This window comes from Artibeus jamaicensis, unplaced genomic scaffold (assembly GCF_021234435.1).
Source record: "Artibeus jamaicensis isolate MK-2021 breed Jamaican fruit bat unplaced genomic scaffold, CSHL_Jam_final contig_2259, whole genome shotgun sequence".
Classification (NCBI taxonomy): domain Eukaryota; kingdom Metazoa; phylum Chordata; class Mammalia; order Chiroptera; family Phyllostomidae; genus Artibeus; species Artibeus jamaicensis.
Window position 1 is genome coordinate 6,118,840 of NW_026521468.1, and position 114,002 is coordinate 6,232,841.

A 114,002-nucleotide genomic window follows, 5' to 3' on the forward strand; every position below is an offset into this window, starting at 1 on the left:
GACCAGCTTTGAACGGCTTGCATGCACACACTTTCCACAGGAGGTCAGCTCTGTTCCCCCATCTTTGACCCTGGACGGGCCTTGTGACGTTCTTCAGCCAACAGAACACAGTCAGAATGACTTGGGGGCCTCTGACAATCGGCCTCCAGTGGCTTTGTAGCTCCTGCTCTTGGGGAGCTCTGTCCGGCCCCTGCGGGGTGGTGGAGAACCTAGGCACCCAGCTGAGAGCCACATGCACTGCCAGACCGAGGCGTGAGGCCACCTCCAGCTCCAAGGCAGCCCCCAGGGGCCTGCAGCTGTTTGGGGAGCCCCAGCCCAGAGCATGAGGGACCTGATCCCAATGGAATCGTGAGCAAGCACATGGGCATTTTTGGAAGCCTCCGGATTTGGGGAGACCTAGAAGTCAGTTTCACCGGCAGCCTCGGCACTTCCTGTGGGGCCCGCACAGGGGGCTCCTGGTGGGCTCTCCGTCCACCCCTTGCTCCCAGTCCTGGAAGCCACTGTTGTTATTTCTGCTCAGATGCTAGACGCCGGCCTGGTCGCTCAGGAAGTATCAGCTGGCCAAAAAGTTCATCTGTTTTTTCCCATATAGTGGCTCTAGTAGCACTTAGTTGTCTTTAACTTTATTGGAAACAATTTTGTTAGATTGCAGTCTGACAGTCGTCCTATCAGTGTGCATTTAAAAAAGACACTTGTCAAAATTGGTGAATTTTCATGTAGTTATTTTAGTATTGAAGATGGAAGAAAATAAGCAACATTTTTGGCATGTTATGCTTTATTATTTTAAGAAAGGTAAACGTGCAGCTGAAACACAAAAAAAGCTTTGTGCAGTGGACGGAGAAAGTGCTGTGATGAATTGAATGTGTCAGAAGTAGTTTGTGATGTTTCTCGCTGGAGATTTCTTGCTGGATGACACAGTTGATAGCGATCAAATCGAAACATTAATTGGGAACAATCGACATTATACATGGGGGAGACAGCCCACATACTCGAAATATCCAAATCAATAAGGTTATTGGTGAAAATGAAAAATGTGTCTTTTAGTTCACAGAAAAAGCTAAAGGGACTTTTTGGCCAATCTAATACAAAGCTCTAAGCAGGCCAACAAGAGCGGCTATGTTAGGAGGGTTGCACAACAGAGGGAGGAAGGTCGAGTTCAACACCCAACTGTCACTCACTGACGGAGAAAGAGGGGAGGACCAGATGGGAACATTAACCAAGCAGTAGTTAGAGTCCTTTTAAGAAGATTCTATTAGAACATACAAAAAAAAAAAAAGTTCTGGGGCCAAAAAAACTCCCCCCAAACCACCATGATTTTTAAGTTAAAAAACTTATTAGATAACTTGAAAAAAGAGGATAGTCTTTGTTGAAATTCAAATAATTCATACACAGGGGGAAAAAGAAAAGTTAAAAAGATATAAATTGCAAAGCCAAGGAGACCTGGAGGACAGGCCACAGGGAGAAGGTGGGGAAAACACACAGTAATAGGCAAGCGATAAAGATGGCGCTGATCGGAGGAAAGGAGTGGGACCACAGAGCAGAGGGACTCACAGACCCCCAGGCAGGGGTGTCTCTGAGAGGATGGGCATCTAGACCTTTCCCCACGAACCTCTGGAGTCCAGGGACAAAGAAGCCTCCAATGTCAGGTAACTTTAAAAAGAGCAAGAATTAGCCTTGGCTGGTGTGGCTCAGTGGCTTGAGCACAGGCTGTGAACCAAAGGGTCCTGGTTCAATTCCCAGCCTGGGTTGCGGGCCAGTAGGGGGCGTGTGAGAGGCAACCACACATTGATGTTTCTCTCCCTCTCTTTCTCTAAAAATAAAAAAAGGAAATAAAATATTTTAAAAAATAAAAATATTTATACATTCACAAAGCTCCCCCAGCAAGAAGGGACGGATCTCTGCACCCAGCCGACTCCCGTTGTCTAAATGGTGCCCATCGAAGACAGGTCTGCCTGTCCCCTCACCCCAAACCCCTCTCACCAAGCCAACACTCTCTCTCGGACTCACACCCTACCACCCGGATGTGTCATTGAAACTTTTCTTCGGCCCCTAACGCTGAGATACTGACAGTCGTTGCAGTTTTGTGACACCCCCCTAATGACAAGCAGCAGTTGGATCCACACGAGGATGTACCTGGTGGGGAGGAAGTCTCCGTTGGTGGCAGGGCTTGCCTAGGCCGAGAGTCAACCGGTCATTTGGTGGAGGGTAGTGCCTGCAGGAAACGAGAGCAGCGCGGGCGGGCGCAGGGCCCGCCTATTTCCCTGCACTCCAGCCTCGTGCAGCTCACGATGGACACTCTGCGGTGTGCTGCGCCCCCATGTGCTATTTGCTTTCGGATCTTGCCGGTCTGGCGTGTGCGCACGGGTCAGGGCAAGGCCCTTGCGGCTGTGCACGCCTGCACAGAACGTGATGATCAGTGCATCCCACATTTTAGTATAAACCCATTTGCAAACAATTTTGAGGATAAAGTATATACATCCCCAGGCCCGGTGCGACTTATGCCTCTTCTGGGATCACTGGTGCTCGACTTTCACCTTTCCTGTGCCTACCGAGGTGCGGAACGATCAAGGACTTGGACGGCAGCCCTGGCGGTGGCCAATCTCCAGAGCCAACTCCAGGCCTCCCGCCCCTGGCACAGACTGGCTTGGGTCCGGCTTCTTAACCCTCCTCATTCCTGCACCGCACTGTCGACCCAGGGACCACTGTTCACTGTTACTACCCTTGTTTTCATAAACTTCAAAAACCCCAGCATGCTTCCCCACTACAAAAAGAGCAAAACCAGAAACCACTGACCTGGAAGTACCGGCAGAAGGAGGTGAACCAGCAGGAGACTGTGGGCGGTTGTCAGAGCTGCACTTTTTTGAGGGAGTTGGTGCTGTTCGTGTTTTATGCCTGTTTTTCGATTTGGGTTTTGGACCCCTTTCCTTTCACGTTGAGTTGTTTATATATTAAATATATTAATTCTTAATCTGTGATATAGGTGGCAAATATTTTTTCCAGTTTTTAAAAACTTGTCTTTGGTCCTATGATTTTTTTTAATCAAACAAAATGTTATCATTTATAGGGAGTCAAATGTATCCATTTTTTATTGCCTTTGAGCCATGTTTCAAAAACTTTTTCTTGCCCCCAGCCTAAGAAGCATTCACCCATGAGGTCTTAGTATGCTTGTCGTTTCATTTTTTTCACTACACCTCGGAGCCATCTGGAGTTCATCCTTGTGCCTGGTGTGGTTGCACCCCCAGTCTGATCTCTTCCCAAATGGCCATCTAGCGGTCCGAGCGCCATCCGTCACAAAGTCTGCCTGACCCAGTGATTTCCGCGTATACCTGGGGTCTCTGGACTTTCTATTCCATTCTTCCGGTCATCTGTCTACTGAAGACGCAAGTCTACCAAAATGTATTTTTGGTAGAGAACCCCAATCCCGCCTCCTCGAATTCAAACTCGGGCGACACTTATCTGGGTCCAAAGTGGAGTAAAATGGTGAGTTAACTCACTCTAAAGGTATCGGTCAACATAATTAGATAAGCCGTCAATAGAGGCACAAGAATGAGAAATCTGCATGCAGCTGATATGACAGGATGTGACAGAATCCACTACGTGTTATCAATATGGCAAGGAAGGAGGATAGAAAATCCACACACAGAAAGCCGTAGTTTTCATAGACAATATAGAGAAAACCCATTGACAACAGCAACACAGAAGATAAAATACTTAGCAAGAAATGTCCCAAAACTGTTCCAAGTCTACGTGAAGGAAACATTAAAACACTCCCCAAGGGCACAAAAGCAGGTTTGGGCAAATGCAGAGTTCTTAGAAAAGATGACTCAATGTAATTAATTTGTCAGTTCGCCCCCCCCCACCCCCCCGTTCATTTATACATTTAATGCAATTTGAATGGAAATACCAAAACATCCTTCCAGGTCGTAAACGGATGCTAAAACTCACGTGGCAGAATAAATATGTAAAAGGAGCTCCGGAAACAGAAAAAGAAAAGCTGGGCACTGAAGAGACTGGGGTGCCGAGATGCCGCCACCTGCCGCCCTGAGCTGGTACTGCAGCCTCTGGGCCAAGCAAATCCGGTCCTATTGGTGTTGATTACCTTTTGGACCCTGAGTGTCGTCTAAAAGGAGGGTTGGTTGCTGCTGCTGCTGCTGCCGCCGCCGCCTTTTTGTTTGCCTTTCATGCCCTCACCAAGGGCCCATATTCTGTGTAGCATCTTTAGAGTTCTGGGCTACAGAATCCAAATCCTGGGGACAGAGCTCAAAGCAGGAAATATCTGTGGTTTAGCCCTGATCCTTATCATGGGGTTTGATTGATGAGAGACTATAAGAATGAAAGAAGGGAGAAAAACTCGTTCCTTGTTGCATCAGCCGTTTTACACACAGGAATTTTTTTTAAATCCTCGTGAAATGGATACTCTAAAAGTCATGTTACAGACTGGAAAACAGTAGCCTAAGCAAATGTACAGGGATGGGTTTTTTAAAATATATTTTATTTATTTTTAGAGAGAGGGGAAGGGAGGGAGAAAGAGAGGAAGAGAAACATCAGTGTACAAGAGAAACATTTATAGATTGACTCTCATACATGTCCCAACCCAGGGCCTGGCCTACAAACCCAGGCAGGTGCCCTGAGTGGGAATTGAACCAGCGACCTTTTGCTTTGCTGGATGATACTCAACCAACTGAGCCATACCAGTCAGGGCCTCTCTTGTCATTTTTAAAATTTGACAATCCAAGGGCAAATAGGTCAGTGAGCGTTTTAAAGATGCTTGCGGCAGCCCTGTGTGCCAGCCGCGGTGCATTGGCTGAACATCGCTGCTTCAGACAATGTAGAGTGAAGATAAGTAACCACCCTCCAGGCTTCACAGCTGCTAAGTGCAAGATCTGGAATGCAAACCCAGATCCTTATTTCCCTCAATTCGGGCTCTTTCCCAGATGCCAAATAGCTTTTGAATAGTGACGGGTGATATTCAACAGAGATTTGTGCTGTCTGCTCATCACCTCATTCAGTTAAAATTTTTTGATCTCAAGAAAGAAGCCTTTCCTCCCCATCTTGGGAACAGGACCTTCGGCCGATTTCCAAGGTCTCCAAATCTCAGCCACCTGGCGCTGCAGGGTGTCCCTCTGTACAAATGTTCCCTCAGTGGCCTGGAGGGTCTGGGAGCCTGGTCCCCGCCTTAGAATGGTCCTGCTCAGATCTTCAGTTGGAAGTCACGGGACGCTGGTACAGTCTGATTATGCCTTCATCATGTAGCCGCTTCCAGAGCGTTCTCTCTAAGTTGAAGTCATGGTTGATATAGAAGACTGTCTTTTTCCACACCGTATCGTAGTAGTGATCCGAGAAGCGCTCGTGGTCCTTGGTGATGAAGCCATAGGCACTCACCTGAGGAAAGGCAGGAGGAGAAATAGGGCTCGCCGTGGCCCCTCCCACCCCCGTCCCAGCTGTCTCTCAGAGGCCAATTGTGTGTGTTGGGCGCTGGTGCTCTTTCTGGGTTTTGTCCCTCGAGGTCTGGGTGCAGGCCCCTGGGTGCACCCACGCAGCCACGCCCACTCTACCCATGGGGACGTGCGGCCAGCCCAGCTGCCGTCCCAGGCTGAACAGGCCCGGAACACACAGAGCAGTCTCCCCAGGTCCCCCTGCTCCTGCGGCACAGCCTCACCTGGTCACAGAGCTGGAGGGCAGTGAGCAGCAGGAGGGCCCCCGTAGTGGGGCGGTATATTCTCCAGTGGGCAGTGTCCAGGGTCTTAGACCTCAAAAACCTGTAAACACCCCCCGAACTGTCAGCAGGCTGCCAGGATGACAGGGCCCCAGCCACTCTGTGTCTCTGCCCCCACCTGTTCTTCATGTATCGGATGGCGTCTGGGTGCAGCAGCAGGTACCTGTCCAACTGCACCGTGTCCTGAAAAGCTTCCTGGGGCCTTCTCCTGTGGGCGGGCCCCTCGTTCAGGCTCAGTCCCCCACCTCATCTGGTAGGGGAACTGTCCCATCCTTCCCAGCCGCTGGCTACACAGCCCAGCCTGGGGGGGCGGGGAGGCCCAGTCAGTACCTGAACCAGAAAAGGCTCCTTTTCACGAGGGTCTGGTTCAGGAGCAGAGCTTCCAGCCAGTCGAAGTCCCGGGAGCCTTCCAGGAAGTGCAGGTAGCGGATGTCCTGGGGACCAAGGACAGCGAGTGGCCCAGGAGCCCTGCCTGTGGTCTGCCCTGCCGTTGCCCCCCCACCCCCCCCGGCTTGTATGAGCTTGTACCAGCTCTGCACTCCCTTCCCCAGAGACTGTGTGGCCAGGCCTATTCCTCCCGCTCACCTTCCCCACAGGCACGTGCTGGAAACCCCGACGGCCCAGTATGTAAAGTGACTGAGTCAGGGAGAAGGCAGTGAAGCCGTAGAAAGATGTCCGAGTACCCACGTCTTGTTCGTAGCCCTCGGTAACGGCTCCGCTCAGTCTGCGCAGGAAGACATGGATCAGACTGGATGCGTGAGCACCAGGGGGAGCGACGTGGAGGCGGGCGGCAAGAGGAAGGAGGGACGGGGAGGCCGCCGTCAGAAACGAAGGTTTTGGGGGAGCCCAGGAATTCCACCTTCCACATACAGGCACGGGAGACCCTGTCAGCTCTCAGAAGAGCCTGTCTTTGCAGGAAAGGCTGGGAGTGGGGGGCAAGGGACAGCTCACCGGAACACGTAGTCATGGCTGTCTATCTCTTGGCCCACGCGGGAGTTGTTCAGGATGCCCCCGTTACCCACCACGGCACAGCTGACGCACTGGGGGCTCCCAGCAGGGAGGTCGGCCAGGAGCAGCTGCTGCTGGGCCACCGGAGGGAAGTGTGTCACCACCTCCTGCACCACTGGAACAAGGGCGACCCTCCATTCAGAGCCCGGGGGTGGCCAGGGATCCTGGTGCATCATTTCTCCCAGGGCTGGTGGCCCCCAGGGAAGAGGCAGATTCAAGACCCAGAGCTCCGGCCCAGTGCACAGCCGGGTTCCTGGGGGTGGTACTCACAGGAGTAATTGAGCTCCATGAAGCCGAAGGGGGGTGGGAAATGCTCCAGGCGGTCCCACTCGCTCTGGTTGAAGCGTCTGGAGTCCAGGAAGAGGGTGAGGTTGGGCAGAAAGAGCTTCTGGAACCAGCGTGACTTGGAAGCTCTCACTTTCAGAGAGTCAGGGCAGGTCTGAATGCAGGAGGGCAGGTCAGGCAGGGCGGGGTGGGGAGGACCACGGTGGGGGTGGGGACAGGGGTGGGGGTGGGGGGCTGGGCTGAGTGGTGCGGGCGGGGGGGGGGGCCCAAAACTGGCCTTGGAGCCCAGAAGGCGCTGCCCCTGCTGCCTTGGCCATCCCTTTGGCAGGCCTGCCGTGGTCCGGAGGCTGCCCTTGGCCCTCAAGGTAAGCACACCCTTGTCAAGTGTGAGGGAAACGCAACAGCCTGAGGCGTGTGCGTGTTCTCCCGTGCTGTCGTATGTGTGGTTGCAACCGTGTGTCATCAGATATATTTTCAATGTCGTCCGCCTACGGGTGTTTTTCTCAGGGACGGAAGAGAGGGGCGCTGGTGGAATTCTCTCTGCAGAGGGCGAGGTGTTCCCAGGTGGTGCTAGCGCTGGGCACGGGGTTGGGTTTCTGGTCTGTTAGTCTCTGCCCGCCTCGTCCCTTACCCTCCCAGAGAGTGGGGATCAGGTGTCAAACCCCAGAACCGGGCTGCGCTCTGTCACCCTGATGGATGACCCTCCGGGCCTCGCAGGAGCTCTTTCTCACTCACACCTTCCCATGCTGCCTGGGCTGGGATTTGGGTTCGGGGGCCTGCCTTCTCCTCCCTCATTTGGGCCACAGGGAAGGAAGGATGGGGTGGAGCCTGGGAGCTGAGGGAGAGGGTGGGGGCAGGCTGAACGCCAGGAGGGGCGTCAGAGCAGGGGGGCTTAGGGCAGGGGCCGGGGAGAACTCACCGTCTGTAGGCCCCCCACGTCGAAGCTGTAGTTTTCCTCGAACTCCCACTTGGGCTCCGACTTGAAGCTGGCGGCCTGCAGCCTGGGGCGCCTCCGTGTGGTGAGGCCCTGGGAGGGCGCGGAGCTGGGGGTCGGCTGGGCTGGCCGCTTGGGCGGGGCCGTTGCTGTGGCCCCTCCTTTCGTCTTCCTCGCGGGTGGCGCTGCTGCCCTGGTGGTGCGCACCTCAGCCCGACGTTCCGGAATGGGTGTCGGGGGCTCCTCGGGCACTGTCCTCGTGGCTGCTGGCCTTTCGTTCTTGCCCCCCCTTCCTCCCGGGGTCCTCGTGTCCTGCCTCCTCGGCCACAGTGCCTCTGTCCTGTTGGAGGCCCTCCCCTTGTCCTGACTTCTCCGGGACAGCATGTCCGCCGTGGTGTCATTTCTCTCTGGACTCTTGACCGACGCCGTCCTTGCCGTGCCAGGTGCTCTGGCTTCCGTGTGGCCCGTGGCCTGCGGGCGCTGCTGCGGTGCGCCGCTCCCCTGCGCGGACCCTCCACGGGCAGGGGTTTTCCTCTCCACGGTGGGTGCTGGGGGCGTGGCCTTCTGCAGCAACTCTAACGCCTGTTCTTTAACGTTCTCTGTATCCTGAGGCCTGCAGACAGAGACAACTTTTGGTGGCGATTATAGAAGCAGGTCAGGGGGTGACCAGGTCGTCCTCGGGCTGCAGGCCGACTGCAAACCCGGCCTCTGTGCTGGCTCCTCCCGGGCTCCCGAGGGCACCGGGTCCTGGACTGGGAATTCTGGAGCCAGTGTGTGTGGCCCTGGTCCTGTCACCTCACAGCTGCCTGATGCAGTCGACCTTTTATCTCTTAAATGAAGCACAGGGAACAGAGGGAACCTTGTGCAAAGAAAATGGGAAAGACGCATCTATGTTGAGACTAGAGCTGCCGACCCCGACTTTGAAATCGAGATCTCTGAGAAGGGCCTGCCGTGCAGACTGACTTCCGACACTGTGTATAGACCGACAGTGTCTCGCTGGCCTCGCCCCGAAGCCCTTTCGCACTCAGAAAGTGCAGGTCCAGAGCTCCTCGTGCCTGCCATGCGCTGCCATGTTAGATGCTGGGGATGGTGAAAGGCGTGTTTCCCAGCCACAGGCAGGAGGAACTGCAGTGCGGGGCCCGTTGTGTCATTAGGATGCGAAACACGTGTTGGACCCTGGCCGGTGTGGCTCAGCGGGTTGGGCGTCAACCCACAAAGCGAGAGCTCGCAGGTTCAGTTCCCTGTCAGGGCACATGCCGGGGCTGCGGGCTTGGCCCCGGTCAGGGAGGCCTGCAAGAGGCTGCAGGTTGATGTTTCTGTCTCTCGCATAGATGTTTCTCTCCCTCTCTTTCTCCCTCCCATTCCCTCTCTCTAAAATAAATGAATAAATAAAATCTTAAAAAAACAAAACCAACCCAAAACCTGTCGCCTTAGAGTAGGGGGCGCACGTGTCATCAGCTCAGTGGGTGTGAAGGAAGGGGTCCTGTCTGGGCACCAGGGAAGCGAGGAAGGCTTCCCAGGGGGGCTCCCCTCCAAAGGGCGTTAGGGGTGCGGGGGAGGAAGTCTCAGTCCCGGGAACGTGAAAATGCACGGTGTGTGGGAGCTGCTGAGTAATGATGAAGCGGAGTGGGCTGGGGCAGCGCTCGGTCCCCCACGGGCAGGCAGGGCCAGGTCATTATCAGCGTTCTGTGTCCGAGGGAGGACTTTACACTCGACCGTCTGTTTGCCCATCCAGGGGGAGCGATGGAAGGATTTCCAGAGGGAGGCTGGGGTCGGGGGAGGGGGCTGAAGGGCAGGGCGGGTCACACAGAGATTCCCACCCAGAATGCTTTCTCCAGCCCCCGCGGAAGATGGATCGTGGTGGCTGGCCTGACTCCCAGCACTCGAGGTCCGGGGCTCCAGGGACTGGATCCACTTTATTTTCTGCTTTATTGTGAGGCTGTCAAAGGTATCAGTTTGTGCAAGTTTGTGTCAGGTGTTCTGCTGAGGAAAACATGGGGCCCCTGCTCTGCACAGTCCTTCAGCTGGACTTCCTGTGTGGGGCCCCCATGCTGCACGGGTCTGGGGGACGCCAGGAGCCTTGGATGAAAGAATCTCCCTCTCTCGTGACCTAACCACGATGCAGATGGATTTCCAGGTGTCCTTACTCTTCCCTGGGCTGGGGCTCCCTCACCTGGCTTGGTCTCTCGACCCGAGCTCCATCCTCCATTTCCGCCACTCTCGTGCTAAGCCACACGTAACAGCCTTACTGAGGTTGCGCGGGGGGGGGGGGAGAGCGCACGCAGCGGGCCGCCAGGCGGACCGAGGGAGCACCCCCGCACCTCCGAGTATGAGCCGCTGTGACCGGGAGAAACCTTCCGACCTGCCCGGCCCTCGGGGGTCTTACTATGTGTACCATGTGCTGTGGCTGCTGCTTCTGAGAGGAGTCCGCTGTCCGCGTTAATGGAAAGCAGGTGCTGCGCCCCTGGCACAAAATACAGACTCAGCCAAAAACTTCCCTCCCTCCTCTCCCTTTCCCCCAGAGGTGCCTCGTTTCCTGCCGCCCCTGACTCTCCCCGTGCGAGCTGCAGTTCTTGGGGCTGCTTTATGATTTATGGAAAGTCCTAGCAATGACCCAGGTAGAGACAAAATTGTGTTGCTACATTTCACGTCAGTTTCCTATAATTAAACGCACCTGTGATCGCTAGGGAAGTGAGCCTTGACATAGGCATTACCGATTCCCAGGTGTGGCCGTTACTGAATATTCTAATTGCCTCCATCCGCAGATTGGGTGCCCTGCGTCTGTCTTGGCCGGAACTTACACACCATGGGCTGGGTGAGGGTGGGGTGGGGAGGGGAGCATCTTTTTTCTGTTAAGAGTCCCTGGTTCCGAGGGATGGGCAAATCAATCGCAGATCACATCCAAGCCAAAAGCAATTTAATATCGCCATCTCTTTGGGAAGTAAAAAATCTAAGATATCACACTTTGAAAAATAAACATGTCAGTCCTGGCTGGTGCGACCCAGTGGATTGAGTGCTGGCCTGTGAACCGATGGGTCACTGGTTCGATTCCAGGTTGGGGTACGTGCCCAGGTAGTAGGCCAGGTTCCCAGTTGGGGGTGTGTGAGAGGCAAACCAATTGATGTACCTCTCACATGTTTCTCTCCCTTTCTTTCTCCCTCCCGTCCCCTCTCTCTAAAAGTTAATAAATAAAATCTTTTTTAAAGGTTTTATTTATTTATTTTTAGAGAGGAAGGGAAGGAGCGAGGGAGAGAAATATCAATGTATGGATGCTTCTCCTGCATCCCCTGCTGGGAACTGGCCTGCAACCCAGGCATGTGCCCTGACTGGGAATCGAACCACGATCTTTTGGTTCACAGGCCCGCACTCAATCCACTGAGCTACACCAGCCAGGGCTAATAAATAAAATCTTTAAAAAATAAATAAATCGTAGAGGTGAGGCCAGCCAGGGGTGTCCAAACTTCCGGCGTCTCTGGGCCACACTTGGAGAAGAAGAGCTGTTTTGGGTCACACATTAAGTACACAGACACTAACAAAAACAAAAAAATCTCATCTGTTTCAAGTACAGTTTGCAGTTTTCTGTTGGGCTGCATTCGTAGCCATCCTGGGCCACAGGCCACCTGTGGGCCGCGGCCGGACGCCCTTGGGAAGCTTCCTGCAGATTCCCAGTTTAGGACGTTTGGGCGAGGGCGGCAGGGCTGATGGACGTCGAGTCTCAATGTTCTCTGCGGAAAACTAGAGACTAAGTTGCTCACGTTCACTATCTGACTTTGCCCAGCGGAGGGCGTGCTCGTCCCCGCAGGAGACTTTGTTTTGTTCATTTCTACGGCCCCAGCACAGGCCTGGCACAGAGTGGGGACTCCATACATGTTTGTGAATAAACTAATATGAATATATATATGTATATTAAAACTCTCAGTCTATACAAAATAACAAGAATGGTTTCCCCCTGACCCCCAAATTCAGTCTAATTCAGTTTAAACCTCCAGATGTCATGAGTTCAAAGCTCTTTTCCTATCCACTCCCCCCCCCCCGCCCTGCGCACACACACGTCTACCCCCAGCCAGGCCAGAGCTCAGAGCTCCGGTGGGCGAGAGGTGGGGGAAGCTGGAAGGAGGGGCAGTAAGAATTACCATTCGACTGTGAGAACTGTCGCTTCCTTTTGAAAGCCTAGCTCTACCGGTGTGATCGCTGAACTGGCCACCTGTCGGGGGTGGGGGGCAGCCGTCTCAGCTAGCACTGAAGTTCATGGGTGTCTGTCTGATGCTGATGTGGTGGACTATGCAGGGTCAGTGAATGTGGTTTTCCTTGGGGACAGGGGGCGGGCACTCCTTTGTACTGAGGACCTCCTCACGAAGGTCCCACGCGTCCCTCCTCCCCGACAGCATTCCGTGTCCCCAAACACTTTTCTGGAGTGGACGTCCCATCCCTTGGTCCCAGGAGGCAACTGGGTGGTTCTGGGGCTCTGATGGCTCCATGGTACCACGGACATGCTGAGTGGCCCTCCACGGGACCCTGGGCTGTGAGGACCCCGGGCTGGGCAGGAGGGCGGGGCCTTCTTCCCAGCTACATTGCACCACGGACGACTCCAGCCACCTTCCACCTTCAGAAACCTCTACACTGGAAAACGGTCACTGGGCTACTTGCCTCTCCCTGTCACTCCGGGGCCTGAGGCATCGGCTGGGGAAGGAGACCAAGGTGGCCTGGTCAGGTGAGTTGGTGTCCTTCAGCCCAGTCCCACCCCCAAAGGGTCTCGCCAGAAATACTGGAACCCTCTGAGCTTCTCTCCCTCCCTCATCTTCTTATTTAAACTAGATTGAGTTGGGTTTTTATCACTTGCAATTGGAAGATTTCCGAGATCTCAGAAAGATGGCGGCGCAGGCAGACATGACTGGTCTCGTCGCCCAACCACATCAGAACTACAACTGAAATACAGAACAACCACCACTCAGAAACATCAGAAATTGAGCTGAATGAAACTCTGACAACTATAGAATTACAGAAATCACATCCATCAAGGCCGGTAGAAGGGGTGCCCACTCGAAATGCGGTGGTCTCTCACCCGCTCATGGTGGTTAAAAATTCGGGAGCGGTGTCCCAGGAGCGAGGGGTCCCAACCGCACACCAGGCCCCCAGCTCAGGGGTCCAGTGCCAGGAAAATAAGTCCCCACAACTTCTGGCTGTAAAAACCAATGAGTTGGTGGGAGAAACTGCCAGAGCCCTGAGCACTTCCTCTTAAAAAACTCACAGTCAGACTCACCTACTCAGACTCACTCTCTCTGAGCTCCAGCTCCGGGGTGGCAGCTGGAAGGGCACCAGTGGCATTTGGGGACAGGCTGAAGTGCCTGGCATCAAGGTGGGCAGAGGCCATTGTCCTTTTCTAAGTCCTCCCTTCTGCAAAGCCAGGGAGCTGGCAGCCTGGTGCCAGGTCCCAGACTCCACCAACCAGGCTGACACTGCTCGACCCGCCTGGAAGATCCCCAGACACTGCCCCACCCAGATTACGGGCCCCCCCAAGCTGCTTTTCCATTTGAATGGCTGGTCTTGTCTCATGCTTCACAACTTTCTAAATCCTATCAAACAAGCAACAGCTGGTCTCAGTGAGCCCCAGGCCCTAGCAGCAGCCAGCCTAGATTCACAGCTTGGCTTCACCTGGGAATCTCCAAGCCCAGCACGGTAGCAGCCACCTCAGATGGCTTTATAGCTCAGGAACGGCAGCCCCAGGCAAAGCACAGGTGCAGACTGACCTTGGCCTGCTCCACCCAGGAAACCCCAGGGCCAGCGCACTCAGTGGACAGCTACAGGGCACATTAGAGCACTACCACCCTGCCCCTGCACAGCTGATCCTCCACAGAGGGTGGACGCTGGTGGTCAGTGGGCACAGCCAGTCCTTGCAGCTCACTGGCCTGGGCAAATCCCTCCCACTGACCTGCCGCCAACAACAACTGAGGCTCAACTACAAGAGGAGGGTGCAGTCAATCCACACAGAGTGCGCACCTCAAGTACCCACAGCTTGGGTGATAGGGGAGGCTGTGCCACTGGACACTACAGGACACCTGCTGCATTAGGCCACACGACCAAGACAAGGAGGCATCGCTGCCCTCCCTAATACACAGAAACAAACACAGGGAGGCTGCCACATGAGGAGACAAAGAAACATAGTCAAAGTGAAAGAACAGACCAAAACTCCAGAAAAAGAGGTAAATGAAATGAAGACAAGCAACCGATCAGATGTAGAATTCAAAACCCTGATTATAAGGATGCTCAAGAAACTTAGTGAGGACCTCAGCAGCATAAAAAAGACCCAGTCAAAATGAAGGATACACTAATTGAAATAAAGAACAATTTACAGGAAAAAATAGTAGAGTGGATGAAGCCGAGAATGAAATCAATGACTTGGAACGTAAGGACGCAAACGACAGCCAATCTACTAGTAAAGATGTTAGGAGACATTATGAAGGATACTTTATATGACTTTGGGCTGGGGACAGAGTTTCCTAAGAACTGCACCAAGTCCAGTGGCCATAAAGGAAAAGACAGACAAATGTTATGTGTATGCAAATCACTCATATATCACACAAGATAAACGACACAACGAAACAAGCCCCCTCCACCCCGAACGCCAGGCTGGAGAGAACACGGAAATACCGGTCCAAATATAACCAGACAGGGCGGATAGTCCTCATACACAGAAAGGCTCCCATGAATCAGAAAAATAATTTAATTTTTTAATAAAGCAAAAGATATGAACAGGTTGTTCATTACAAAATACAAATGAGTCATAGACTTAAGAGGATCCTCAAATTCCCCAGAGGCCTGAGAAATGCAAACAGAAAAGGGAAACGCCCTGTCCCATGTCAGAGGGTTCAGTGTCAACATCAGCGATGCCCAGGGTCACCACAGAGGACAGAGAGTTAATTCTCACGCTGGTTCATGGAGCCTTTTCACGGGCTGATTCGATGGTGTCATTGACATGCAGTGTGAACATAGCCATTATCTTGGCAATTCCACTTCTAGAAGCCTACCCGGAGACATGCTCAGGTAAGCACACAAAGGTACGTGGAAAATGAGTGGCCACCCTAGTGTCAGTGGAGAGGAACTAGTTAAAGAAATTGTATCCAGTCGACAGAACACTACACATCCATGAAAAAGGAGGGAGAAGAGCTGCACACGCCGGGGGAAGGATATCCGTGATGCAGCGTTGATTTAAAAAGCAATCCAGACGGCACAGTGAAGAACCACCGATCTCCTCTCCTCTCCCTCCCTTCCTCTCTCTAAAAATAAATAAATGAGTAAATAAAATTAAAAAAAAAAAAAAAAAGCTGACCCGTGGAACAGGTGCATCTGTCTATCATCCGCCTCTCTCTCTGTTGACCTACCATTCACCCATGAAGTGCAGTATGACATAAAGAGCACAGGCTATGGAACCGAAACGCTGGGTTTGAATCCTGGCCCTGAAACTTATTAGCAGGGTGAACAGGGTGTGGGTAAGTCACGGAGGCTCGGTGTTTCAGGATAGACATCATCGTCAGAATTTACGATCGTGCCTGGCATCTAGAGAGTATTATAATCACATAATAACGATGCATACACCCAGATATAAAGAGGGGTCACCCCAGAAGAGTGGGCGGAGATCGGGTGTATGTAACGGAGAGGCCCCCACTTCTTGCTTCGCCTTTCTGTATTTTTTTTAAACTTCACAAGAACCTGTATTACTTTTAAATTGTAAGAATTGTGAAACAAGATGTTTAAAAATTGAGTCGAGAGCCCTGGCTGGTTTGATTCCCAGTTCAGGGCACCTTCCTGGGTTGCAGGCCAGGCCCCCAGTAGGGGGTGCACAAGAGGCAACCACACATTGGGGTTTCTCTCCCTTTCTTTCTCCTTCCCTTCCCCTCTCTCTAAAAATAAATAAATAAAATCTTTTAAAAAATTGAGTCTAGAAAGAACAGGGTCCCTAAGAAAACTGGTCTAGAAGATCCCTTCAAAGGATTAACTTGGTGCCCAGAATGTAAGCGGCAGCCAGAAGTGACAGATTTCTGAAGGAAGGTGTGATCTGAAATGAACGGAGACTGGCAGGTAGGAATTATTAACCCCAAAGCCGCTCAGCGAACTCACGGTCCCAGATCGGGGAGAACACTCTTGCTTGGAATCTCTGCCTTTTGGAGACAGCTCAGGAGTTTTAAACTCCTGCCTGCGTTTCCTCGGCACACCAGCCCCGTGGCCTCGGGGGCCGCCTCGTCGTCCCCCAGGCTTCCGCTTGGATTGTTCTCGGCACTGGTTCTTGCTCCCCGACACCCATGTGGACACGGCGATGTCACGGAGTCCCCCAGATCTCCCCCCAGAGTTCCCATTTCCTCTAGTAAGTGAGGGTGAGCCGGGGAAGGGTGGGGATCTTACCTGGTGTTAGGCTTTGTGTTAGGTTCCTTGACGAAGGAGGACAGGGCGAACAGGAAGAAAATCAACACGACTGCAGTCAAGAGCCAGAGAGCTTGGCGCAGGCACCCGGGACTCGGCAGGTAGGACCTCATGGCGGTGGGTTGGGTTCTCGGGAAACCCGAGGTCCTGCAGCTCCGACACGGGATGGACCGCGGTGGGATGGACCGCTGGGCTATCCTGGGTGGGGAGTACACACACCTTTGTCCTCCTGGGAGCCACTCTGATAAACACCGAACCTCTGCGCCCTTGCCAGGGGGCGAGGAGCCGCTGTGGCTGCTTTTATGGAGGATTACGGGCTGGCACGACCGGGGAAAACCTCTTTTGTTCGAACAGGTTCCCGTTCCTTTCTGAGTCTCGGAAGCCAGTTTCTGAATGTGAAGCTTTATGAGAAACACATGAGATGGACCCTCACATTCATTCGGTCCCCAATCCTGGGGCACCCTGGACAAGGGCATGGGCTGACAGAGCCTTGCATGGCCTCCACACCCAACGTGAGTCTCAGGGGAAAGATAGGGGACCCTTTGGGGCTGGGACCCCCGCGTGATCACTGCCCTGAGAGACCGTCCTTAGCATGTAGAGGAACAGCTGTCAATCTTGGGGTCGCGGCAGAGTCACCGGGGGGCCTTGGAGACGTCCTGATGCTCAGGCTGCACCCTAACCAATGAAACCAGAATCTCTGGGTGGGTGTCTTCCGGGTGTGGGTGCTTTTCAGTTCCCGGTGACCTAGTTGTGTGACCTTGTTGAGAACTACCGACTTATTGGTGTTGGAGAACTGTCAGGTGGGTCGTTATAAATGAGCAAAGTTTGCTTTGCAGCGCGCTTATCAGGACCTGGCACCAAGAAGCCTGCCTCCTGAACTTCCCGCAGTTGGGTGACCTGCCTCCTTCCTGTAACTTTGGATGAGCTCCTTACATTTCTGGGCTCACCTACAAATGGGAAAAGCGGGGCATCTACCTTGTGCGATTATGATGAAGGTGCTATTGAAGGGCGGCACCCGCCCTTCAGTTCGGCCTTGTCACCTGCAGACAGGAGCATGGCCATGACCTGTATACCTGCAGCAGGTGCACCCAGAGCCAGGCCGCGTGGCACCCATGCAGACCCCCAGCCTCTCCAGAGTCTGGGCACTGTCAGCAACCCCACTTCAAAGTCAAGGGGATTGCCTCTAGGGACGAGCAGCTCGGCCAAGGTCGAAGAGTGAGCCTCTGGCTTGGGGACCACGTTCCGCTGACCTGGAGGCTTGTCCTCCCCTGAAGCACAGCGCACCTCTGAGAAACCGTGTACTCTGCCTTGATATGAAAAGCAAAATACCTAACACTAGCGGTGAAGGGACACCTCGGAGAAATGACGTGGAAATCAGCCGTAGAAAAGAGCACATTCAGAGAAGCAGCAGGTTATTCAGTTTAAAAATGTTGCTCACAGCGCGTCCCACAGGTACTGGAAAGCAGGTGTGTTCAAGGAGCGAAGGTCGCAGGTGTGTCCTGGAGGGGTGGGGCTCTGAAGGTTTTGGGAGCCGGCCCACCGCTCACACCGGGCCTCTTCCGTTCCTCTGAACACGGCTTTCGATGCTGGACCCAGAGTCCTTGGCCTTGCGTGGGGGGGTGGGGGGAGGGTACACCGAGCAACGCTTAAACAACCTTCTCCAAGGGGGTCGAAAAGGTCAGAACGTGCTTCCGACTGGCTGAGAGGAGCCCAGAGCACTGACAGGCGTCCTGTTCCCACCCCGTTTTTTCTTTGTCCCCGCGGCACCGCTGGGGGGGAGGGGCTGCGAGCGCGGGGGGGGGGCAGGGGGCGGGGCGGGGAGCCGCTGCCCAGGTGGCTCAGGTGCAGCCGCTCCTGGCTCTCCAAGCGCACCTGGCCTGTCGGCGCTCGCTCACAGGTTCCCTAAACCTTCTCAGCAAAGTCATCGCTCTGCCGTAATGGACCCTTCTCACTGGCTCTGCCTGCACACTTGGCCAAGCAACTGCCCTCCGCCCTGGTGCCGGTGAGCACTGCCACGCCAACCAGGTGCACAGTGGGAAGGCGTTTTCTTACCTACAGCGTTGGTTCCGACTCAACCCAGCGTCTCTCTCACCTCACCGGTGTCTGAAGAAGACACGGGCTCTCAGTGTTCTGACCCCCACAGAGCGTGGCAGTCTGTTGACCTCCAGAGTGTAAAGCTTGGGCACAGCCTGTGCTTCTGCACCCTCCAGGGAGTGTTGAACTTGGGCGTTCAGGAAGCCAGCTGGGGAAGGTGGGATCATCCTGAGTTCTAGCTTCCTGGTTCTCGGCGTCCAGCCCAGAGCTGCGTCCTGTGTGACTGAGCCCAAGGGGAGAGATGAAGAAATACAGATTTTAGTGGAAACGGACTTTCCGATAGTTTTTTGAACATCATCCCAATTTGCATGTTTGGTGAGGTCTGCTTTCCTTTTTAAGCTAAAGCTTCTGACTTCAGTCTTTTTCTGTTCTCTCTTTTTTAATGCACCAGCCAACAGGCTGCGTGAGAGCTTATATGCAGAGACACGCCCTCAGAGGGTGTTCGGGGAGAGGTCAGACTGCAACCCTTAGGCAGACAGGAAACATGAAAATGTGTTACAGAGTTTCTTCTACCCGAGACAGGACCAGGCAGATGGACTAGCTGATGTAAAAGGGAAGTGCAGTAGCACCCATGAACAGAGAGGAAGCATTATGAAGTCGAATTGCAAGCTGGGGCAAAACTGGATTTTCCACAGAGAAGAGGGCATTGGCAGGGCCCTCGGCCACACACAACTTTGCGGGGAGGTCAAACAGCCGTGAGAGGAGGGGAGGTTAAACCCCGCTCACCTGGAGGAGGGCTGCTCTCCCGCTGCCAATGCGGAGCAGGCCTGGGTGCAGCCTGGGGGTGCCTGCGGGCGGCTGCCCTCCGGAGCCACAGGGATCAGTGTGACCCTGGGACGGGACGCTCTCTGATGGTCTCTTTCCCTGGTCTCTCTGGGACACTTATGGCTGGTCTGCTGTTTTGCTTGTTTCTACTGGTATCATACTCAAAATGTGCCGGTCCCTGAAGAGCCCCCAACACCCACAGCAGCCAGACACTGTCGCTTCTGCCTTTGAAGACACAGGGCACACGGTGAAGAAGCCTTTCTCTGAGGCCCGAACAGTGTCATTCACGAAGGCCCGCGTGGACAGGTAAGGGTCATGCTGCACCTGCACTGAGCATGCGGCCCACGTGACACAGGTGCTCACTGCTCCTCAATACGTTTGTGTTTGTGATACGGGGCCTTCTGAAGCACAAGGTCCGGCCCTGGCTGCTGTGGCTCCGTGGATTGAGCACTGGCCTGTGAACCAATGGGTCTCTGGTTCAGTTCCCAGTCAGGGCACATGCCTGGGTTGCGGGCCAGGTCCCCAGTAGGGGGCGCATGAGAGGCAACCACACCCTGATCTTCCCCTCTCTTTCTCCCTCCCCACCCCTCCCTCTAAATAATAAGTAAGTAATAAAATCTTTTAAAAAATAAAAATAGAGCACAAGGTGCAGAGAAGGAACTCTTCTTGCCTGTGTCTAAAGGGGACACTACCCTGCACTCCCCTTTGGCCAAACCGTCTTCATTTTCCTGGCTAGAATGCCCTGGTTCCGAAAGACACAGTACGTGACTCTAACAGGCTCCCTTGGCATAGACGTTTCATGGAAGTTTCTCAGAGTAATTCAAAGGCGAAAATAATGCTGTTTGGTGAAGAGGAAAAAACAGGGCTGTGACTCATGGCCTTAGGGCTCAAGGCGGCAGCAGAGGATGAAGGGCGCCCCAGGCAAGGACTCCACGGTAACTGAGCTCTCTGGTCTTTCCAGGGCGCAGAGTGCTCTGCCCCCTGGACGGTCCTGGCTGGCAGCGGTGCTCGTCCTGGAACCTTGAACCTGGGTTAGAGGCCTGCTGAGAGCCCCCGGGCTGCTGTGCGCTCTTCTTCCAGGCCCCGGGAAGGCCAGGTGAACCCTAACGAGCTTGTCTGATGACATTTCTTCAGTCTCTGCAAGACACCGATATTGACAAAAGAGCCCTTGTTCATTTTATGAGATCTCCGCTTTCCCTTCTCCCGCACCTGTGAGTCGTCTAACCTCTCACGTCCTCTCTTTCTGGGGGGCTCGGTCTGGTGGAAGGAGGTGGATACCGCAGTCCAGTGTCGTAGTAACAAGAGCTACCCAAAGGAAACATGGCATGAAATCTAAGGTTTTGTTGGTGAATTCGTTTATTTTTCATTTATTAACAGATTACTATATACTGGACTCCTGGGGTAGGAATGATAAACCGGTGTGTGACTATGTGACAGAGGACATACTGGCTACTGAGACTTCCAGGAGGGGGACCTAACCAGTGTGGGTGCCAAAAGGTTCCCCGTGCCACGGTCCCAGCATGGCCGGTAAGGCCCCCCGGGGAACCTGGGACTGGGACACAGCCAGGCAGCCTCGGGAAGCTGGGGCTGAGATTTGAGCAGAAAAACCACCCTGGCCACCAGAGCCCTTTGGGGAAGGGCTGAGAATCCGTGAGTAAACTGCACTGTGTCCGCCCACAATGGTAACAATTGTGGTGAAGGCGCCTTTTGGAGAGGTTTCCTGGCTTGGCAGGAGACTTATTTTTAATGCTATTTCCTTGACACCAGGCAGTGTCTGGGCTGCGGGCATAGTGTTGGGCAACACAGAGCAAGTCCTGACCCCCGGGGTCACCCTCCTAGAGCCGAGACAGAAGGAACCCCTTAATTCCGTAGCAATTGGCGCTGTGAGGAGAATGAAGGGGGGCGAGCTGTGCCGGTGGTGTCCTCTCTGCAGTGTGACCAGGTGAAAGGAGGAAGCAAACTACGGGAGTGCTGGCAGGACCTGGGCCAAGCCACAGAAACCAGAAGTGCACGGTCTCGAGGGAGGCGCCCGGATAGTGCTTGTTAAGTCCACTACAAAGTGAAGCAAACCGAGGGGAGGAGGGCGGGGGGTAGCTAGTGTGCAATGGAATCAAAACCAATGACCCAGACAATCTCTCCACTGTGAGGGAGGTTGAAAGAGAAAGAAAACAACTTTATTGTTGAGTGAGCATTCGACCAGGGTCCCAGGTGCGCTCCCCAAGATGATCACGGGATGAAGACAGCTTGACCTTTCACACAGGTGGTCTGACATGACCCCTCCCACACACATCTGCCAACTGAACCACCCCTGGTCCTCAAGTGGGAAGACGTGACTATGGGGCTCCTCACATGCAGAATCCGTCCTACCTTCGCTGGGCAGTTGGGGTCACATTTCAAAGTGAATGAAATGGTCCTTCTGGTCCTTAAGAAAGGTATCCCAGGGTCTGGCAAGAGGTTGCTCTAGCTTTAAAAAGATTCATGTACACTTCAAAGACGTGGAAAGAACTCACAAGTTTTCTAAAGCAGATGCTCTAATGGAAGTCTTCTGTGTCAGGGTATATTTATTGCTTAGTTTTAATCAGAGTTCGGGTTTTTTGTCACCTGTTTACACAGGTGTTCTGACACTCCCCCAACCTCCTAATGCTCTGTGCCTGCATTTCCTGTGCATGTTAATAATGCCAGGTAAGAAAAAAGCAAATACAAACCTCCTCAGCCATTAAATAAAACAAAATCTGTCTGAAAAAAAAATGAGTAAGAAAACTCATTTTAGGATGAACTGTTCTTAAAGCCACTCCAGTGGACAAAATCCAAATATCCCCCAGATTTTCCTCATTGCAAAAACTAGCCCACAGAGCCAGCTGGGAACTGCTAGTCCCTGATGGGGGGGCGGGTCACAGTCAGAGGGCCGGCTGTCCTCTGGCCAGGCGATGCACGGCCGCCCACCGCCGATGCTCACACGCGCTCGCCCCATCAGCAGCAGCAGCATCACAATTCAGTTCTTGCCCTGGATGGTGTGGCTCAGCGGATTGAGTGCTGATCTGCGGACCCAAGACAAAAGCAAAAACTATATATATTCAGCTTATTGAAGTGTAATTCACATGCCCTACAATTCAACTATTTAAAGCATACAATTTAATGGCTTCTAGTACATTCACAGAGCTGTGTGAACGTCACCACAATCAATTCCACAACATCTTCATCACTTCCCTGACACCTCGCTGTCCCCGTTAGCGGTCGGCCCTCTTTCCCCCACCCCGCTCCCAGCCTTCTGCAGTCGCTGGTCTGCTGTCTGTGTCTGTCAGTGAGCCAACCTAGGACATGCATGTAAATGGAATGACGCCCTGTGTGACCTTCTTTCACTCACTGTGACGTGTCCAGGGTCCATCCAGTCTGTTGCAGGTAGCCACTTCCTTCCCTTGTGTTGCTGAATAATAGTCTGTTACAGGGACACGCCACTCTTATTTATTCATTCGTCAGTTGATGGATGTTTGGGTTGGTTCCACTTTTCGGCTGTTGTAAGTAATGCTGCTACAAACACTCATGTGTAACTTTGTTTTGGTGGACATGTGCAGGTTTTTTTAAACAGCTTTACTCAGATAAAACTGACATGATATTGTGTAATTGAAGGTGTACAGTGTGATGACTTAATACAGATCTATACCGTGATACGATTTCCACTATGTTAGCTCACGCTTCTGTCTTGCTGCATAACTTTCTTTTTCTGTGGTGAGTGTGGACACGTGTTTTCATTTCACGTGGGTGTCTACCTGGAGTAGAATTGTTGGATCACGTGGCAATTCTTTGTTTAATCTTTGGTGGAACTGCCTCCATTTCCCAGAGCAGCTGCACCACTTCACACTCTCATCGAGAGTGTGTGACGGTTCCAACTTCCCCATAGCCTCACCGATAACTTGCTTTTATCTTATCCATTTTTTATTATTATGGTTTTATTATGGCCATCTTAGTGACTGTGGTGTCTCCTTGTGGTTTTTGATTTGCATTTCACTGGCATGGTGAACATCTTTTTCATGTGCTTATTGGTCGTTTGTGGATCTTCTTGGCAGAAGTGATATTCAGATCTCTGCTCTGTTTGAAGTTGGGTTATCTTTAGTAATATATGAGTCTTATCTCTTCTTCTGTGAAAGGAGAGCATTACTTCCTTAATGAGAGTTGCAGTGGTCAGGAGAGCAGTGACTGGCAAGGCTCCCAGCACTCGGCGCCCAAAGCCTGGGCTCTGAAAACTTGGTGAACCTTCGGCTCATCTTGCCTGGAAAGTAGAAGCCAAGTTGAGTTCCTTTCACAATTCACCATCTAGCACAGTGCTTTGCACGGAGACAGGCTCCATAAACGTCTGAGAAGTATAATGAGCCAATTCACACGACTCAATATTCAAGTTTCAATCCCAGGGGCTCTGCCCCCTTGCTCCCATTTCTTTCCTGGGACCTTTTCTTCAGGGAACAATTTCCTTAATTTTATTCCCCTTGCCATCTGCCTCCTCTCCTGAAATCCGACTTGCAGTATCATTGAAGCTGATTTCGGGAGAACCAAAGGCACCCCCTCACACAGCTCTGAGATGAATGTGAGTAACCTTTGAAGAAGCTAAATGGCTGTCAAATGAACCTGTCCCCTTTCAGAGAGCCCGACAAAAAGTCATTGAAGTACTGAGCACAGTGAGAGAAATGAGGTTTTGAAAAAGCCTGATTGCATATTGACAGAGATCTTCAGCACAGTTCAGTAACCCCGAAGACGTAGCCTGCTCCGAGGCACGGCCCCCTTTCTCATTTACAGAGGTCCCAACCACTGCCAGGCCCCTAAATCGAGATTGGTGGCACCCCTCCCCAGGGGTGGGGAGCCCGCAGTGGGCTGGATTTGGGTGCCGTAATGGCAGCAATTTGATCATTCAGCCAAATTGCTGGGTGGAGAGTCCAACTCGACTTCTGACTTAGAGGTGCTCTGCCAACCCCCGCTTCAGTGCCCGGGGCATAACTAGAAAGGGCAATCATAGGTGAGAGGTGTGGCCCATCCGCCTTGCACCTTAAGCAGCTCAGTACCAAAGACACTCCATGGGAAAATGGGTGTGTGCAATTTCCTTAGGGGAAAGGACTTGCTGGATTTGGCCTTAAGCGCGGGGATAACGAGAATGTGAACAACAAGGGGTGGAGGAGAGGGACAGGAGATACTGGATTTGGCTGCAGGACGGTGACCCCTAGTCACTCTCTTGAGCCTGCTCTAGAACAGGCCAGGGGAGTGTTGGTGGAAGATGGAGATGGTGGGGTCCTGGGGTACACGGGCCGGCTTGGATTTATCTTCATACTGGGGATCTAGCATGGTTCTCAGGGGCTGGCCTGGCTTCGGATAGGAACTCAGCCCCAGGCGTAGCAGACCGCGAAGTCGCGCATCCAGTCGCGCTAGGGGGGCTGGGTGTTAGGGTAGGGACGCATCTCCAGACTTGCACAGAGATAGGGCGCCGCTGGCCCCGGCTCGAACTTTGACGCAAACCCCACAGCACAACACCAGCCGCCACTAGACACGGAGGACGCAACCCCCCCCAGCAGCACGAGACGCCAGCCTCCCAGGGACCGGTTAAGCCATCCCGCGCTCCTCATTGGATGAAAGCCCTTGTCCATCACTGAGGGACGACGCTTCTTGGTGCTAAGTGGGGAGGGAACGAAGATGTAGTACCCAATGGCAATCAAGAGCTTTGCTTCTGCAGAAGATTGGCAGATGCTCAAACCACTGAGGATCCGCGGAGGGATATTTCCCATGAAACATGATTCGGCCATTCTGGGGACAGCGGTTAGTATCTGTGTGTGTTTTCTCTTGGTACTTCAAGTGCGAAATTAATTAACTCGTAAATGGAGCTGTGCCGTGGGCCAGGGTGTTTCTTTCAATTGGATTTTGGTTTTCAGCTAAGTCTCCTGAATTTGGTAGACTTTTCCTGGAATTACCTAGTGCTCCGGCACCCCTTAGTAGACGCCCCCTTCTCTATGCAGGATCGGAGCTGGACTAGCCCCCGCCCCCCAGCCGCGCAGCGCCAGAAATGGCGGCCTAAATAAAGGGCAGTGCGTGCTGTTAGATGAATTAAAGCTAAGATTGAATGGATGGTCGCCAATAGGAAACAGACAGTTTAGGGGGGGAATGTAGGGAGCACTTAAACATTTGAATGGATGCTCAACCTTTTTCAAGTAAGAAAAATGCAAATTAAAAGCACCGAACGAACATTTCTGACCTATTGGGTTGGTAAAAATCCAAAGTTTAACAAGGTACTTAGTTAAAAATCAATGTAAAACTGGCTCTGTCTCATGTTACTGGTGGAGTGCAAATTGGCATGGGGTGGGGGATGGGTCTGTAATACCCCCAAATAATGTGAATTTAGCTTTGAATCAGCAGTCCGTTATCAGGAATCGACCCTGAGAACATGCTTCCACAGGTAGTCGCACAAAGTTTTATTCATATGATATTTGAATTGGCGCAAAATTGGAAACGACACAAGTGACCGTTAGTAGGGAAATGGCTGAACAAACCGTGGGGCATCGGCTAAGCGCAGTGTTATCATTGTACCGCAGACTTGGCAGCGTGGGAAAAGGTGAGGGAGCCCGTGGTATCTTTTACGGAGTGATTTCCAGAGACATTGTGAAACGGGCATCTCTACCTTTGGCAAAAAGCAGGGCAAAAGGGCCTGAACCAAACTAATAAAAATGGTTTACTCAGGAGTAGAGGTGGTGGTGGTGGAGAATCTGGTGGAAGCCTTTGCGGGGGGTGGACTAGAATAAAATGATAGTAATGATAATTGTAAGAGAAAACCAAAGACCACAAAAATCTGTGACAATGGAAATTTGCTCAGCTTGGCCATTGCTCTCCAGGGACCCAGTACTAGACCCTGGAAGGACAAGAGTGCTTGGCTGGGTGGGCCTCAGGGTACTTACGATGCGATGGGACCTTGCTCTCCATGGGGCCAAGGGTATCTGGAGAGGAAGAGGGCAGAAAGGAAATGACTTTCACCTGCTTCAGGTTACTCTAAACTCTCCTCCCACAGTGCAGAGCAGGGCCTGGCTGGGGATCCCAGACGGTGAGGTTGGTGAGGCCTGCGGATGACTGTGGGTCTCAGCCACCCGACAGCGCTCACAGCCCTGCAGTTGCGGCTCAGTGGAGGCAGAGCCTCTCGCTGCTGTCCTTCAGTGCCAGATTCCACGTACACCACGCCATGCCTTCAGAACACGAGGCCCTGTCTTACACTGGACGTCTTCCAGGCCCAGACAGCTGCCCGGAAGATAAACTTTGTCAAACTGTGAGTACAGGGAGGTCCTTTCAACAAGTGTGTGTTCTTCTAATCAAATTGGGAAGAACAAAATAACCTCAAAGTGACCTGTTCTTAGGAAAACTCTTTACATTTCCAGATTTCAAAAAAGTGAAAACAAGTAAAAATCAGCCAAACAGTGGGGCAGAAAGCTGGATGCACGGAGCTCACAGCAGGCTTGCCCTTGGCTTTAGCCTGCTCTCAAAACTTCTTGGGTTCCGTGTTATCCTCAGTGTGGGCGCTGGAGACGGCAGCCCCTTGGAGGAGAGGAAGCGAGGAGACACTGATTTTGTCTGGGTAATGTAGTTACAGACACTTGGAGGGAAGAAGGAGGTCCTGAAAGGTCTCTAGCAAGGAGAGTTTGGTAAACAAAAATGGACTATCTGTGGCCATGGTTTGTAACCCACTGCAGGTGTGTGATGGGTGACAAGTCACTGCCATCTGTGTGGGCGCCTCTGGAGTAGGGGTCCCAGGTAGGGCGGTGATTGGCCTGTGGGGGGGTGGGCGGGAACTCAGAAGCTCCGAGATGGTTCTCAGTGCTGGTGGAGCCTGAGCCCTGAAGTCGCTGAACCCACAGGCCTGGTGAGTTCATTCTGATTGGCCTCTGTCAGCCCCTGTGGCTCTGGCCCTGCATCGTAGGGCCACAGTGGCCCTGGCCTGCCATGGCCGCCTAGTGGAAGTCTTACTTCTTCTTCCTGTCCCCCTCCCACCTGCTCTTTCTTTCTCCTGGACCCTTTAGATTTAGAGGCCCTACTGAGATCGAATTGTCTTCCTCTCGCAGCTGTGAATAAACAGGGTGTTTTGCCCTGGTTTCAGATTGCAGGGCGGGGTGTTGTGTTACGTTCTTGCCAACAACCCCAGGGAACTGGTAAGAATGGGTTTGAATGAGCAGATGCATTGTTTCTGAAGGCACTTTGATTTCCTTGACCAGTAGCAACACTGATGTCAGGCGACATATGGGTGTCCGTCTGAGATGGGTTTTAGAGGACTCTCTGGCCACAGATGGACTCGGGGGTGTCCCAGTGGGGCAGATGAGGGGACAGGGATGGTATGAACAGGAGAGGGTGCTTATCTGAAATGGCATCAGAGCCCCCAACAGTTGCAGGGGCCAGTGCGGCTTCCTGGAAGCTTCAGCGGCCCGGGGGGCGTGTCGAGTGTCCCAGGTACTTCAGACACTGGCTTCCAAGTCCCTGGGTGGTTGACAGTGATCCTGGTGTCTACCCAGTACCACCCCCTGTCCCTTCCTGACAGAGCCCAGTGGGATCCAGTTTCCCCTCCTCTTAGTGGCCATGTGTGTAGGGGACCTGGCTGCTTCCCCAGGCACCTCGGCCAACCACGGCGGTCTGTGCTGGTGACCTGTTGAAGCATGGACATGTGACATATTTTGGCCAACTGGCACCTGAAGGGAGGACCAGTTCCCTTATTCCTGGAGACACAAGCAAGAGATGGTGACTCTTTTGCTGCTTCTGGACGTGACACCTGAACTCCTATGGCCATCTTGCAACCCCGAGGAGAGGTGGTCAGTGACTGAAGCCCGCACTGTGAGGAAGGTGCTGCTGAGAGAATCGTAGCAGGGCCTGGCCTTCCCGGCCTGCAGCCTCCCTGCCGCGGACCCTCAGAGACCTAAGCGCAGGCGGAGGTTCTGAACAGTCTCTAGCAAGGAGAGTCTGGTGAACAGGGGAGGGGGGGAGGGGGGGAGGGGAGGGAGGGAAGCACGGTGCCAGGCCAGCGCCAGCTGTGCGGTGTGCGGCCTGGGGGCCCGGCCACCGCATGCCTCCAGGGGACACGGGGGTCCCCGAGACCCCAGAAAGGGAACAGACAATTCTCTAATCATACAAGTTTTAAAAAGCATGCCAAAAAAGACAAAAATAAAATTTGAAAGGAGTAAAAAGCCCTGACATTTGGCTGTAACAACAGACACAGCAGCCCCTCCTGCCGCGCAGACCAGTGCAGATGTCAGCAAAGCAGCAGCAGGAGTTACAGCAGGGGGTGGGGTGAGGGGCGAGGGAGGCCGCAGCCAGCTTGGGGGCGAGAGGAAGGCGACTGTCCCCATCGCTGTGACTTGAGGTGTGTCAGATGACATGGCTTCATTTAATTCTATGTGTTGATTTAGGTCTTCTGGGTTTTTTAAAAATATTTTTTATTTATTTATTTTTCTAAAGAGGGGAAGGGAGGGAGAGAGGGAGAGGAACATCGATGTGCGAGAGAATTGTCGGTGGGCTGCCCCTCTCACGCACCCCCACTGGGGCCCTGGCCTACAACCCAGGCATGTGCCCTGACGGGAAATTGAACTGGTGGCCTTTTGCAGAATGATGTCAACCCACTGAGCCACACCAGTCAGGGCTGGTTTAGTTTTATTCCAGCAAATAAAAAAATATTTTTAAGAACTTCATGGGTTCTCCCTAACTCAGTTGGCTATGAAATTTCCTGCCAGTGGGGTGACCGGAAACCAGGCCCGAGCAGCTCAGAGCAGCCCCTGACATTGCCATCACCTCGTGCTCACCGACTCACAGAAACACGCTGCTCCCGTACCGTGTCCCAGACACCGTCCCTGAGGTCGTTGGGCATTCTCAGGACTGCCCCCTGGCATGGTCCTCCTCCCCGCATACGTGCCCGCCTTCCCCAAAGGACTCGACCTCCAGAAAGGCAGGCACCGGTCCCGTCATCTAGTTCCTCCATCTGCCAGTGTCGAGCGCTCAAGTAAGCTTTCATTACAAGCAGAGGAGTCCCGTGCTTAAACAAGGGAAACTCACAGGGCCTAACTCAGATAGTGGTTGTGTTCCAGGATGGAGGGTGAGATTGAATTAGCCTTTCGGCTCAGAGTGCTCCCCTGCTGCTGCTCCCACACAGTTACAGAGCCTTCCAGAGGCAGAACGAGAGTGTATTGTTAGCAGACGGGACGCGCAGGCCCTGCTGGCACCTTCCCTGCTGCACCGTGTGTCCTTTCCGCAGCCGTGCTGGGGCGGAGGCTACAAGCCATCCCTCCCAGGCGGCCACCTGCCCTGGGGGGTCCGGAGACAGCCTCGGAGGGCGGCCTGTGTAACAGCTGGAACCGCCCCCGCAGGCAGAAGCCAGAAGAGTCGGGGACTTTCTCCTCTGAAGACCAAAGTCCTAACGCCTGTAACGTCATGTAGAAACTGCAAGAACCAAGCAAACCTGTCTGCCGTACACCTCTACGTCTGGATATAAGATCACAGGAAGCCTACAGAAGTCCGAAAGTAACAGGCTGGGGTCATGGGTCAGGGCAGGGTCACAGCGCAGGTCGCAGACGTCCCGCTGGGCAGCGGCCTACATGTCGTAGAGCCTGAGCTGCTCTTGCACGTCCCCGTCCGACATCTCGCCGAACGTCTCCTTGTTGTCCTTCATGAGCTTGAAGATGGCCGCCAGCTGCTCTTTCTGCACTCTGTCAAGAAGAAAGGACACAGAGGAAAAAGCTGCTCCTGACCCAAGGCAGAGACAGACAGACAGACAGACAGACACACACACAGCGATCCCCCAGGGCAGAGTCACCGCCTTAGCTTTCCAGAACAGGGAGAGAACCGGACTCAGACAAAACCCCCTCGGAACACAGGAACTGGTTCTAAACACTGGGTTCTAAGTGCTGGGTTCACCCTGGACATTTGGGGACCCCCAGTAATTGCTCAGGTTCTCAGTGTTGTTTCCCATGACCCCCTTTTACTGGTGACCGCATGTCTCACAGAGGTGAGGGGAAGAAGGTGGACCCCGCTGAGTGCCTAGGGATTCTGTGCAGAAACATGTTAGAAACAGTCTTAGTTTAGAGAAATGAGCCAGAAGAGAGGAGGACAAAACATTGTGGGCTCGTAAATAGGGTGCTTACAGATGTGCTTGGCCAGGGGCGAGGGGTGGGGGTGGGGTTCCGCTGCCAGAGGAAGGGGCACCTTTTCCTAATTTGCACAGACACCATGCGGCCAGCGGGGCCCCGCCTCTTCCAGGCGCCGGGCACGGCCAGAGACAAACTTTATCTTGAGGCTGGACCGTGCCACCTGGCCAGCGCAGGGCAACACCGCCAGTGCAAACACGAGGGGGTGGGGTGAGACTGCCGTGGCCCCGGGGGCTGGGCTGGTGCAGGCTTGTTCTGCCCAGTTTGCCAGGCTGCCATGTGGCCAGGCACTGCACCCTGCCCCTGGCTCACTGTTCTGGCTTCAGGCTTCTGCACCGGCCACTGTCGGGAGATGTCAGCCCAGTGGCAGGGCGGGACCCCCATGCCTTTCCCTGCAGCTGGGCCAGCTGTGGTCACGGCACGTCTAGCAGAGCAGGCTTCGGCACATCCTCCAGCCACGTGGCCCTGACGCTGCCTGGGCAGGGGGTGTCCCAGTGTCTTGTCTGGCACTGTCCTAACACAGTCCTTCCGCAAGAACCCCAGTTCTCCCACCCAGCACTTGGTTTTCTGACTAGCGTGGCATCTACAAGCTGTACTGAAGTCCCAAATGCCAGCTCTCGATGTCACCCTGGGAAAGTTGTTTCTTCCTGGAGGAGGAAGAGCCTATGATGAGCCCTCCAGACTCTACTGTCTGAACAAAGGGCAGTGTTGGGAGTGGAAAGGGTGTTAGCCCCTTGGATGGACTCACAGCCCAGATGCACGCATGGGCAGCCCCCACGAGGCAGGTTTTCTCCTGTGTTTCTGGGCTGGGACACCTGCATATTTTTAACAGGGTGGACACGGGACTCCGACTCTGCTGGAGAGTACCCGGCATCAAAATGAGAGGAAGCTCACATTTTAAGGGGTTCACAGATTTTTTTAAAAGACAAAGCAAAACTAAAAAAAGCACACAGTAATTAGGATCATCTACTCAGAGTTTATTGGACTGAACAAAGGCTGAAGACACAGACCCAAGCCATCAGCATACAGGACGCTTGGCGCCTACGTTCAAGAAGTTTCCAGGCAAGTTAGACTGGAGCGAGCCCAGCCTGGCCCAGGACACTGCTGTTGCTGTGTGGGACGTGTGTGCCATGAGCACCTCTGCACGTGGCTCTGCGTGGCCACTGCCTCGTCACCCGTTCTGCCCAAGGCCCCTGAGCCTGAGGTATTAGTCCCAGAGGAGAAGGCCACATGCCCTATAGGTTGGCATTGGACATCTCCCAGCCTTCCATTAAATGGAAAAAATTTTCCTATAAACCTATTGCTTTAAAAAATGTTTTTTTAACAAATATATCTAAAAGCTGTGGACTAGTTTGGCATAGTATAAATATTGTCAAATATAAAATTCCAGGAAATGAATCTGGGGCTGATCTAATTATCTGGTAAAGTTCTAACATCTCTGAAAGTTTCTAGGAAAACATGTCCATGAGTCATTATTTTAAGCGAAGACTGTTATTACTGCTTCGGGCAACTTGGCTGAACGGGTCAGGACATCAGTGAAAAGGCCTGTGAGCAAACAGAGGGCTGCTTTACGCCTCCTCTAAAGGGAAAAAAGGGCACCTATGTATTGGTAGCCGGCTCTGGTTCTTTGCTGCTCAGTGATCAATAGCTAAGCCAGTTATGGCTGAGCCAGAGAGAGAGCGAGAGGGACGTGGCCCAGGCAGAGGAGGGCAGCGGGCTACCCATGACCTGCTGGGTCCGCTCTGTCCCCCACATCTCACAGCCTTTCAGGGCTGGGCTTCAGCGACGGAAAAAGCAGAAGGGCTGGGACAAGACTATCCCGATCTAAAAATGATGAAGTAATGCACCCCGAGGTGCTCGCAGGTGCGGCGGGCATGCGGGGGCAGGGAGCGAGACCAAACTCATAGAACCCTTCAGCGTAACAAAGTAAGCCACCCAGAGACGAGGAGCCTCCCGACAGCAGGAGAGCAGGGGCGTCCCCTGGGCCCTGTCAGCCGAGGGGACGTCCTGTCCGGGGGTCTGCGTCCCGGCACTGCGTGGGCACGGGGTGCCTGGGAGCCCGCAAGGCTGCTCTCTGGGGGTCTCGTCTTATCTCTCAAGCCTGTAAGATGCCAAGTGGAAAAGCCTCTAGGAGGGTGCTAAGGGCAACTTCGTGACTCTTCGGTTCTGTAGAGAGAAACAGGGAGAAAAGGTCATTGATCCGACTCGTGGCGCCTCCTGAGAGCCGTGGAGGGGGGGCGATGGATGAGGGAGGAGGGGGTGGGAATTGCAGAGGCCGGCTGGACACTGGCCTCCCAGACCCTCGAGGGGCACTTCACCTCTCGTCACCTTCAGCAAGACTGTCTGTTCCACTAAGCGGTGGGCCCCCCAGGGACCCTGCGTGGAAGCTCAGCAGCCTGCGACCCCCACCCCAAGTCTGCGTGGCATTTGGGTAACAGGCAGAGCCTGCATTTAGGTAGTTAGGTCACACGCCGGGCACTTCGGCCTTGTGTCTGTGCTGGGACGGTTTTTCCACCTGAGATCATTCCCTATTCCTGCTGGCTGTGTTTTGCCCCCTGCAGGGACACTGGCAGCTTAGGACTCTGCTCTTCCAGTGGAGGGCAACAGTGACCCCACTTTTTCTAAAAGAAACCCAGAAACCAGAGAGAACGCAGGGATTCAATTTTGTCCCTCTGGCGCCCTCTTCTGGAAGTCAGAGTTAGCATGTGTTTTTAGAAATGGCCACCGGCGGATCATTCGGGGCCACATCAGGCAGCAGATGTTAGGAGACTATCCCACAGCCAAGGTTTCTCTGCCTCCTTTCACCCTTGCCCATTATGCCACATAAAACACTGTCCACTGGAATTGTGTCCGTCAGTCCTGCGGACCTTCAGACTGGAGTAGGTGCTGGGGCCCCAGGTCCTCATCTATCTGAGCCAGACTGGGGTACAGCCAAGGTTGCGTCTTTGCTCTGAACCAGAGTGGAGGAGAGCAGGTGTCGTACAGTGAGAGGAGTGGGTGGTGGCCCTTCATCTCTTTCCTGCCAAATGAGGAGCCAGCCAAGCCTACCGGCTTCACTAGCTCTGGAGTGCGGGGGACATCTTGCTGGGGGCCAGGGCACAGTCACCAGCCTGCAAGCCCACTGTCCTAGCCATACTCAGGCTGGGTGGGCCACCTCCCAGAGGAGCTGCGGTAGGAACTCAGGGAGTCCCCGAGCCAGGCAGGGGCAATGCCAAGGATGCCTGTGAGCCCCACGCCCCAGAGAGCCAGGAGGAGGCGGGCGGACGGTAACGCAGCAGGTCTTCCTTAAGCAGCAGCCACCTCTGGATTTACAGACCCGCCACTTCGCCCCTTGGGCGGAGGAATTGGATCTGTGGGCAGTCCCACGGGTGGGGATGCTGAATTAAACACACAGAGGAACAAATTTGGGGTCTCCTGCTCTCAGTCCTGCTTCTTGGGGCCGTTCCCTGAAAACTTGTCAACTGAGGCTTCTGGGGAATGCTGGGTCACGTGACCTCAAACAAGTCAGGCTCCAGACACTGTTGGCGGAGTTAATGAGTTAAAGTTGGGGGCTGGCTGTGTTTATCTGGCTACTAGCTTGCAACTTGACCAGGACCCTGAATGCCAGGAAAGGCATTAGAAAGAGGCAGAGCCTGGCTGTAAGAATCTGTCCGGTGAAGAACGGCGCATACTCTTCACTGGCTTGTGGTTTTAGTGCTTTGACAGTAATACGCAGGTAGTTTTCCACGCTGACGCTTTCAGGGCAGTTTTCTGGGCTGAGCCGGGAGCGCCGTCTCATGCCTGTCAGCAGCCCCAGGCCCCACCAGAGCTACTGTGCCGTCGATGGAAGGTCAAAGCCAGACTCGCCAGCCTCTGCAACCCAAGCATCGCCATGCCAGGAACAGGAGCGGTCGCGAGAGCGGGGGCGAAAGGGGGCCCCTCGGGGCTGCGCGAGCTGACCACATGCAGGGGCGGGAGGAGCAAGCAGGCGTCACAGGCAGACGTGCCGGGCACCACGGGGAGCGTGCTTGGCCGGGCGGTGAGGAAAGTGAATGTGAACTCCAGCCCCACCCTGCAAGGAACTGTGTTCGAGGGCCGTAGAGTCCACCTATCCCTCCTCAGCTCAGGATGTACCAGGGATCACCGCAGCCCGTGAGTGAGGGGGTGAGGTCCACCCCGGCAGCAGTGTGTGGGCACAGTCCCTGCCCACAGAGAGCGGAGTGGGACCATTGACCTAGAGACTCTCAGAGACCCAGTGGCACAGACCCACTTGGGCAGCACAGGGTCTGCTGTCTGAAAATTACAGAGAAAGGACTTGCCTTCCGAATGCCTGAGGTCCCAGCTCTGAACCCAGTGACAGCGTAGCCTGATAGCCTGACCCCCCCCAACCCCGCCTAAGGCCTGGCGTCCAGTCCCCTGCATGGTCTTTCCTGTTCTGACGGTCCCACCAGTGCACACGGACTCAGGGCTGCAGCCTCTATCCCCAGGGACCTTCCAGAGACCACAGGTGTGCCGTCCCCTCTCTATCCTTTACCCAGGGGCTGCACACTTTCCCTGTAAAGAGCTGATTCTCTGGGGCTTTGTGGGCCACGAGGTCTCTGCTACAGCTCGTCAGCTCAAGCCACCACAGTGCAAAAGCCTCCGCAGACCGTAGGGAAGGGAACCTGGCTGTGTTCCGCTGTTCCCAGACCCACAAGAACAGGGCTGAGGTCCACCAGCCCTCACTCCGGCCATAAAAACCTGCCTGTCCGGCACCTTGGGAGCACAGGGTTCTACAAGCCATGGCACCTTCTTAGGGGAGAACTAAAGCTGTGGCGTGACTCCCTGCATGTGTGCAGCCCCATGTGGTCCCCACAAGAGGGCGCTAGTCCCCCACCAGCTGGCCCATTAGGTCCATTTGCTTCCCAGAACCTGGTGGCACCAGAAGGGGCCCGTTCACCGGGAGGTCCCTGTGCCCCAGGAGAATGCGGGACTTGGTGCACAGCACGTTCACTGGCTGCGAGGGCGGTGAAGGAGGGGAGTTCTGACCACGGCGGCCGTGTTGGGGACACGCTCACAGACAGGATGAGGGGAGCACTGGTCTGGGAAGTCAGTCTCCTTACCAAAAGGATTTGCAAGAATGTTTGTGGCTCAGGACCTAAGGAACTTGCTACAGGGAAGTGAGGTCAGAGGTCAGCTCAATCCTGAAATATAAAGGCAGCACACCAGGTCACACCGAGGCAGCGTCATCACAGGGAGGAGTGGGCACTCCCCCGCCACCTTCCCCGGTGCACGGCCTTCCTCGCTGGGACGGCACTGCCACCCCTCCGCCCCAGTTGAAAAGCCTGTGAGCCAGGTTTGGGAGACCGGGTGACCACTCCAGATGGGGACATAGGGGTTCTCGTGGACAGAGTAGCTCCTGACCTTAGGTGGACACTGGCTGGCTGGGGAGGGTAATGAGAGGGGGCTGAGCCTGGATAACACACTCTACATTCCTCTCTGGGTGCCGGTCGCCCAGGCCTCTGAGGGTGGCCAGATAGAAAATGCACAGCAGCCATTTAGACTGCTGCTGGAACCAAAGGACTCTGGGCTCTAGGCCACCCATGCACGTGGGGACAGCTGGGCTCAGGGTCAGACCTAGTCTCTCCCGTGGCCTGCCAGAGCTGTCCAGCTGCCTCCAGAGCTCCTCAGCCCCTGGCAGGATGGGATGGATGGGAAATGCGGAGGGTGCCCATGGTGTGCAGTGGGTGCTGTCCGGGGTGGGGGACAGTGTGATTCTAAGAACGAGAAGCCACGCAGCTGCAGCTGCCTCAGAGCTCCGCCCAGCGGAACAGATAGGACGTGACCTCGGGCTCTGGGCAGGCGGTGCGGGGCGGCTGCCACACGAGTGAGCATGAAGAATCACATTCTGCCCTGAATGATATATTGGTTTTGTCAGGGACTCAGCGTCTGAGCAAGCAGCCGGATCTGCTCCAGGCCCTTCCCTGGCCTCCTGCCTCTTTTCTCTTTCTGTGGGGGGCAGGGTGGGAGTGCAAGTCCTGGGCTTGGCACCGTCTCCCCAAGTGCCCGAGGGGACTGTCTCGGGGGAAATCAAGCCCGGATGAATCGTGCGGGGACAGGAACGAAGCCCTGGGGTGAACGCGGAAATGGTCAGAGCCTGTGCAGCTTGCAGGGGCGGGGCTCCCTGCCTGCTCCCAAACTGGGGCGCAGGGTGGGCTGAGTGGTCCCGAGGAGTCGAGGGGCCTACCTCTGTTCCTCCTCCAGTTCCTCTTTGGTCATCATCTTCTTGTACTGGTTTCCCCGCAGCTTCCCGGGGCTGTACTTGAAGGAGAAGGCCTCTCCTCCTGTGGAGAGGGGCCGGGTGAGAGCTGGCAGAGGTTTGGTGCCGGGCCCCTCCCGCAGGCTGAGTCCCGTTCCCCTTTGTTGGTTTTGAAGAACCCTCTCGGCCAGAGAGCCCCCCTTGGAAGAGGGGCAGAGGGCCCCATCGGCCAGCGCCAGCCCAGGTGTAGCCTTGGCCTAGGACAGGACTCGCGCCCTCACCTGCACCCCTCGGGCCCTCCTCCCCGACGTCCTGCTGAGACAGCCAGAGAGAAATGAGCGCCCACTCCTAGAATAACATGGCTCCTGCCACCACAGGCTTCCTCCCAGGGCCAGGCTGAGCCATCCAGAGAGCTGGCTGGCTGCCCCTTTCTCGCCAAGTCGCCGTCTGCAAGGCCTGTCTCGCCTCATCAGAAGCCCCCCACCCCCTTCACTGCTGTGCTGATCACAGTCAGACGGAGGGGGCTCATTTCTGGGAAGCAGGCCGTGCTAACGCGTTGGGCTCCCTGCCTCTCCCGGGTCCCGGGTCCTGTACAGGGACCCCTGCCTCTCCTGCTGAGGTCCTCCAGTCTCACGGACTTGGGGCCCATGCCCAGCAGTCCAGGGGTGTCATGTCAGCCAGGCTCATTCTCTCCATGCCACAGCTGCCTTTGAAAGCACAGAAGGGCAGTTCTCGAGGTCTGAGAAGGGGGCAGCGGGCGTTCGGACAGGGGAAAGCAGGGAGGTGTGATGTGGAGTGAAGGCAGGTGCTGGGCACACAGGCCAGATGCAGGCGGCGCATGCGGCAAGGGCAGAAGAGAAGAGACCAGGAGTCCACGTGGAGAGAAGCCTTTTGGGGAGCAATTGCCTGAAGGGGTCCTTCAGCCCGTCAGGTGCAGGGTACATGGCCTCTGGCCAGCCCTGGGGCAGAAGCTGAATGGCTTGTCTCCCCTCATTTCTATTAAGGCAAAAAGAACTGAGTAAGGGAGACGCAGAGACCAGCAGATCACCCTCCCAAGCTGGTGCGTTCTTTTTCAGTCCCATTCTAGAGGGTTCACTCCTCTCTCACTCCAGTGTCCGGAATCTCAAACACCTCCACGTCCTGCCTGCTGGGCCACCCGGGCCTTCAGCTGCTGCCTCTCCCACGTGATCAGAGAGGCTGATGGGGGCCCAAGGGGAGGAAGGGGCCTCGGCCTCTCAGATTCTGGTTTTTCTCTGGGCCAAACCGAGGAGGTTCTGGACGCTCACTGACAGCCCAGCCACTGTGCAGTGGGGGCTGGCCTGCCTCCTACCAACGCCTTGCCTACGAGAAGGCGGTACCGCACACACACGGTCCAGTGGCCCCTCACCCCACCCCCCACTGCCCAGGGGCGAGGTTTCTTGTTCCGGAGCAGTTACTATTTCTGTGCCAGGGTTAACTTGCCCGCGTCCGTCCACAGATGTTTCGTGAGCACTGTTCGAGGAGCTGGGGCTATGGCAGTGAGCAACACAGTGAGCAGAGAGTCGTGATGGAAACGCTGAGTTTGCAGCTGGTCGTGTGTGCTTGTGGAAAGGGCAGCAGGGCGGGGGTGGGGTTAGGGAGGGCTTTATAGAGCCAGCAAAGCAAGGAGGCTGGGTGGCACAGAGCCAGGGACAGGAGGACTCGGCCGTCCTCCAGGTGAGATGGGACTCCCCGCAGAGACCGGTGGTGACACCTCCCTCCTCACTGGAGACCCCCCACTCCCTCTGGCCAGCTCCTCCCTCCAGGCTGAGCTCTGGAGGGGGCCTGAGAGCACCATTCCTCCTGGTCACTCAGAATCACGAGCTTCTAGCAGCACAGGGTGTGGAGAGACAGGGTCTGGGGTCTGGGAACCCTGCTGAGTGACTCAGGGGCACGGTTTGAGGGGCCTGGGCTCGGCAGTAACACTGAGCTGCAGACTCTTTAGAAAGAGTGGCCGCGGTGCTCGCCCCTGACCAGCAAGAGGCAACAAAGAAAGCCAGTTCACCTCCATGTCGAGGTCAGTGTGTTGCTGTTTTGAAGAAATAAAACGTTAAAATGCTGCTAGCTGGGTTTCAATTTACAGGGCATGTCTGATTAGTTTTACAATTTCCAAGCCAGGGAGACGTGAAAGGGCTTTCACGTGATCACATGCGTGTACCAAGCGACACAGCCATTTCCAGTTTTGCCAGAGCAGGGGGGCTGTGTACAGCCCCTGGGGAGGGCAAAGGCTTCCTCCTGTCTCTTACGTGAATCCACTGCTGGGGGCCCACAAACCAATCAATTATCCCCGGGGGCTGCGCTGCTCATGGCAGAGGGCCTGGCCATCCGCTCATGCTTTCTCCTGCCAGCTGGGGCCTCAGACCTCTCCTCCCTCTCCTAGGCAGGCCTGCAGGGGGTGGCTGTGGGGAGGGAGTCCAGGGCAGGAGGGAGGCCCAGGGACTGGGCACAGGCTGGGCTGGAGCTCTGCAGAGTGGTCTGCAGGGCACTGGCCCAGGGGCCTCCAGCAGCCTCAGCTTTTGCTGCCTGTGTCCCCAAGTCACTAACAGGACCCACTGACGTGGCAGAGACAGACCCTGGGGCACAGTTTCTGCAGACAGTCTGAGAGAACCGACAGTTTGGACAGAGAGCCACTAGAAGGGGCTGATGTCTACCCCACCTGCACCCCCCTGCAGCTGCCTGCCCTTCCCCCGCCTCTGAGGCTGTGTTGACAGAGCGGAGGGCCCAGCCCTGCTCCCCCACCCCCGCCCACACTGGCCTTGGTTGCTGCATTCCTGCAAACCTCTCTTTCCACGGCTCTTGCCAGCTGTCTGACTTAAAGTCACAGCAATAGCCTTGCTTTAAAAAATTACAAAGTATTTCAAACATACACAAAAGTACTGCAGTAAGTCCTCCACATACTTGCTGTATACATATAACAAATGTTGACATTTTGCTGGTTTTGCTGCAGGTTTTTTAAAAGAACTGAAACATAACGGATGTGGCAGAAGCCCCACCCATGCTGGGTTCCCCCTCTGTCCAGGACTGGCCCCTGGGTGGGTGGCCCAGGGAGAACAATGCCGTCCACTGGGTTGTTTTGAACTGGTCAGTTTCCTCCATGTTCCTGGTCTCACTTGCTTTCTCATCTCCCGGCCGCCTGGAATCCGATGGCCAGGGAGGCCTGGCTAGTTAGTGGCAGCTGCTCAGAAACCAGGCCTTTCCTCCCCCGGGGCCTTTCTTCTGTGGCAAGCAGGGCAGTGGCCCTGTGAATGGCTTCAGTCTCCGGAACAGAGACAGGAAATGCCTGAGGCTGGCTGGGCCCAGAGGAAGCAGTTGGGGTGCTCAGTTCATTCTCGAGATGGGCCTCCTGTACTTGGACCCAGGTCATATTTTATTGGTGGAGAGGCGTAGGCTGAAAGTGCCGAGGAGGGGGATGGGGAGGTGGGTGCAGAAGGCGGGGTCGGCGGGCTCGACCCGGACGTCCTCCGGGCCATGAGGGGCTGACGCCTCAGCCCTTCTCCCTTATTCTCTCCCCACCCACCCACTGCCTTCCCATTGCCACTTAGATCCTCAACAGGGGACCGGCCCCAAAGGCCCGCAGCGCAGCCCAGCCTTCCTGGCCAGACAGAGGGGGCTCGGGAGAGGCAGAGGGGTGTGGCCTGGGGGAAGGGCCCACTCACCTTCTTCCTCCTCAGGCTCTGCTGGGTCCTGCTCCTGCTCCTGCTCCTGCTCCTGCAAGACAAGGCGCATGAGTTCACTGCCTGGAGTGCGGGCCAGTTTACTGCCCAACACCTGACCCCTGGGCCCACTCACGAGAGAGATGTCCTGCAGCAGCATGGGGACCACTGCCCCACCTCACCAGGGTGGTGTGTGACCGCCCTGGTGAGGTGGGGCAGTGGTGGGCAGAATGGTGGGGAGGGAGGAGAGGACCGTGGGCACGTCCGGGAGGATGATGGGGGCCACAGTCAGCCGCAGTGGGAACTGTGATGTTAGTGCGGACACTGTGTGGCCAAGACGAGGGGAGACCCCAGGCCCAGGAACAGTGTGTTTGTCCTTGTGCCTCGGGCCCTTCTCCAGCTGGGTGCTGGTCAAAGTATTTGAATGTCTTTCTGATTAGTGGACTGGGGACTCCCACACCCTCACCACCACGAGGCGAGCGGGCCGCTTCTCTGAGGTGACGTGGGCCGGGCTCCACAGAGAAGCTGCATTTGTGGTCGCAGGTTCCGTCCACCTCTGCTTCCTCCAACGTCATTCCTGTCCCTAAGCACTTTCCCAAAATCGGAGCTCTACCTCCTTCAGCCCGCTTCTCTCCCACGCACAGACACAGTGAGCAGATGGCTGGAAGGGACATCCCAGAATGGCCTTGGTGGCAGGAAGGAGTGACTTCAACTTGCAGGAATGTCGGGGGGTGAGAAGTGCCCGTTGGAGGGTGGGAGTGTGTGTCGAGGGGACCGACCAAACCGTGACCGAGAAGCCCGTGGGGAAATACCTGCAGGTTTAAGACAGGAGACAAGTGCGAGTGGGCTGTCCCTCCACAGAGAGGGCTGCACAGTAGACGGACCCAGAGCCAGGCTTTCAGGGCTTTGGTTCTAGGGGTCCGGCCAAAGTTGGCAGCCTCAGCAAGAGCACTGGGCACCAGACGGAGCAGAGCAAGCGGAGCCGGGGGGCAGCGCTTGCACAGGCCCGACAGTTAGGGCCTCGCTCTGCCCCGGCCCCCACGAAACGCAGGCCGGGGAGGTGGCAGCAGACCACACAGGCCCCTCTCCCCTCCCCCCAGGCACCGTCTCAGCGCGGGCGATGCTGCCCCACGAGCCGGTCAGCACCTGGGGCTCCCGTGTCCAGGGACCTCTCAGACTGGCACGGTTCCGGGGCTGTCACAGTGGAGACACGCCTTTGCCTCAGCAAAGCCACTTCCAGGCGTGCTCCGGACTAGAAAACCATCTACCTGGGCCTTCATTCAGTGACTTTGACTGTGTGTAGCAGACGAGAAAACCGGAAACAGCTCCATGTTTTCCCGAAGGGTTCAGTGTATTACAGTTAAGTGTGTTTGGGCAGTATGTTCACCAAAATACCGACGGGTTAAATATATTACCAGGCACGCAGACCATGCAATACTGAGCATCGAACAGGAGGCGCCCCGACTTACTGATGTGAAAAGCAAGCCTCGGGGTAACCCCCAGAGGAAACAGCAGCCGGGAGAGGGGCGTGCACGCTCCGGCGCAGCTGTGAAAGCGGAGTGCGCACAGGTGCTCGTGAGTGCAGAGCAGACGTCTGCAGGGCAGAAGACATTGGCTGTGAGGGGCGCGCAGCCTGACTTTTCATCTCATACGTTTCAGTGCAGTTTGGATTTTGTACGTGTGCCTGAATTACTCTTTATATATTTTTATTTTATTTTTTTCATACATACTACTTTTTAAAAACTTTTTTTAAAAAAGATTTTATTTATTCCACTTCAGAGGGGGAAGGGAAGGAAAGGAGAGAGGGAGGGAAACAGTTGATGTTTTGATATTTCAGTGTATGGTTGCCTCTCCTGCATTCCCTAGCTGGGAACTGGCCTGCAACCCAGGCATGTGCCCTGACTGGGAATTGAACTGCGGTCCCTTGGTTCGCAGGCTCTCGCTCAGTCCACTGAGCCACACCAGCCAGGGCTCTTTACATATTTTTAAAAATGCCATATGTGGTCTCTGAACAGTTGAGATTGGGCTAGTATACATTTTTCTTTATTTTAAGTAAAGAAAGAAACAAACAGCCATTAACCTACCCAGGGCCGGGCCCCGGGAAATAGCTTAATACCGAGGCTAGAGGCGGGGTCAGTTCTCTGATCACGTTCAAGGGACATGAAGATTAAGAGAGAAAATTACAGCAAAACCCAGCACAGTCTCTGTCCTGAAGGAACTCGCTGTCCCGCAGGGAAGACACACACAGACAGTCCAAGAGCCATGGCGGCCCCTGTGGTCCCCAAGGGATATGGCCTCAGCCGGCCCGACGACACCCTCCTGGGGGCGGCTGGCCCACCTTCGGGTTTCTCACTTGGCCCCTGGAGTGCGGCGCCTTCCAAACTGGTCGAGACCAGTGCGGTGGGTCACAGGAGCAATCTGGCGATTGCCACCGTTGTTTTAAAAATGCAGCCAATCTTGGTGAGGTTTTAAACTTTAATAACTTCGGAAGCATAAATGCTGCAAACACACCAAAAAATGACATTTGAAAGGTTATTTGCATTTTAAGTATACTGACGTTTCTCGTCAGATTCACGGAAGACCACCACCTGGCGCTGCCCATTGCTTTGCTGGTTTTCGGACTCCGAAAACACAGTCACGGGCTGGCGCTGGTCAGTGGCTGAAGGGACCGCCTTGGTCATTTCCGCCTCACGAGGCCTGAAGGCACATGTGACAGGGAGGGCATGGGGACCTCGGGGAGGGCGCCAGGTGCCCACAGCACCCCCGGGCAAGGCTTCCCCTCCCCCCTGCCCGGCCAGATTCTGGCACACAGAGAATTGAGATGAAAACCTGGCTTTCGAGCGTCAGGAAACTAAGTGTAAAGGCATTAAAATAAGTCAGTATCCAACGGGTGTGTTTGTAGGTTTGCAGCATTTACACTTCCTGAGTTATTGAAACTGCACTAAGACTTGGGGGGCACCCTGTGGCCCAGAATTAAGTTAAAGGTGAGTGGTGCGGTGTGCATGGTGGAGGCAGACAGTGTTTCACAAATCCTGCTGCGGTGTCACTCTGGACAGCAAACTACAATCAGTGTCTGTCATGAGACCTCGGGGTGTGCACGGCACACCACACAGAGGCCCTCCTTGCAGCAGGTGCCCTTTGAAGCCCGGGGTCCCAGCGGGAAGTGCCGGCTGTGGCGGTCAGCCCTCCGCCGCCCCACAGACCAGCATGTGGAGGTGACCCAGGGAACCGCCTTTCCCTCGGGGACGAGGGAGCCCGAGCGGAGAGGCCCCAGAGGGTGTCCCGCCCTCTGTCCCTGTGTGCGGGCCACTCAACTCCAAGTTCCTGTCGCTGACAGCCAGGGAGTCCCAGCCACTGTCACTGTGGCAAGCCCAGAACATCACAAGCTCTTGGGCTGGGTGGGGTGGGGGGTACTGTTGCCTGTGTCCAGTTCCAGCAGGGCAGCGGTTCTCAAGGTGGGCACCAGGAAGGCACCCCAGGGCCTCACATTTATCTGGGTTTCTTAGTGGGCTTTTAGACAACATCAGAATGATGGGAAAGATTCCATTAGGGGTTTTACCTTCTCTCCATCCTCAGTCCTTCGGCACATGCGGTTTTGCACGTGTGTTCTCAGGAACACGTGCTGCACGTAAGGGAAGCGGGGGGTCCTAGGAAAGGGGGCTCAGCGGGCCTCAGGGACACGGGGAGGGGGGCCTTTGCACGGCGGGGTGAGAACGCTAAGCTGGCTCTGAGATGAGATTGCCAGACACAGGACACCATGGCTTTTCCTGTGACTCTCGGAGTCTCGTGTGACTGCAGGGTCGGGAGTGGTCAGGACCACAGGGCCATCTGTGACAGGACGAGGCGCTGAGGGGCCACTGGAAACTTTTAGACGGGAGAAATAGGGTGGGAGCTGCATTGTGAGAATGCCCCGGCCAAGGGCAACGCTGGAGGAGGCAGGAAGCACTCCGAAGGGCCAGAGCTTGGGGGAGAGATACGAGAGCCTGAACCGAGGCTCGAGTCTGTGTCTGTGCAGTGAGCCGGAGGAGGACTGGCTGCAGCTGCCCAAAGGCAGTCCCTCAAGACCATGACGCCCGAGTCCCACTGTGGGGCTTGCTGTCCCCTGGCCTTCAGGGCAGCTGCGCTGGGCCAGGACCGGGCCTAGAGGCAGCCTCAACCCGGCCACTGCTGGGAGGGCTGACTGCAGACTTCACAAAGAGGCCATCACTGCTCACCAGTCGTGGATGCCCTTGGCCATGAGTGGTGCGCGATACTGGGTGTTACGGCCTGAATCCTGTCCCTCCCCAGATCCATGTTTAGGGCCTACCTCCCAGTGCCTCCCACTGTGACTGTATTTTTTGGAAGAGTTTTTACGAGTTTATTTGAGCCCAAACCGATGACAATGGCCTGGCAACAAGATCAGGAATGCTCCCAGGCTGGGACTGCATTTGGAGAGGGGTCTTTAAGGAAGCAGTTAAGTTAAAACGAGGCCGTCAGAGTGGGCACAGGCCCAGTCCGACTGGCGTCCTTATAAGAAGAGGAGATTGGGAAACACGGAGAGACACCAGGGACGAGCCCGCACAGAGGGAGGACCATGTGTGGACGTGGGGAGAAGACGGCCACCGGCAAGCCAAGGAAGGAGAGGCCTCGGGGAGCCACCTCTGCTGACACCTTGACCTCAGCGCCGATGTAATGAAAACTGTGAATTGGTGACACCCTCTGAGACAGACAGCTGGCGTCATCCTGGCTGGTCCCCAAAGGAGGCCTGGGCTGAGACCCAGTCCCGGTCACCCCACTGGGCAGTCTCAGCACCGTTAGGGGATGGTGACTGCTCTGGACTCCACGTGCAAAGCTTTTCCTCCAGTGGAGGGCGGGGTGTGGGGAGCACCATGGAACTGCCATCTGAGACCTCGCCAGTGCCGGGGGCTCAGAGACCAAGAAGGGAGGCGTGGCAGAGGGGACAGGCAGGTGGCTGCAGGGCTCAGAGGGACTCAGAGGGAGGCTTCCAGGAGCTACTGAGAGCCCCCCACATGCCGCGAAGGCAGCCCAGTGCCAATGATGGCTGCCCTGGCTGCTCCGTGCTGATCCACGGCAGTGACGCAGAGAGAGGGGCGGGGCGGGGAGGAGGGAGGTGGAGAGATGCAGCTGTCGGTCTGTCTGCCTGCTTGCGGAGGAGCTGGTTCTGCCCTGGGGTCCTGCAGACAGGATTGCGGGGACCCCGTGACCAGCCACCTGAGCTGCCACTCCCATGTTAACCTGGGTGATTTTAGAGGCGCACGTCTCCACCAGGCAGGCGGAGCGGGAGGCCTGACTGACTCCCGTGGGAATGGCTGCCCTCCCTCCCCCAGCTCAGGCCAGGACAGAGGTAACTGGGAGCTCTCGAAGGGTCTACACGCAGTACCCGCACTGCCCGGCAGGCTGGGAGGGGTCCAGTAGACCCCACCAATCTCTGAAGGGTCCCAGATGGGCCCAGAGAACAGCGAGGGGCAGGGGCTCCCAGCTCCCACGGCAGGCCCACCGGCCTGATGGTGCTCCCCCCTTCCAGAAGGATCCCATTCATCGCATCATTCATCTCTTGCATTTGGAGGGGAGCACTGGCTCGGTGCAGGGCTAGCAGAGAGAGTGCTGGCGCCAGCGCGGTGCTGGCAGAGGTCACGGCCGGTTCCCCGCACACAGACTGTCAGATCAGCTCAGCCACCACAGGCTCCAAATGACAGCCCCAGGCCGAGGACGCTCACTCGGGCCAGCTCTCTAAATCCATATTGGCAGCTGCAGAGCACTGGAGACAAAGGAACTGACATCCTCTCATCCCAGACTGGCGCTCTCTCACCTTGGCAGTTCTGTGGTCACAGCATCCGGGGCACTGTCACAGCCCCGGACGGTGGAACGAAGCCCAACATTTCCTCTCCGTTCCCACTGCTCCGCTCTCCCCTGCCTTTGGAAGGTCTCTGGGAGGTGCCCTCTTGTGCACGCTCCAGCCACCAGGCACCGTCACTCAGTGCCTCCCCCTGGCCCCAGGCCCCAGGCCCACTCTCCTCCAGTTCATTTCCTCAGAGGACGCCTTAAAGTGCCAACTTTCTGAGGCTTTTCCTGCTCGAAACCTCCTAGTGACAGCTGCCACATTCAGTTCAAATACTCCCAGCTTTCCAAGTCCTCCCACTTCCAACCTTGGTGAAGCCAGTCCGTCTCTATTTGTGACTGGGTGTGCCGTGGAGTGGGAAGGCAAGCTGGCACCTTGGTCAGTCCTAGGGACCAATGCCTCCCTCCGCACAGCATCTGTCCTCCCATTTACCACTGGGCCCCCACCTGCCTGCACCTGGGCGGGGCCTCTGAGGTCACGGAGTCTGGCTTGGGCCTTGGCTCATCCTGAGCTCAGTTTTTATCCCGACCTGGTGGGCAGAGCCCAGGGGCTCCCTGGGGTACTGTGCGGGGCACAGCAAGGAGGAGAGGAAGGGACAGGGGCCCAGCCCTCACCCGGAGCAGCTCCGTCTTTGCTTTGCACCCTGGCCTTCCATCTAAGATCAAAGAGGAGAGAAGGTATTCAGTGCTTTTAAGAATGTCGATGAAACCTTTGATGAATTGCCAGTTATCCTGTCTTTTTTTAATACTTCTAGCCTTGGGGAGCTCACTACCTGTCAGAGCAGTCTGCCTCCTTGGGGCATAACACGCAGCTCTAGAGCAGCACTGGCCCGAGGCCTGGGGCACGCAGAGAAACGGCAGCCGCGGGGCAGCCCCGCCTCAGACCGGAGCCGACCGCGCCTTCTTGCCTGTCTTCGGCGCTCGCGCACTAGCCAAGCCTCGGTGTGCCGCGCCCCTTGCAGGAGTTGGGATGGGGCTGTAAACAGGGCAGGCAAGGACCCAGTTCTCACGAGCGGACTTGCTGCTGTGCCGACAACGCACACTCAAAAGATGACTTCAGACTGGTTCCAGGGCCAACTCTGCGTGCCCACACAGGTGGTCAAAAACACGGAGACCCGCAGGGTGAAGGGAGGCGATCATGTGGAGACCGAGCAGGGAAGGGTCCACTGGGCAGAGCAAACAGCAAGTGCTGAGAGGGCCTGGAGGGAAGGCTCACACAGGCCTGGCGTGTCCGAGCACTGGGAAGGCCTGGGTGGCTGCGGCAGAGGGGCAGGGACAGCGAGGACAGGAGGCAGAGCCTTGGGGTCCCACCTGGGGAAGCATCTGGAATTTCCTCCACACCGTGGAAGCCACTGGAGGGCTTTAACAGGAGGATGTGAGATCGGGTTTCCGCTGGCAGCTGGGTGCAGCGTGGGTGAAGGCGGTGGGGAGGAGCGGAGAGCGAGGGTCCAGGCCAGAAGTTCTCAGACGGCCCAGGCCAGTCATGGAACGGGTAGCAGAGCCAGAAAGATGGAGACGAGGACCCGCATTCAGGAGGCGTCCCTCCCACAGAGGTGTCAGGACATGCTGAAGGAGAGGTGGCGGGCAGGAGAGGGGAAGGAGACAGCAGGGAGACACTGGGGCCGGCGCAGGATCTCGGAGGGAGGCAAGGGTGGGAGGGGACGGAACTGAGGCTCTTCTCAGACTCGCTGGTCTGCAGTGCTCCCTCCACAGCTGGGGCAGTGGGGGAGTGTCGGTGGGCTGCCACTGGCCCTGGGCTGAGCGTCCTCAGCTACCGGCCAGGAGGACGAGGGCCAGTGTGCTCTGGAGGGCGGCCAGGACCTTTTCCAGGGGTGAAGAAAAAGGGAAGAGCCGTGGAAGAGCCCCAACTACGGGGCGGGGCAGGGCGGGCAGAGGGCGGGAGAGGCTGAGACCTTGAGTTCACACACAGTGCCCAGGGCAGCGAGGAGCCCGCCCGCAGGGCCACGTGGTCACATGTGCAGACTACGAGGACTGTTCTAGTCTCCAGCCTCATGTCCCCCCTGAACGCAGTCTCTCAGGTGACCAAGCATGCCACATTCCATCCTGTGGATCAGTGGGTCCTGACATCATTCCCACAAAGAGGACTCAGAGAACATGGGAAGCTCCGTAAACAGCCTGGGGCAGTGGGCCGCCCTCTCCCTGACTTTATCAGTGGATGTTCTACCGGCAGAATGTGGGATAATCAAGTTCCCTGGATTCTCAGGCTGGGCTTCCTCTGGGCTGTCTGGTCTCATTAGGCTTCCTCAGCGCTCCCCCTCCCTGGCAGCAGGGCAGTGGGGCTGCCAGCCTCTCCCACTTCCTCTCCAGCCCAGACTGAGCCCCAGGCCACCCAGATGCCAGCAGGCGCTCTGTCCCGTGATAGTGCCCTTCAGGGGAGGCGCCTGGGGCAGATCAGCGCCCTCTGTCCTCAGCAGCGACAAACGAACATGGGCAGCCCCAGGCTGCTCCGGAAATGCTCCAGACACCGGGGCTGGGCAGCTCCCTGGAAGGAGGCCCACTCGTGGTCACGCCGGCCCTGCCCCTCCTCCACAGCACTGTGGGGGAGAAACAGAATCTGCGTAAAGGGACCGAGCGCCACATTTTATTTCTAACTCTCCAAAGCTGGGCAGCTTTTTTCCCCAAGATATGTTCTTTAAAAATTCTAAGTAGAAAATGCTGACTGCCAGCTAAGTTTTCTTTCTGAAAGAAAGAACAAGGCTTAGCCATTAGCAAAGCCCCCAGCCTTCTTCCCCCATGAAAACGGATTACATTCTGAGCTTGTACAACCTCACCACAGACACCCCCCCTCCCAGCACCTTCTATTCAGGACGCACACCATCAGAGGCACTGTGGTTGCACGGTGACTGTCCCATGTGCTGTTTGCTCACTTATTTCTACCCGTCTGCTAATTAATCCACTGTCCGAAGTAATGGACTATTTCCAGTTTTCCTCCTGGAGAATCACAAGGCCTGTTACGGGCTGTTTGCGTCGCCCAGGACTCACACGTGGAATTCCAAACCCCCGGAGTGGTGGTGTGTAGGTGTGTAGGTGTGTAGGGTGGGGCCTTGGGAGGAGTTAGGGTTCAGCGAGTCCCTGTGAGGGGTCAGGACCCTCAGAGAAGAGAGCAGAGCCCCGTCTCTGCTGCAGAAAGACACGGCACAGAGGCAGCTGTCTGGGAGCCAGGGGGAGAGCTCCCACCAGGAGCCAAATCTGCCTGCCCTTCAACTTTGAACTTCCAGCGCCCAGAGCTAAGAAATACATGCCTGTGGTTTCAGCCACCCAGTCTGTGATGTGTCGTTGGAGCAGTGTAAGCTGACTAAGATGAGACTCCATGGTGGTATGAATGGCGGCAGGTGCCGACTAGGCCTCCACTCTCCGGCTTCCGCTTTGTTAGGAGAACACAGAGTGGGCCGAGCTGCTGGCACCAAGGTCAGGGTGGATGGTGGGCAGGGGAGGCACCTGCTCCTTGCTCATTCTGGGAAGGCTAGGGGCTCTGCACCTGGGGGGTGGGGCGCTGCACACCTGTGGCAAGAGGGACCTCGCCGCAGGATGACTCGGCAAAGGCAAGGCAGGGCCGATGGGGCTGCGGACTGAGCGGACGAAGGGCCCTGGAGCATCCGGAAACCAAGCCCTTCCCTGGGAGACTCCCACTGGGTTCCTTCTGTCCAGCGTGGGGCTGTGAAAACTGCCAGGCCTACAGGGCAATTGGAAGGCAAGGATGATACACAATGAGCACTCACACCAGTCACCTGGAGTCACTGGTGTTAACACATCGGGTCTTTGAGCTCTCTCTCCACACACACCCACACGAGTGCGTGACTGGACTGGCGCCTGTCACCCCTACTGTCTCAGCGTGCATCTTCCTGAGAGCAAGGACGTTTTTGTGCTTAACCGCAACTCCAGAAATTGAGCACTGATACAATAAAATGACCTCACAGACCATTCATTTGAAAAATGTCCCATCAACTCTTAGATGTTCTCGGAGCTCCCCACCCCCACACTAATCCAGAAGCCAGTCAACGACCAGGCACTGCATTTGTCGGTCACGTCTCTCGGGAGTCTCCTTGAAGCTTTAAGAGTCTCCTGGCCCTTTTGTTTGGTGATGCAGGCCAGCTGCTTTTTAGGAAGTCCCTGCTAGGTGTTTGAGTAGAGCCAGGACCCGAGGGTCATGATGTCTGAGCTCTGGCACAGACACAGCGATTTAACTCCAGCACTACTTGGATGCCACTTGACCCTCCGCCCTGGCCGCTGTTTGGGGACCCTCAGACACAGCCGTACTAGAACCTGCACCTCCATTAGGTGAGGAGCCCGGCAACCCTAAGATCCAACCTGTGTGTCAGCACAAAGAATGCTGCCTCCTGGCCTCGCGGGGCCACAGCTCTCGGTGGGAGTGGGCACGCCTGCAGCACTCGCTTCCTCTGGTGCCCACCCACACCAGCCCCGGGAGCGGTGGACAGGAACAGGTTCAAACACTGACTCTGCTCTCGGCTCGGCCTCCTGGCCCGGGCCTGGCTCGTCGCCAGCATGTCTTCCATCTGTGCTCAGGGTCCCAGCCCGCAGGCGCCCCAGCACCAGGGGGACACTTTCCAGCGACCCACAGCCATGTCAGAAGGCTGCCTCTTTGGACTCCAGATCCTCCTCCATAATCAGCTTTACTGAGCTGTGGCAGCAGCTGCCCCAGGCTCTGGGCTGGCAGGGACGGAGCCAACTGGGATTAGAAGGGATGCAGGTAATGGAAAAGCAGGGGGAGGGGAGAGGCGAGTTAAGTGCTGGAGTTAAGTGCGGCTCTCAGAGAACAGTGACTTCTCACTCCCTGCTCCCTCCTCCCGCTGCTGCCCTGCTGGCCTCACCCCTGCTTCCCCTGACCTGAGCTGTTTCCCCCAGGGATGCTTCTCAGGGTGTTTGGGGATCAGAAGACCGCACTGGGACCTGCTCTTGAAATGCACAAGTGGATTTCCACACAATTTCTTGGCAGCTTCCTCCAGGGCCAGCCCACGGGAGGGCAGGGGGCAAGGAGACAGTGGCTGTGCCCCCCCCCATCTGAGTCCAGGCCCTTGTGCTCAGCAGTGACTTGGTGCCAGTTTAGTTCCGGGAGCTGGGGAGGGGCTGGGGACCTGATCCCAGAAGGGAAGGGCAAGCCCTCTGAGCAAGGAAATGGCCCTTGACCTTGGTAAGGTGCCCCCCAGCCCCCTCCCCAGGACCAGGACTCGCATCCTCCACAGAGGCAGGCTGCTACGGAAACAGTAGCTCGAACCCACTGCATTAGGAGTCGCACTGCAGAGAGCCTGGGGCCTTGTGGAATGTCCTCTCGGAAGTGCTGTGACCCGGAAGATCCAGACAGGGCTGGGCGCCACTAACGGACATTCTGAACTTCAGTCTAGAAGCTGCCACTGGACGACGAAGGCCGCCATGTGGACCGTAGGAGTAGGGCTGATGGACAGCAAGCTGCAGCCAGAGAGCAGCCTACCCTCCCCGTCCCCAAGGGGCCGGAGCACAGGCAGGGATCCTGAACATGGGTGCAGAACCCACCTGCCACCGTCACCAGTGGCATCAGCAAGAACAGCAGGGCCTCAGTTTCCCCTGGAGAGTGCCAGCCAGCTCCTGGCAAGCTGAAACCACTGTCTGCCCTGGGCTGAGCACAGCAACCCCTCTCTAGCTGGTTAGAACTGGCTCTACTGATGCAATTAGTCACCCACTTGTCAAGCAAAGCGCCTGCTCTGAGGGCGTCTGGTACACTTACTCTGCAAAGAGGGAAGCTTCTGCCTGGCCTGGCCGCCTCCTCCTCCTCCCGCCATGGGCTGTCCCCAGTGTAAGCCATTGTGTCCAGCAAAATTCAGCGCCAGCAACACACCAAAGCCACTTGCTCCTGGTTTCTACCACTCTGGCCATCCTCCCAAGAGCAGGAGCTCAGGAGAGAGAACCAGGCGCTCTCATCAAACCTGGGACCTTGCATGGTAGCCTGGGGGCCCATGGTGCCAAGATGCGGCACCAGGCCTGGGCTGCAGCCTGGTGAGCAGGTTCCCAATCTAAAGAGGGGCTTGGGCAAGTGTGTGAGGCTGGTGGGGTGGTGAATGTAGGCAAGTTCCCAGACACCTCTCTGGGTGCCCTGAAGTAAAACAGGCAGGTCCGAGCTGGCGGATGGACAGAGCTGACCGGTATGGATATGGGCGGAGTAGGCTTGGGCAGCCCCAGGAGGGCGGGGCTGCAGGAGCTTCTTCTGGCTTCTGCGCTCCACCCTGGCCAGGCGGATCTGCCTCCCGGGGCGGGCGGGGTGGGGGTTGGGGGAAACCTGCCAGGGCGCAGGTGCGGTTTGAAAAGCACAATAAGAATGGCTGTGACTGTCCGGTGCCTTGTCTCTCAGTCCCACCCCCACGCAACGTGACATCACTGACTCTGGAATCTGGCATTCAAATTGGCCCACAAAGAAAAGGCAGCTTTCCTTTCTTTTTCTAAGTATTATTACTCTATGCGCGCCTCGAAATAAGCCACTTGCACGTGAATTGGGAGCCCGTGGGCGGGAGGGTGGGGCGTGCGTCCTGCGAGTGAGGCCGCGGCAGAGCAGGACTGAGCCGGGATGCCGGGGAGCTGGGAGCCGGCTCCGGGCTCGGAGGCACCGCAAGGAGGAAAGCAAGCAAAACAACGGAAAACTCCGACAGGCTCATTCCTGGGCGACACTTTTCTGGGGCAGGACCGTGAGTTTGCTCGCCGACCCTCCCTTCCTACCGGACACAGGCTCTGTCCTCCCTGCGGTCGCCCTGCCCGAGGATGGGGGCCTGGTTCCCAGCTCTGTGAGGGGTGGCGGAGGTGGTGGGAGCCAGGAAAAGAACCAGGCCAGGGTGAGGAGGGTGCCTGGGGGGCCAGGTTTGTACCTGCTTCGCCTCGGCGGCCTGTTCCTCTGCCTCTTCGGGCCTCACGGGCTCCCCCTGCTCTTCAGGCGCAGCCCCCGGCTCCGGGGCCCCTGGGCTACGCAGCGCGGAGGTCCCGCTGTCCTCAGCCTGGGGAGCAGGCTCTGGGGACGCGCCCGCGGGGTCCGAGCTCGCCGCCTGTGCGCGCCGCACGAGCAGCCAGGCGAGCAGCAGCGCCAGCGCGGTGGCCAGCGCAGGTAGCGCGGCCAGCAGCTCCGCCGGCGCCTCCATCGCGCTGCGGCGGCTGGAGTGCGCGCCCAGGGGAACCCCGAGGGAGCTTCTGTGCCCTGCCCCGCCCTCTGGGGCGGAGCCCCACGTTGCCCGGCCCCTGCCCCAGATTTCTCCGCCCCCTGGGGTGACAGATCCTGAGGACAGGAGCCCCGACCTCTTGGGAAGCGCATCTGAGACCAGAGGAAGGCCAACCCTCCTTTACCCCTTGGGGGGGGGCGGGGGGGGAAGACCTGGCGCTTTGAAAGCCGGTCAGAGCTCATTACTCAGGTACCCTTATTGTCATCTTTGGGAATCATTTTAGCCTTGCGGAGGTCATCTTAGAGCGTTTTGGAAATGTAAGTGCTAGTTTGGGCCAAGTACAGCCAGGAAGGCTTCTGTAATCTGGCTCTGGACTTCCTGTAGAACAGTGAAGACCACGCACGCACCCCGCGTACTTTAGCCCCTTGACAGCCGCGTGGACGGCCGCTTTATTCTGCAGGGCTGCCCGCATACACTTGCAGAGTCCGTTTCCGTCCACCGGGACCGCCCCTGCAGCTTTCCACTTGCGCAGCCTCCTAGTAGTGTAGCCGGGCACCCCCCACGGCAGGTTTCTGGAGTTCCGGTTCTCGGGGTCAACTCTGTTCCCGTTCCAAACCCTCTGCGCAGAATTCTGGACGTCTGGAAGGGTGGAATGAGGTAAAGGGAGTCTGCTGTTTTTCTCTCTGCAGATCCTTCCAGGATCTGTGGCTGAAGAGTGCATATTTGAGATAAATACGTTGTTACCCAAAACATGATTTCTTTACCACTCCCAGCCCCCACTGTAGTTATTTTAAACAAACAGGGGGCTGACCAGGTTTGTCCGGCCCATGGGAAACATAAGGCCTCCTGTTGAGAAGAGCAAGGTCTGGTTTCTGCTGAGGGTGCATTCAGTGCTGTTTGGGGAAATCTGCCATGTGCCTGAGCTGAGGTCTGATGTCCACTCAGATGCAGGACGGAGGGATTCCTTTCGAATGGAAGGTGCAAGTGTGCCCTCGGGCTTCCTCCCGTCCGGCCAAACAGGGCTCCACAACAGGACGAGATCACCGTCCTGCCGCGTCACGGAAATATGAAGGGGAACAGGCAAAATAAAATAAAATCAAATCTCAGTGCTGGTTGATGAAAACAGCCCCGAACGGTAACATGTGGAATGGGGCTCATCTCTTGGCTACTGGATTTTGGCCACTGGGGGACTTTCAGCCAAAGTGCTTAGGCCTCATTTTTGCCCCCATCCCTGTTGTTTTAAAATACATATGCAAGAGGTCCCAATGTGGAGGCCAAAACTCGGTTACCATGAAAAGAAACAAGGATGAAACAATGCCAAAAACCCAGCTCCGAATCAAGTGGCTTTATTTACAGCGATGAACAAGTTTCAGCCGAGCGAACGCTCAAGGGCTGACCCAGTGGCGGGCGCACCGGCGTTCTGTGCTGGGCCCTGCCACGAGAGGAAGCGTGGTGAGGGCAGGAGGCTCCACACTCAGCAGTCAGCCCCAGTTCTCTGGCGCCCAGGCACCCGCGAGGCAGCGAGCCGGAGGCTGCCCTGGGGGAGGTTCTCCTGGGCGCCTCAAGGGGACGGACAGCTGTTCCCAGGTTTTGAAGTAACAGTGAGACAAAGTTGAGGGCCACCGCCTGAGCACACGGGACCCGCGTGACAAGCAGCTTATTTGGGGAAGGGCTACAGCCAAGTCAAGGAACCTGAGTGGGATGCTTATTTGCCTGCCTCCTAGACAGCACTTCTTACGACACGTATGCAGCACACCTGTTCCAGCCCGCATGCTCGTCTGACGTCCTGAATCACACCCACGCTGACCACAGGTAGGTTTGTAAAGCACTTCCACCAACGACTCGCTTGTTGATCCTTAAGTACTTTCCTCGAATGTGCAAAGAAGCCCCCACTGTCAGGAAGACAGCCCCCACTGTCAGGAAGACAGGTTCACAGGCCCTGACCAGCAGCCCTGTGAACTGTGTGCTGCGGCCTGCGGGGCTCCGCCAGGTCAGGAGCCCCTGTTCGGAACGGCAGCGTCTCCAGCACCCAGGACAGTGCCGGCAGGCGAACACGTTGAATGCTTGATGTGAATAAATGGGCATGTGCAAACATGAACAAAGTGTGAGCAAAGTTCCTGTTCTGGGTGTCACCTTGGACGTCACAGTGCTCCTGAAGACCCGGAGGCCCCTGTGTGCAGCCCTCGAGGCTCCCGGCCGATGGAAGAGTCTCGGCGCCTCTCCCGTTCCCCGGTGTCCAGGCCCCCACTCTCGCCCCACTGCCCCTCCCCATCAGCCACGCGGTCCCAGGTCCTTCCTCTCAGGACCCGGCTGGTTGGTTTTAGAATTAGCTGGAGAATGCTCCCTAAAAATGGTTTGACGTCGCACCCTCCACTTCACTGTTGTCGACTACACTTGAAACAGCACCTCAAGCCAGGTGGGCAGCGGGTTACCTGAACCCCTTGTTCCCGGGCCTGCCGGGCCTCCCTGGTCCTGATCGCCCAGCCCCCACTCCACGCCTTTGCCGCTCTCTCCCCATCTCATCCCTGACCCCTTACTTCTGGGTGTCCTTTATCAATCGGGGGTCACTTTTGGTATCTGGGGAAACGAAACGGGGTGCCTAGTCTTTTTAAAGAAGATTTTACTTATGTATTTTTAGAGAGAAGGGAGAGGAGAGAGGGAGGGAAACTTCAATGCATGGTTGCCTCTTGCACGCCCCCCACTGGGAACCTGGCCCGCAACCCAGGCATGTGCCCTGACTGAGAATTGAATAGGGACCCTTTGGTTCACAGGACGGCACTCAGTTCACTGAGCCACACCAGCCAGGGCTGGGTGAAGCTTTTTATTGTACGTAAATGGCCAAGTCAGGAAACACCACTGGGCAGAACATCCATCTCAGTTTGAGTTTTAAAAAACAGAGTCTGTGTCAGACTCTAAAAACAAAAACCCAGGCAGGCCAGAGACCATCACTCAGGCTCTGAAAGGGGATCGTCAGCCTCAGCTTTGTGGATTACTGAGGACCTGCCACTCAGGCCGGGGGAGGGGCCGCTTGGGGGAGGGGCCGGCTAAGTGCAAATTGCCACTAGACCATCCCAGCCACTGCTACGGCTCACTACGCCCCCTGGCGGCAAACAGCCTTCAGTTGGGGTATTTTCCTCTAATTCAGAGAGGAGCCCTTGGTATGAGTTTGAGAAGAGAGTGAGTAGGAGAGCCTGATAGCAATCCTGGGGGTAAAAGATAAAAGCATTTTCAGGACGGCAAGAAACGTTCTTTGAAAAGGAGGAGGAACACCACTCAGATATTAATACAAAGAGACGACGGCTTCAGGGTTTGACCTCGCCCTCACCCAAACACAGGCCGGGCCACTCTGGCACCAGGGGCCCTGCTGCTTGGCAGGGGATGAGGGGGGCAGCACGGGGGCAGGTAGAGGGACAGGTGCCCAGGAGACGGTAGCAGCGCTCCATCCAACCGGCCACATATTTAGGCGTTTTAGGACAAAGAAAACTGGACTGGGGCACAACGGGGGCAAGTCTCCTACAGAGTCACACGAGCAGCCCAGTGGCAGGAATGTCAACCAATTTGTTAAAAACCCAACGCTGAGCAAAGAAGCCTAGATTCGCCTGCTTATGCCTATTTTCAGGAAGGAATTTGGGAGGCGCTGGCACACGATGCCAGTCTGGCACACGGCCTCCACCAGTGTCCCTAACCCGGCGCACACACTCCTGTCCTCCGGGGCATCGCATTGACAGTGCCTTGCCTGAGTTCCGACCCACACAGTATTTTCCCGGGGCATGTCCTTGACAGCCTCTTCCTTTTTATGTAGGTGAGGGACAGATTAAGGCAAGCAGATGATTAAGGAGGGCAAGAAATGGAGCCTGTTGGTCGACTCCCAGGTTTTTGTAGCAGAACTGGCTAGAAGCCTCAACAGCTCCTCACGAGGAGGCACAGCGTCTCTGAATTTGTTCCTCATGTGACGCAAGCCACCCACCAGATGCTGTGGAGGTCCCACCAACAGGGGCGACGACTGTGAACTCTTACAGCCTTGGGGGCATCGCTGGGCAAATGGGGACGTCGGGAGGCAGCACACTCAGGGCTTCTCAGGTGTCATTTGTCCCACACACAGATCCAGTCCACCCACTCGTCAGCGTGTCTGCGTCCACACAGCTGGCTCTGGGGACGGTGCGGATTCGCAGTCCAGCAGCCTTGTGGTCGACCAGCGTGGTCTTACAGGAAACGCACAGAACCCTCACCCAACCTCCGGGTGTTCCACTGAGCTGGCCGAGTTGCGACACTTAGCAGTAGAGACAGCATTTGACCAAAGACAGCCTTGGGCCAGAGAAGGATGATCCCAATTCCAAGAAGACAAGAGAGAAGGGGGGGCCACATGGAAACCGAGCTGGGTGGCCACCAACAGCTGACACACGAGCCAGCTCAGGGAGTCTCTTTCTACGTGCTCGGGGGTGAGCAGGGCCTCCGCCAGGGCCCCTAAACCGGCCAGGGAAAGCGCACCTGCCTGTGGTCAGCATGGGGACGGCACAGCCGCGTGCAAAGCGGGAGGACAATGTTGCCACAGGCCCCCCAGGCCCCTGTGTCGAAGCGATGGCAGGGCTTTCTCTAGAAATTGTTTTTACGAAGGACAGAGCCACACCTCACGGGCAGACACAAGTCTTCAATGACGGAAACCCAAGACGGCCGTGCAGAGGGCATCTCGGGCTGAGACACGCGCTCTAGTCCCGTCAGGTCACGTAAGACACCTGCTCTTCCCCGTGGAATTCCAGGAGGAAAACACGACAGAAGAACGCACTCAGCTGCCCACAGACACAGAGCAGCGAACAAGAGCGCTGCCTAGTAAGCGGTTAAGGACTCTGGACACTCGAATGCCCATGAACTCCAGCCTTTCACTGTCTTCCAGGAACCTCGCCCCTTATGCTCACACATGGAACGCAGGGCTGCGTGGCCCAGAGACCCTGGGTGCCTGAGCCACCAGCCTTCACCGTGGCCAGCACCAGGGCAGGTGCTGCAGCCTCGCCTTCACTGATATCACTGAGTTTTCACTTCCTTAAATCAATTCTGGGTTTTTAATGTTGGAGAGATGATTCGGATTTTATTCAGAAAGTCTGAGTTCTCTGCCTCTCTCCAACTTTGCCCGCCCGCCCGTCAAAGCAGCCAGAACACAGTGGGAAGAAAGGAGCCACGCTTCAGGCCTGTGCGTGTGGGGAGGGCCCAGCCTCTCCCCTCACTGCTGCTGTGACGTCCCATCGAGGGTACAGAGCTGTGCGGCCACTCCTCTCCCACAAGGCCGCCAGGGGAGGAGCGACACAGGAAGATCCTGGTGTTCTCAGAGAAAAGAAAATTCAAAGGTGTAAAATGCATTTCATTTTTATTAAATAAGGTAAAGAGTCTCCTTGGCACCGTCCACACAGATCCTCGCCTTTACGCAAAGAACAAGCCACGTGAGTTTGCGCCAGTAGCGGACAAAGAGCTACTGCAGCAAACACTAAGTGAGCGGGCTCACTCCAGGAGCGGCCTCACTCGCCGGCCCCTGCCGGCCCTCCCCGTGTCTGCAGGAGCCGACAGGCCGCCCTCCCTGGGCCCTGCCCCTGGCCGAGGCACGTCCTCCGACACAGACCAGAGCCGAGCTCGGTCACCTGGAGGAGCTGCGCTCTTTGCTCACGCAGTCATCTTGGGAGGCGGTGTCCCCGTTGCCCACCATGCTGCAGGTCCTCCTCTTCTTCCTGCGGTGCATCGTGCTGTCACCTTCAGAGCCCGACTCGCACTGGACACGGGGGAAACACAGGGACTCAGCCCAGTGGAACCTCAGCAGACAGCCTGCACGCCGTCCACTTCCCCCCGAAGCAGAGCAGCTGCCTGTGACCACCCCACAATCCAGCCGGGGCAGCCACCGCCCTGAAGACTCCCAGCTCCTATAGAATGAGAGTCTTCCGGCAGGTGGCCGGTGCCCCCATGCTGGCTAGTGGTGGGGCCATCCGACACCAGAACAGCCGCCGTGAGAACGAGTGCGGGCACCCCAGGTCTGCGCCCCAGGGCTGCACTTGGCCCACGCTGCCTGGGGCAGGAAGGTGAGCACCACTCTTACCACTCACAACACCCGCCCCGCCCTGCCCCGCCCCGAGGAAAGACAGAATCTCAGAGAAGCACTCAGGGAACAGAAACTCTACCAGCAAAGGGCGCAGGACGTGCTCACCCAGCATTAGGGAAGCTTTCAGAGGTCCCTGCATTTGCTGGGTCTCTAGGCTCACAATATACCCTCACAGGGCAAATTCCTGACCTGGACTTTGTGCTCAGAATGCTCACAGTTTTGGTTTTTGACACCTCTGTTTGCTGGCTGTGTGGTCCCAGGCCACTGACTCACTGAAATCCTCAACTACTCTTTTAATCTCTTGAGACCACTGTAGTGATTCACAGACATGGAGCTACAAAGTGGGCAAAAGTCCCTCCACGGCAGGAATGATGGCAGTTGGGGTTCACCTCTTTCCCCCGCCTGGATGGGAGGAGGGAGCGTGGCCTCTGGCTTCTTTGGGGAGCAGACCTCACCTCCGAGTCCGAGTCGGATGAGCTGGAGCTGGAGGAGCTGGACGAGTCGCTGGAGCTGTCCGAGGCAATTCCCGTGGATTCCTGAAGGTCAACGGAGTCCGCCAGAACCGCCAGCTCGGGGCGCTCCTGCTTCAGGATCCTGAGGCACAAGAAACCTTGCTCTCAGTGCCGGGACCGGCAGCGACGCCTGCACACAATCCAGACTCGGCCGGAGACCGTCTCTCTCTCAGAGGCACCCGGGACTGCCAGGTGCGCGTTCGCAAAGAGGGCTGCGGAGGAACGAAAGCCCTGGCCTGCTGCTCAGTCAGGCTTTTCCCAAAGCAAACTAGCTCCAGGTGACTTCCCGCCGCTGCGCGTGGGCTGGGGTGCGCCTGCCGGGAGGCAGCGTTGCCGTGACCTAGTCTCAGTGTTTTCCCCTTGGGGGAAAGCCTGTCGTCCTCACTTCTCCCTGAACTTCTCCTAGCTCACTTTTTTAACCTCCCTATCCACACAGCTCAGCGCTTGGCAGCTGGAGTCGGGCCGGTGAGGCTCTGTCTGCGGGAGGAAACGACTAGGTCTGCAAGAAATGAGAAGTGTCAAGTATAGAGAGGGCCCCTCATTAGGGACGAAACGGAACCGGACCATCGGAGGCCGAAGCCCCCCCCCAGGAACTACGTGGCGTCCGCTGGGACTAAGGACAAAGACCCTGCCGCAGGTCAGGCCGACGGAGCACGCGGCAGCCTGCAGGAGGGAGAAGTGGGCCTCAGGTGCCTGTGAGTCTGGGGAGGATGAGCCGCCACCCCTGCTGGCCCTCTCAGCAGGGGGGCTGAGCACTGAACCAGACGGCATCCCTCTCTTACCCCGAGAGCTGGTCCCTCCAGGTCAGGGTTGGGACACAGAGGCACGGGGTGGCTGGGGGTGGCGTGCACTGCCGCTGCCCGTGCTGTATCTGTTCTGTGGATAAACAAAGGAGCTAAGTCTCCAGGGCAGTGACCTCACTCGCAAGAACTGAAGGTAGTAAGTTCAAATGGGAATCACGCCTCTGGGTAAGAAAAAGAAACACCCAAAATAAAACCCGAACAAAATGGCTTTCTCTGCTAGGGCTAGCTCTGGGGCGGAGAGGATCAAAAGCAAACAACCCTCCCCCCAAAATGAGAAACAATCCCAATTACAACCACGTTTTGACTGACTGTCTTTGGTCAGCATGCAGAGCCTCCGCCTGTCACCCGCGGCTGGCAGGCACCCTGAGCGCGCGCCCTGCTTGGGCTCACTCTCCTGCGCCCAAGTGCTCGCAGCCCTGCCTCGGCCGGGCCTGCCTGGGCTCAGCGGGCTATCGCAGCAGCAGGCCCTTTCTGTTTTATCTCTGCGGCGGACATCGGAGCAAAGCAAGAGAAAAAAGAAAATGTCTCTCACCTATACCATTTCCTGGATAACTTTGGTCTCCCTCTTACCGTCTTGTGCCACACAACAGGGAAGTTGGTGCTGCTGGCAAAATTCTGGGTGATGGCGATGGTGGTGTCAAGGTTGAGAACGACGTGCCACCAACCTCCTGAAATCCAACAAGCGAATAGTTCAGTGGGCCGGGCTCTGGACACAGCCATTGTAATACCAACTCCACGCAACATCTACCGGGAACTTCGGAAGCAGGGGGTTGCCAGCCCAACCCCCTGGGGGCTGCTCCTGATCCCAGAGGCACAAGGGACCTGTCCGTGTCACTGGAGTAGGGCTGTGCCTGCTCGGTTTGGGATTGTCTACGACTGCTTTCCTGCTACAGGGGCAGAAAAAGTGTGTCCTCTCCTGCTTGTCCAAATCAGTGACCCAAACCATGAGGGCGGCAAGTTCTTCAGCCTCTCGTAGGGGAAGGCCTGACCGAAATCCCTTTATTTGCCACATGTGACCCCTTAGAGGCACTGAGTATGGGGCTGATTCCCTGCCACTAAGCTCCAAGTCGCAATTTCCTGACTCAACCCACCCAATACCACATTGTATCAAAACCCCAATTTACAGAGATTACAGAAAACATTAGGTCAACACCAAGGATAAAAATGAGAACTTTATATGCAGACAGTTTGCCGATAGTCATTATGTACTCAGGTGATAAGAAAGGTGGCAGTGGCCCCCTCAAAACTTGCCAGCAGTGACCTATCACTGTCAGGTGGGCACGGGCCAGTTCATTCAGTCTCTGTCCAGAGGGATTTCTTTGACCCGCTTTATAGGTAGTTCTGCTTCAAACCAACAAATCATTAAATTCAAGGAAAGACCCTGTTTCAGCTCTTCTATACCTGGCACAAACACAGTCTCTCCTGGTTTTTGCAAGATTTCCAGGGGTTTGAATTCAGGTGGCCAGGTGGGAAGCTGTGTCCGGGGATAAATGACGTTGAACCAGGTAATAGCTTCATCTTGCTGGTTGCCTCCTTCTTCGCGGGTCACCTTGATGAGCTCCCTGGGCGTGCTGGTGGGGAAAAGGCACCAGCGCTTGTGGCCCTGAACTAAGGCATTCCAGGCACTGGTGCCCAGGGGGTCAATGTGAATTCCGGTTCCAGAGCGTGGTGGCCCCATCACAAACCACCTAAAGGATGGACAGATCCAAGATGGGAAGAGAAATTAAACTGTATACACACACAGCACAAAATAAGTATGCAACTTTATATACTGCACTGTTATCTTTGTTTCAAAGACCACACAGACTTTGGGACACACGAATGCTGAGTTGCACGTGGACTGACCCCTAATGGAGAAAAAGGGTCACCGGTGCACCAGTGCTGGACTCAGAAAGGGCAGCCGACCCAGCCGGCTTGCAGGGACTGTCGCAGAGGACACTGTGACGGTGCCTCACCTGTAAGGGGGCCGGCGCTTCTCCCCTGCGTACTGGAAAAGATCGTCAGTGAAGAACTTGGGCACCTTGTAGTCTTCTAAGAGTTTCCTTCTTTTGGGATGTTCACCGTAGCTGCTGTCAAAAATGTACAGGGGGCTGTCATCTCGAGTGCTCTCCATGTACTCAATATAGTATTTCATCTTCATCTTCACGGAGTAGCCATCGTTATCCTCTCCGCACTTGAACTTCTGGTTCCGGTACTTTCTTTTTAGCCGTTCCAGAGTCCATTTCTCCTGCGCAGACCAGCCCTCTTGGGCACTGAGCAGAACCACGGGCTTGTAAGGTCTTTCGTATCGCTCCACAAATTCTTCCACCGACAGCTGTAGTGCGTCTGCCCTCTCCACATTATCCTGGGGGAATCAGAAAAAACCTATCCAGTTAAAAAAAAAATCAAGCAAATAAGGGTGTCCCCAGGGCCAGTTAACAATGACATACCTAATGAGACAGATTTTTGTTCTGGCTCTTATGGGTTTGGGTGGGGGGCAGGGGAAGGACCTGCGTGAATGCAAGCACGTTGTAGCCTGAGCCACCACACCATGGGCGGTTTCGAATCTCCCAGTTTTGTGGCCTTTGACAGCCAGGTCCCCGAGGGACTCGCCGTCCAAGGAGATCAAGGGGCGACAAGAGTTCTCTTTGAGGGCGCCAAACGCGTGAGAGTCCAGGTGCTCGGGGAGGGGAAAAAGGAGACACTCCCTGGAACCATGGCCCCGATGACCCCGACGACCCCGACCTCCGCCAGGTGCGGGTGAGCCCATCGGAACCCCGGAGTGCCGCGCTGGGGGCCCGTGGACTGTGCCCTGGCAGAGGGGCGCGACCGCCCGGGGACGCACATGCCCGGCCCACGGTCCCCGCACGCTCACCACCACGGCTGCCGGGTTCAACGAGAAGCTCTCATAGTAGTTGTGCCGGGTCCAGTCCAGCGAGTCCTTCAGCTCCGGGCGCGCACTCCGCTTGGCCTCGCGGATCCGCTTCTTGCTCTTGTGGTTCATCCTGAGAGGGTCACCAGCTGGTTCCGCGACGACCTCGGTGCAACTCGCTTCCGGCCACCAAAGCGCCCCTTCCCGGCCCAGGCTGGGGCTGCACATAAACGCCCTACGCCTTTAAAGCCTCCTTCCAGAATATTCACTCCCCAACCACCTCCCTGGCTTCGGGTTGGGCTTGCGGCTGCCGTCTTCCCCGCCCCCCAGCCTCTCCTGGCCGGCCATTGGCCTCGGCGCCTCTAGGGCCCGCCTTCACAGACGCCGGGTTTCTGCCATGTTGGGAAGGTCCGGCCTGCCCAGGCGCCGTCGCACTGCGCCCGTCTCTCTTACTCCTGCTTCCTGCCACGTCACCTCCGGCCGCGCGCAGCATTTCCGCAGCGAACTTCCGCAGGCGCGCCGCGCGGTCCCCTGTTCACCTACTGTCCCCAGGCTTCGGCTCTGTTCTCCCATCGTTGTCACTCTGTCGCCCGAGGGGTGGTTCCCCCCACTCTTGCCGTAGGGCTTTAGGGGCCCGGCGGGCCCCGCGGTGCCGGGGAGGCGGCCCTGTGGGCCCAGGGACCCCGCGCGGGCAGCCTGGCCGCGCTGCGCCGTCCGCTGGTGCCGGTGCTCCCGGGGGCCGCCGACTCTCTTCTGGGCGGCCGTGGTCTCCGTGGTCACTTGGTTCTCGCCCAGCGCTTTCGGTTCTCGGAAGAGCAGGGAGCGGAGGGGGCGGTGCTGGAGGTCTGCGTTCCGCAGGTGCGTGCAGCTGCACTCGCCAGGAAAGGTCTCCGGTCGTGCACGCCCTACCTGCCTCAGGGGCAGTTCCAGGCTATCTGGGTGGTGGTGGGCGAGGGCGGGGGCGGTCCGCGGCTTCCCGCCTTAGCATGGACCGAGCGAAAGCCTTGGTATGAGGCCTTTGGAGTATTACATGTCTTTTAGTAAGGAATCTGGGGGCTTCGCCAGGAAGGACACCGAATATTCCTGCCAGAAAAGTGGAATTCTTGAGACCTAATATTGCCTTTGATCGTTTTGAAGGGCTTCTTAATCTTTACCTGGGATCGGGGCTTCTAACCCTTTCTGCCTGGGGTTACAGGGAGAGAGTAAGGTAAAGTTTTGGGGTTGGTATTCACGTCTTCCTTTCAGCTCACAGTTGCCCTAAAACTCATAATTGTGCTTTACACGCATTCGGTTCTCAAAGCACTTTCACGTTGTAGTGTTTCCTTTGGTTTTAACAGCAGCCTGTGACGTAGGTATTAGTAATAACAGTTTAAAGGTGAAAAATAGTTCCAGTAGGACCCATTTCTGATAGTTTCTAATGCCTTCACCTTGAAATACCCGTCTGGATTTCTTCCCAAATTCAGGGAGTGAAGATCCTTCCTGTGAGAACAGAGGCCTCTTCTTTTATCTGCACAGCTTGCTCTGGTCAGAAATCCTTCACTGCCCTCCTGGGTAAAATCTACCAGGGCAGGCACTTTGGTCTCTTACTCATGCCGCAGCACTTATGGTTAGAACAGTACCTCACATATTTTAGGCACTAATATTGATTGGGTTAAGTTCAGACCTTAGTTCCTCCACCTTTGATATTTTGTAACCTCAGCCCCCTTCCTACCACCCCACCAGGGGCACCTTTGAGAAAACAAAGACTTCTGATTTAATAATTGCTAACTGTATTCTTATTGTGTGCTTGGTACTGTAGTAAGTTTGCATTGAATTTTCTACCCACCCCATGGGATAGTATTTTGCAGTTGAGTAAACTAAAGCACAGACTTAAGGAACTTGAATGAGGTCACACAACTGGTAAATTGCAGATCTGGAATTTGAGCTCCAGCAGGCTCATCGCAGTTGTGAGCTGTGTTGTCTTGCCTCGCTAAATACCACACCCTCACAACTCCATGCCTTTTCAGAGGCTTTGTGAACTTGTCTGCCTTCTTAAACCCTTCAGGATGCAGGTGCACTTAAACCTCTTCTAGGAGGTCTTCCTAGGACTGTACTTTCATTTGCATACCAAGTTATGCTTGTGCTTAAAATCTTCCAGTGTCGTCTTGCATTTCAAATAAAAGGTAAAAATACAGTAAAATAAACTATTAAAAATAATGAAAAGCTAAACTTCCTGTGGCCTTAAAACCCCCAGGTCTGATCCCTGCCTTCCCTGTGATCTTTACGTGCACTGCAAAGCCCTACCTCCAACCCCTAGGCTTGGGCTTTCTGTTGTCCAGCAAGAGGCGTCTGTTCCTGCTTCGGGGCCTCTGTCTGAATCATCCTTTTTCCCTATCTAGGGGTGGCTGCTGTACCCTGCACCCCGGGCCACCCCCCAATACTCTTGACATCACCGTTTTATTGTGTTGATAGCATTCTCATAAAACAAAAATACCTTTATTTGCTTACTTATTGCCTGTCTCTCCCTAGAAAGATAAATAGGCTCCATGATAGTTACATCCTCAGCCTCAAATAGCTATTAAGCCACTAAATAAATGCTTATTGAATAAAGAAATGAGTGAAGAGTGCTAATTACCACAGGGTATTGCAGTTTTAGAGCCTCCCACAGGGTGTGAATTGGGGAGTCTTTTTGTAATGGGTGTCAGTGCCAGGCACCGGGCCATTGTGTAAACAAGCATTCAGAGCGCAGCACGAGTTATTGACAATACACAAAAATTCTTTACAGGTCCTGCATCTCCAGTATGGCATGTACGTTTGGCCCTGTGCTGTGGTCCTGGCCCAGTACCTGTGGTTTCACAGAAGATCTCTACCAGGCAAGGCTATCTTAGAGGTAAACGTGCCCTCAGAGTTTCAAAAAAACTACTCAGATTTAAGTCTACATGCGGTTCGCTTTTGTGAAGTACAGAGTGAGGCCAAAGTAGGTTTACAGTTCTGTGTAGAAGTTTATTCTCGTATTATTTTCCATACAAACTGAAGCTTTGTTTTCCCCACACTGTATTATTTTTTTTAATGTTTGTTGACACTACTACAGATGTCCATTCCCTTTCTCCCACTGTGCCCCCCTCCACTCAGCCCCCACCCCCCACAGTGTTTAAAATCAGGAGTAACTTGGCTAGCTTGTAAGGCATGTGAGCAAGAACAAATTTTACATTTGTAAAATGTTAAAAAAAAAAAATGGACCAAGACAAACTTTTACTATCTGGCCATTTATAGTTGCCAAGCTTTAAGTCTGAGTGGAGGCCATTGGCTGATTTGGCAAGAGAGCAATCAAGGTATTTCCCCATTGGGCTCCAGCACCGTGTCCTCCTCCCAGAACAACTTTCCCATTGCACAGATCTTGAGATCAGATTTAAAATGGGTGTCAGGCTTTTTCTCAACCGTGATGAGAGTCTCTGTGTGACTTGAGACTGGTGGACGCTTGGAGAAATAACCTTTCGTTGTTTGCAGAGGTGGTAACTTTGCTTAAATCTAAAGCTTAAACACAAACCAGAAGCTTAAAAACACCTGATTTTTGCTGAACCTATAAATGAAGGGTAGAGAAGGCATTTGGCCTTCTGTCCCCCAACCTGGCACTCGTTAGGCATTCAGAAAAACTGAGAATCTATGCCCATCCTCAAACTGGGAAATGGGAAGCTTACTTCAATGTTAACACAAAGGCAGTCCCTGGTATTGGTTCCCCCTGATGGAAAATCCTTCTGTAGCAAGCCACACTGTAGACCCATCAGGCTTCTATTCACCAAAACCAGTTAAAGTCAGTACTGCCCTGACTGGTGTGGCTGGGTGGGTTGGGCAGTGTTCTTTGGACCAAAAGCTCCTGTTTGATTCCAGATCAGGGCACCAGACATGTTTGTCTCCCTCTTTCTCCATCCCTTCCCTTCTAAAAATAAAAGATCTTTAAAAATATAGTACCAACTGGCTGTGCATGTTAAGTCACTCAGAGCTTCCAGACACCCAGTATCCTATGAAAATGAGAGCCAAGTGTCCCAGACTACTTTCCTGGGCTTGTCAGCAACGACAGGGCTGTGGAGTTTGGGAGCACAATCCATTGTGGAATACAGGGCCTTGTGTGGGACTACAGCTGCCCTTTGACCCCATTAATAGTAGTCATAACTCTTGCCCTAAATGCAGAGCCCAGGCATTCTACAGTTTAAAGCATTTTTAAAATGGGGAGCTATCAGCTGAGACCCAAACTCTTTGCATTTCTAGACCAACTTTACAAGGTGGTCTTTTAACCTTTTAGATTGGAGCTGGAGTGAGCCTTCCAGGAATTACAGCTGCAAAATGTGGTGCAGATGTAACACTGTCAGACAGTTCAGAGCTGCCTCGCTGTCTGGAAATCTGTCAGCAAAGCTGCCGAATGAATAGCCTGCCCCAGGTACGCGTCATAGGACTAACATGGGGCCACCTGTCACGGGACCTCCTGGCTTTGCCACCACAAGATATCATTCTTGCATCTGATGTGTTCTTTGAACCAGAAGGTAAACCTTTTTTGCTCAACAGTAAATGTTACCAGAGTTGCAGTGTAAGTAGAAATCTATTAATAATAAGCCCTTTCTTCCCAGATTTTGAAGACATTTTAACTACAGTTTATTTTTTGATGCAGAAGAACCCCAAGGTCCAATTGTGGTCTACTTACCAGGTGAGAAGGTAAGCCCTGTCAATCCTGGTAAACTCAATGTTTATTCAGTTGAATTAAATCTCACTAACACAATGTCAAAGGATAAAATGGAAAATGCAGCTGAAGCAACACAGGAAAACCCTAGTTTTTAAAAACAATTTATTTCTCTCAGTGCTGACTGGTCACTCGAAGCTTTGCTCTACAAGTGGGATATGAAATGCGTCCACATTCCTCTGCCATCTTTTGACGCAGACAGAGACAACATAGCAGAATCTGCCCTCCCAGGGAGACACACTGTTGAAATGTTGGTCATCTCCTTTGCCAAGGATGGTCTCTGAACTACACCAACAAGCTGTTTTGGGACAGTGTCAACACCAATTAGCAACCCGGCTTGCCAACTGGGACCCAGACCACTTCAGCCTCTTGGACAATAGAAGCAGCGGAACTGAAGATGGTCCAAACCGTTGGCCTTAGATTGGGGTGGGTCACCTAGACAACATTCATGGGCTACGTAGCCATTAAACAAATTAAAACACCTATTAAGAAAAGGACTCATTGTTCGTAAATTATGAAATTAGGTGATGACAAAGGAGTACCTCAAACTCAAAGTGCTACCTTATGGCATCAGTTTCAGGGGTGACGGGTTCTGAACTGGCATTTCCACTTTTAAAAAGTCAGCTAAACATTTTATTCTCATACATTACAGTCAGTAACATTCACAGAAAATTGCACAGGTCTTTCAAATAAAGGGAGGAAAAAAGACAGACATATTCTGAAAAAGCTAACACCAAGAAAATGTTTTAATTAAACTATAGAAACAATGGTTATAGTACAGAATATTTATGAGCAAAAAAGATACACCATGTTTTAAGTACTTACAAAGTTACAAACCATTTGCTTCCTTAACATTTTTCATATTTTAAGTTCATACATGAAGATGATCATTTTTACCATTTGGTGGAGTGGGGGTAGGAAAAAAAAGGTGTATTTATCACCAGCTAGATGTGCTCACTGTATGCTCCGTAATTTATATGCAAGGCCCGGGTGACTGGAAGTGCAGTTGTCAGGCATTTTAATAAACTGGACAGCCATTTGTTTCTGCACGACAAGGCATCTTTACACAGGAGCAACCGGGAGAAAACAGGAAACAGCCAAGCACTCTGCACTGCAACACGCCACCTTAACAGCTAACCAGCATTACTCAACTGCTACACAACTGCGCCTAGTGCACAAAAATACACAAGAGAAGAGATTAGAATTGTGTTTGGTAAACAATCCTTAAAAAAAAAAAAAAAAAAATCAAGTCTTTTCACCTGAAGTCTTTATACAAATTTGGGTTCAGATTACCATTTAGATCTGTAGGCAAGTAACATAAACAAACAAATTTACACCGTTTGTAGGTTTTTAATTCTAAGGAATGAAGGCAATGCTGAGTCAATCTCTTGACAGCTTTAGGCTGTGCGTAATGGCTGCATGTTTCCTTAAAAGTCAGGAGGCCACAAATTTGGTTTACCAATCTGTTTAATTTCAAACAAAAAAAGTCAGCACTATATAAACAAAAAAGAAATTTTACCTCAAATATCCAAGCCAATAATGAAATCTGAAGTTCGTTCACCTCACTAAATTACAAGAAATTTGAATAACAGCAACAAAATGGCACATAAAATGAAGCTTGCCACCTGAGACAAAGCTTGAAACAAGTAAAAAGTTAGACAAAATGTTACAAAATAACCTTTTTCAATAGCCAGTTGCTTGTTCCAAGGACTCTGTGATGGACTGAGCATGTGGTCCTTCTCCCCAAGGTGTCTGTCACGTTGCTTGTCGCCACATCTAGGTTTGAAAAGAAGCAAGTTCAGTTTGCCCCCCAGCACGGCCGCACATGCAGTGCACAGGGCTTCAACCTCGGGCTGGTACTTACTAAGTAAGGCTCCGGTGAAACAAGGCGGTTACAGAAAGGTTCCACCCGGCCATTCTCACAATTTTTTAAAGGCCCAAATTAGGAAATATTCACAAAGGCTACCATCAGCATTTACAAGTTTGTGCTTTCTTGGCCAAATAACCAAGATGAAAAATATTAAGGGGGGAAAAAGAAAAAAAGAAAAGAAAAAAAAGGGGGGGGGGGCTGTGTCCAAATAGCCAAACAAAACAACGTGAAATCAGAAAAACCAGTCTATGTTTCAAGATAAATTTAGTTTTCAAACAAAACTTTTGGCAATTGAGAACAATGCTTTAACATCTGAGCTACTCAGGGCCCTTCCTTGTAAAAAATAGGACCAAACAATTTGAGTTAAAGACACACTATCCTTTCCCCACCCGGTGCAATACCTGCAAATTTTTTTTGGGTTCCAAAGTTCATTGCTTCTTTTTTGCGATTCGTTTGCCACATCCGTTAGAATCGTTTATCCCAGTCAGTACAACAATAGTTGAACTGACAGTTTTCTCTAAGAGGATAGTGCATCTTTAACATTTAAAGACAAACCTGCTCCAATACACGCCCACAGAAACTGGTCCCTGGAGGATCAGCCAAATCAGTTAAAATCTGCAATACTGGCCAATATTCTTTTATCAAACAGGAGACCGCAGCTTTAAAGGGGAAAATGCAGACGTTGGATAAAAACAGCAAGAAATAGTCATTTTCATTAATAGGTCTCAAACAGTTTATGAAACAGCCATAAATATCTAAGCTTTACACACATCCTTTCTGCAGACCCCTCTCTTCCGTATCACTCCCAAAGCCGAGTTAGCGCAGAGCAGCACTCCCAACATCGGGAGTCATTTTCTACTAACACGGACCAGAAAAGCTATCCCAAACCCCATCTCTCAGCTCGGGTCATGTGTCTCGGATCCCCGTGGACATTACCGTTTGCTTAAGAGGACACCGCTCCTTCCTCCTCCGGAGACTTGGGGGGACTCTTGGAGCGCGACCTGGACTTGGACTCCCTCTTGGACACGGGTGGAGGACTCCTGGACCTAGACCTGGATCTGGACCGCGAGCGAGATCTGGAAACCGAGGAGGACTTGGACTTGGATCTTCGCGCCGACCTGGATTTGGAGGTTGACCGCGATCTTGAGCGAGTGCGAGACCGAGACTTGGAGCGGCTGTAGCGAGATCGACTCCGGGACCTGGACCGGCTCCGACTCCGGGATCGGCTGCGGCGACGCCGCCTCGGGCTGCGGGCGGAAACAGCAAGCGTCAGGGCTCCGCGATGGGCCGCGCCCCGCCCGCCCGCCATTATCTCGCCGCCAGGCGCCATTTCCCTGGCCGCGCGCCGGGGTCGCTCAGGCCTGGAAAGGCCCGCCCGCCCGCCGCCGCAGCGGGGGCACCGCGGGGTGGTCGGGTGGGTCGCAGGATCGCGGCGAGCGACCGGGAACTCGGCCCGCCACCACGTGTCTCCGAGAACCTTTGTGAGTCAGCTCAGGGCCCCTCCCCATTTACCTGCGGCTCCGACGTCCGTAGCCGCCACCCCCGTACCTGCGGGGTGGCGGTCCGCGGCGGCTGTGGTGCGAGTCTGGGGGACGGCCGTAGCGCGCCATCTGCACCCGCAGCTCGCGGCCATCCAGGACGGCCCCGTCCATGGCATCCATGGCGTCCTCAGCGTCGCGCTTGTCGTGGAAGCGGACGAAGGCGAAGCCGCGGGACTCCTTGGTGTAGCGGTCCCGCGGGATATACACGTCCCCGACGCGCCCATACTTCTCGAAGACGCGCCTCAGAGTGTCGGGCGAGGTGCGGTAGGTCAGGTTGTCCACCTTGAGGGAGGTCATGCCCTCCACATCGGGAGGCGGACGGCCGTAACTCATGGCTCGAGCGAGTCGGCCGGGCCCTCAAACTGCGTGCCTAAAAAAACTAACGCCCTGAGCGCGTTCGGCCGAGGCGGCGGCCGTTTCCCCACACTAGCTGGGCTCGACGCCGCGCCTCGCCCCTGGCAGTTGGCTTCCTCGTGGAAACGTTTCTTAAAGTCCAACAAACGACGAGAGCGGCCTACTACCGCAGCACAGAAGCAACTGGGCAAGCGGCCAACCCCAGTGCATATTTATAGTCCTTCTCACAAAATGGCGCCCGCGCCACCCACAAATGAATCCTCAGATTGGCTGGTCCCGCAACGTGCCTGCTGCGTGCCCCGCCTCTTTCTGGCGCGCCTGCGCAGAGCCGGGAAAAGCGCGAAGTCACTGCTGCTGGGAGGGGGGAACCGCGCCTGCTGGCAGTTGGAAAGCCCGCGAAACGCTCCTTCCGGCCGGGTGCTCTGGGGCTGGAGGAAGAAGAGGTGTTCCCCTTTTGGGCCCCGCCTTCTTTTCCATGCTGGTATCCGACTTCCGCGCAGCTTTTCGGCTTGGCCCTCAGCTCCGCCTCAGTTAGAAGGCATACCCCTTCCCCTACTTGCGTCTCGGTCCCCCATCGCCTCAGACCCCGCTATGTGGTCTCCAGGCCCCACCTCGCACTCCCCCGCTCTTTCGCTAGACTCCGCTTTCAGCCCCCCCTTGGCCACCCTCAGCAGGCTCGACTCCACTCCCTTCGGGCCATCGAGCTCTCGCGACGTTCCTGCCATTCTCGGGCTGCGCAGAACTGCATTTCCCAGCGCGCCGAGCGGGCGGTGCCCGGACTGCGGTCAGGTGACATGGTTCTCTGACCTGCGTTGCTTCAGGGCCGGTTCGCGCGGGCGGGGCCGCGCTGGCCTCTGCAGCTCGCCCTTGGCCCCTAATTCCCCCTCGCCGGTCCCCCAACCTAGAGCGACAACGGTCTTGGCGCGTCTCCCGGTGTCGGACTCTTCCCTACCCGGGTCGTATCTTAGGAATGTCCTAATCGTGCCGGTGGGGAGAACTGCGCCCGACGCCCGGGATTCTGATCCAAGAACTGGAAGTCGACTGCCTGGATACTTTGCTCCTGGGTCCGCCCGCCTCCTGTCGCCGCCTCTTCAATTCCCCAGGACTGGCAGTGGGCTCGCCCGAGGAAAGCTGACTGCCCAGGCCTGCTGCTGACCTCCGGCAGAGCTGAGCCACAATGTCCCCGGAATCTAAAAAGCTTTTCAACATCATTATTTTAGGGATTGCCTTTATGTTTATGTTCACCGCCTTTCAAACTTGTGGAAATGTGGCGGTGAGTTGGGATCTGCTGTTTCTCCTTTGAAGTGCCTCTCATACTGAGTTCCAAAAAGGCTAATGAACATTATTATCCCCCACCAGCGCGCTTCAATTGCGCCTTTTATTTTCACAGGTTTCCTCGTTTGTTTATGATTTGGTTTGGTTTCATGTATCAGACGTTTCTCTTTACTGTATGGGGATGTGAAACATTGCCGTTTATTCCTCTGTTTTGGCTTTGGGTTTATATGTTGACCTATTTTCTTTTCCTGCACTGAGGTCTGCACTGAACTTAGCGAGTTCAGGCAGCAAACCCCAAGGCACAGTTTAAGTCCCCTCCCTGCTGCCCCTTGTTGGTTTGTCTTCTGTTCTGTAGTCCTTTTCTTCTCTCATAGTTAGTTCAGTACTAGGTATTGAGCATCTTCAGTTTCTACTTCATTCTCAGTATTTGGAGACTTTCCAGGGGGAGGGAGGTTGCAAAACCGCTTCCTTTGGTTGTTGATTAGTTTTCTCTTCCACACAGCAAACTGTCATCAGGAGCTTAAATAGCACCGATTTCCACGGCAGTGGATATACCAGGTATCGTATTGTATAATGAATTTTCCTTTTTACATTACAGCGATTGCTTAAATCCCATCAAAATCACGGGCAGTAAAATACTGTGAATGAATGAGTAGCGACTGCTCTTCTCTATTTAGATTATTTGGGAGAATATAATAGAATGAAGGGGACAAGTGTTGGTTCCAGGTTTGAAATCCTGGTGGCTTCACAGCTGCACTGCTGCGTTATCATAGGCGAGTCACTTTGATGAATCGGTTTCCTCGCTCAGCTAATGCCCATGAAGCACCTGGCACAGCACCGGACATTTAATAAGCACTCAAGTGTTGTCACATTACAGCTTCCCGGTCTGCAGCAGAGGAGGTCTTACGTGACTTTGAAACATTTGGTCTTTCTGTTTTGGTAATGTCATGATTCATGTGCTGTCGTCAGGAGCTTTTGGATTTTCATTAAGGTGGTTAGTCCCCATTTTGCACATGCAGTAAACGAAGTTTGCAAACGAAAAGACCATTGTAAGTCACTGGTGCTCGGTGACAGGAGCTGGGAGTGTCGTATGTGCCTGATTCAGAGCTCACCTGGGTCCCTTAATTTCTCTGTACTGAGAGAGCGGGTTGTGGCCAACGCCCTCCCACCTGTGCTCCCCCTGCACCCCAACCCCGTCGAAGTCAAACTCGATTACCTATCCTAAGCCTGACCTCATATGTGATGTTTGAGAGTAATGGGATGTGAATGTCCATTTTTCTAAAGGATTAATGATGCCCTAACTTTCTGTAGTGCTTTGTATTTTGCATAATCTAGAGAGCAAATGAAAGAATGTTTGAGAGATTCATAAATGTCAAAGAATAATTTACTTTGGATTTATAAGTGGTGGTTGAATTCAGGACTTTCAAAATGGTTTTAGTCACACTTTGTCACAAGACCGGGCTGGGTCTGTAGTAGCTAAACAATATTCCTTGAGACCATTAGGTTGAACTAAATAAACTCTGGCTTAAGCAAGTTTTCACTCTGTGCCTGTTATTTTTAGCAGTGCATGCTGTTGCCAGGAGTTGTAGGCTAAGTTTGTAGAGCAGACTGGCGGACTAGGGCCTTGGGAGTCAGATTCCCAGGTACGGGCCCCTGGCCCCTCTTCCCCCGTTCACCAGGTGTCCGAGTGGGCTTTGGCCAGGTGAGTTAGCCCCTCAGTTTCAGTTATCTTTTCCGTAAAATGAGGACAACAACTATACCTTCTTCGCAGAGCTGCAGGATTAAAGGACTTGGCACAGTGCCTGGTACTGTTATGTGTTAGCTGTTAGGGTAATTTACCAGTACATCAAGACCACGTCATCCAAGGCAGACTCGTTCAAAGAAACATTTGGTGGGCCGCCAGTGTTTTGTACAAGTGAGAACTTTTAATACGGTGTTCGGTGTAGGACACGCTTGTCATGGATGCTAAAGAAGTGAATGCTCACTGCGGACCACCTGTAGGCTGAGCACACTGGGGAAAGCGAACTCTGAGACAGTGCCTCAGGAGCTCGGCTTAGTCTCTGCGTGTTGTGTCTGCAGCATGGCAATTATTTACGGCGTGTTCTCCGCTTCGAACCTGATCACGCCCTCGGTGGTGGCCGTCGTAGGACCTCAGCTCTCCATGTTCGCCAGTGGGTTATTTTACAGGTGAGTAGCGTAACTGTCTTTCACGCATCTTCCTTGGGACACCTTCAGCCTCTTTCAGGCACACAGTAAGCCTCTGACAGGGACCTGCCAACTCAGACTGAAGAGAACGGAGCCGCTAATTTAGGGATTTGGCGAGTTCTTGACGCCCGGGATAACAGAGTTTTGATGCGGCTGGGTGTGTGTATGTTTGCGTTTGTTTTACTGGTAATAGAAATAGTATCCAAAAGTCTCTTTCCACAAGAGTCGAAAAGAACTTCCCATGAAACATTACATTTTATATCAAGTTGACTAACAGGAATTCAAGTGACATACTTAAACTTTTCTTGTGGGCTATGCAATTCCAGGCCCATCGTGGGCTATGCTCTTGGCAAAAGCCAACTGCAAGCCTTTTTGAGTGTGCAGTTTTACAAATTTGAGCTAGTAAACTAGGGAATGAGTAAGTAGGTCACGCCTGTCCTTTTTTATCTGGCTTTGTTTTCAACCCCAGAGGATTCCTGTGCGTTGATCCCTGGAAGGCTTGCGTGGCGTGCTGTTTCGGGTGTTGTTTGACTGTAATGCGTTGTTGACCTGTTATGTTTTAGCATGTACATTGCCGTTTTTATCCAGCCTTTCACGTGGTCCTTCTACACAGCTTCGGTTTTCATCGGAATTGCGGCTGCGGGTGAGCATTCTGATGTTTATTTTCTCCGGTTTCTGGGGCTTTGCTGAGAGTCACATTTGTGCATTTCGCATGTAAAGCTAAAGGATTTCATTCCCCTGATAACCTGTGGTTTGGATTTTAGTACTTTGGACGGCACAAGGAAACTGCCTGACCATAAATTCAGATGAGCACACCATTGGGAGAAACAGCGGGATTTTCTGGGCACTCCTACAGTCTAGGTAGGATTTAAGAAATAATTCTTTTACAGCTCAATCTTTCCTGTAATTTTTTTTTGATCACATGACAGTTTTAGATCTTTGTTGTGTTGAAAACCCAGATCTGTGTTATATGTCTTAAGTTCCTGGCTGCATACAGATTAAAAGTTGTATGAAATTACTTGTAATGCACGGATCAACCTCAAATGCATCGGAACTTATGAGTACTAGATAGAAACTAATAGTAACCATAATACATTTAGCATTGGCTATATTTCCAATGCTAATTGGACTATATGGGACTGTTGGGTCCATTACTTAATTTCAGTGGTCTTTACAATCTTATGAGATGAGAAGACACACAGAGGAGAAAAGAGAGACTTAAAAGTTAAGTAACTATCTGATTTAAACCATCATTATCTGCATTCCAGAGGCCTCAACCTTCTGACCAAGCTGGTGGCCTGATAGCTGTTAACAAATACCTATCTAAATCTACATTGAACTACACAGGTTAGCTGTTTCCTCAAATCAGCCACAGTCATTATGCCTCCCAGTCTGTCCTGAGGATGGACCCTCCTGGATCCCACCTGAAATTTTGGCTTGAATAAGGCTTAACACATGCAGATGTTTGTTTTTAAGGGACTGGATATTAAGGGAGTACAGTGTGAGTGATTTCCTCTCTAGGAAGTTGGCAAAAAGTACCTGATTAGGTGCAGATAACTAAGTCACAGGATTTTTTCAGAGTTTCTGAAATAGATTTTAGAAGTAGCATGCACTTGTTTCCAGGGAGTCACTTCCAGTGTTCCAGGAATAAGTCACAAGTTTTGGCGTGAGTCAGGACGCCTTCAAAGGGCAGTTCCACGTCAGGTCACTGTCACGTGAGCGAGGCCGCACTCCGTCTGGGTCAGCTACGTGTTTCAGGAAGACTCGGGGTGGGGCCGGCACTTTTAAATGATCTGGGGCAGGCGGATACTTCTAAATTATGTAATGCCTCCAGCTTTCTCTCTCTTTTTAACAAATAATGGAGAAATTCTTAGAAAACTAGAAATATGAAAGTAATTTCCCAACATTCTTGTCTTCCTTTTTTCCCTCAGCTTGTTCTTTGGAAATCTCTACATATATTTTGCTTGGCAAGGGAAAACTCAAATATCAGGTTTGTTTTACGCGGATATTTATAAAGTATAATAGCAGTTTCACAAAAATACCCGTTGTTGCTTTGTTCCCAATTGTTCTGATGAACCTTGGTGCCTTAAGTCTTCTCAGATTTTAGCTTTTAGTAACTTTTCCCTTGGATTGTATTATGTCGCTGGGATTGTAGCTAATGACTTCCAGCGGCCTCTCAGGGTGTGGGAGGGCTATGCTGTGTATGTGAGTATCTGAGTCAGTTGTCAGACTTTTGAGTTCTTAATTGTTTTGTCTGTATACTTCTTTGATGAAAAGAATATGATTAAGTTATTGTGCTTTTTTTGTTTTATTTTTGCTTATTAGTTTTTCACTGGAAAAGAAAAGTGGGGATATCTCATTTCTCTCCTTGCCCTAGGTTTTTACTGATGCAATAAAGTAAAAAAAAAAAGTTTAAATATTTTAAAAAATATTTACGCAGTAGCTCTGAACATCATGCTGACTCTGCAGTTGTTTGTGTGGTCACCTCTGTCTGCTTTCTTCTCCCCCCGCCCCCAGAGAGTGACCGGAGAACAGTGTTTATTGCCCTGACAGTGATTAGCCTCGTGGGGACTGTTCTTTTCTTCCTCATTCGGAAACCAGATTCTGAAAACATCCTGGGAGAGGATGAATCTGCCGATGACCAGGACCTGGAAGTCAATGAGTAAGAAGTTGGAAACATTCCTTTTCTTTGTTTCGGAAATATGTTTTGAGTAGATCTAGACTAGAGGTTACCAGCCTTTAAGCCCAAGTGATATTTGATACTGGGGGACAGGAGGGAAAAGTTTTCAAGCAAATCAGGGAAAGAAGATAAAAGGGAGGAAAAAGGAAAAGAGTGGGAGGTAGCCGCGCCCACCCCACACCTACAGGACCTGGGAGCTCACTTTAGAATTCCTGTCCTGGAAATGGCTCCCCTTGCTGCCGCGCCGGCCTGAGCTGGCAGTGAGCGGTGTGTACCCGAGTGCCCGCCGCACTGACCGTGTGTCGATTAGTCTACAGAGGATGTCAGTTTGCCTCGTTTGAGGCCTGAGTGGAAGGTGTTTGGGCTCACGTCCGACTGGCCAACTGCAAGATGGGGGTGCTATTTACGAAATTGAGTCCGAGGGGTTACTTGCTTTCAGGGAAGGCCTGAGTTTTTAAGGTGAGGAAAAAAGTTGTGCTGTTGGTTTAGAACATACTACCTTTTTTGTATCAGTCATTTATTTATTTAAATCAACTAGCTCTCCACTAGATTTCTTTATTTGTTTTTTGGTTTTTGGGGTTTTTTTGTAATCAGTTTAAGACACAGGAGAAGTAGGTATTGCCCTTTTGACTAGTGGGCTAAGAAAGGTAATCTTTAAAACAATTTTTAAAATACTTATTTATTTTTGGAGAGATGGAAAGGAGGGAGAAAGAGGAGAGAAACATCAACGTGTGGCTGCCTCCTGTGCACCTCCAACTGGGAACCCGGCCCACAACCTGGGCCTGTGCCCTGACTGGGAATTGAACTGGCCACCCCCTGGCTTGTAGGCCAGCACTCAATCCACTGAGCCACACCACTTTAGCCAGGGCTAAAAATAAAATTTTTTAAAAACTTTATTTATTGATTTCGAGAGAGAGAGAAAGAGAGTGCGAGAAACATCGATTTGTTGTTCCACTTACTGATGCATTCATTGGTTGCTGCTTGTTCGTGCTCTGAGCCCCGACTAGGGATTGAACTTGGCAACCTTGAGCTGCCAGATGATGCTCTAACTAGCTGAGCTACCCAGCCAGGGCAGGAAGTGCAGTCTTAGTTAAAATCTTTCTTACCATAGTCATAACAAAAAAACTACACTTAAATTACGTTAGGTTATTTAATTCTCACGGGGAGTGGTAGTGTCCCTGCTGTTTAAGTGAGGAAGTGAAGCACTGGAATGAAGCGCTTGTTCAGAACCCTGCAGTTAATAAACGATGACGCAGTGCTCAGGCCTCCGAAGCCCACGTGTTCCACCGACAGGTCCGATGGAACACATCGTGAACCACAGGTGACAGTGCTGCTTTGAAGAGTTTCAAAGCTGAAGAACTTATTTTTACAGAGTAGGCGTGGCGGAAATTGAATTCCCACAGGTGGTTTTTAAGGGTGAAGCTAGCTCGGCGGAGCAGGTTTCTGTGAAAACTGAATGCGTGGACATGGGATGAAAGAATTGTGTCCCATGTTAATGAAGAGCCACCCAGGGGGCACTTTGACCACGTGCTCCGAGGCAGGGACATGGGTCATGAGGGGACTCCCGGAGCCCACAGCACCAAGGGCACTAGAAGTGTTTGCCAGGCCATGCAGAGGACAGGACTTTCACAAACTTCAGTAAAAATGTGATAGGGGTTTTTTTGTTGTTCTCTTTTCAATTTCCTGGGGATAAAAGCTTATGTTTTTCTTTTCTGTTACCAGGTCTGCCCAGAACAATATGACAAAGGCAGCAGATGCATTTAGTAAGTATTTTCTAAGTACTTCTGTGTCTGAAGTTCGAGAACCAACAGTTTGGGAATGACGTTGGCATTGGCCCGTCCCTTTTCCCTGCTCACTTTGGGTTGATGGTACCCCGGTATTTTCATTTTTCCGGGTAGGCAGCATATCAGGAAAAGTGAAATACCTCCATAGCGTGGGGACGGGAGGGGTGGAGATGACGTCCTGAGCCTGCCCGCATGTGCAGAGAACTCAGGAGTTGGGTGTCACGTGAGAAGGTGAGGACGCAGACCGTGTGATCGGGCACCTTCTCCCTCCTCAGGAGGGAGCAGCGCTCTGGTGACCCAGGAGTGGCGGGAACAGCCGGGCTGTCTGTGCAGGGTCCTTCCAGGCTGACCCTCTGGGTGTTTCATTCTCACAACAAATCCGTGTGTTATGTAGCACGCACGATACAAGCTGTGGATACAGCCTATCCTTGTCTCCATTTTGGAGAAGAGAAACTGGGGGTTAGAGAATTACCTACCCAAGGTCAGACAGCGAGCGCAGGACTGAGCTGGGATTTGAGCCCAAACTGTCTGACAGGCAGAGCCGGCGATCCCTGTCCCGTGGCCTCTTCAGAGTTGGGAAGGCACAGCTCCTGCGAGTGAGGAGGCCTGGTGTGGGTCGCTGCTTTGCTCCGCCTGCGGCTCCACCGCTTTGTCTCCAGAGGAGGGAGAATCTGACCATGGCGGCTCTTCTCTGGGAGGGAGCGGCCTTTTGGGGGCCCTGCTCTCAGGGACAGTAAGCCCCTCGTCGGCCCCTGGCCTCGTGCTCCTGTCTGACTGGCGGGCCCATGGGTTGCCCGAGGCCAGGGTGCAAATTCTCCATGTCCCCTACCAGGGCCAGATGACACAAAGCACGCTGGCTTTTGGCCGGGCATTCCTGCAGCCTGTTTTCAGAAAGGCCCGTGGCGGGGGAATCCGCCTGTGCCTGGCACACGTGTGTGCCGTTGTGAGGGCTGTTTCGTCAGGCTTTCCTTGTGTGCGTTTCTTCTGTTTCAGGAATGCCTTCATGATTATCCATTAGGCTACGTGTTGTAAAGAAAAGGGGTGTGGCCTGACTGTCCCCCAGCAAGATGGGAGGTCGCCAGTCAGAGGTCTGGCTTTGAGCTTTGCAGGTCTAGAAGCTTGCTTGTCAGAACCCCCAGTGGGGCCCTGGCCGGGTAGCTCAGCGGTTAGAGCGGCATCTGACACCCCAAGGGCGAGGGTCCAATCCCCAGTCATGGCGCGTGCCAAGAGCAACCAGTGAATGCATCGAAAATTGGAACAATAATAGTCAGTGCGTCTCTCTGTCTTTGGGAACATTTTTTAAAATTGTGTGTGTGTGTGTGTGTGTGTGTGTGTGTTTTAAATAGCCTTCATTTTTTAGAGCAGTGTTAGGCTCACAGCAAAATTAAAAGGAAGGTACAGAGATTTCCCATGTACCCCACGTCCTCACACATGCACAGCCTCGTTCATTGTCAGTGTCATCCCCGGGAGAGAGGGGTACCTTTGTCACAGTTGACAGCCCTGCATTGACACGTCACTGTCACTCGGCATCCGTAGCTTCCACTGGGGTTCACTCTTGACCTACGTTGTGTGGGTTTGGGAACGTGTGTTGGCATGTCATTGCCTTATTGCACCATACTAGGTTATGTTTTAAATTTCTTCTTGTTAGCTAAACCTTCTGATTATTCAAAAACAAACCTGCCCTGTTAATATAATTTTTTTAATTAAAATTTTGTTTTAGCCCTGCCCAGTGTGGCTCAGTGGATTGAGCACCGTCCTGCGAACCAAAGGGTCACTGGATAGATTCCCAGTCAGGGCACGTTCTTGCATTGTGGGCCAGGTCCCCCATAAGGGGTGTGTGGGAGGCAACCACACATTGGTGTTTCTCTCCCTCTCTTTCTCCTTTCTCCTTTAAATTGTCTCAAAATTTCTTTTTTAGATTTTATTTATTTATCTTTAGAGGGGAAGGGAAGGAGGGAGGGAGAGAAATATCAATGTATGGTTGCCTCTCGTGAGTCCCCTGCTGGGAACTGGCCTGCAATCCAGGCATGTGCCCTGACTGGGAATCGAACCTCAATCGTGTGGTTCACAGGCCCGCGCTCAATCCACTGAGCTACACCAGCCAGGGTTGTTTCAAACTTTTTATTGATCATGTATTTTTTTCTGGAAGTGTGAAAGTGATCTGTAGAAATACTGCATTTAGTCTGTCTATATATCAGTGAAATTAGAAAAGTATCGTCTTTGTACGTGGAGAAATTCAGGACAGAGTGTTTGTGACTTAAATCAGTTTCACAGCCAGCAGTTGAATAAGAAGTAAAATCTGCGTCCACTATCAGTTTAGGGCACTAGAGGACTGGCCTTAAATTATGAAATGTGAGCCAGTTTAGAAAGATGGTTAAAACACAGTTTTAGGAATGCATTTTCCGTGGCAGATCTCCACTAAATTGAGCAGCATGAAAACAAACAGGAAAGCAGCCGTAACCAAATTGCAGAACTAGAGTTTTGTCCTCAGACCCGAGTGCGAATCGCAGGAAGTATGTTCCAGCTGCTGTGTGGTCAGGAAGCTTCGGCAGTTCTGATCTTAGTCCAGCCTCAAAGCTGCTCTGCAGCGATAATTCCTCCAGGAAGCTAGCACCTCGCCAACCATCGGTTCCCGGAATAGTCCGACCTGTGATCGGGGCTGTTAGAACATTCTGGTGTTTTGTTTGAGTCTATTTCTTTTCTCCATTTGGTGTTTGGTTGTGTGTGTGTGTGTGTGTGTGTGTGTGTGTGTGTGTTTTCTTTTTAGAGCTGGAGACTGTGTTGGAGAAAACACGACTCTAGAATATATTTAAACGGTTGAAATAAGCAGGTTATTTATAGAGCAGATTTAGTTCATACCTTAAGCATTTTAATCTGAATCCCTAACTTCTGTTCCAGTGTTTGTTTACTTGCATTATTTTTTTTCTTTTTTATTTCTTTGTGACTTATTTGCTTTATTGATCAAGGGGCATTTTGGTTGAATAAAGGTTTTAGAATTTTTGTTTGATTAATTGAAATTGAGGCAAGTACTCCCCAAAATGTTTCTTTCTTTCTTTCTTTCTTTTCTTTTTTGTTTTTACAGAAAAGTCTCTTAAGTTATGTGTTACCAAGGAGATGCTCCTTCTTGGCATTACAACTGCTTATACAGGTAAGCTTGTAAGTGACTTTTGTTTTGTTTTCTGTTGCTGAATAGTGACAGTAAGGGCTAAAAACAGCCACCACACTGTTCTTTCTCACAGTTGTGTGCATTGCCCGGGATCGGCGGAGTGCTGCTCGGGAGGTCCCGGTGGGGGTCTCCTGGGGAGGAGCCTGGTCCAGAGAGTCCCCTTTGCTTATCCGAGGGGGTCAGATCGCAGGCCAGGTCTGTCTGTCTCCAGGTGTCTCTGGCCGGCTGCAGGGCCCCATCCCACATGATTCCTTCCAAAAGGAGCAGAAGGAGGAACAACCAGGCCCTAAGCTGGCCTGGCACCTGCCCAGCTTCACCTCCACTGCAAGGCACAGGGCCACCCACACTCCGTGGGCGCGGTTCATCCCACCCATGATTTTAGGGCAGAGTGGAGCACTACAGAAAGTCACAGGAGTGAACCTTTGTTGCTTTGTGTGGATCAAGGAGATTCTCAATGAGAAGGAATGAGCTCTGTGGCTCACTACCAGTGTGTGATGTGGTAACGGGTGGAGGGTTTTTAGGTCTTAAGAATGGCGAGAAAATCTGTTTTGTCCTAAAAAGCACTGTGATGCCCTGGCTGATCTAGCTCAGTGGATTGAGCACCACTGGCCTGTGAACCAAAGGGTCGCTAGTTTGATTCCCAGCCAGGGCACGTGCCTGGGTTGCAGGCCAGGTCCCCAGTAGGGGGCATGCAAGGGGCAACCACACATTGATGTTTCTCTCCCTCTCTTTCTCCCTCCCCCTCTCTCTAAAAATAAATACACAAGATCTTTTTAAAAATTATCTTTTTTTTTTAAATTTTATTTATTTATTTTTAGAGGGGAAGGGAAGGAGAAAGGGAGAGAAACATCAATGTATGGTTGCCCTTTGCGCATCCCCTGCTGGGAACTGCCCTGCAGGGAACCGGCCTGCAACCCAGGCATGTGCCCTGACTGGGAATCGAACCTCAATTGTCTCGTTCGCAGGCCCGAGCTCAATCCACTGAGCTATACCAGCCAGGGCTAAAAAATTATCTTTAAAAAAGTACTATAACGTGCCAATTTTCACTTTTGTCCTTTTCTGCCTCATAGGCATAAGAAAATTTTTTAGGAGAAATCGAATAAATAGTAAACATCTTTAAAATTCAGAAAAGGTTTGTAACATTTAGGAATCAGGTCTTCTACTGATCTACCCTAATTTTTTGAATTTTTTTCCTGGGAAAAAGGGTTTAATTAAAAGGTTATTATGTCTTTAAGCAAAGTAGATAGTACGCACTGGTTTTCCAAATGGACCTTCCTATGCCCTCAGAAAGCTGTTACAGGTTTAGGTCGGTCGTAGCCTCGGCTCGTGTCCCGTCCACACACAGAGGGACGGCTTCTAACACAAGGATGTCTTTACCTCTCTGAATTCAGACATGTTCATCTGAAACGTGACACCTGCCACCTTGTGGCTAATTCCACGTCATCCGTTCTGCGGCATAAATGCCCACTGTGCTCAGGGGCCACGTTTCACCCTGAATGAGTTTGTGTGTTTACGTTGGTTCAGTGTGTGCAAAGCTCAGATACTACGGGGCATGAAGCCAAATGGGAATGGGAGGAAGCAAACTTGTAATTTAAATCTGATTTTTTTCCTGAAGGTCTGGAATTGACTTTCTTTTCTGGTGTGTATGGAACCTGTATCGGTGCAGTAAATAAATTTGGAACAGAAGAGAAGAGCCTCATTGGACTTTCCGGCATTTTCATCGGCATTGGAGAAATTTTAGGTTAGTTTGGAAAAAAAAAAGTTTTGCATTAAATTAGTTCAAGTTATAATAGAAGTTTTAAGTGTACTTTACCTCTCTGTTCTCAAATTTCTATTTCCTGCTTATTTTTACCCAGATGGGTATGTCTTTGTTTTTTATTGTTACTGTTTTAAGAGAACTGAATTATAAGACATTTGCCAAATACTTCACAGGCAAAACCATACATAGGAAAACACGTGGTCTGTCCTGGCTTTTCCTCTTAAAAGGACAGTGTCTTGGGGTCCCTGACTTGCTCGTTCTCTGACTGTCTTGACACCAGCTGGGTGTTCAGCAGTCGGGTCCAGTTCTGACTCTGCCTCCCGGAGTTAGCGTCACACTGCACGGATTCAAGGGCATCTGCCCGCACTTCAACAGGAAGTTCTGGGTCCCCAGACCACCCATACTTCTGTCCAACTGGGCTGTGAACTCCGGGGTTCCCGCAGCCCCCAGAAAAATGTTATACTTGACATGTTACTGTAAAGAACAGAAACGCGCAGCCCACTGAGGCACACAGGACAAAGTCCTAAAGGGTCCCAAGCGCAGGAACCTCTGTCTCCATGGAGTGGGGTGTGGCACCCTCCGCGCATTTGGAAGCTCTCCCAAAACTGTCTTTTCAGGGCTTTGGCGGAGGTCCCCTCCTGCAGGCACAGTTGATTAAATCATTGGCCTTTGGCGATGAGCTCCGTCCCTAGTCCTCCTCCCCTCCCCCTGGATCGAGGGGCCGAGGCAAAGACCAAGTGTTCATTGCACCATGCCAGCTTCTCCCGGCTGAACGGAGGTTTCTTCAGCACAGTGTGTTGAATACTGCATCAGCTGCGAGGAACTTGCCCACAAATCCTCACTGCGGATCCATTGTGCGAACAAAGCGGACTCCCTGCCTGCACGGAGCTCACATCCTCGGGGAAGAACACAGCCAGCAAACACAGGGAACTAGACTGTCAGGGCCCGCGAGGAGCCCTGCGGAGACAGCGGGCTGCTGGTTTCTGTTCCCCGCTTTACTGCCCACGCCCGGGGCAGTGCCAGGCCCATCAGTGTCTGGACGCCTGGGGTGCGGTTGGAGACTTGTTGGAGTCTTTGCCCATCCTCCCCTCTGCGGCAGCCCTGGGGTGGGCCAGCTTGTTTATTTATTTCTTAGGACTTTATTGAGACGCACCGGCACTTCACGTGCCGTGTAAGTCACTCCTTCGAAGCGTTGAGGTCGGCGGTTTTCAGTGTTTTCCCACGGCTGTGCACCCATCACCGCAGGCTGCTTTCATAACGTCTCCCCCCCCCGTCCCCAGGCAGCTGCAGTCAGCCCGCCCTCCATCTCTGTAGATCTGTGTCACTGAAACGCCGGGCATGGCCTCTGTGTCTGGCTGCTTCTACTCAGCAGAGTGTTTTCAAGGTTTTTCCATGTTACGGCATGTATTCATTCCTCTTTCTTACCAGGAACGTTTAGTTGTATGGACATACACCACATTTTAGTCGTTCATCGTTGGATGGACATTGGGTTTGGGGCCATTTTGAACAATGCTGCTGTGAACATCTGAATTATTTATTTCCCATTTTTAAAGAGAAAGGGACAGAAAAGGGGAGAGAGAGAGAAACATCAATTAGTTGCCTCTCTCATGCCCCCAACTCAGGACCTGTCCGGAAACCCAGGCGTGTGCCCTGACTGGGAATCAAACCAGCGACCTTACAGTCCCCAGGCTGGCACTCAGTCCACTGAGCCGCACCAGCCAGGGCAGAATGAGTTTTGTGCGAACACATTTTCACTTCTCTTGGGTAGATGCCTACCCAGGACTGGAATCGCTGGGTCATGTGATAACTCTGCATCTGGCTGACTTTTCTCCTCAAGACGGGTCCCAGTTCCCTCCTCCTCTGCATGCCCAGCACTAGTGCAGATACCAGACATTGTGACCTTCACCTTGGGGGGTGCTGAGTGTTTCTGCGGTCCTCTGAGTACCCCTGACCTGTGTTCTTAGATTCCGTTCATTTGCTCGGAAAGGGACAGTGTGGTTCTTTCCGGTCCTGCTTTGTAAATGCGCTGTGTGGGCCGGGAGCAGTGCTCAGTCTGGGGCTGGGCCAGGTACGCCCCATGCGTGAGGGCGCACCCTCAGTGTGGGAATGCCCTGCTCTGTACCCCAGCTCGTGAACGAGATTTTCCATCTGGTGGGTGGGACCTGGCACTGTTCCCAGCCCAGCTCGGGGCACACTGCCTCTGACCCTGGTGGATGCTTCTTCCTGGTTCTCTGCTATTTACTCACATTCAGTGCTGGTCAGCACTTGGTGGAGATCAAGGGGTCGTCTGAGCAGCTGTTTGTCTGACACCCTGTCCTGGGAACTCCAGGTCCCTTGAGACCCCAGACTCTCAGCTCCACCTCCTTGGCTCAGGGGGTGGTGTCCTCACCTGCCTTCCCTCAGGCAGCCAGCTGGGTAGTCACAGGGCTCACTCCTTTGTTCCCTATCTCCCAGAGGGCAGGGAACAAAGTCACCCCCTGCTCTTTGGTGTGTGACATCTGTCCCATCTTCAAGTCCACTGCCACTTACTTTCTGTATATTTTTAAGGTAGCAGGTAGATCCAATCTCTGCTTTTCCATCTTACCTGGAAGTTTGTTCTGATTTTTAAAACAACTTCTGTTTCAATAGCTAGTCCTTATTTTATATGTTTTTCTTGATTAAATTAGCTATTGGTTTGTCCGCTTTATTTCTTTTTTCAAATCAAGATTTTGGTACATTAACTTGCTCACAGGTTGTTCTGTTCTCCACTCCGTTGATTTCATAGGTGGGAGCCTCTTTGGCTTGCTGAGTAAGAACAACCGTTTCGGGAGAAACCCGGTTGTGCTGCTGGGCATTCTGGTGCATTTTGTAGCTTTTTATTTGATATTTCTCAACATGCCTGGGGACGCCCCCATCGCCCCCCTCGAGGGGACGGACAGCCCTGCTTACATCACATCCAGGTACAGGGGCCTCTCTTCCTAGCAGTCTGGGGCGTTGGGGGTAGTGGACCCAGATCTTCAAAGGGGGGCGGCTGATTTCCTTCTGGGAAGTTGGTTTCTGTATAAGGCCACTTGTCGAGTGTAGCGGAGCCAGAAAGAGTTGAGAGCTCATTCTAATCCATATTTTACCTCTGCCTTTGTGAGCAGTGGGCTCTAGAAGTCAGGGCCTCCAGGAAGAGCAGTGAGGATCGAGGGGCAGCGCGCCCGCTGGGCAAGGCAGCTGGACTCTCACAGTTGACGCTGAATGGTTTAAGGGTGTTTTACTTAACTCGCAAAGTCGTCACGGACACATTCGTGACCAGATCCACAGTGTAAAGGCAGCCCTGCACGAAACAGTGTTTGCTTCCCAAACCCGTAATAGCTCGGGGTTTGCTAGACCGTGAACCTTAGTGCATTTTTTTTTAAGATTTTTTTTAATTTTTAGAGAGGGGAAGGGAGGGAGAAAGAGGGAGAGAAACATCAATGTGCAAGAGATACATTGATCACACCCTGGCTGGTGTGGATCAGTGGATTGGGCGCCGGCCTGTGAAGGAAAGGGTCGCCAGTTAGATTCCCAGCCAGGGTACGTGCCTGGGTTCTGGGCCAGGTCCCCAGTAGGGGGCGTGCGGGAGACAACCACACACTGAGGTTTCTCTCTCTTTCTCCTGTCTGGGAATCAAACCAACGACCTTTCCGTTCACAGTCCGATACTCGATCCACTGAGCCACACCAGCCAGGGTGTTTGAACATATTTGAATCATGAGTGCATTTGAACATAAGTTCTTCCTTTGAAAATTCCAGGATTTATTCTTGTTTCAGGGTGTTTAAAAGTTGGAGGGTAAAAGGCTTTTGTGGGTGAGTTGCTTTTACATTGTAAATGGCTCCGACAAATACCATCGATACTCATCCTAAATTAACTTTTATTTTGCTCAGCAAAGAAGTGGCCATCTTCTGCAGTTTCCTGTTGGGTCTTGGAGACAGCTGCTTCAACACGCAGCTGCTCAGTATTTTGGGTTTTCTCTACTCTGAAGACAGTGCCCCCGCCTTTGCCGTCTTTAAGTTCGTCCAGGTAAGTGCGCAGCAGATTGTGGGTCCTCTTGTCTCGGTGCTTTGGGTTCGGTTCCTTAACGTCTCCCAGAGGGGAGCAGGGCGGCCTCTCCGGGGCTTTGCGGTTAGAATCAGGAGGCAGCGAGCGCGGCGCGGGCCTCTCCCGTTTGTGAAAGAGATTGTGCGCGCTGGTGTCTCCGATGCAGATGAGCCGCTTCCTTCCTCAGATCCCTGGATTCGTCCACAGTGTGGACGCTCCTCACTGTGTCTGCACGGCCCTTTATTATTCCAGCTTTTCACAGGCCACTGTTTTGTTTATTTTTCAGAGACAGGGGAAGGGAAGGAGAAAGAGAGGGAGAGAAACATCAATGTGTGGTTGCCTCTCATATGTCTCCCACTGGGAACTGGCATGCAACCCAGGCATGTGCCCTGACTGGGAATCGAACCGTGATCGCACGGTTCGCAGGCCTGCGCTCCGTTGAGCTATACCAGCCAGGGCTCATAGGCCACTGCTTTAAATCGTAGATTGTAGATTGCTTGACGGTTACCAGCTTAGGAAGGGAGTTTGTGGAGCGTGTGTGCAAGCCAGTGACAGAGGCGTGCTTTCTAGGTGTAGAGAGACCGCCAGTCACAGAAGGTGGCAGGTCGGAGCGGGATGGGGCGCATGGTGCAGCGTGGGTCGCCGTGTGCGTGCTGTGACCCGTTCTTCTTTGTTCTTAGTCCATTTGTGCAGCCGTGGCATTTTTCTACAGTAACTACCTTCTCCTTCCCTGGCAACTCCTGATCATGGTGATCTTCGGGTTTTGTGGAACTGTGTCCTTCTTCGCCGTGGAGTGGGAAGCTGCTGCCATTGTCGCCCGGGGCTCCGACTACGGAAGTATCTGACCCAGGGAGCCAGCGACAGGAGGGAGGCCGCGCCCCTGCAGACTGCAGGCCGCAGGACGGAGCGCGGGAGGGGCTGCCGCCTTTGGCTTTCACTAGGCAGTGGAGGGCGCTCGGTGTGGCAGAATGGAAGTGGACGGCCCGGTCTGCCGGAGTTGGTGTTCGCGTTTACAGACGTTCACTCTTTAAAACCAGTGGGATGAGGGGGGCTTGTTCTGTCGATTATAATTGTTCAAAGGTGTTGTTTTTTCATTCATCTGCCCCAAGTTCCGTATAATCATGTTATCGAATGTAAATGTTTTCCTCCTCCTCCTGTCTCCTTGAATGATCTTGCCTTGATTCAGAATCCTCGGCCATGTGTCATGTAGAGACTCTCACTGGGTATCAAGTTATGTGCTTCTATGTAATGATAGGGAACATCTGCCACCCCACGTGTGTGTGTGTGTGTGTGTGTGTGTGTGTGTGTGTGTGTGTGTGTGGATGCCTCTGAAATAAACTGGAGACGCTGAAATGGAATCTTCTCTGTGAAAGGATTTGCACTTTCTTCCTCCTTAAATGTTTTGTTTGATAAGTTTTCTTACCCCGTAGTTCATAGGAATGAGTGGCTAGTTAACTATTGTAAAATGAGGCAAAAATTGTATTCAGTCTTAACAACAGGAATCCAACATTTGTGAATGAACAGAAACACTAAAATGCATGCACGCGCATGGCGCACACACACACACACTCTCTCTCTCTCTCTCTCTCTCTCTCTCTTACTAGAGGAGGATTTTGCCAGCAGTTTTCCTAAAAGACACAAGGCAGGAAAAGGGAGCTCTGAGTGGGCCGGCCGGTCCACGCCCGTCTGGCGGTGCCGCGCCGCTCTCTGGGTAGGTGTTCGGGTGGAGACACTACCGTCCCTCCGTAAGAGCTTGCTGAAAACTTTTTAAATTTACACACAATTCAGAAACCATAAAATTCACCATTTTAAAGTGTACAGTTTAGTGGTTTTTTTTTTTAATAGTATATTCACAAGGTTGTTCACTACCACCACGATCTCATCCCACAACATTCTCATCCATCGCCCCAGAAGGAGCCACATGCATGTCAGCAGTCAGCCCCCAGCCTCCGACCCGGCACTGCAACCCCTCATCCACCTCCTTTTCTGAATGAGTTTGCTGGTGCTGCCATTGTACGTGAACGGGAGAGCTCACCTCTAAATGGGATTTCTTTGCAGTGCGAGTGAAGAAATCTATGGCAAAGTGCATTAAGCCAAGAGGACAAACAATACCTTGTTTTCCCTTTTTTTTCCAGTCCACTAGAAACTTAGAGATTTTCTGGCTGGCCTACACATCTGAGAAACCCCAGAGGGTGATTTTCGACTTGCGGGTGAAGTGCAGGAGGCAGGCAGCCTGGGTGAGGCAGAGCCCTGGGGGGCCCGCTCATGTGGGGCACCGCACTCTTGTTGCACCTGCTGAGTTCGGTTTTCTTCCCCGAGGTGGAGAGAAGCCCAGTTGGCGTAGTCAGCTCTCTGGGAACAATTTGTGAACGCCATTTCAGAAAGAATTGAGTGCTTTTATTATTTTATTATCTAAGCCCATTATTGTTTACCCACATGTGTTAGTTCTGATCACCATACAACAAAGTAACCTAAAACTTAGCTGCTGGAAGCAGCACACACTTGTCATCTCAGACTTCCTGCGGGTCAGGAGTCTGGGTGTGCCCGAGCTAGGTCTGTCGCAAGGCTGTGGTCAGCGTTGGCTGGGGTCCCCCTGGGTGGCCCCGCTTGTCGGCCCACCCACGCGGTTGGCAGCAGGCAGTTCCTCACGTGCCCTTAGACCAAGAGTCTTCGTTCCTCAGGGCTGCGGGCTGCAGGCCACCCTCTGTTCCTCCCCACCTGGAGCCGTTTGTCCTCAGGGCAGCTCCGCACATGGCAACTGTCTTCAAAGAAAGCAAGCAAGGGAAGACAGAGTGCTAGCCAGACATAAGTCACCATCTCAAAAGTGACACCCCAAACTCATGGGACAGGACTGCACAAGGAGGTGAGTGCCAGGAGCCGGGGACCCTCGGGACCATCTTACAAGGCTGGTTCCCATTTGGGCCAGAGCTGGGGCCTCTGCGCCCACGTTGCTCATGCTCCCCGGCTCTCAGGAAGGGGCTGGCGGCCTGTCACTGACCCTGAACGCTCTGGCCCAGGAAGCCCCTTAGGCGACTGGTAACATGAAGCTCCTCTTTGAAATTTCTATTGTTCTTTGAGTTAAAAGTGAAAAGTGGCAGTGAAATAAAGAGTAATTTTTATGCTGATATCATATGTACTCTGTCAAATAATTTCGCTCGGCCTGGCCCCCCCCCGGGGGCGGGGCGTGTTGGTGTTGAGGTGCCACTTTCCCTGGAAATGTCCCTGGTTGTGGATTGAGATTAGGCCTGGCCCTGGGGCAGTTTCTGTTGACTCAGGTTCTGAGTGAGGAGCCCCTCCCACTCCCCACACCCAAAGGCTTGAAACCCAACCTGCGCTTTGGCTGTGCGCACTGACGATTTCTTTCCTCCGGGAATTTTGGTTGGTTGGTTGTTGATGTGCTTATGAAATATATTACAACCAATGAATAGTTTCTGTGTCCTAGATCCTCATACCCATTTGGATGGCTGCTTTTCAAAAAACAAAGTAAGTTTCGGTGAGATGTGGGGACCCTTCTGCATGACTGACTGGTAAGAAAGTGACGTGGCGCGACCTCTATGGAAAAGTGTGGAAGTTTCTCCAAAAACGACGACTTGGGTTCCTGGATGATCCACAGTCCGTTCCTGGGTGTACGGCCCCGAAAGGATGGGAAGCAGGGACTTGAAGAGGTGTTTGCACAAGCAAGCAGCACGTTGGGAGTGGCGCTGTGCGCAGTAGCCAAACGGTGGAAAGATCCGAACGCCCATCAGCAGACCGATGCGTGAACGAGCCGTGGTCCCTCTGTTCAGTGGAATCTCGCTCAGAAATCCTTTCTTCTTTCTTTCCTTTGCCCTGATGTTGTCTGGGAAAGATAGCGCCACTCACCATCCACATCTCCCAGGCCACGGCTAATGGCTAACGAAGGCCAACCTCTGGAGTGTAGGACAATGGGCCGCGGCTGATTCTTGTGTGTGTCCTGTTCAGGGAGTGGAACCCACAACCTTGGTGTATCTGGATGACGCCCTAACCAATTTAGCTACCTGGCCAGGGCCACAGGACCACCTTTTATTTCTACTAGGATAAAACCTGACTGACCCCTGGCTTGGAAGGGCACCTGTGCCCGGGCGGGATTCACCCAGGTCCGGAGCAGTGCTCTCTGTCCGTGGGCCTGCGAGCACCTCCGCTGGTGCCCAGCGGGGCAGCGCTCTGTGGGAGGCCAACCATGCCCCCACCTGTTGTTGCAGGGCCTGCCGGGAGGCGTTCCGTGATCAGGGATTGCCTTCTTTGGCAGGGCCCCATTTCCCGAGTTGGGATACATTTTAGTGGGGATCACCTTCCCTTGGCTCTTGGAGACCTTGAAGAGCCCCTGACTGTCCTTCGGCCGGACACGGAGGTGTCTGCGAGGGCCAGCACTGCCCGTCGTCATACAGGGGCGAGCGCTGCTGGGGGGTTGCCACTTGGTGACAAAGCCCGTCACTGAGGGCACGATGTGGCCGAAAGGACGATGCTTCAGTGGGGTCTTTCTCTGACTGTGCCGGCCCTCGGGGACTGTGGCTGCAAAGTGCTCTCCCAATGCTGGGAGTGGTCTCCTACCGGTGGTTCCGGTGTGGGCAAAACAAGGGGCCCCCCTCCAGACCCAACGGGCCCCGGGAGGCCTCCACGGCAGCCTTCCGAACTCAGAGGGGGAGAGTAACCAGGCAGGCGGTCCGACGGGAAGAGCCCCTAACCAGGAGCAGGTCACCGCGGGAGTCACGTCCTGGGCCTGTGGCTTCCTTGACAAAGGTCACCCTTTACCTTTGACATTGTCTATTGTCTTTGTGCATCTAAGACAGAACACCTTGGAAATGTCAGCGTCATCCTCATTCCCAGACCCCTGGGGAGACAGCCTGGGCGCCAGAGCCAGAGCTGGAGCTAGGGTCATGGTGTTTGTTACCTTGTGGCCCACATGCCACCTCTGTGTGCTGTGAGCGGTCACTGCTACCTCTCTGTCCCCACTGATCTAGAGGAAGCTAATGTTTCCACGTTTTACTCCGTATCCGGTCCCAGAGGTTTCCCCGCTTTGCTTTCTCTCACCCCCTTGATCTCCCTCCGCTGGTGGATTTCACGTAACCCCTGTGCATCTGTCCCTTCCTCTGGTTCCACGTGTAAAATAAGCCGCACAACTGCCCGTCTCCCGAGCACTTGCTCAGCTCGTGCTCATTGCGGTTTTGCTTCCCTGCAGTCATCCTTTGGCTCCCATCCGCTCACGAAAACCCTCCCTGGGTCTGCGCGGCTCTTCCCTCCACATCGCCACGCCCCTGCTTTGTAGTCAGTCTCTCAGAGGCGCTAAATTCGTGGGTGCAGCGGCTCACTGCCCAGCAAAGGGCCTTGCCGAGACTGGAAAGTCAAACAGGGAACAGGGAGAATGACTGGCTTTAAGGATTAGGGACCTGGAACCGTGACCTGTGAAGGTCACAGAGATGAAGCAAAACCAAGGATCTACGGGGCTGCCTAGGAAACTGGGAGTGACGCTGGTCCCCTAATTTGGGCTCACATCTCAGGAAAGCTGAGAGGAGGCTCAAAGGGGGGGCTTGTTAAAGAGAAAACTACAGGCCCCCAGGGGCGTCACTCAAGCTGACAGCCCATGATCCCAGACCGAGACTGAGTACGTGACCGGTCGGCGAGGTCACGTACTCAGCCTCTCAACCAGCCTGGAGTTTTCTGGTCATCACCAGTGAGGTCATCTGTCACATGCGTCTCAGTCCCCCCACATACAAGGGGCAGTCTGCATGATAAACCTGCCCCCCCAAAGATGTCCTGCTCTAAAAATAATGCTTTCTTTTCTTCAGTCAGTAGTTCCCTTTCTCCTGCAAAAACCTTCTATTCCGAAGTCCCCCTCGGAGCTGCCCCTATGATTAGCTGGATGCTGCTGCCTGGTCGTGAATCACTTAAAGCAAAGCCGATCAGACTTCCCAATTCACACGCTGAATTTTGTTTTTTAGCAGCCCTAATTCTGTGTGAACTGAGATAATTTTTCTTGAAAAAGCGGATTGCTGTTTGAGAGACATCAGATCCGAGAGAAAAAAGCCTCATTTGCGCATTTCTTGTTTCCACTTCAATTCAGTTCCTCTTTTTTCCTTTTCTTTCTTAAGATGTTGTCAAGATAGTCCCCGATTCTTCAATCTTCTTTGTTTATATTCTAAGCCTATTCGACTTTTCTTTCTAAATTGGTTTAGTGCTCTCCATTTTACATTTTAAAGGGATCTTTGGGGGTAATTGCCACAGGAACTGAAAGCGGAGTCTCGATGGCTCATCCTGTAGACAGTGAGGAGAGAGTAGACTTCCCTTCCTCACCTTCTTCTGTGTGGTTGGAAGCCCTTCAATGATTAGGAGCACAGCGAATGTTTTAATGTTTTCATTTGGCGTGTTGGGTACTTGGTCTGTCGTCGCATGGATGACGCTGTCACAGGGAGCCGTGTGGGGCGGCGGGACTGGCTCTCCTGCAGGTGGTGGGACCCACGGCTGCCCTGTGCTCCATTCTGCGGGGAAGGGATCTGTTTTGCGACCGGCACTTGCTGGAGACCCAAGGTCGTCGCCTTGGCAGCAGCAGACCCTTGGACCGAGGAACCATTTTGGCCTGTCCCATTATTTCGCAGGTTCAAGTGCATTGTGCTTGGCACGCAGTCAGTTTTCTTTCCTGAGAGATCAGCTCCTTGCTTGCGTTCCTCGAGGATCTGTGTGCTCCTGAAGCTCACATGGATGAGAAAGGGGCTCGGACTGAATCTGCCACGGCCAGTGCCTGAGCGCCACCTCAAAGGGCGACCTCGTTCTGAATCCCTCCTCGGGCAGGTCACGGTGGGCCGTCAGGCCGCAGGCCTTGAACTTCTTTAGGAAAAGTGTCCCCAGACCCATGGGGGTGGAGCCACCCTCCAGGAGGCACGTCACCTTGGGAACTGTCCTGCATCCAGGCCCTGCCCGCTGTCCCCGACATGGAATCGCCCTTACTTCCCTCCCTGACGCCAAATAGATGTATAAGGGGAGCTGAAGGGGCTGCCACTCTTCGAGCATCCGCTGTCTCCCGAGAGAGGTGGCTTCCGGGCGTGTGCTCTGCTTGGCTCTCGTGAACTCCAGTAACCTCTCTGGGAAGTTTGCACAGGCCTGGGTGGTCTACGTGGGCGGCAGTGAGAGGTGAGGAGCCGGCGCAGGACACGGATAGTATTGGTGTCTCTTCGGTCCGATACTTACTCTGCCAGCCCCACGCCCGCCAGGGCCGGGTCTCCGGTGCTGGCTTTCTCTGCGTGGAGTCCAGCCGTCTGTCGGGCACTCCACTGCAGCAGGCCCTGCTCTAAGCAAGTTACAAGTGGATTGTCCGGGTGCCCTGGAAACCGGAAAAGCTGGCGTTCCTGCTGCCTGTCACCTACCAGTAAGATTGGCAGGGACTGAATCTCTACAGGCGCTGTGTTCAGATGTCTGTCGATCTGAGAAGATGGCGGGTTTGTGCCCTAACGGACCATCCAAAACTCCATTTTAAACGACGCTTCTTATAAGGAGTAGAAAAGTGTAGGTAAGGGCATTGGAATTCAGGGGAGAAGTTAATCAGATAAAAGCTGCAGGACCTTTCATCTGTGTCCCGGGTGTGGGCGCCTCGCCCTGGAGCACCTGGCTCAGATCCCATTCCGGTTGTTTGCCATCCTCCCCGAGGCACAAAGGCTGAACTGCTTGGGGTCTCCCGGATTCAGGGTGGGTCCCACCTTCAGTTCCTGGAACAACAGCTTTCTACTTGCATTGATTACTAAGCTTAGCAACTATTACCTGAAACTGAAATTTTTCCAACACTCGAGTCCCCCATCACCCTTATTACATCTGTTTTTATACACGAGAAAAGCACATGCAGATGGCAATGCCAAAAGGCAGAGAGGTCAAGTGCACAGAGAGGTCAAGTGCAATACCCAGACGGCAGAGGCAGTAAGTGGTGAGGCCGAGGGAAACCCCAGACCTCTGTTTTGGAGCCTGGACAGTTACCAGCTGTGCCCCAGCTGTGCCACAGGTGGCTGTCACAGCAGAGGCAACCCAGATCCACCTTGTTTTCCAGGTGCGGGGGCTGGGGGGGCGGAAATGGTCGGCAGAATGAGGACCCGCCCCCAGACAGGTCCACGCTTTAATCTCTGGGACCTATGACTGTTACATGGCAGAGGAGAGTCGGGGCCACCACCCACTGACTGGAGGTGGGGGTCACCCTCGGTTATTTTGTTGGGCCACAAATCACAAGCATCCTTGTAAGTGAAAGAAAGAGGCAGGGGGTAGGAGTCAGGGTCAGGGTCAGGGTCAGGGTCAGGGTGGTGCGATAGGAGAAAGACTCGACCTGATGAGTAGAATAGAATTACTGGAATAAAACAGACGATGACAAGTATCAGAGGAGAAACTGGGTCCCTCACCTATCTCTATGGGATTATAAAATAGAAAACAGCTTGGTGATTTCTCAGAACGTCAAACACAAACCTTCCACACGACTCAGAATTTCTGCTGCTGGGAATTCATCTGCATGGAGACACGTCTGTCCACAGCAGCGCTGGTCCTCACGGTCAAGAGCTGGGGTAGCCAGCGCGTGTGAGTGTCTGGCTGTCCTGGCCGTCCGGGGGCTTGCGTGCAGCAGCTCGGGTGAGCCCAGGACGTGAGGGTGGCCACATGTGGAAGACTGCTCAGCTCATGACCCCACTCACGGACGGGCCCAGAAAAGGCAGGTTCACAGAGACGGCAAGCACAGTAACGATCGCCTGGGGGGCGCCCCCAGGCAGCAACTCCAAAAAGTACAAGGAGACGTACTCCCGAAGTACGTCTGGGGGTGATAAAAATGGTCTAAAAATGGGTTCTGGTGAGTATAGCGTGCAAGTCTGTGAATTTGCTAGGCTATCACTGAGTTAATCGCACATTTACAACAGTGAAAGGAATGTCGGTTTTTTTTTTACAGGAGAGGTGGTTACCTACTGGAGAGGCTCTCGCCACGGCCTCTGGTAGGTTGTCCTGAACCAGCGCGTTTCCGCCCTCTGTGTCAGAATGTTCACGGGGACTGGAACTCAGGGTGCCGAGAAGGTGGGGTCCCCACGGAGGGGAGTAAACGACCGGTCCCTGCTGCTGCCTTCGTGCTGCACCCTTGTGTGTCTCTGCGAATGCAGGCGTGACTTGTCCTCACTGTCACCTGTCTCTCCAGCCTCTGTCACAGCTTCAGGCTTCTTGTCCTTTCTCTGGCGGGCCAGACCCAGACTTGTGACCATGCACAGGTTCCTGAGCCGGACCAGGAGTGACCAGCGGACATTTGGGAGTCACCTCTGGCTCGTTGTGTGTGGGCGTGGTCGTGGAGGGAGAGGAAGGCTCCGGGCCACAGGATACAGGGGCAGGTCTCCGGCATCTGGCTGAGTGAGACGTGAGGGACCCCCCTGCCCACACTGGCACGGGGCCTCTGCCCGGCCAGACACACCTGCCCCCTCCCACGCTGCAAGGGGCACATCTTCTTCCTGTTGCCGCTGCAAGAAGACACAAATCCTCACCCAGTGAAGAGCGAGTCAGCGGGTGGGCCAGCGCAGGTGAGTTCGGGTCTGGGCGGCATCCCCTCCCCCGTCCCTGCTCTGTGCGGGTCAGGCCCTGAGGTTCCTCCTGGTGCCTCTGCTTTTCAGTGAGAATTCTCCTCCGGCCGCCCTACCCGCAGAACAAGATTTATCTCACCTGACTTTGCAGAGTCCTATCGTGCACATTTTTACTCCAGCCCCCCAAGGACTCAGCCCAGGGGCTTGGGGAGGGCTCGCACCCCCCACGCACGGCTCAGAGCAGGGCCAGAGGGCGGCTCGGGTTTCTCTCCACCGCACTCACGAGCTGGGCTCTCACCAGAGCTGTGGCCTGGGTGTCCACGAACTTGTTGGACTAATGAGAACTTTAGAAGTTGAAATCAGAGCAACACAGCACCTGTTTCCTTTGCTCTGGTCCAAGAGAAGTTACCATATGCATTTTTTTTTAAAGATTTTATTTATTTATTTTTAGAGGGGAAGGGAAGGAGAGAGGGAGAGAAACATCAATGTATGGTTGCCTTTTGTGTGTCCCCTGCAGGGAACCAGTCTGCAACCCAGGCATGTGCCCTGACTGGGAATCGAACCGCGATTGTCTGGTTCGCAGGCCCGAGCTCAATCCACTGAGCTACACCAGCCAGGGCACCATAAACATTTTTAAAGATTTTATTTATTTACTTAGAGAGAGGGGAGGGGAGGGAGAAAGAGAGGGAGAGAAACATTCATGTGTGGTTGCCTCTCACATGGCCCCCACTGGGGATCTGGCCTGTAATCCAGGCATGTGCCCTGACTGGGAATCGAACTAGTGACCCTTTGGTTCACAGCCTGAGCTCAGTCCACTGAGCTACACCAGCCAGGGCAGAAGTTACCATATTTTGTTGTGCGCATACCCATCTTTTGTGTACATTATACACGGGATTATCATACCTGTTATACACATGGTATGTGTTGGGAACCGCCCTGCCTGGTTTCAGAAACTGTAACCTTGTATGGCTGAAGCTGAGAGAGAGACCTTGGGACCATAAGCCACTAAGGAGACAAAGCTTATCTTCCTTGTGGGGACACCGCCTCTGCCCCCTTTCACCTCACCTTGCTTGGCTCTGGGTGGATGACTGGTTAGCCAGTGATGGGTAAGATTCCTCAAAGGTGGGGTGACTTAAGACAGGTGCGATTGCAAAGGGGCCCTCAGGGAAGGACTTGGGAGGCTGTAGAAAAAGGGGGTGATGGACCCTCGCCCCTGAGCTTTGACATGGCCCGAGTCCTCATTCTGTCTGTGAGGAGTCATCTAATCTCTTGGCTGCCTCACTTCCCCTGCCTGACTTAAGCCTGAAACAATGACAGAAGGTGGTGTAGCCTTGTGCTGGAAAGGGGGGTTAAGAAGAATGCAGAAAATCCTGTGAAACCTGCTTTGCTAATGCCCTCAATTTAAATGATAAGGGTCCAAGCATAAAATGAGTTTGTATCCCTAAAGTGTTATGGCCCTTGAACTATCATCCTGACTTGGAATAAAAGCCCTCAGAGTTCTTTGAATGTCATCTATTGTTTGATCATTTCCCCTGGACAATGACTGATGAGCTTTACATATGCACCGTGTATTCCTGTGCAAATTGACCCAATAAAGGCCCATTGAGGAAGCGGTTCCTGGCCCCTCTCCTTTGAGAGGTCAGCCACCTTTCCTGTCCAAGCAGATCATGTCTTTGTAGACTTAACCTCACCCGTGGTGGCGGTGGCGGGTGTGGTGGGGCCTGTGGGCAAAGCCCCCCCACAGGTATGTAATCATTCCCATGTATAACATACACCCTTATTTTTCCCTAAAAAATTTGGGCAAAAAGCACGCATGATACATGGCGAAATACGGGGTGGTCCCTGAGCACGTCGGAGAAGCCTGTAGGGTGCTGCCGTAACTGGATGGGTGAGTATGTCCACGGAGAGGTTTTAGGGGAGGTCGGGTGTTGATGAGCAAGTGGGGAGAGCAGCTTGGGGAGATTCCCGGAGGAAGAGGCCGTCGATGACGCTCCCCGAGTGCCGCTGGACGCAGGGCTGGGACCCAGAGCGGGGTGGTTGGTGCAGGTCCCAGCACCTGCTGACTCAGTCTTGTTCGTCCTTCTCCACAGTTACACTCTTCTGTGCAGACTGGCGTTTTCCCATTTGTCTGTGACATAGGAAGCTGCAAGATGTCCACAGTAAAGCCAGTTTCAACCCAGTCCAGCCTGCAGATAAAGACACGGCTTGGAAGTGGGAAGCTGACGGAGCCTGCGGAGGATAGACTCACTGCCTCCCTGGCCTCCCAGGTGCTGTCCCTGTCACTGTGGTTTCTGGTCTCCTGGGGGCTCCTGGCACGTCTCTTGTTCTGCCGGGAGCACAGCGTCCACCTCTTGCCCTCGTCCGTGGCGCTTTGCCTGGGGACTCGGTTGAGCAAAAACACCGATATCATAAATTCATTAAGTTTCACTTAAATTTTTATTTTTTAGTGTTTTTTAAAAAGATTTTATCTTTTTTTAGGCAGAGTAGAAGGGAGGGAGAGAGGGAGAGAAACATCAGTGTGTGGTTGCCTCTCATACGCCCCCTACTGGGGGCCTGGCCTGAGACCCAGGTGTGCGCCCTGACTGGGAATTGAACTAGCAACCCTTTGGTTCACAGGCCAGTGCTCAGTCCACTGAGCCACACCAGCCATGCCTGTATGAAAAAAATTTTTTTAAAGAACACTCACTTATTGGGATAAATTCAGCAAATACCAACCACCTACTGTACGGCAGTGAGCGAAAGCCACCGAGCCCGGGCCTCCGGAACTCCTGGTCTAGCGTGGTGGCGTGGCAGAACCAAACCTGCTGCGCTCACCTAGCACGAGCCGGGATCCAGCCAGATCATAACCATGGACCATCTCCTGACGGGGCAGCGCCACCTTGCAGGCCGGACCTCGAGCAGCCCCGCCAGGCTCCAGGATGCCCGGTCACGGGGCCGGTGCTCTTGCCCAGAGTTACTCCTTCCCTCCCAGGAGGGCTGCCTTCTCTCGTAGCCGATGAGGAAGAGCGAGGACATGGAAACCGGCTCTGGCCCCTGCTGGGCTCTTGCTGGTCACGGACTCTCTCCACGGAATTTCCTCCACCGAAAAGGAGAGTTTGGACGCCATGGCCTCTAGGGTGTCTACCGGCCGGGAAAGGCTCTGGCTCTTACCCAGAGAAAGGCCCTGCTGGACCAGACCCGCTTCTCTCTGTTCCCACAGCCCTGGCCCACCGAGCAGCCGCCCCCTGACTCCAGGTGGCTCCAGGTTAGTGCCCAGCGCCTGGGGGTGAGGTTCAGGCCTGTCCCTCCAGTCCTGTGTGCTGATGCTGCTCACACTTGTCGCTTCCCAGGTGCAGGAGTTGCCCTGCTGGCTCTGGGTTCTCGCAGGAAGGAGCCCCGGGAAAGCAGAAATCCGCTCCTGTCCTTCTACGCCCTGCAGAGGGCGCCCTGCCCCTGCAATTGGTCTGTGTGCATCTGGAGACAGTTGCTGAACTGATCTGTTGTCTTCTCTGTGCTGAATCACGCCTATTTCTGTCCACCGCATGTCTCTGAGCCGGGGCGGAGAGGACAGCAGGAGCGGGAAGCCCCCGTGCCCCCCCCCGTGCCGCAGAGCAGGCGTTGTCTCTGTGTGACTGAAACATCCGCAGCCTGGGCTTTGAAAGTTCGTCTTAAGCTGTCTGGCCGCTCCATGGTGATCCCGGCTTTTCCTGGACTTGAACCGGGAGGGGTGCTGAGGGGGCACTTGCCGAACTGACAGGTGCTTTTAGCAAATCCAAGTTGGCTCTTTTGGTCCATTCTGTCCACTCTCACCAGCATCTTCCAGTCTGTTGCCCCCAATCTCAGTATTTCCCATGGACTCTGGGACCTGGCCCAGGCTACCCTGTGCTGCTGAAGTCCCAACAGCCAGCATAGCCCTGACAGTGGCCCCGGGGGACCCCACCCAGGGGCACCGTCCAGCCCTGTCCATGGGGAAGGGACGCACCTGTATGGGGAGCCTGTGCATCCGAGACGGTGCCGAGGGCTCCCTGTGAGACCGCAGGTCCCCACACAGGGCCCCACGAGGCTCCAGCCTTCGCCGTCACCCACTGCAGTGAAAACAACCGATGCAGACACACACAGGAGACTCCAGCTGGTGTCGCGCCAGCCAGCGGGTGTTAACAGGTGCCTGCCGTCTCACGTCTGTCTGTGGTTCTGCTCTCATTCATTGTCCCCGACAGTCCCCTTTGTCTGCCTGGGTTCCCGAGTTTTGGTTGAAGAGCAGAAGGAAGGTGGAAACCATAATTCCTGAACCGGCCTCACATCATGGGGTCCCAGCTGAGGTCCGGTCTGGGTGCCCGTGCTGAGTCCTGTGGTGGGCAGAGTCCCCATCTCGGCTTCCTTACCTGGCCTGCCTCCCCCCACCCCCAACCAGAGGCGTCCTCAGGAATGTTTCTTGTTGGGCCTGGAAGGTCCAGGGTGCCTGGATGGGTCCTTTGGTGACTTTAGGTTCCAAACCAGCACCCACTCTTAGAGCTCAGGGAGCAAACTAAGTTGTTCCGGGGAGAAGGGCTGACCATCCTCACTGGGTGGGAGTTGGTGGTCCCCTCCCCTCCATTAGAGGGCGGAGGGGAGACTTGGGGGGTGTGTTGAGACCAGGGTCCCCCCAGGGGACCATCCCACCTTGACCCAGGTGTGTCCTGAGCCAACTCGAGGACCTTGGCTGGACTCGCCTCCTTCCTCGGCCCCTCCCTTATCTCAGAGCAGCAGCAGGGACAGCGAACCTCCCTGCCGGGGCCAGCAGAGCACAGCCCGCCCCGGTTGCCAGGCCCTGACCTCCGTTTCTCTAAGGGCAGCCCAGGCGCCAGCAGTTCCTTCCCCCTTAACCTGCGTAAGGCAAAGGCAGACACGCCCCCTTCACTCCCCTGGCTTCTAACTTTAACCCCTTTGCTGCTGGGGGGGAGGGTTCAGTTCCCTGTTATGGGCTGAATGGGCCCCCTCTCCAGGTTCACAAGTTCAAGCCTCCAGCCCAGGACCTCAGGATGCGGGAATTAAGGAAAAACGAGGTCATCAGGGTGGGCCCTGACCCGGTGTGACTAGTGTCCCTATAGGAAGAGGGAGTTAGGATACAGGCAGACACAGAGGGACGACCACGAGAAGGCCCCACAAACCAAGGAGTGAGATCTCGAGAGGAACTGACCCTGCCCGCACCTGGGTGTCGGACGTCCAGCCTCCAGACTGAGAAAGCGGCTTTCTGCCGCCCAGCCTGCGACACTTAGGGGCCCCCCCAGCACCCCTGCTTCAGCAGCCCTGGGCGTGGGCAGCCTTGCGCCCTCACCTGGCGGCCAGGTGAGTCTGCCTGCCCTCCCCTCAGCAGTCAGTCAGTCAAGTGCAGCTGGGCCTTGTCCTTGGGCTTCAAGGGAGAGGGACCTGGGGCACCATCACGGGGCGGGGCTCAGCGTGCAGTGGGCGGGTCTGTGCTTGCTGGCGTGTGTCCCATGTAGACGGAGAGACCTGAGCGCTAAGCTCAGCTTCCCTCCACCCCGCAGAGCATGCAGCATGCCCTTCCTAAAAAAAACAAAACAAACTACTGAAGTGTAGCTTTCAGGATTAAAACACCTTTTCAGTGTATCAGCCCATGTAGTCACCCGTCATCGATGCCATAATCAAAACGAAAGTCCTTTTTCTAGCCGTCTGGGTGTGTGACTGGCCAGTTATAAAACATACTTTCAAGCGCATGTCACAGTGATTTTACGGGGTATCCATGGGAAAGGCTTCCCGGCGTCGTAATTAACGTGCCTGTCCCCTCACTGGAGCCTCCGTGGGAGGGCCCTGAACCTCCACTCCAGCAAATTAAGTTCCAACTCTGCCGTAGTGTCCTTGGTACAGTCACCACGAATGACCTTCTTCATTACGTAACCGCGCCCTGTGCCCTGCGCTCCCCGCCCCAGCCCCTGGCAGCCACCTTTCTACTCTCTGTTTCTATGAGTTGGATTTATTTAAATGTTTACTTATCGATACTTTTTAGAGAGAGAGAGAGACATCAGTTTGTTGTTCCACTCACCGATGCATTCACTGGTTCATGCTTGTATGTGCCCTGACTGGGGATCGAACCCGCAACCCTGGTGTATCAGGACGATGTTCTAACCAAGTGAGCCACCCGGCCAGGGTGAGTTCGACTTTTTTTTAAGATTCTATACAGAAGTGATACTGTGTAGTATGTGTCTTTTTCTACCCGGCTTACTTTACTTGGCATAACGTCCTCCAGTTTCATCTACATTGTTGCGAGCAGCAGGATTTCCTCCTTTTTAAAAGGCGGAATGCTGTTCCACTGTGTGTGTGTGTGCGCGTGCGCGTGTGTGACACCCACCGAATTCTCTTCATTCACTCGTTCCCTGACACTCGGGTTGTTTCCATGCCTTGGCTACTGTGATTAATGTTGCAGTAGCCGTGGGAATGCAGCTGTCCCTCCGAGAAACTTTGTTTCTTTCGGATGCGCCTGGAGGTGGGATTCCCGGATGACCTGGCGGTTCTGTTGTTCATGTTCTGGGAGCCTCCATACCGTTTCCTGTAGTGACTGTAGCAATTTGCGTCCCCACCAAGGGTGCCAAGGGTCCGCCTGCTCATCAGCCCACTTACCTCTCATCTGTTGTTAGCCCTCATGGAGCGGGTGTGGGGCGACACGTCCCTGTGGCTTTGATCTGCATCCCCCTGGTGGCCGGTGATGCGAAGGGCCAGTTAAGCTCTGTTGGCCATTATGTCTTCTTTGGAAATTATCTACTCAGGCCTTTTGCTCATTTTTTAAAAAGATTTTATTTACTTATTTTTAGATAGAGGGGAAGGGAGGGAGAAAGAGAGGGAGAGAAACATCAGTGTGTGAGAGAAACATTGATTGGTTGCCTCTTGCATGCCTCCAATTGGGGACCCAGCCCGCAACTCAGGCACGTGCCCTGACTGGGAATCAAACCGATGATCTTTTGGTTCTCAGGCCAGCACTCAGTCCACTGAGCCACACCAGCCAGGGCTTTTTGCTCATTAAAAAAAAAACAACAAAAAAACCCACTTTATTTATTTATTTTTAGAGAGGGGAAGGGAGAGAAAGGAAAGGGAGAAAAACACCAATGTGTGGTTACCCCTTGCACACCCCCTACTGGGGACCTGGCCTGCAGCCCAGGCATGTGCCCTGGCTGGGAATCAAACCGATGACCCTTTGATTCACAGGCCATCACTCAATCCACTGAGCCACACCAGCCAGGGCCTTTTGCTTATTTTCAAATTGGGTTACTTGTGTGGGTTTTGCTGTTGCTGTTATGGAAGTCTATGAATTCCTTTTATATTTTGGATATTAAGCCCTTATCTGATACATGGTGTGCAAATTCTCCCACCGCGCGGGCGCCCTTTTCATCTCGTGCGTGGCTGTCTTTGCGGTGCAGAAGCTTTTTAGAACGCCGTGGTCCCCCTTGTTTACTTTTGCTTTGGCTGCTCACACAGTGTGCCATTTCCACGGGGATGTCAGAAAATCGATCCGTGTCTGCTCCCACCCGCCCGGCTGGTGTTCGCTGGTGTGTGACGGTTCCAGTCATCTGCCCTGTGCTGAGAGCTGTGGGGAGGGGAGGGAGGCGGAGCCTGTTTGAGCTGCCGAGGACTCTCAGCCCTGGGCGGGCTGGCCACCATGGACTGTGACCACTCCCCACAGCCACAGTCAGGCCTGCTGGGCACTCACGTTGTTGGAGACCTTCTGGCCGTCACAGAGCAGTCGCAGTGCCCTCAAGACACTGTGGGTCAAGGTGAGTCTTCCCCTCGACTGGAGAAATCCCAGGTGGGAGCCGCAGTGTAGAAGCCTGTAGAGGAGGAGACGGTCACTGCAGGCCTCCCAGGGGCAGCCGGAGTCTGCAGCCCTAGAACAAGGTGCCGGTGGGAGCGGGGAAGGCCGGAGAGGGGGAGTGGCCAGCCTGCCAGGCCTGGGGCCGCCCATGGTGACCACGGTGACCACAGGTGAGACGTGGTCCAACAGCGGGATGCCCCACTCCCGGCAGACTGCCCGCCGCAGGCCTGACGTGTAGCTGGGGTGTGGGGCAGTTCTGTGGGCGGGACCCCATGCAGTGGCTCCCTGGGACCCCGCTCTGCGTCCCTCCACGGCAGCCCTCACCAGGCAGTCCCTTCCAGTCCCCGCGGCCGCTCTGCTGAAGGAGACCGAAGTCTTCAGCCGGTTGTAGCTAAGGCGACCACACACACAGCTCGCAGCTGATTCATTTTGGAGGGAGAGCGTTTTTATTACATTTCCACTTGGCGCCCACGTTCCTCCTGGGCTCCCGTCTTTTTGGCTGCCCTGGGTTTGAGGGTCCCTGAGACTGCCCCCACGTTTGGTGATTCACTAGAGGCTCGCAGGACTGAGGGCGCAGCTCGTCCTCATGCCCGAGGTTTATTGCAGCCAAGGGCCCGCAATCATGGCAGCGGGCGGTGGAGCCACAGGGGGGTCCAGGGGTCTCTGCGGGCTTCGGACACGGTGCCAACCCTGCGGCCGGCAGAGGGGCCGTGAAAAACACAGCAACATGAGTGTGATGTCTGCCCACAGACGCCCACTAGAGACTCAGCTCCACAGGTGTTTACTGGGTGCTGGTCATGCACCTGAACAACTCCCGAAATTCCAGACTCCCGACAGCTCCTCAGCAGGGCAGTGGTTAGTATCCCGTCTGGCAAAGTCCCAGGCTCCTTTGGGCAGAGCAGGTGATGGTCGACAACCACGTCCTTGGCACAGCCCGTGCGGCCCGGGGCGTCCTCCCGGTCATTTAGGGATGGAAGGGAGCGTGCAGATGCCGCTCAGAACCGGCTTGGCCCACGGGGCGCCTGCCAGGCCCTGGCCAGGCCCTCTCAGCCAGCTGTGTCCTGCTGCCCTGATCTTCCCCCTGGAAACGACCAACCACGCGATGGGTCTTCGCTTCGGAGGCTTGGGGTTCTCCTTGAGGGGTTTAGAGCCGGCTCAGGACCAGATGGGTGGTTCCCTCCCTGTGTCGACCTCTTTCTTCAAGAGCAGCCTTGAAAGACAGAACCAGAAACCCCACCCTGGAGTTCACTGGGCTCCTTCTGTCGAGGCCAAGGCTGGACTGGCCACACCTGTGGGCCAGCTGCCCCTGGCGGGGCTGAGCTCAGCCGGGGGGCAGGGCCAGGATTCTCTGAGATGCCCCAGAGCACTTCCGGAAAGTCACACCGGAGACCTCCTACTTCCATGCAGTGGGGGTGCAAATGGGGGTACAGTTCTGGAGCCCCCCGGGAAGGTGGGAGACAAACAGGTGAGGTCCTCAGAGATGTCTCTGTTCCCTCATCGTCACCTGGAGCTGCCTCTGGTGCCGATATTTCTGAACAAGACCCACTTCATCATCATCCTAAAATGGATTTAAAGGAAGAGCCCTCAGCCGAGGGACCACTGAGATCCGGGCTGATGGATCCATGGCTTTATTGGCATGCTTCAGTTTCACATTGATCAAATTAAACCAGCAGCCACGGGCACTTTACGCGGGTTCTCTCGCATCGCTCAGTGACGGAGGACGGAGGGAGAGAGGCCTGGCGACCCCGTTCCAGGGGGAAAGTTCTACACGTCTGAGCTAACACTCAGGCGTGGTGGGTCACAGGCGGGGTTAACGGCTGCCTTCACACTGGGAACCCGGGCCGGTCCCGGTCCTGGTCCAGATCCTGAGGACTGTGGATCAGCAGTGAAAGAAAAGCCGTGACTGTTGAAGGGAAGCCCAGCCTAGGGCGATGCCCACAGTGAGTGGGGATTTGCACAAAGGAACCAGGTTTTGGGGGGGGGCCCAAACTCCCCAGGGGGTACCTGCTTGAGCCTGCCCTTCCGCCCCTGGACCAGGGTTTTGGACCCAATGAGTGACAGCTGGTGACATCATGGGCTCAGGTCTGCGGGGCCTGAGCCCGGGGCCCGGATCCGCAGTGAGCCCCTGCATAAGACGCTCAGCTGCCGGAACCGCAGCGTCCTGCTCTTGAAGGGGAGCCGTGCGCCCCTGCACTGGGAGCTGAGCGTGTCTGGTAGCGGCGGTCCAGAAAGACGGGACGTTGAGTTTTCTGTAACAAGTAACTGCACCCTTAGTGGCTGCTGCAAAGGACAGAAATGTATCATTTTACACATCAGGAGACTGGAAGTCCAAAGTGTGTCTCCTGGAGCTGAAACCAAGGTGTCGGGGCCGAGCTCCTTCCCAAGGGAGAGGCCGGGTGGGCGGCGGAGAAACCGGCTCCGGGGCTTTTCCAGCTTCTAGTGTCCGTCTGCATTCCTTGGCTTGTGGCCTCTTCCCCCATCGTTTTTTAAATTTTTATTTATTGATTGATTTTTAGAGAAAGAGGAAGGGGAGGAGAGAGAGACATTGATTTGTTGTTCCAGTTACTTATGCATTCATCAGTTTCTTCTTGTATGTGCCCTGACCGGGAACTGAACCCGCAACCTCAGTGTATTGGGATGACGTTCTACCAACTGAACTGCTGGGCCAGGGCCTCTTCCTCAAAGTCGGCAACAGCTGGCTGAGTGCTCATTTCCCTTCTGCCCCCCCCCCCGCCCCGTCCCCATTTAAGGACGGTTGTCGCTGCATTAGACCCACCTGGATTATCTGGGAAGCGCTCCCTCTCCAAAGGTTGGCTGGTTCCCCACCTAATGTCCTCTACAGCCTTGACCCCGTTTGCCATGTAATTTGACATGTTCACAGGATCTGAGGACCAGGGTGTGGTCACCTCTGGGAGCCCACGAGTCTGCCACCCCCAGGTGGCTCCTGCCTGCAGTGTGGCCTGTGGTGCGTCCAGGGGACTGTCCAGAAAGAGAGGGGGTCACTTTCTATTTTTTTTTATAGCCTTGGAAGATCTATTTTTAAAAGATTTTATTTACTTATTTTTAGGCGGAGGGGAAGGGAGGGAGAGAGGGAGAGAAACATCAATGTGTGGTTGCCTCTCACTCAGCCACCCTACAGGGGACCTGGCCTGCAACCCAGACATGTGCCTGACTGGGAATCGAACCGATGACCCTGTGGTTCGCAGGCCGGCCCTCAGTCCATTGAGCCACACTAGCCACAGCAGAAAGGGGGTCACTTTCTAAAAAGCTGCCCCACTAAAGCAAATTTAAATAAAACAGCAGTGTAAACATGGTAACGTATTTAGCGTCCCTGGGTCATTTCCTGGAGGGTAGTAGGTGCTCAGTAAATGGAACCTCACAGTCTCATTAAAGGAAGAGCTCACCAGTGTGTCCAGCACTGGGATGGGGGCCATGTGGGAGGCCCCTGTCTGCTCTGTCCCTCGCTCCCCTGCCCGCCCCAGGAGCACACTCACACACACTCACACTCATGCACACGCACGCCCAGGCACAGACACAGCAGCCGACTCCCCTGCGGAACCGGGAAAGTGCAGCGGCTGTGCTGGCGGCGCCCACACGCTGTGCGGCAGAACGGCCTTCTGGCACCAATAAAAATAAACCCAGTCGCGGCTTTTCAATCGGCGGATTAGCCTAAATGTTGGGAAACAGAAAGTGTGAAACAAGCCTCGGAGAAGCAGCGCTCCCGCCTCCCAGCCTCCCTGCTCGGCTCCGGGCTGCTGGCGCCCGTCCGTCCACGCGGGGCTGCTTGTTGCCGCCCTGCGAGGCCGTGGATGATTTGTGCGCAGTGTCAGTAAACGCTGTTATGACATTATTAATGCTCCGCTCCCCAGCAAAGGACAATGGTCTGCTGCCCAACTCGGAGCACATTACATGGAGATTGCAAACACCACACGCTGCTCGTTTCTTTCTTGCCCCCCCCACCCCCACAGGCCTTCTCTGTGAGCTGCAGAAGCAACCTTGCCACCTTGAGAAGGTAGGGGTGGCGGCCCAGACTCCCGTGCCCAGGGAGGCTGGGGGTGGGGGGTACCAAGAGTCAAGGAGGCCCCCAGGGAGCATGGAGCTCGCCCCTCGGCGCTGGGGGGGTGGTGACTTTGCAGTGGAAGGGTCCAGGGTGGGCTTCAGGAAAGCCAGACTTGCTGGGGGGCAGGGCTGGCGGCTCCCTGCTCTGCCTTCTGAAGACATCAGCAGGGGACCCAAATGGCTGCCTTGCCAATGGGCTTTATGATCTTGCACAGTGCTTCAAAAAAATTGAGTCTGCATTTTAAAATTCCGTGACTTCCCATGAGAAGCCTGGATTTCCAACTCTCTTGAAATGACTGGGCTCACATTCACTCCAAGGGTGGGGACTGACATCCAGTCCTCACCGTCACTAGCCGCTCCGGCCCCTTCCCATTGGTCCCCACCCCCATGTCTGCCTGGAGCCTCAGAATGGGATCTTACTTGGAAATAAATAGGGTCTTTGTAGGTGGGTTAGTTAAGATGAGGTCATTCTAGATTAGAGTGGACCTAATCCAACCACTGGTGGCCTTATAAGGAGAGAGGACACACACATGGGGGAGAAGGCCATGTGTCACAAGCCAACAATGTCCAGGACTGCTGTCCCCCCAGAACCCAGGGGGAGACAGGATGGGTCCTCTCGGGGAGCCTCCAGGTAGAACCACCGCTGTGGTCCCCTTCCCTTCTCTGTCTGGCCCCCCTCCAGGCATTTTGGGTGTGGAAACTTTCTCCAGAACCTTCCCCGGGACCCTGCCCTCCCGTTTTGGACAGAGGGCCTGCGTGGCCTGGCAAGGGCCTCTCCGCATCCTTCTAGCCGGAAGGCGGCAGAGAGAGTCAGGAAGAACTGTGTTCAGAGCCCCCACGCTGGTGTGGTCTGGGTCCCGAACCCCCATGTTGGGCTGGCCCGTGGTTCTATTTGTAGCCTCCAAAGAGGAAAAGCATGACGAGAGCTCTGGGACCTTGCATGACCCGATGTCCTCAGTCCTTGGATGTGCCCTGCGACAGGAGTGGCCCCGACTCCTACCCCCTTGCTTACCGGAAGGCAACAGCTGTTCGCCCTGAACAGCGGGTCTCCGCTGGGGCCAGCTGTGTTGGCGTAACCTGTGGCCGTGGAAACCGCATGTGCCCGGGCCTCCCTGGAGGTCCAGATCAGGGGAGGACTCTGTTTTGTTACGTTCTGCAAGCAACTCCATTGAGAAACCCTGGCCTGTGGGGTGGCGTTCGCCGGGAACAGACTCTGAGATGAGGATTCCTGTGCCAGGAGTTTATTTGGGAGGTCACCCCCCCCTTTACACGGACATCGGAGGGGGAAGGAGGCAGAGAAGGAAAGGAAGCCCACATGGGGTGCGTGATGGGGCCAGTCATCAGGGCAGGCAGCTGAGCACAGTCTTGCTGGGGAACAGTGGGAGACAGCGTGGGACAAGCCCAGTATCCCACCTGAGGGAGAGACGTGCATTTATTCGTTCCTTGAGGGCCGCTTCCAGGCCATTAATTTCTTGGCACTTGTGCCTTGCCCCTGCATGTTCGGGCATCTTGCCGCTGCCAGAGACAGAAGCCTCCAGCGTTGTCTGTCTCCTGTGTTCCCAGTCACCTGCCTTTGGCACGTAGGGTGAGTGCCCAGGGGACAGGGCGGGCACCTACAGCGTCCGCTGCAAGTAGACAAACCGAGGCAAACCTCCAGCGCCACACCGTGAGGGCTCCGAGGCGCCCCACGCACCCCCAGGCTCAGTTCTCATGCGTCCCTGCGAGGCGGGCTGCAACCAGCCTGCTGTACGGTGGAGGACACCGAGGTGCGGAGGGGTCAGGCCCAAGGCTGTGCCACACGGGGGCCACTGTTTTCCCCCCACTGTCTACTGCGCATCGGTGAGCGAGCGGATGGGCTGGGCTCTGTAGCTGGCAAGAGGCTGACGAAAGGGACCAACCTCAGGGAGGAAGAGGCTGTGGGGACCAGTGCGGGCAGTCGGGGTTCTGGTTCGAAAATGGCTTCCCTGTCCTCTGGGCCTCTTGCGGGCCAGTGCATGCGGTCTGAAGGCAGCCCGGGCTCCCCCTGCCCACCTCAGCGACCACTTTCAAGACTGCAAGGCCCAGAGGGCGTGGGTGGGGCACCCTCTCCCACCTTCAGAATCCTGGCTTCCAGCAGAGTGAAGGCCACCTCCCCAGATGAGTCGCACCGGACATGGCCATGCTTTGGGTGGGGGAGACCCTTCTTCTCCCCTCCCCTTTGGCCTAACATGCCAGCCAGCCAGGTGCAAGTGCAACCCCCTGAGCTGTCAGGAGAGAGGCACAGCATTGGAAGGGCCATTTCACCCCTTAGCATGGAGGCCGCTTCTGCCTCAACAGCCAGGGGTTACCGCCACAGCGAGCGGCAGGTGTGGGCACCCAGACACCAGGTGTGTGTGGTTCGGAGCCTGGCAGAGGACCCCCCCACCCCGCCTTGCTCCGGCAGGTCCTCGGCCAGCCTGCCCGAGGCTCAGTGTCCCCACCGCCACTTACCACTCTCCTGCACAGGGGTGTGGTCAGCACGCCCTTGTTCAATGCAAATTTGTTACCTCGCAGAAGCCGCACGTTAGCCCGCCAGCACCAATTTATCATCCACTTTCCCATTTGCAGGGAGCCAGGCAATGAGATAATGGGACTCCGGACAGGAGGGTTTTGATGAAGAATAAGCAGGAAAAGCTGGGGCGTGAGTCACTGCTGGTGGGAAATGGCTCAGAGGGGGCTGGGAGGTGGGCTAGGCCGGCCACAAAGGGGCTGGGCACGCGGCCTGGAGCAGGCCCCGCGGTGGGAGAACAAAGGCTTTCCTCCCACCGAAGCCGGACTGTAGAATCCTTGCCTGGGATGGAAAGACCCTCAGGGTCGCCTATGTCATTTCACACCGGCCGGGGGCCTTGGGCTCTTCCCAGCCGGGGGCTTCCCAGTCTCCAAAAATGAGCACGTGGAGGGGCGGGTGGGAGGAGGGCACGGGCGCACAGAGGGGGCCTTAGCGAGCTTCCCGTCAGTCTCATTTCTTAGTGGAGAAACCGAGGCGTGCGAGTCCCCTGGACGTGCACCAGCCCCTCTCCTCCCCCGGGTATGGGAGGGTTTGAGATCAGAACTCAGGCCCACACGGTTCAAACCGCGGCAGTTTCTGATCAGAGAGAGCCAGAGGATGGGGGAGGGTTGCACAGCGAAATCAGGTCGGGTGTGCCGGGGCCGGTGCATAAGCCCACAGGGGCGACACCGGCAGAGGTGGGCGGCAGGGCCCTGGCACCGGGCAGAAGGCTCCGGAAAGCGCGGCCGGGTGAAGGGATCCCCGCCCGCCCGTCCCCAGCTCCCCGACCCCGGCCGGGAGAGTGCGCTGCTGGGCCTCCGCCACCAGGTGGCGCCGACGCGCCGAGGAAGCGGGCCCCGGCCCCGCCGCCTCCTCGGAGGAAACAATGCGGCGCCTCCCCTCGTAGCGCAGCGCAGCGCGGCGCGGGCCGGACGCCGGACGCCCGGGCGGACGCGAGGCAGGGCGGGCGCGGGGCGCCCTCGCTGGGAGCCATGGGCGCTGCGCGGCGCCGGCGCGGGGAGCGGCGCGGCCCGGAGGCGCGGGGGGCCGGGGCGCGAGCCCGGGGCCGCCTCTAGCCGGCACCGAGGGCGCGGGCCCGGGGATGAGGGCGCCCGCGGCGGGGAGCCCGTCCGCGCGCCGCGGCGCCGTCCCGCCCAGCGAGCGAGCCCGAGCAGGCAGACGCGCGGCCGGCGGTCTGGGGGCGCGCCGCCGCCCGGCCCCCAAAATGTGAGGCGAGGAGGGCGGAGACGCA

General features: G+C 54.5%; 6 protein-coding genes and 1 long non-coding RNA gene across 23 annotated transcripts; 3 read left to right on the forward strand and 4 right to left on the reverse strand.

Annotated features, from left to right (window-relative positions):
• Positions 1-4,504: 4,504 nt before the first annotated feature.
• ST6GALNAC1 (ST6 N-acetylgalactosaminide alpha-2,6-sialyltransferase 1) lies at positions 4,505-18,531 on the reverse strand. 2 transcript variants are annotated; one of them, XM_053659018.1, is made up of 10 exons: positions 18,411-18,531; positions 16,341-16,556; positions 7,929-8,556; positions 6,995-7,163; positions 6,668-6,839; positions 6,302-6,440; positions 6,047-6,150; positions 5,835-5,924; positions 5,660-5,759; positions 4,505-5,382 (listed from the first exon to the last, which is right to left on the reverse strand). In XM_053659018.1, exons 2-10 carry the CDS (start codon positions 16,469-16,471, stop codon positions 5,200-5,202), a joined length of 1,716 nt encoding a protein of 571 aa, XP_053514993.1. In that variant the 5' UTR covers positions 16,472-16,556; positions 18,411-18,531; the 3' UTR covers positions 4,505-5,199. The 2 variants fall into 2 exon arrangements, with proteins under 2 accessions (XP_053514993.1, XP_037013942.2); XM_037158047.2 differs by lacking the exon at positions 18,411-18,531 and having other exon boundaries at positions 16,341-16,979.
• Positions 18,532-28,270: 9,739 nt separating this feature from the next.
• MXRA7 (matrix remodeling associated 7) lies at positions 28,271-53,251 on the reverse strand. 5 transcript variants are annotated; one of them, XM_053661313.1, is made up of 5 exons: positions 52,951-53,251; positions 40,247-40,298; positions 36,561-36,657; positions 35,437-35,517; positions 31,312-32,521 (listed from the first exon to the last, which is right to left on the reverse strand). In XM_053661313.1, the coding sequence occupies exons 1-4, from the start codon at positions 53,215-53,217 to the stop codon at positions 35,484-35,486; spliced, it is 450 nt and encodes a 149-aa protein (XP_053517288.1). In that variant the 5' UTR covers positions 53,218-53,251; the 3' UTR covers positions 31,312-32,521; positions 35,437-35,483. The 5 variants fall into 5 exon arrangements, with proteins under 5 accessions (XP_037013837.2, XP_053517287.1, XP_037013839.2 ...); XM_037157942.2 differs by lacking the exons at positions 31,312-32,521; positions 35,437-35,517 and adding an exon at positions 28,271-29,917 and having other exon boundaries at positions 40,247-40,292; XM_053661312.1 differs by lacking the exons at positions 31,312-32,521; positions 35,437-35,517 and adding an exon at positions 28,271-29,917.
• A 5,326-nt stretch (positions 53,252-58,577) lies between these two features.
• On the reverse strand, positions 58,578-63,790 carry JMJD6 (jumonji domain containing 6, arginine demethylase and lysine hydroxylase). Of its 6 annotated transcripts, XM_037157742.2 has the most exons (7): positions 63,484-63,790; positions 62,585-62,973; positions 62,031-62,317; positions 61,200-61,297; positions 60,609-60,697; positions 59,770-59,908; positions 58,578-58,990 (listed from the first exon to the last, which is right to left on the reverse strand). In XM_037157742.2, the coding sequence occupies exons 1-7, from the start codon at positions 63,706-63,708 to the stop codon at positions 58,859-58,861; spliced, it is 1,359 nt and encodes a 452-aa protein (XP_037013637.2). In that variant the 5' UTR covers positions 63,709-63,790; the 3' UTR covers positions 58,578-58,858. The 6 variants fall into 6 exon arrangements, with proteins under 6 accessions (XP_037013637.2, XP_037013638.2, XP_037013639.2 ...); XM_037157743.2 differs by lacking the exon at positions 60,609-60,697 and having other exon boundaries at positions 61,162-61,297; XM_037157744.2 differs by lacking the exon at positions 58,578-58,990 and having other exon boundaries at positions 59,776-59,908; positions 60,609-60,702; positions 61,162-61,297.
• Positions 63,791-64,183: 393 nt separating this feature from the next.
• METTL23 (methyltransferase like 23) lies at positions 64,184-68,688 on the forward strand. 2 transcript variants are annotated; one of them, XM_037157749.2, is made up of 5 exons: positions 64,184-64,338; positions 66,245-66,349; positions 67,760-67,997; positions 68,082-68,166; positions 68,310-68,688. In XM_037157749.2, exons 2-5 carry the CDS (start codon positions 66,266-66,268, stop codon positions 68,473-68,475), a joined length of 573 nt encoding a protein of 190 aa, XP_037013644.2. In that variant the 5' UTR covers positions 64,184-64,338; positions 66,245-66,265; the 3' UTR covers positions 68,476-68,688. The 2 variants fall into 2 exon arrangements, with proteins under 2 accessions (XP_037013644.2, XP_037013643.2); XM_037157748.2 differs by having other exon boundaries at positions 64,256-64,338; positions 66,245-66,332.
• Positions 68,689-68,919: 231 nt separating this feature from the next.
• On the reverse strand, positions 68,920-72,158 carry SRSF2 (serine and arginine rich splicing factor 2). Of its 4 annotated transcripts, XR_005084268.2 has the most exons (4): positions 71,574-72,158; positions 70,998-71,308; positions 69,870-69,967; positions 68,920-69,359 (listed from the first exon to the last, which is right to left on the reverse strand). XR_005084268.2 is itself a non-coding variant. In XM_037157750.2 (3 exons), exons 1-2 carry the CDS (start codon positions 71,933-71,935, stop codon positions 71,005-71,007), a joined length of 666 nt encoding a protein of 221 aa, XP_037013645.1. In that variant the 5' UTR covers positions 71,936-72,158; the 3' UTR covers positions 68,920-69,967; positions 70,998-71,004. The 4 variants fall into 4 exon arrangements, 2 of the variants coding, with proteins under 2 accessions (XP_037013645.1, XP_037013646.1); XR_008390542.1 differs by having other exon boundaries at positions 68,920-69,967; positions 70,617-71,308; XM_037157750.2 differs by having other exon boundaries at positions 68,920-69,967.
• Positions 72,159-72,734: 576 nt separating this feature from the next.
• MFSD11 (major facilitator superfamily domain containing 11) lies at positions 72,735-91,994 on the forward strand. Of its 2 annotated transcripts, none has more exons than XM_053659542.1 (13): positions 72,735-73,229; positions 73,734-73,789; positions 75,311-75,418; positions 76,000-76,079; positions 76,201-76,297; positions 77,368-77,426; positions 77,954-78,098; positions 79,839-79,879; positions 82,974-83,048; positions 84,682-84,807; positions 87,590-87,764; positions 88,716-88,851; positions 89,550-91,994. In XM_053659542.1, exons 1-13 carry the CDS (start codon positions 73,134-73,136, stop codon positions 89,712-89,714), a joined length of 1,359 nt encoding a protein of 452 aa, XP_053515517.1. In that variant the 5' UTR covers positions 72,735-73,133; the 3' UTR covers positions 89,715-91,994. The 2 variants fall into 2 exon arrangements, with proteins under 2 accessions (XP_053515517.1, XP_037013647.2); XM_037157752.2 differs by having other exon boundaries at positions 72,736-73,229; positions 82,983-83,048.
• Positions 91,995-97,789: 5,795 nt separating this feature from the next.
• Positions 97,790-101,969, forward strand: LOC119058651 (uncharacterized). Of its 2 annotated transcripts, XR_008390477.1 has the most exons (5): positions 97,790-97,835; positions 98,033-98,405; positions 100,214-100,293; positions 100,496-101,649; positions 101,735-101,969. It is a non-coding gene; the product is annotated as an uncharacterized LOC119058651 (long non-coding RNA). The 2 variants fall into 2 exon arrangements; XR_005084284.2 differs by having other exon boundaries at positions 100,496-101,969.
• The last annotated feature ends 12,033 nt before the right edge of the window (positions 101,970-114,002 follow it).

Coding starts and splice junctions, on each gene's coding strand:
- METTL23 (XM_037157749.2), top strand. CDS start 66,266: ATGTACGTTTGGCCCTGTGCTGTGGTCCTGGCCCAGTACCTGTGGTTT. Junction 66,350..67,759: donor CAGGCAAGGCTATCTTAGAG/GTAAACGTGCCC, acceptor TTAACCTTTTAG/ATTGGAGCTGGAGTGAGCCT. Junction 67,998..68,081: donor TGTGTTCTTTGAACCAGAAG/GTAAACCTTTTT, acceptor CTTTCTTCCCAG/ATTTTGAAGACATTTTAACT.
- ST6GALNAC1 (XM_037158047.2), bottom strand. CDS start 16,834: ATGCCCTTGTCCAGGGTGCCCCAGGATTGGGGACCGAATGAATGTGAG. Junction 6,840..6,994: donor CATGGAGCTCAATTACTCCT/GTGAGTACCACC, acceptor CCCTTGTTCCAG/TGGTGCAGGAGGTGGTGACA. Junction 6,441..6,667: donor AGCCATGACTACGTGTTCCG/GTGAGCTGTCCC, acceptor CTTCCTGCGCAG/ACTGAGCGGAGCCGTTACCG.
- MFSD11 (XM_053659542.1), top strand. CDS start 73,134: ATGTCCCCGGAATCTAAAAAGCTTTTCAACATCATTATTTTAGGGATT. Junction 77,427..77,953: donor AGGGAAAACTCAAATATCAG/GTTTGTTTTACG, acceptor CCCCGCCCCCAG/AGAGTGACCGGAGAACAGTG. Junction 78,099..79,838: donor CAGGACCTGGAAGTCAATGA/GTAAGAAGTTGG, acceptor TTCTGTTACCAG/GTCTGCCCAGAACAATATGA.
- MXRA7 (XM_053661312.1), bottom strand. CDS start 53,217: ATGGAGGCGCCGGCGGAGCTGCTGGCCGCGCTACCTGCGCTGGCCACC. Junction 40,299..52,950: donor AGGCCGCCGAGGCGAAGCAG/GTACAAACCTGG, acceptor CTTGTCTTGCAG/GAGCAGGAGCAGGAGCAGGA. Junction 36,658..40,246: donor AGAGCCTGAGGAGGAAGAAG/GTGAGTGGGCCC, acceptor CCCTCTCCACAG/GAGGAGAGGCCTTCTCCTTC.
- SRSF2 (XM_037157750.2), bottom strand. CDS start 71,935: ATGAGTTACGGCCGTCCGCCTCCCGATGTGGAGGGCATGACCTCCCTC. Junction 71,309..71,573: donor TACGGACGTCGGAGCCGCAG/GTAAATGGGGAG, acceptor TTCCGCCCGCAG/CCCGAGGCGGCGTCGCCGCA.
- JMJD6 (XM_037157742.2), bottom strand. CDS start 63,708: ATGTGCAGCCCCAGCCTGGGCCGGGAAGGGGCGCTTTGGTGGCCGGAA. Junction 62,318..62,584: donor AAGCGCCGGCCCCCTTACAG/GTGAGGCACCGT, acceptor TCCATCCTTTAG/GTGGTTTGTGATGGGGCCAC. Junction 61,298..62,030: donor AGAGACTGTGTTTGTGCCAG/GTATAGAAGAGC, acceptor GTTGGATTTCAG/GAGGTTGGTGGCACGTCGTT.